At 45.4% G+C, this 103546-nt stretch overlaps 1 protein-coding gene across 1 annotated transcript; it reads right to left on the reverse strand.

Annotated features, from left to right (window-relative positions):
- Positions 1 to 4545: 4545 nt before the first annotated feature.
- Positions 4546 to 83955, reverse strand: tnfaip6 (tumor necrosis factor, alpha-induced protein 6). Its single transcript, XM_070874388.1, has 6 exons — positions 83777 to 83955; positions 74488 to 74625; positions 31459 to 31620; positions 24969 to 25197; positions 17118 to 17158; positions 4546 to 6031 (listed from the first exon to the last, which is right to left on the reverse strand). The coding sequence occupies exons 1-6, from the start codon at positions 83868 to 83870 to the stop codon at positions 5919 to 5921; spliced, it is 777 nt and encodes a 258-aa protein (XP_070730489.1). The 5' UTR covers positions 83871 to 83955; the 3' UTR covers positions 4546 to 5918.
- Between the last annotated feature and the right edge of the window lie 19591 nt (positions 83956 to 103546).

A 103546-nucleotide genomic window follows, 5' to 3' on the forward strand; every position in this document is an offset into this window, starting at 1 on the left:
GAAACTTGTGTTAACGTGCGATGCGTCGTCCTATGGTGTCGGGTGTGTGTTGCAGCATGTCAATGCCAAGGGTCAGTTACAGCCGGTAGCTTATGCCTCCAGGAGTCTGTCCCAGGCAGAAAGGGGCTACGGGATGGTAGAAAAGGAGGCGCTCGCATGTGTATATGTGGAAACGAAAATGCACCAGTAGCTGTTTGGCAGGAAATTTGAGCTGGAGACAGATCACAAACCTCTAACGTCCCTTTTGGCCGACAACAAGGCCATAAATGCAAACGCATCGGCCCGCATACAGAGATGGGCACTCACGTTATCTGCCTATGACTACACAATTCGGCACAGACCGGGCACCGAAAACTGCGCCGATGCACTCAGCAGGCTCCCACTAGCCACCACTGAGGGGGCTACCAAGCATGGTGCTGAGATGGTCATGGCTGTTGAAGCTTTCAGAAGCGAAGGCTCACCCGTGACAGCCCGTCAGATTAAAGTCTGGACAAATAGAGACCCGCTATTGTCTCTAGTCAAGAAATGTATCCTGAATGGGAACTGGGCAGCCACGTACAGGGCATGCCCTGAGAAATTTAAACCATTTCACAGGCGCAAGGATGAACTCTCGATTCAGGCCGATTGCCTACTGTGGGGAAACCGCGTAGTCATGCCCCAGATGGGCAGAGAGGTGTTCATCAGAGAACTCCACAATGGGCACACGGGCATTATCACGATGAAGGCAATTGCCAGGTCACACGTTTGGTGGCCAGGGATAGACGCAGATCTGGAACTTTGTGTTCGCAGGTGCAACACGTGTGCCCAGCTGGGCCATGCATCCAGGGAAGCCCCCCTTAGCCCCTGGCCATGGCCTGCCAAGCCTTGGTCACGCATCCATGTGGACTACGCAGGTCCTTTCAAGGGGAAAATGTTTTTGGTTGTAGTAGACGCCGACTCCAAATGGATCGAGTGTGACATTTTAAATTCAAGCACATCCTCTGCCACAGTAGAAAGTCTATGGGCAATGTTCGCCAGACATCTTGGTCAGCGACAATGGCCCGTGCTTCACAAGCACTGAATTCCAGGACTTCATGGCAGGCAATGGAATTAACCATGTTAGAACGGCACCGTTCAAGCCGGCCTCAAACGGCCAGGCAGAACGAGCAGTGCAGATAATCAAACAGGGGATGCTCAGATTCCAAGGGGGTTCCCTACAAACCCGCTTATCACGCCTCCTGTTGGCCTACAGATCCCGACCACACTCGCTCACAGGGGTTTCACCCGCAGAGCTACTAATGAAAAGGACGCTCAAAACCCGGTTATCCCTTATAAACCCCACCATGAAAGAAATTGTCGAGAGCAGGCGCCAGTCACAATATCACTACCATGACAGGAATGCGAGGGCGCGATGTATTGATGTAAATGATCCTGTTTTTGTCCTCAACTACGCTGCAGGGCCCAAATGGCTCGCAGGCACTGTGGTTGCCAAAGAGGGAAATAGGATTCTGGTAATTAAACTTACCAATGGACAAATCTGCCGCAAACATGTGGATCAAACAAAAAGGAGGTTCAGCAACCCCATAGAAGAAGCAGAGGAAGAACACAATATAGAGTTCACTCACCACAGGTGACCGAACACCGGAACCAAAGGGAGGAGAGCCCAGTCACTGTGGGCAGTCCGGACAGGCCTGAGGCACTGCAAACAGCAGACACTCAGGCCAGCGCCCAACAATCGGAGCCCCAACTCAGGCGCTCTACAAGGGAGCGTAAACCACCAGAGAGACTCAACCTGTGATCCCAATAAGACTTTGGGGGGGGAGGTGATGTCATGTATTCAACCAGCATTGTAACCCATGTATAAACTGACCGAAGTTGTACACCGTGAGAACACTGACCACTAGGTGGGAGACACTCCTAACCTGGACCTTCAGGTATAAAAGGGGAAGCTCCACCTACCTTCATCACTTGAGTGCTAAGGAATAAAGGACAGGTCACAGACTGACCTTCTCTCAAGCATGGGCCTCGTGTGCATTTATATTGTGTAGTAAGGACATATCAAGTATGATGAAGACCATGGTAATAAATTGGAGAAAAGCTGATTTTGAGGGGCTGAGAATAGAACTTGGGAAAATAAAATGGACAACAATATTGGCAAGAAATGGGAAGCATTTAAAACGGTGTTTAACTGAGTCCAGGAAAAATATAGTCCACTAAAAATCACGAACAAGCTAAACACTAATGAGACACCATGGATGAATAAAACCATGAGGGAAAAATTGAGTGTAAGGAAAGAGGCATACATTAAGTTCATAGACAGCAGGGGGGAGCATGATAAGTGAGAATACGAAGAGATTAGAAGAGAAGTCAGAAATCCAATTAGGAAGGCAAAGAGGAACTATGAAATTAAATTATCAAGGAACATAAAACAAAATAGTAAAATATTTTACAGGCTCATAAATAAAAAAGGTAGGTCGGGCTGGGAATAGGGCCGCTAAGGGATGGACAAGATAACACCACAGGTAGCGATAGAGAGATATCAGAAATATTTAATAATGACTTTGCTTCAGTATTTACCAGGAAGATAGAACAGGTGAACATGACATCGGATGATGAGATTAGTAATGAGATAACTGTATTTTAAATAAAAAGAGGAAATATATTCAATAAACTAATCAAACTCAAAGAAGATAAAACTCCTGATCTGGAAGGATTACATCTGCTCATTTTAAAAGAATCTGGGGAAGAGATAGCAGAAGTATTACTACACATATTTAATCATTTATTAGAAACAGGTGTAGTGCCAGAGGACTGGCGGATAGCTAACGTAATACCTATATTTAGGGAGGAAGATATAACATGTCCGGGGGAACTGTAGACCAGTCAGCTTAATATCCATGGTACGAAAAAAATAGAAGGACATCTAGAACCAGTAATATAATAATGAATAGCATGGATTTCAAAAGGGAGCGTCTTGCTTGGCCAACCTCATTGAATTCTTTGAAGAGGTAACAGAGAAGTAGACAAGGGTAATGTAGATGGAATTTATCTAGATTTTCAAAAGGCCTTTGATAAGGTACCACATAATAGTCTAATGAATAAATCAGAGAATGCGGAGTCAGTGGACAAGTAGCAAAATGGATAGCTAGTTGGCTTCAAGTCAGAAAGCAAAGAGTAGAGGTAAAAGGTGGCAGAAGGTGGGTAGTGGTGTTCCACAAGTATCAGTGCTGGGACCACTGTTCACAATTTATATTAATAATTTAAACTTTAAAATCAAAACCACAATTTCTAAATTTGAGGATGACACCAAATTTTGAAATTGTACCCTGTACTCCCAAGTCCAAGTCATTAATATATAGCAAGAAAATCTGTGTTGGCTTTCATTAACCATATTTTTCTAGATGCCAATTAATAATTTTACCTAGATTATTGTTTCTAAAAGTTTCCCCACCACCATGTCAGGCTGACTGGCCTTTAATTGTTGGGTTTATCCCTCACCCTCTTTTTGAACAGCATTTGCAGTCCTCTAGTCCTCTGGTACCACTCCCATATCTGAGGGGGGTTGGAAGATTGCAGCAGAGCCTCCACAACTTGCACCCTTACTTCCCTCAACAACCTAGGATGCACCCCATCTGGACCGGGTGACTTTTCTACTGCCAACCGTTTAAGTACCTCCTCTTTATCTATTTTTATTCTATCCAATTTCTCTACTACCTCCTCCTTTACTGTGACATTGGCAGCATTCTCTTCTTTAGGGAGGACAGATGGAAAGTACTCATTTAGTCCCTCAGCCATGTCCTCTGCCTCCACAAGAAGATCTCCTTTTTGGTCTCTAATTGACCTCATACTTCCTTTGATTCTATGTTTATAAAAGACTTTTGGGGTCCCTTTTATGTTACCTGCTAATCTATTCTCGTACACTCTCTTTGCCCCTTTTATTTCCTTTTTCAGTCCTTCTACACCTCTTGTATTCAGCTTGCTTCTCCATTCAATTATGAACTTGACATTTATCATAAGTCTCCTTTTTCTGTTTCATTTTAATCTCTATATGTTAAGTCATCCCAGGAACTCTAGCTTTGGATGCCCTTCCTTTCCCCCTCGTGTGAATATGTCTGGTCTATACCCAAGCTATCTCTTCTTTGCAGGCCTCCCATTGCTCATTTACCGTTTTGCTTACCAATCTGTGATTCAAATCCACCTGGGCCTGATCCCTTTTCAACTCACTGAAATTAGCTCTCCTCCCATTGAATATTTTCACATTTGCTTTTTCCTTGTCCTTTTCCATAACTACTCTAAACCTAATGGGATCCAATGCTGATTTTTTTTTGTCAACAAACACTGATGTATTGACTGACCCTCAAAATATTGGGCAGTTTGCATGTAGGCATACTGTTAATAATGTTGTGGAATGTTACAATTGAAATTTTCCTGTTAGACTCAATTTTGACAGACACAATTTTACTACTTACTCAATAATGCTTCAGCATGAGTAGACCAGAATAGTTATTTGAACATTTTATTGGAATCTTAACTGTAAATTCACAATTGAATTAGGTTTCTACATGAATAACTTTATTGTTGGTACACTTCTCAAAAGCAAAACATGCAAAAAATATATATAAAGGCATGTTTCTGTACTAAACACAACTTTTAGACACATTTACAGCAAGAAATAATAGCAAGTTCATTGGATGAATGAAGTACTCAACAGCATTTCATAACATTTAGTAAAAGCAGGAGGAATACATTAAAAGAAAGCTTAATACTTGTGATTTTCTTGCATTCGAGCATTAAATGGTACTTTGGGAATGGTGGTGCTTGTTTATTGATAGGTAGGCTTTTTTAAATAAGGTAAAGAAATATCAGGTGCATTGAACTATTCTCGATTATGTTTCCTCAAACCAGGTAACAATTTGGGCACACACGAGCGGCTATGTTAACAGCTAGTTTTGTGGATTATGTTGCAACTGCATATAGGAACCATGTAGGAGTTAAAAGGAATGTTATTATTTAGAAAAGCCAAATCCAAATCAAGTTTGTGTTTGATGCATGTATTCCAAAATCCTAAGTAACGAGTATAATTGTTGGATATAAGAGATCCCAAATCTTTGATCATTTACGAGACAATTAACTGACCACCTTGAACAGCAGGTTTGATTTGGATGCCCAGGGATCAGTGTGATTTCATCAACCAGTAGTGTCTTTTGTTCTTTTTGTGTTTTGGTGTTCAGAAAGATTTGGGTGTCCTTGTGCAAGAAACACAGAAAGCTAGCATACAGGTACATCAAGCAATAAAGAAGGCAAATGGCATATTCTCCTTTATTGCAAGGGGGCTGGAGCATAAGAGTAAGGAAGTCTTGCTACAATTGTACATTGCCTTTGATGAGACCACACTTGAAGTACTGTGCATAGTTTTGGTCTCTTTATCTAAGGAAGAATGTACTTGCCTTGGAGGCAGTTTAACGAAGGTTTACTAGATTGATTCCTGGGATGAGAGGGCTGTTTTATGATGAGAGATTGTGTAGAATGAGCCCATACTCTCTTGAGCTTAGAAGAATGAGAGGTGATTTCATTGAAACATACAAGATTCTGAGGGGGATTGACAGGGTAGATGCTGAGAGGTTGTTTACCCTGGTTGGAGTGTCTGAAACTAGGGGGCACAGTCTCAGGATAAGGGGTAGGTAATTTAAGATAGAGATGAGGAATTTCTTCACTCAGAGAGTTGTGAATCTTTGGAATTCTCTGCCGCAAAGGAGTCTCTGAGTATATTTAAGCTTGAGATAGATAGATCTTTGGAGTCTAGGGGAATCAAGGAATATGGAGATCGGGCAGGAAAGTGGAGTTGAAGTCGATGATCAGCCATGATCTTATTGCATGGCAGAGCAGGCTCGAGGAGCCGTATGGCCTACTCCGCTCCTATTCCTTGTGTTCTTATGTTCCTATGTCGCAACGGTTGAGAATGGATCAGATGGATTGATGGCAGTGTAAAGAATTTGGAAACCTTTTGCTGTAATTGAAGAATCTGACAAGAACTTCAAAGTCATAACATTGCCTATAACAAAGGAAAAACACAATTGGTGAGTTTTATTTACCTTGTGGTATCATGCCATCCTCAATGCCAATTAATTATAACCTGTCATTAAGTTAATCACCAACAACTTTCCATTCATTTATATTTGTAGCAGAATCAATAATAGAGCAACTACTCATGGAAGTGAGTAGGAAATGTTGAACATCCAAAGAAAAATGTATTTTCTTGTGGATAGTATTTTATACAGCAGGAGAAATTTAAGACTTCAATCAAGATATCTGACAAAGGAGTGAAAAGCGTGTGATATGAACAGGTCATGATCAGTTGGATTTGTATACCGATAAAGACTATGGGCCCAAGTTTCCCCAGGAGTTGCTCCTATTTTTTTGGAGCAACTAGTTTTATTGGATTATCTTAAAAATCGGAATTCTCCACATTTAGTTTGCTCCAGTTTAAGTGAGTTAGTTCAGTTTCTTTTTAGTTCAGTTTTTTTTTCAAAAGGGGGCATTACCAGCCATTTACGCCTGCTTTGGCCATTTAAACAAGTTTAGCCAGCTAAAAGTTACTCCAAACTAATTTAGGCCAGCGTATATGTCCACTTTTGTATGCTCAGAAAAACCTTGCGGAAACTTAAGAAATCAGCGCAGGTAGCTAAAGATTGGGGCGGGGGGGAGGGAGGGGGGGTGGTGGCGGAAGGGAAGTAAGAGATTTTCCAAAGCACTAAACACCTTCACAACAACATTAAAGAAGAATAAATACATTAAAAGCACTAAGCACTAAACAAAGCAGTACATTTAAAGCAAGCACTAAACAAAGCACAAAATAAGCATTCAATAACAAATAAAAACTACAAGGAAGCTGAGAGGACCCGCACCAACACTTACAAAACACTAAACAAAGCACAAAAAGTAATAAACAATTAATTAACAAATAGAAAATAGAAGCAACCCTGCACCTAAAGCACCAAGACCAAAGTAATAAGCAATCAATCAATCAATAAAAAATAAAAAATAGAAATCCTGCCTTTATGTGAAGGGAAGGTGGGGGGCGGGGAGGGGGGGGAGTGGGGAGTGTCATGTTTGTAACCTCACATAACTGTAACCTGTATGTAACAATACTGTACACTGTATACACCTGAGAAATGCACACCTTGACCACAGGGGGTGAACTGTCAGCAGCATGCACAGTCCCTGCGGTCAGCCCGGACGAGCCGGAATCACCACAGGTGACAAAGACGCATGCCAAGGCTCAACAACCAGAGCCCCAACTGCGGCGCTCCTCGAGAGAGCGTCGACCGCCTGAAAGACTCAGTCTTTGACCCAAAGACAGGGGGAGGTGATGTCATGTTTGTAACCTCACATAACTGTAACCTTTATGTAACAACACTGTACACTGTATACACCTGAGAAATGCACACCTTGACCACAGGGGGTGAACTTGTGGGAGACACTCCTCACCCAGTCATCCAGGTATATAAAGGGAGGTCCCATGCAGGGTCATCACTTCTTGGTCCTGTGAATAAAGGTACAGGTCACAGAGTGACCATGTCTCCAGTATGTGCCTCATGTTGATTTGCTATAGTGTGTAAGGACACAACATTTGGCGACGAGAAACGGGAATCAACGACTGAAGAGAATGGCCACCGGTAGCACGGAGGAACGGTACTGTGTTGGTGAGGACTGGGACGATTTCGTTGAGAGGCTCCAGCAGAGCTTTGTCACGAAGGACTGGCTGGGAGCGGCAGCGGCTGACAAGCGAAGGGCGCATCTACTGACCAGCTGTGGACCTAAGACGTACGCGCTGATGAAAGACCTGCTCGCACCCGAGAAGCCGGCAGACAAGACCTTCGAGGAGCTCAGCAAACTGATCGGTGAGCACCTCAAACCGGCGACTAGTATACACATGGCCCGACACCGATTCTATAAGCAGCGACGTCGGGAAGGGCAGAGCATACCGGACTTCGTTGCGGACCTTCGGCGCTTGGCCAGCCTCTGTAAGTTCACAGACACCTGCAGGGGGGGAGATGTTACGGGATTTCTTCATTGAGGGCATTAGTCATGCCGGGATTTTTAGAAAGCTAATTGAGACCAAGGACTTGACCTTGGAAGCAGCGGCATTGATGGCTCAAACCTTCATGGCGGGGGAGGAGGAAACCAAGATCATATAAACGCGCAACTCTGCTCCCAACGTGCCGATGGAGCAGGGAGTTAACATGGTAAACGCGACTCAGAACCCCGCAGGCAGGCAAGGGCAATTCAACACCAACCAGGCAGTAACAGACTTTAGGGTGGGTCCGCAGCAGAGACAATGGCACGTTGAACAGACATTTACACCATCACAAGGGACAATACGTCCCGGGATGGGACCATTGACACCCACAAACAGAGTGCTCAAGAGTAATCAAAGAGACAATCAGAGAGGAATGCCTGGTAACAGCTCATGCTGGAGGTGCGGGGGCATACATGTTGCGAAGACCTGCCAGTTTCAACAATTCATCTGCAGAAATTGTATCTTGAGTGGACATTTAGCCTGGATGTGCAGGAAGCCCGCAGCGAGACTGGTTTACGAAGTGGATGAACCTCAAGAGGGGTCTACAAGGCAGGGGTATGCCTGGGACACAGCAATAGATGCTGAAGTTCAGCAGGTCCAGGTGGCAAACATCCACAGCTCATACACAAAAACGGCACCTATGATGATGAGAGTACTGTTAAACAGCATCCCCGGTACGCATGGAGCTGGACACAGGAGCCAGCCAGTCACATATGAGTGTCCAACAATTTGAGAAACTGTGGCCACTTAGAGCTAGCAGACCAAAACTAGAACTCATTGACAAGCAATTACGGACGTACACCAAAGAGATCATCCCAGTGCTAGGCAGTGCAATGTTGGTGGTCACACATAATGGATCTCAGAATTGGCTGGAATGTCCCGGGAAGTGGTCCCGTGCTTTTGGGGAGGAGCTGGCTAGCCGAGATGAACTGGAAATGGGGGGATGTGCATGCCATTTCATCTGTGGAGCGAAGTTCATGCTCACAGGTCCTACAAAAGCTCGAGTCATTATTTCAACCTGGGGTCGGGACTTTCACAGGCACCAAAGTAAGGATACGCATCACCCCGGATGCCACACCAGTGCACCACAAAGCCAGAGCTGTGCCGTATGTGATGCGGGAGAAAATTGAGAGTGAGTTGGACAGGTTGCTAAGAGAGGGCATAATTTCGCCCGTTGAATTCAGCAACTGGGCAAGCCCCATCGTCCCTGTTCTAAAAACGGATGGCTCGGTCAGGATCTGTGGCGACTACAAGGCCACCATCAACATGGTGTCCCTTCAGGACCAATACCCGCTTCCGAGAGCGGAGGATCTTTTTGCCACGCTGGCAGGCGGCAAGCTGTTCACCAAGTTGGACCTCACTTCGGCCTACATGACCCAGGAACTGGCCGAAGAATCCAAGCTACTGACCACCATCACCACGCACAAGGGGTTGTTTGTCTACAACAGGTGTCCATTTGGCATTCGTTCAGCAGCCGCTATCTTTCAGAGGAACATGGAAAGCCTGCTCAAATCCATCCCCGGAAAAATTCTATTTCAGGCCGACATCCTTATCACGGGTTGAGACACCGAGGAACACCTCCACAACCTGGAGGAGGTGCTATGCCGACTGGACCGGGTAGGCCTGCGACTAAAGAAGTCCAATTGTGTGTTTTTGGCCCCAGAGGTCGAGTTTTTGGGCAGGAGGGTTGCCGCAGACGGGATCCAGCCCACCGAATCCAAAACGGAGGCGATCCGTCGCGCGGCTAGGCCCGGCAACACATCAGAGTTGCATTCATTTCTGGGACTATTGAACTATTTCGGGAACTTTCCATTGAACTTAAGTACATTGCTGGAGACGCTACACGTGCTCCTGCATAAGGGTTGCGATTGGTTTTGGGGGGACTGTCAGGAACGGGCTTTCAATCGGGCGCGGAACCTGCTTTGTTCCAATAAGTTATTGACACTTACGACCCCTGTAAGAAATTGGTTTTGACATGCAATGCATCATCCTATGGGGTTGGGTGCGTGTTGCAGCAGAGTAATGATGAGGGCCAACTCCAACACATGGTTTATGCCTCCAGGTCGCTCTCCCAAACAAAAAACGGGTATGGGATGGTTGAAAAGGAAGCACTCGCATGTGTCTACGGGATGAAAAAGATGCACCAGTACCTTTTTGGCAGAAAGTTCGAGTTAGAAACGGACCACAAGCCGTTAACATCCCTGTTGTCAGACAGCAAAGCTGTCAATGCCAATGCGTCAGCTCGCCTACAGCGATGGGCTCTCACGCTGGCTGCATATGACTACACCATACGGCACCGGCTATGCAACGAAAATTGCGCTGACGCGTTCAGCAGGCTTCCACTGGCCACCACTGAGGGGGCAGCGGGGCAAAGCGCGGAGATGGTCATGGCTGTCAATGCCTTTGACAGTGCAGGCTCCCCCATCACAGCCCACCAGATCAAAACCTGGACAAACAGAGATCCCCTCCTATCACTGATTAAGAAATGTGTCCTGACTGGGGATTGGGCGCCCGCACACGGAGCATGCCCTGAAGAGGTCAGACCGTTTCACAGATGGATGGATGAACTCTCCATCCAAGCCAACTGCCTACTATGGGGCAGCCGGGTAGTTTAGCCCAGGTGGGGTAGGGAAGCATTCATCAGGGAACTCCACAGCGAGCACCCAGGCATCGTGCTCATGAAGGCCATTGCCCGGTCACATGTATGGTGGCCGGGAATTGATGCAGATCTGGAACACTGTGTTCGCAGGTGTACGACGTGTGCCCAGCTGGGCAATGCCCCCAGGGAGGCCCCACTCATCCCGTGGCCCTGGCCACCAAGCCATGGTCACGTATTCATGTCGACTACGCGGGCCTGTTTATGGGAAAAATGTTCCTCATTGTTGTTGATGCATACTCGAAATGGATCGAGTGCATCATATTGAATTCGTGCATGACATCCACCACAGTGGAGAGTCTGCGTGCGGTCTTTGCGACCCACGGCTTGCTGGACATCCTAGTTAGCGACAACGGCCCGTGTGTCAACTAGCTATGAATTCCGGGAGTTCATGTCGGGTAATGGTATCAAACATGTCAGGACAGCGCCGTTCAAGCCGGCTTCCAATGGCCAGGCGGAACGTGCGGTCCAAATCATAAAGCAAGGCATGCTCCGGATTCAAGGACCCTCCCTTCAATACCGTCTATCGCGCCTCCTGCTGGCCTACAGGTCCCGACTGCACTCGCTCACGGGAGTCCCGCCAGCGGAACTACTCATGAAACGTACACTAAAAACTCGGCTGTCCCTCATTCATCCAGTCTTGTCAGACATTGTTGAGGGCAAGCGCAAGTCCCAAAATGAGTGTCACGACTGTAAATCAAAGGGGAGATGGATAGAAATCGATGACCCTGTATTTGTTCTTAATTACGCTGTGGGGCCCAAGTGGCTCGAGGGTACTGTAATTGGTAAAGAGGGTAATAGGGTCATAGTGGTCAGACTCAACAATGCGCAGATATGCCACAAGCTTCTGGACCAAGTAAAAAAAAAAGTTTCAGCATGGACACTGAGGAACCTGAGGAAAATCATGAGATGCTGCCCACACCACTGCCAGTGAATGAGCAACAAGAACCGTCAGCAGCATGCACAGTCCCTGCGGTCAGCCGGGACGAGCCGGAATCACCACAGGTGACAAAGACGCATGCCAAGGCTCAACAACCAGAGCCCCAACTGCGGCGCTCCCTGAGAGAGCGTCGACCGCCTGAAAGACTCAGTCTTTGACCCAAAGACAGGGGGAGGTGTTGTCATGTTTGTAACCTCACTGTAAGCTGTATGTAACAACACTGTACACTGTATACACCTGAGAAATGCACACCTTGACCACAGGGTTGAACTTGTGGGAGACACTCCTCACCCGGTCATCCAGGTATATAAAGGGAGGTCCCACGCAGGGTCATCACTTCTTGGTCCTGTGACTAAAGGTACCGATCACAGAGTGACCTTGTCTCCAGTATGTGCCTCGTGTTGATTTGCTGTAGTGTGTAAGGACACAACAGGAAGGAAGGTGAAAGTACCCTCTTGATCAAATGATACAAACCCTCTCGCAGGTCTGGAGCCAGTCCCTTGGACTTAAGTATCCTGAGGATCTTGTTCCCAGTAACAAAATGCACCTGGACAACATCATGGGAATCCCTTTTTTTTTGATTCAGTGAGCTTGAATTTTATTGTTTCAAATTCTGAGTCCTTTCAATCTTTTCTGTTTGGAAGGCTGCGCCCATCTTCAGGATTCATCACCGGGGCACAACGAGAAACTCTTGCACAAGCAAAGCATTAGTTTCATGGAGACTGCCCCAATCCTGCCCCCAAACATCGGGCAACGTTAAACAGACGAGTCTGCCCAGGTACCATCCTACTCACGTCTTGCCCCCAATCTCTTTGCTTTCCTGCTACCCCCGCCCTCCCGAACATCTCCGAGCCAGTCCCAAGGAACACTCGATGGCCTCAGTCAGTGAGAGCAATCAAGGCTTCGACGACATTTCCCAGATGCTCCCGAAGACCACGCTCTGCTGCACTTCGAGAAATAGCCATCTCGTTTATAATGAGTTCGACATCTTCCTTCTTGATGGTCACTTTTGCCAGTTCCTTCTCCCTTTCTTGTTTGGCTTTCTGTTCCCAAGATCTCCTGTCTCCGATGACGGACATTGCCGTCTCCAGGTCTGAGCTCAGGATCTCCTTCTCCTCTGCATAGTCAGTCACCCGGTCCAGGAGCCCATTCGGCCAGGGCTAGGGGCAACGTGCTTCGGGCCCCTCCCACACAGAGATTCGAGGGCGAGGAGCTACTGCACATGCGCGCACACTCTAGCGCGCATGTGCAGAGGTTCCGCCCCCCCCCCCCCCCCACTGGATATGTTGCACTATGCCAAGCCCGAAGACGTCCTGAGGAGCGGGGAGAATTCCTCGGTAAGTTTTAGGTGCGCTTTTTGTTCCAGAAAGTCGGCCGTGCTAAGTGTTGCGGCAAACTTGGGCCCTATAACAGTTCTTAAAATGCTATCAAATAAACATGAAAAAAGGGAGAAAACAAAAAGATACAGGAAAAGTGTTAGGGAAGTAAGATTAGAGTAGCTGGCCCAAATTTCCTTAGGGCTCTCGTCTTACTGGGGATATTATTAGGGCAGATGGGGCTTGTGGGCATGACCCTGTTACACCGTAACCCCGAGTTGTTTGTGCGCTGGGGTTTTGGATTGGGAAGCAGGGAGTCAAGGGCAGGGCTCCTTTGAAACTGATGTGACAGAAGGACTGGTGGGATAACATCATCGATATCTGGTAGCCACAGCATTCTGCCTGCCTGCTATATGTTACATGACACAAGTGGGGCCCAACAAAGTGGTAAAGATATGGGGCTGGATTTTCGGTTTGTTGCCGCCTCTGTTTTCGCCCCGGAGAGGCGGTAATGGTGGCCGGTCAGTTTCCAGTGCCCCGCCGGGACATTCAGTGCCCGGTTTGCGGGGGCGCGGAGCAGTATCACTGGGAGAGGTGAGCCGGTGTGCAACGCCCCTAGTTGTGACACCGGCTCGATATTGGTTCTTGCCCGATCCGTAGCGTCCTGTAAGGCATCCGAGTGGGACCACCTGTGAAAGCTGGCGGTCCGAGCTGTACCGGCCGCATTGAGTGAAATAATGTCGACCTGAGGTAAGTGTGATTGTTTTTTCATTTTTTTATTTTTGCTATTAATGTTGATGTGGCGCCAGCAATGTGTTGGGAATGTTTTTGGTGTTTTTGTTCCAGATTTATTTTTCCACGGAAGTTTCTCTTCGGGTGCTCCGAGGCCGGCTGTTTAGCTCGGGATTTTCAGTTGCTCGGCCGGCCTAATGTTCGAAAAGAGGTGTGGAAAGCCTCCCTTAGCACTCCGTTCTGCACGAGGTCCAGCTGGTGAACTTTGTAGCTGGAAAAGCAAACCTTTTCCCAGCGCAAAATTTATTGCTCCGCCTGGATTAACACCGCAACTTAGGCGTGACCGAATTTCCATTCCTTGGTTTCTTAAGGACAGTGGTCTTTATTGGAAAAGAGCCACTTGTTTTCTTTTTTCTGCCATTCTCATAAGACCATAAAAACATAATAGGAGGAGTCGGCCATTTGACCCTCCGTCATTCAACTGATTTTCTACCTTAACTCCACCTTCCCACACTATACCCATATCCCTTAATTCTTTTTGTTCCCAAAAATTTATCGACCTCTGTCTTGAATATACCTGTACTCAACGACTGAGCATCCACAGCTCTCTGGGGTAGAGAATTCCAAAGATTCACAACCCTTTGAGAGAAGCAATTTCTCCTCATCTCAGTCCTAAATGGCCAACCCTTTATTTTGAGATTGTGACCCCGTGTTCTAGATTCTCCAGCCAGGGAAAAATATCTTCTCAGCATTAACCATGTCAAGCCCCTTAAGAATTTTATATATTTCAATTTGATCACCTCTCATTCTTCTAAACTCTAGGGAATATAGGCTTAGTCTACTCAATCTTTCCTCAAAGGGCAATCTCCTCATCCCAGGAACCAGCCTAGTGAACCTTTGTTGCACTCGCTCTAAAGCAAGTATGTCTTTCCTTAGGTAAGGAGAACAGAACTGTATGCAGTACTCCAGGTGAGGCCTCACCAATGTTCTGCATAATTACAGCTTCTTTACTCTTATAGCCTAATTCCTTTGTAACAAAAGCTAACATACTATTTGCTTGCCTAATTGCTTGCTGTACTTGCATGTTAACCTTCTGTGATTCATGTACAAGGTCACCCAGATCCCTTTGAATGCAAACATTTCTCAGTCTCTCGCCATTCAACAAATATTCTGCTTTTTTGTTTTTCCTACCAAAGTGGATAACTTCACACTTCCCCACATTGTGTTCCACTTGCCATGTTCTTGCTCACTCAGTCAATTTGTCTATATCTCTCTGCAGCCTCTTTGCATCCTCCTCACAGCTTACTTTCCCACCTAACTTTGTATCATCAGCAAACTTGGATACGTTGCACTCAGTCCCTTCATCTAACTCATTAATATAGATTGTAAATAGTTGAGGCCCAATCTCTGATCCTTGCGGTATCCCAGTAGTTTCAGCCTGTCAACCTGAAAAGTCCAGTTTATTCCGACTCTTTGTTTTCTGTCCATTAATGAATCCTCAATCCATGCCAATATATTATCCTCAATCCCATAAGTCCTAATTTTGTGTAATAACCTCATTATTGCACCTTATCGAATGCTTTTTGAAAATTCAAATACACTACATCCACTGGTTTCCCCTTGTCCATCCTACTAGCTATATCTTCAAAAAACTCTTACCAGCTTTGTCAAACACGGTTTCTCCTTCATAAAACCATGTTGACTCTGCCTAAACATATTACGATTTTCAAAGTGCCCTGTTACCACGTCCTTAATAATAGATTCTAGCATTTTCCCAGTACTGAACTCAGGCTAACTGGCCTATAGTTCCCGGTTTTTTCGCTTCCTCCTTTCTTAAATAGCAGGTTTATATTTGCTACCTTGCAATCCTTGGGCACTGTTCTAGAATCTAGGGAATTCTGGAAGATTAATACCATTGCATCCACTATCTCTGCAGCTAACTCTTTTAAAACCCTAAGATGCTGGTCATCATGTCCAGGGGATTTGTCGCCACTTCTCCAATGCTGGACATCGCAGTCCCACTCCGCCATTGCTACTAGCAGTGAAGTGGGATTGTAGGTTTTCTAGCCTGCTAGCTCCAGTTGAAGAATTATCACCAGCACAGATAAGAACATAAGAAATAGGAGCAGGAGTAGGCTATTTGGCCCCTCAAGCCTGCCCCGCCATTTAATAAGATCATGGCTGACCTGATCATGGACTCAGCTCCACTTCCCTGCCCACTCCCCATAACCCTTTACTCCCTTATTGCTCAAAAATCTGTCTATCTCTGCCTTAAATATATTCAATGAGCCAGCCTCCACAGCTCTCTGGGGCAGAGAATTCCATAGATTTACAACCCTCTGAGAGAAGAAATTTCTCCTCATCTCAGTTTTAAATGGGCAGCCCCTTATTCTAAGACTATGTCCCCTAGTTTTAGTTTCTTCTATGAGCGGAAATATCTTCTTTGTCGAGCTCCCTCATTATCTTATGTTTCAATAAGATCACCTCTCATTCTTCTGAACTCCAATGAGTATAGGCCCAACCTACCCAACCAACTCTTCATAAATCAACCCCCGGAATCAACCGAGCGAACCTTCTCTGAACTGCCTCCAATGCAGTATATCCTTCCATAAATACGGAGACCAAAATTGTACGCAGTACTCCAGGTGTGGCCTCACCAATTCCGTGTGCAGGTGTAGCAGGACTTCTCTGCTTTTATACTCCATCCCCCTTGCAATAAAGGCCAATATTCCATTTGCCTTCCTGATCACTTGCTGTACCCGCATGCTAACTTTTTGTGTTTCATGCACAAGGACCCCCAGGTCTCTGTACTGCAGCACTTTACAATTGTTCTCCATTGAAATTATAATTTGCTTTTCTATTATTTCTGCCAAAATGGATAACTTCACATTTTCCCTCATTATACTCCATCTGCCAAATTTTTTGCCCACTCACTTAGCCTGTCTATATCCCTTTGCGGATTTTTTGTGTCCTCCTCACAATTTGCTTTCCCACCCATGAGGTCGGTCACTTTCTTACATGCATCTGAATTATTGGTTTGAGGTTGTTTTGACATGAAAGGTAGTCCATGGACCACAGCAGCAATCTGTATGAGTTAGTTATGTTTAAAGTGAACAGTTTGCTGCTGTTGTATTCGATGAGAATAGCTATTAGTAACTAATGCTCGTGCCTCCATAGGTTGTAACAAAAATGAAGCCATATGGACTTGTATGGAAGGTTTGCTCAGATACTGCTATCACAAATAGTTTAAGCATTGACTTCATATTCAATGCAGGGTGTGTTATAAAAAATATTTGCAAATTATTTTCAACATATTGCTTAAAGTGGATTGATCTCAGAAAATACAAAACATTCAAAAGTATTTCTAGTTCAGCATATAATTCTATAGGAATTTTTATTAAATTGCATGGTTACCTGTGCTAATGATGTCGCTTGGTAATTTATTTCCACAAAATCTGAAAACACAAAATATGAAGTTTGATGTTGAACATTAGACATGAAAGGTTCACGAGTAAAGATTTAGGTTTGAAACTGAACATTGATTATTTTGCAGACCTCAAATCCAGAGACTCATTATTAGCTCAACCATATATACTAGTGTGGAACACAACCGTTGCATTACAGTTACGGAAATGCAGCTAAGAGTTTTAGTTTTGGGAGACAGAAAGAAATCTTGTTTATGAACCGAGGAGTTGAACACTTTTTGCATTCTCAGGTTAGACTTGGCATAAGTAGATGTATGGGACAGCTCTCTCTCTCTTCACATTGCCCCAAAAGTGTACTAAAAACCAAATTATAGAAGAGCAGATCTCCTATTACAACAGCTCTGTTTGGCATTCCTTGAATAGAATGTTTTGACGGTGTTACACACTGGGGATACAGATAAGGGATATAGGCCCCTATTTTCGCCATGATTGTACGCCATTTTTTGGCATCCAAACGTTTTCTGGCGTGAAATATTCACTTTCCAACTTCCGCCAACTTTTGGACGCGATGCTGACCATATTTAAAATTTTTTGGCACAGACACAAGTCAAAACGGGATCGGGCGCCGTTTTGTGGACTTAATCGATTTTGGCCGTCCACGATTTATTTCGGCGCGACACACACTGCCCAACAGCCCCACAAAATAAAACATACATTAACTTAAGGAATCAGCACGGCGCACAAGAGGACAGGAGCGAGGCAATAAGAATACACAATAAAATACCTTTTTTTTCACAGAGAACTCTTTTTGGAGCAAGGGAAGAAGATTTCTGGGCCGAAAGGACTGCTCCCCCCGCAGCTGGGCCCGCTGCAATCCCGGGCCGAATGGCCCTCCCTTTCCCGAACTTCAACTCGCAGGGGTAACGGGCCTGAGCAGGGGCCATTCGGCCTGGGATTGCAGTGGGTCCAGCTGGAGGGAGCAGTCCTTTTGGCCTGGGATTGCAGCGAGTCCAGGAAGGGTGGTGGCAGCAGATGCAGCAGGGGGAAAGGTCCTTTGCGGCCCTTTCGGCAGCGGTGGGGTAGCTGTCCTTTCGGGGGAGCGGGCTTCAGCGTCTCTGGTTGCCCTGGCAACTTCAGCTTTTTGCGCATGGCCAGGGAGTTTTTAGCGCAGACTTGAAGCTCCGCCTCGCAGATTAACTTCGGAGAGCGCTGCGCCAAATACAAATGCAAAATACTGCGGGTGCAAATATTTTGCGCCAAATACAAATATTTCTTTGGTGAAAGTACAATTTTTTTTTCTCTGGTGCAAATGTATACAAAAAAATCGTACATTAATATGTGCGGGCTCCAAAAATCCTGAAAGTGGAAAATAGGGGCCATAGATAGGCTAACTGAGTAGGCAAAAATTTGGCAGATGGAGTATAATATGGGAAAATGTGAGACTATCCATTTTGGTAGGAAAATTAAAAAAGCAAATGATTAATTAAATGGGAAGAGATTACAAAATGCTGCAGTACAGCGGGATCTGGGTGTCCTTGTACATGAAACACAAAAAGTTAGCATGCAGGTCCAGCAAGTAATTAGGAAGGCAAATGGAATGTTGGCCTTTATTGCAAGGGGGATGGAGTATAAAAGTAGTGAAGCCCTGCTACAACTGTACAGGGTATTGGTAAGACCACACTCATAGGTGGTGAGTGGACTAGTTCCAAAGTTGCCAGTTCTTATAGTTGTGGGATCTGATTGGTTTCTGCGAATCATGTGATGAATAGATGGACCAATCAGAAAGCCAGGAATAAATCCGACAGTTCGACGCAAAACTTTTGGTTAGTAAGATTTGTTTTTTTCAGCATCACAGTGTATGAGATGAAGGGGCCGAAATTCAGCTCCCAAAAAGGCTGCTTACCACCAGAAAGCGGCGGCCAAGCGGCGGAGTTGAGTGGCCATTGCCAGCAAAATTCAGCTCAGGGATTTTTCTGCCGATCCCCACTTCCGCCCAGTCACTGCCGACCAATCCTAAGTGCATGATCAAAGCGCGCATCACCGATCTCTGGCACCTCCATTCAAATTCAGCTGTAAAATCCTCGATGCGCTGAGTGGTGTCCCCGACAGCTTTTTCTGTGTGTGCACCTTGTCTTCTGTGTGTGGAACTTGGCTGCGCGGCGGCTATTAAAGGTTAGGGCCCACTGCCGCGGCCGGCATTTTATTTATTTTGCGATCGGCCGGACAATTGTGCCCCCCCGGGTTCGGTCGGGCCACCAACAGGCAGCCTGGAACCCCCTCTTGGCTGCCAGACCGCTGGCCCGGCCGAAACCCTTCCTGGTGGCCCAGTGGACTGAACCTAAAGAATCGCCGCTTCTCTCCTCTTTAAGTGAAGGGGAGAGACATGGCGACGCACATGCGTAATGACGTCATCACCGCTTTGCTGCTGACTGACAATGGCGGTGACTCCGTCCCACCCCCACTTCCGCCCCTCTGCAGTACTTATCGACCCATTTCCGCCCCCATTATGACCGACTTCCGGTCTGCTTCAAAAAAACTACAAAGAGCTGAATTTCGTGAAAGAGGCAACCTCATCCGACGCGGCGGAGAAATCACCAAAAGCAGAAGGTGAAATCCGCTTTGGGCAGGGGTGAATTTCAGCCCCGAAAACTTTAATGCTAAGTACAAAAAACTGCAATTGAAAATTAGGAAGACCGAAGCCATTGTTTGTGGTCCCTGCCACAAACTCTGTTCCATCCTCTCCAACTTGTGTGGCTGAACCAGACTGTTTGCAACCTTAATAGAAAACCAAAATCAATAATGCACTTTAATAACTTTAAGGTTGATAAAATATTGCATTACACCACAGCCTCATTCACCTGAAAACAAGACCAGTAGGAGTTGGATGTTTGACCTGAGTCAGATCAGGTAATGGGAGCAAAATTGCTCCGCGCTCAGTTTGGGGGGCTTAATTCGAATTAAGTGATTTGTTTTCGCCCAGCGGTAGGCGGATGCAAGAGCCCCGGAATTGGGTACTTTAACTTTAAAAATCATCGGGGCCCTCTCGGGGCGGGAGGGAGGCGAGAGCAGGGCTCTGTGAGTCAGCGCGACACAGACATGCCACATCGCGCTGAAGCGTTGCAACGTCCCACCCCTTCTCTTAAAGGAGAGGGCCGCTGTGAATTCTGCAGCAACTTCCGTGGCGCCCACTGGGCCACCAGGGAGGGCTTTGGCCAGGCCAATGGCCCGGAACCCAAACGGGGATGCCGGGCTTCCTATTAGCGGCCCGGTCGAACCAGCGTCCGCCATTTTGCTGACTGCAAAGTCATCCGACAAAAAAAAGCACCCGCAGCGCAAGGCCCCCCACCCCCCCCTTTAAGGGTGGACGGGGCACCACAGCCATCACAGCTTTGGGATCCACAAACCTGTCGGTGGCATTAACCCACTCCAACCTCAATCCCATGGGGCAATTTTCCCCGCGGGGCATAAAGGGGCCAGTGCGCACAGCGATGATGTCATCCCTGTATGCGCTGCCACCTGGGATGAAAAGTAAGGGGCGCAGCGCCAACCTGTTTTCGTCATCGCCATCCCGGGGGCAATTCCAGCTGGGATGCCTGCCCCCTGGCAAAAAGTCCTTATCGCCCCATCAGCGCCTCCTGGAGGTGCTAACAGGCCTTTCGGAAAGGGACAATTTCGACCCCAATATCTTTTATGTGCAAGTCCAACTTCTATTTGCACAGGGTTGCAATTTTTCGTCAGGTAGGGTCAGGATAGATTGAGCAGGATATAAGATCATCTGGGATTGGAGACTGTCAGAAATCTTGATTAATTTCCAAATTCAGTTAATCACCAGGAGTCACCTCCAATATGGTGGATATTTGAAGTATCATATCTGTGCATTGGATTGTGACACTTCAAAAGATGTGGGTTAGAAGCAATATTTATTTCTCCGTAATTCATTTTTAATCCAGATATTTAATTGATGGTGACCCAGATCAATGGATGCAGAGTGCCAAAAATCAGTTTTTCAATTAGAAATCAATTAAAATATTATCATATATTTAACTATAAAACTCATTTGTTCTACACATTTCTCATTTATACCAAAAATAAGCCCATGGCCATGGTATTTTGTGGGGAAAGGAGTCACCCATGTCTTAAAATGTTAAATATTTAGGGAGCTAAGAGTTAAATTAAAAAGTAGGACCTCAAAGGTAGTAATCTCAGGATTGCCACCAGTGCCACGTGCTAGTCAGAGTAAAAATAGCAGGATAACTAAGATGAATACGTGGCTTGAGGAGTGGTGCAAAAGGGAGGGATTCAAATTCCTGGGACATTGGAACCGGTTCTGGAGTAGGTGGGACCAGTACAAACCGCACGGTCTGCACCTGGGACAGGACCGGAACCAATGTCCTAGGGGGAGTGTTTGCTTGTGCTGTTGGGGAGGGGTTAAACTAAAATGGCAGGAGGATGGAAACCTATGCAGGGAGACAGAGGGAAATAAAATGTGGGTAGAAGCAAAAGATAGAAAGGAGAATAGTAAAAGTGGAGGGCAGAGTAATCCAAGGCAAAAATCAAAAAGGGTCACATTACAGCAAAATTCTAAAGGGACAAAGAGTATTAAAAAGACAAGCCTGAAGGCTCTGTGCCTCAATGCGAGGAGTATTCGTAATAAGGTGGATGAATTAACTGCGCAGGCAGCTATTAACGATTATGATATAATTGGGATTACGGAGAAATGGATCCAGGGTGACCAAGGCTGGGAACTCAACATCCAGGGGTATTCAACATTCAGGAAGGACAGACAGAAAGGAAAAGGAGATCAGGTAGCTTTGCTGGTTAAAGAGGAAATTAATGCAATAGTAAGAAAGGACATTAGCTTGGATGATGTGGAATCTGTATTGGTAGAGCTGCAGAATATCAAAGGGCAAAAAACACGAGTGGGAGTTGTGTACAGACCACCAAACAGTAGTAGTGAGGTTGAGGACAGCATCAAACAGGAAATTAGGGATGCGTGCAATAAAGGTACAGCAGTTATCATGGGCGACTTTAATCTACATATAGATTGGGCTAACCAAACTGGTACCAATGCGGTGGAGGAGGATTTCCTGGAGTGTGTTAGGGATGGCTTTCGAGACCAATATGTCAAGGAACCAACTAGAGGGCTGGCCATCCTAGACTGGGTGTTGTGTAATGAGAGGACTAATTAGCAATCTTGTTGTGCGAGGCCCCCTGGGGAAGAGTGACCATAATATGGTAGAATTCTTTATTAAGGTGGAGAATGACACAGTTAATTCAGAGACTAGGGTCCTGAACTTAAGGAAAGGTAACTTCGATGGTATGAGATGTGAATTGGCTAGGATAGACTGGCAAATGATACTTAAAGGGTTGACAGTGGCTAGGCAATGGCAGACATTTATAGATTACATGGATGAACTTCAACAATAAGGGAATTAAGGGTTACGGGGAGAGGGCGGGTAAGTGGAGCTGAGTCCACGGCCAGATCAGCCATGATCTTATTGAATGGCGGAGCAGGCTTGAGGGGCTAGATGGCCTATTCCTGTTCCTAATTCTTATGTTCTTATGTTATGTTATGTACATCCCTGTCTGGAGTAAAAATAAAATGGGGAAGATAGCTCAACCGTGGCTAACAAGGGAAATTAGGGATAGCGTTAAATCCAAGGAAGAAGCATATAAATTGGCCGGAAAAATCAGCAACCTGAGGACTGGAAGAAATTTAGATTTCAGCAGAAGAGGACAAAGGGTTTAATTAGGAGGGGGAAAATAGAGTATGAGAGGAAGCTTGCAGGGAACATAAAAACTGACTGCAAAAGCTTCTATAGATATGTGAAGAGAAAAAGATTAGTGAAGATCAACGTAGGTCCTTTGTAGTCAGAATCAGGTGAATTTATAATGGGGAACAAAGAAATGGCAGACCAATTGAACAAATACTTTGGTTCTGTCTTCACGAAGGAAGACACAAATAAACTTCCGGAAATACTAGGAGTTCGAGGGTCTAGCGAAAAGGAGGAACTGAAAGAAATCCTTATTAGTCAGGAAATTGTGTTAGGGAAATTGATGGGATTGAAGGCCGATAAATCCCCAGGGCCTGATAGTCTGCATCCCAGAGTACTTAAGGAAGTGGCCCTAGAAATAGTGGATGCATTGGTGATCATTTTCCAACATTCTATTGACTCTGGATCAATTCCTATGAACTGGAGGGTAGCTAATGTAACACCACTTTTTAAAAAAGGAGGGAGATAGAAAACGGAATTATAGACCGGTTAGCCTGACATCGGTGGTGGGGAAAATGTTCGAATCAATTATTAAGGATGAAATAGCAGCGCATTTGGAAAGCTGTGACAGGATCGGTCCAAGTCAGCATGGATTTATGAAAGGGAAATCATGCTTGACAAATCTTCTGGAATTTTTTGAGGATGTAACTAGTAGAGTGGACAAGGGAGAACCAGTGGATATGGTGTATTTGGACTTTCAAAAGGCTTTTGACAAGGTCCCGCACAAGAGATTAGTGTGCAAAAGTAAAGCACATGGTATTGGGAGCAATGTATTGACATGGATAGAGAACTGGTTGGCAGACAGGAAGCAGAGCGTCGGAATAAACGAGTCCTTTTCAGAATGGCAAGCAGTGACCAGTGGGGTGCCGCAGGGTTCAGTGCTGGGACCCCAGCTATTTACAATATACATCAATGATTTAGATGAAGGAATTGAGTGTAATAGCTCCAAGTTTGCAGATGATACTAAGCTGGGTGGCAGTGTGAGCTTTGAGGAGGATGCTAAGAGGCTGCAGGGTAACTTGGACAGGTTAGGTGAGTGGGCAAATGTATGGCAGATGCAGTATAATGTGGATAAATGTGAGGTTATCCACTTTGGTGGCAAAAACAGGAAGACAGAATATTATCTGAATGGTGACAGATTAGGAAAAGGGGAGGTGTAACGGGACCTGGGTGTCATGGTACATCAGTCATTGAAGTTTGACATGCAGGTACAGCAGGCGGTGAAGAAGGCAAATGGCATGTTGGCCTTCATAGCGAGAGGATTTGAGTATAGGAGCAGGGAGGTCTTACTGCAGTTGTACAGAGCCTTGGTGAGGCCACACCTGAAATATTGTGTTCAGTTTTGGTCTTCTAATCTGAGGAAGGACATTCTTTCTATTGAGGGTGTACAGCGAAGGTTCACCAGATTGATTCCCGGAATGGCAGGACTGACATATGAGGAGAGACTGGATCAACTGGGCGTGTATCCACTGGAGTTTAGAAGAATGAGAGGGGATCTCGTAGAAACATAAAATTCTGACTCGATTGGACAGGTTAGAGGCAAGAAAAATGTTCCCATTGCTGGGGAGTTCCAGAACCAGGGGTCACAGTCTAAGAATAAGGGGTAAGCCATTTAGGACCGAGATGAGGAGAAACTTCTCCACTCAGAGAGTGGTTAACCTGTGGAATTCTCTACTGCAGAAAGTTGTTGAGGCCAGTTCGTTAGATATATTCAAAAGGGAGTTAGATATGGCCCTTACGGCAAAAGGGATGGAGAGAAAGCAGAAAAGGGGTACTGAGGTTGAATGATCAGCCATGATCTTATTGAATGGCGGTGCAGGCTCGAGGGGCCGAATGGCCTGCTCCTGCACCTTATTTCTATGTTTCTAATGCATCTCTTGCAGTACCAAATGGATTTTGAAACCCATTCTGAATTTTGGTTAATTTCAACATTTTGTGCACAAACCTGATAAAGCAAATCTGAAATCTATGTGAAGCTGGGAAGGTTTGACATTTACCCAAACTCACTGCATTACAGTAATGCAATTCTATCACATTATTATTCCATTGTAGCAATAAACATTTACCTGCCAACCAAGCCAAGCAAGTCATCGTAACTGTCATAAACCTCAAGGTAGTCAGACAAGCAGGATGGGTCATCTTCTACATCAAATTCCAGAAAATGTAAATGGATGCGCTGCTTGTACTTTAGTCGGATGTGCCAGTAACAGATCTGTTGATGCTCGTACTCATCTGGGTAGTCTGGGGACTGGATAATGCGCTCTGGATCTGTTAGAACACCACCACATTGTTTTGCTGAGGAGCGGAAAACAGAAGTAAAGTATTTATACTTTGTAATAAACTTGGAAAAAAATCTTCAGTGTGGAAGTTATACACAAGAAAAAAGACTAGGGGCAAAATTCTGTTTTTATTTCTTACCCTGAGATATTTATCCGAATCTCTACCTTCCACTATAGAGCAGTATTCCAACATTCAACCACAACCTCAAAGGCAGTAATCTCAAGATTGCTACCACTGCCACATGCTAGTCAGAGTAGAAATAGCAGGATAGCTAAGATGAATATGTGGCTTGAAGAGTGGTGCAGGAGAGAGGAATTCAAATTCCTGGGACATTGGAATCGGTTCTGGGGGAGGTGGGACCAGTACAAACCGGACGGTTTGCACCTGGGCAGGACCGGAACCAATGTCCTAGGCAGAGGGTTTGCTCGTGCTGTTGGGGAGGGGTTAAACTAATATGGCAGGGGGATGGGAACCTATGCAGGGAGACAGAGGGAAGTAGAATGGGGGCAGAAGCAAAAGATAGAAAGAAGAAAAGTAAAAGTGGAGGGCAGAGAAACCCAAGGCAAAAATCAAAAAGGGCCACAATATAGCAAAATTCTAAAGGTTCACAGTGTGTTAAAAAGACAAGCCTGAAGGCTCTGTGCCTCAATGCAAGGAATATTCGTAATAAGGTGGACAAATTAACTGCGCAGGCAGCTATTAACAAATATGATATAATTGGGATTACGGAGACATGGCTCCAGGGTGACCAAAGCTGGGAACTCAACATCCAGGGGTATTCAAATTCAGGAAGGAGAGACAGAAAGGAAAAGGAGGTAGGGTAGCGTTGCTGGTTAAAGAAGAAATTAACGCAATAGTAAGGAAGGACATGAGCTTGGATGATGTGGAATTTGTATGGGTAGAGCTGCGGAATACCAAAGGGCAGTAAACACTAGTGGGAGTTGTGTACAGACCACCAAACAGTAGGAGTGAGGTTGGGGACAGCATCAAACAAGAAATTATGGATGCGTGCAATAAAGGTACAGCAGTTATCATGTGAGACTTTAATCTACATATAGATTGTGCTAACCAAACTGGTAGCAGTACGGTGGAAGAGGATTTCCTGGAGTGTATTAGGGATGGTTTTCGAGACCAATATGTCGAGGAACCAACGAGAGGGCTGGCCATCCTAGACTGGGTGATGTGTAATGAGAAATGACGAATTAGCAATCTTGTTGTGCGAGGCCCCTTGGGGAAGAGTGACCATAATATGGTAGAATTCTTTATTAAGATGGAAAGTGACACAGTTGATTCAGAGACTAGGGTCCTGAATTTAAGGAAAGGTAACTTCGATGGTATGAGACGTGAATTGGCTAGAATAGACTGGCGAATGATACTTAAAGGGTTGACGGTGGATAGGCAATGGCAAACGTTTAAAGACACATGGATGAACTTCAACAATTGTACATCCCTGTCTGGCGTAAAAATAAAATGGGAAGGTGGCTCAACCGTGACTAACAAGGGAAATTAAGGATAGTGTTAAATCCAAGGAAGAGGCATATAAATTGGCCAGAAAAAGCAGCAAACCTGAGGACTGGGAAAAATTTAGAATTCAGCAGAGGAGGACAAAGGGTTTAATAAGGAGAGGGAAAATAGAGTATGAGAGGTAGCTTGCTGGGAACATAAAAACTGACTGCAAAAGCTTCTATAGATATGTGAAGAGAAAAAGATTAGTGAAGACAAACGTAGGTCCTTTGCATCAGAATCAGGTGAATTTATAATGGGGAACAAAGAAATGGTCAACCAATTGAACAAATACTTTGGTTCTCTCTTCGAAGGAAGACACAAATAACCTTCCGGAAATACTAGGGGACCCAGGATCTAGCGAGAAGGAGGGACTAAAGGAAATCCTTATTAGTCAGGAAATTGTGTTAGGGAAATTGATGGGATTGAAGGCCAATAAATCCCCAGGGCCTGATGGGCTGCATCCCAGAGTACTTACGGAAGTGGCCCTAGAAATAGTGGATGCATTGGTGATCATTTTCCAACAGTCTATCGTCTCTGGATCAGTTCCTATGGACTGGAGGGTAGCTAATGTAACACCACTTTTTAAAAAAGGAGAGAGAGAGAAAACGGGTAATTATAGACCGGTTAGCCTGACATCAGTAGTGGGGAAAATTTCGGGATCAATTATTGAGGATGAAATAGCAGCGCATTTGGAAAGCAGTGACAGTATCGGTCCAAGTCAGCATGGATTTATGAAAGGGAAATCATGCTTGACAAATCTTCTAGAATTTTTTGAGGATGTAACTAGTAGAGTGGACAAGGGAGAACCAGTGGATGTGGTGTATTTGGACTTTCAAAAGGCTTTTGACAAGGTCCCACACCAAGAAATTGGTGTGCAAAATTAAAGCACATGGTATTGGGGGTAATGTATTCATGTGGATAGAGAACTGGTTGGCAGACAGGAAGCAGAGTGTCAGGATAAACGTGTCCTTTTCAGAATGGCAGGCAGTAATTAGTCGGGTGCCTCAAGGCTCAGTGCCGGGACCCCAGCTATTTACAATATACATCAAAGATTTAGATGAAGGAATTGAATGTAATATCTTGAAGTTTGCAGATGTCACTAAGCTGGGTGGCGGTGTGAGCTGTGATGAGGATGCTAAGAGGCTGCAGGGTGACTTGGACAGGTTAGGTGAATGGGCAAATGCATGGCAGATGCAGTATAATGTGGATAACTGTGAGGTTATCCACTTTGGTGGCAAAAATATGAAGGCAGAATATTATCTGAATAGGAGATAGCAGATTAGGAAAAGGGGAGGTGCAATGAGACCTGGTACAGCAGTCATTAAAAGTTGGCATGCAGGTACAGCAGGCAGTGAAGAAGGGAAATGGCATGTTGGCCTTCATAGCTAGGGGATTTGAGTATTGGAGCAGGGAGGTCTTACTGCAGTTGTATAGGGCCTTGGTGAGGCCTCACCTGGAATATTATGTTCAGTTTTGGTTTCCTAATCTGAGGAAGGACATTCTTGCTATTGAGGGTGTGCAGCGAAGGTTCACCAGACTGATTCCAGGGAAGGCAGGACTACATATGAGGAGAGACTGGATCGACTGGGCCTGTATTCACTGGAGTTTAGAAGGATGAGAGGGGATCTCATAGAAACATATAAAATTCCGACGGGACTGGACAGGTTAGATGCAGGAAGAATGTTCCCAATGTTGGGGAAGTCCAGAACAAGGGGTCACAGTCTAAGGATAAGGGTTAAGCCATTTAGGACGGAGATGACGAGAAACTTCTTCACCCAGAGAGTGGTGAACCTGTGGAATTCTCTACCGCAGAGAGTTGTTGATGCCAGTTCGTTAGATATATTCAAGAGGGAGTTAGATATGGCCATTCCGGCTAAAGGGATCAAGGGGTATGGAGAGAAAGTAGGAAAGGGATACTGAGGGAATGATCAACCATGATCTTATTGAATGGTGGTGCAGGCTCGAAAGGCCGAATGGCCTACTGCTGCACCTATTTTGTATGTTTCTATGGGCGCAAGTTTCGGGCCGCGCCGAGAACGGCGCAGCCCAGACCTGGACGCCCGTTTTTCGCGCCACAAAGTGCACCTAAAAAAAACTCACCTATTCTCCGGCTCCCTACATTTCCTCTGGAGCTGGCGCGGCGCAGCATGAGCTGTGGGGGGCGGAGCCAGGTCCCTGCGCTGAAAACAGTGCCGGGACCTTTGCACATGCGCGCTACAATGGGCGCGCATGTGCAGTAGCTCCAGGCGCCCCAAACTGTGGGAGGGGCCCGAAGCACGCAGCCCCTAGCCCTGGCCGAATGGCCTCACTGGGGCTGCGTGGATAAGGCTCACCCCCCTCGTCCAGCTCCCTCCCGACCGGACCCGACTTGACTTGACCCTAGCTTTCCCCCCGCAACCCGACCTCCGCTCTCCCCGCACCCCCGACCCGAACTCCGCTTCCCCCCGGCGACCCGATCTCCGCTCCCCCACACCCCCCCCCCGGCGACCCGACCTCCACGACCCCCCCCCGCCTCCCGGCGACCCGATCTCCGCGACTTCCCCCCCCACCCCACCCCAGACCTCCGCGACTCCCCCCCCACACCCGCGACTCATTCCCCCCGACCTCCGCGACTCATCCCCCCCCGACCTCCGCGACTCCCCCCCCGACCTCCGCGACTCCCCCCCGACCGCCGCGACTACACTCCCCCGACTCCCCCCCCCCCGACTCTGCGACTCTCCCCCCCCGACCTCTGCAACTCCCCCCCCCGACCTCTGCGACTCCCTCCCCCCGACCTCTGCAACTCCCCACCCCGACCTCCGCAACTCTCCCCCCCCCACCCGATCTCCGCGACCCTTCCCCCCCCCACCCGATCTCCGCGACCTCCCTCCGACCTCCGCGACCGCCCCCCGGGACCCGGGACCCGACGCCATCTACCTGTAAATCCAGCCCGAAGTCTTGGGCCCAGCCTGTTCTCTTTCTCGCTCACTCTCCTCTCCTTCCCTCCCTCTCTCTCCTCTCCTCTCCTTCCCTCCCTCCCTCTCTCTCTCTTCTGCTCTCTCTCCCCGCCTCTCCTTCCCTCCCTCCCCTCCCCTCTCCTTCTCTTCCTCCCTCCCCTCTCCTTCCCTCCTTCCCCTCCCCTCTCCTTCCCTCCCTCCCCTCCCCTCTCCTTCCCTCACTCCCCTCTCCTTCCTTCCCTCCTTCCCTCCTTCCCTCCCTCCCCTCTCCTTCCCTCATTCCCTCCCTCCCCTCTCCTTCCCTCCTTCCCTCCCTCCCCTCTCCTTCCCTCCCCTCTCCTTCCCTCCCTCCCCTCTCCTCTCCTTCCGTCCCTCCCCTCTCCTTCCCTCCCTCCCCTCTCCTTCCCTCCTTCCCTCCCTCCCCTCTCCTTCCCTCCTTCCCTCCCTCGCCTCTCCTTCCCTCTCTCCTTCCCCTCTCCTTCTCCCCCCACCCCCCTCTACCTCCCCCCACCCTCCTCTACCTCCCCCCACCCCCCTCTACCTCCCTCCTCCCCCCCCACCCCTCTCCTTCCCTCCTTCCCCACCCCCCTCCCCTCGCTGTCAGAAACACAGACACTGACAGACAGAGAGTGAGAGACACACACACAGACAGACGGAGAGATAAAGACACTGACAGAGACACACTGGGGGGGGCCATCCCAGCATGCTGTTGGAGGACTCCCAGTGCCGCAGTCGGTAAGTAGAAAATGTTTTATTTATTGATTTTTAAATTTTTTTTATTTGTTATTAATTTTTTTTGATTGATTTATTGGTTGATTTATTGATGTATTTATCATTTATTATTGATGATGGCTCTTTATTTGTAAAACTGAAGTGTTTTATGTTTGTAAATTTCCCTTTAAATCCCCCATCCCCCACCCCCAATTCCCTACGCCTGATTTGTAACCTACGCCTGATTTTCAAAGTGTAGACAAGGTTTTTCTGAGCGTACAAAAATCTACACTTACTCCATTCTAAGTTAGTTTGGAGTATGTTTTCACTGCCTAAACTTTCAAAACGGGTGTAAGTGGCCGGACATGCCCCCTTTTGAAAAAAAAAATCTGTTCCAAACTGAAACTGTTCTAACTGACTAGAACTGGAGCAAACTAAATGTCGAGAATTGCAATTTCTAAGATACTCCATTCTAAACCAGTTGCTCCAAAAAACAGGAACAACTCAGGCCGAAACTTGGCCCCAAAGTTTCTCTGTTTTTATTGAGAGGTTAGAGTAATCTAAACCACAAACATTGCTGTGTTACTCAACTAGCCTTGAGCAGAAGCATTTTGTTTTTTTCGTGACTGCCCTGGTAGTAGCCACACCTTCAAATCTCCCTCCCATCTCACTCGAGACAACGAAGGAAGCAAAAGGAACTGCTTCCCTCACACCTCACAGCTCAGCTGAGATTGCACAAACTTAGCCTATAAGGGAGGCTCGATGTAACTGCAACTCTTGACTGACGTTTGAACTCCTAATGGGCACGTCACTTTCTAGCATTATAACTACTGTACCAACCATGATCTTCACTTTAAATGAAAGTCTAAAAAATACACAACTTTCCATTTTATTAGTGTTTTCAATATTAATACTGTTCATAAATTTAGTACAACAACAACAACAACTTGTATTTATATAGTAATCTAACACATAATGGTTCGTATGATTATAGTTTACTTGGTTGTGTGCTCACAGTTTAACTTATGTGTGGCATTTATGTTTGGCCGCATTTGTAATTATTATAACTGAATAACTTGCAAAATTGAGGAAGTAAAATATAACGCAGCTTCATCGAACAAACCATGCGGATTGTAGCAGTAAGCATCCCACAATTCCGTTTTATTAACTCGATATCCATAGTTAATGATGCCAGTTTGTCCATGTCCGCATTTGGTTCCGGGTTTTACGATTGGATACCCAACTTTTCCTCCAGCAAGCCACCCAGCTGCACACACGTGAAGCCCTGCACATATAATAAACAGCAGCGTTAACCTGATCTGTGTAGGGTACTTGAAAATCTGTTTAAAGCAGACCACCTGATTGGTCATTCAGGATTAGTTGTTTCCAGAAGTCCTTAGTAGTTTATCAGCAGCAGTATTCTAGTTGGTTGGTTGGTTGCTTCATTTTTGACTTGTATGTCTCTAACAAGGTGGTTGGTGGAAGGTTCAGAGGGGATGTGAGGGGAAGCTTCTTCACGCAGAGGGTTGTGGGGGTCTGGAACTCACTGCCTGGAAAGGTGACGGATGCAGAAACCCACACCACATTTAAAAGGTGCTTGGATGGGCACTTAAAGTGCCGTAACCTGCAGGGTTACAGACCTAGAGCTGGTAATTGGGATTAGACTGGATAATCTCTTGTTGGCTGGTGCAGATACGATGGTAAGTACTACAGGGAATCCAAAGCGGCCAGGGTGATCTCCTGGACTAGTTTCGATCGCCTGGATGGATCAGAGAGGAATTTTCCCAGATTTTTCCCCCCAATTGGCCTGGGTTTTTATCTGATTTTTGCCTCTCCCAGGAGCTCGGGTTGGGGTGGCGTGTAGAATGTTTCAGTATAAGAAGTGTTGCAGTTGTGTGGGGCGGACTGGTTGGGCTGGATGCTCTTTATCTTTCCGCCATTGTTCATAGGTTTATATGTAACCTTCAGGGCTGCTGACCGAGGGCAGTGCAGCTCTTTGCCGGCCGATGTGGTCACGATGGGCCGAAATAGCCTCCTTCTGCGCTGTAAATTTCTATGTTTCTATCTTCAGTTCTGATTTGCTGCTGTTTTACTTTGAGCCAATCAATAAAGTGGGATGGCTTCACCTTAGATGCAGAATAATACATTCTGCATTACATGCCATAGATGGTCCTTATAATTTTAATGGAATTTTAGGTCCATCATTGAAACACCTGTGAACTATTTGATGTGAAAGCAAGTCATCCTCGGTTCGAGGGATTGCCTATAATGATGATTATAAAGCAATATTTCATCCAAAGTAGCAAAGCAGCAAATGGGCGATCCGCTTCGGTATAACTCTGTTCATGCTTCAAGCGTTGCATTCAGGCTCATGGTAAGTCAGAGAACATACTATTTTGTAATAATAGGAGATAACTTAAATTGACTTCAATGGATATAAAAATCAGGAGAGTTGTGAAACCGTATGCCGATTTGCTATCATTCGTTTTACACTATCACACAAAGTTAAAATGACCCCCATAGTTTCTTTCCTTATTCAAATTTGATTTCTTTAAACAATAATTTATATATCCACCAGAGCTTCCCGATGGGTGCAATTCTGGAATAAGTGCTGGGATTGCAAGCATGTGCAGTTCTGTACTTTTTAATCAACTAAAACCATGTCTTGCTTTCCTGTGGGGATACAGTCCCATTTCTTTGTCAGCTCTTCTAATTTTAAAATTTGAAATTGTATTCTTTAAAATAAAAGATGACTGGGGGTGTTTCCTCAGAGTTATAGTGAACCTGAAAACTCTTGTATATAGTTTATTTCATTCATTAATGTTACCAAAAATAAGTCAGCATGAGTAGAAAGTAGGGAAGCTTGTTTACTCGTGTGACTTTTTTTGCTAACATTTTCAACAAGTGACAAATATGCTGCTCTGTTAGCAATATTTAACAAGATTATAAAACATCAGAACTTTTCGCTTGTGCTATATTGAAAGTATGGATATTCATGATTAGAAGGAGTAGTCTCAGCCGAGGAGTTTGGCTGTGATGCCAAAGCTTGACTACTTGCTAACCCTCATCGTACGCACTACCCTCATCGACCCTCTTGGTTACCTCTTCAAAAAATTCAATCAGGTTAGTCAAACACGATCTTCCCTTAACAAATCTGTGCTGACTGTCGCTAATTAATCATTGTCTATCCAAATGCAGATTTATCCTGTCTTTCAGGAATTTTCCCAATCATTTTCCCACTACTGACCATGGTCCAGAACTTAAAGAAGGGTAACTTTGAAGGTATGAGGCGTGAATTGGCTAGGATAGATTGGCGAATGATACTTAAGGGGTTGACTGTGGATGGGCAATGGCAGACATTTAGAGACCGCTTGGATGAATTACAACAATTGTACATTCCTGTCTGGCGTAAAAATAAAAAAGGGAAGGTGGCTCAACCGTGGCTATCTAGGGAAATCAGGGATAGTATTAAAGCCAAGGAAGTGGCATACAAATTGGCCAGAAATAGCAGCGAACCCGGGGACTGGGAGAAATTTAGAACTCAGCAGAGGAGGACAAAGGGTTTGATTAGGGCAGGGAAAATGGAGTACGAGAAGAAGCTTGCAGGGAACATTAAGGCGGATTGCAAAAGTTTCTATAGGTATGTAAAGAGAAAAAGGTTAGTAAAGACAAACGTAGGTCCCCTGCAGTCAAAATCAGGGGAAGTCATAACGGGGAACAAAGAAATGGCAGACCAATTGAACAAGTACTTTGGTTCGGTATTCACTAAGGAGGACACAAACAACCTTCTGGATATAAAAGGGGTCAGACGGTCTCGTAAGAAGGAGGAACTGAGGGAAATCTTTATTAGTCGGGAAATTGTGTTGGGGAAATTGATGGGATTGAAGGCCAATAAATCCCCAGGGCCTGATGGACTGCATCCCAGAGTACTTAAGGAGGTGGCCTTGGAAATAGCAGATGCATTGACAGTCATTTTCCAACATTCCATTGACTCTGGATCAGTTCCTATCGAGTGGAGGGTAGCCAATGTAACCCCACTTTTTAAAAAAGGAGGGAGAGAGAAAACAGGGAATTATAGACTGGTCAGCCTGACCTCAGTAGTGGGTAAAATGATGGAATCAATTATTAAGGATGTCACAACAGCGCATTTGGAAAATGGCGACATGATAGGTCCAAGTCAGCATGGATTTGTGAAAGGGAAATCATGCTTGACAAATTTTCTGGAATTTTTTGAGGATGTTTCCAGTAAAGTGGACAAAGGAGAACCAGTTGATGTGGTATATTTGGACTTTCAGAAGGCTTTCGACAAGGTCCCACACAAGAGATTAATGTGCAAAGTTAAAGCACATGGGATTGGGGGTAGTGTGCTGACGTGGATTGAGAACTGGTTGGCAGACAGGAAGCAAAGAGTAGGAGTAAATGGGTACTTTTCAGAATGGCAGGCAGTGACTAGTGGGGTACCGCAAGGTTCTGTGCTGGGGTCCCAGCTGTTTACATTGTACATTAATGATTTAGACGAGGGGATTAAATGTAGTATCTCCAAATTTGCAGATGACACTAAGTTGGGTGGCTGTGTGAGCTGCGAGGAGGATGCTATGAGGCTGCAGAGTGACTTGGATAGGTTAGGTGAGTGGGCAAATGCATGGCAGATGAAGTATAATGTGGATAAATGTGAGGTTATCCACTTCGGTGGTAAAAACAGAGAGACAGACTATTATCTGAATGGTGACAGATTAGGAAAAGGGAAGGTGCAACGAGACCTGGGTGTCATGGTACATCAGTCATTGAAGGTTGGCATGCAGGTACAGCAGGCGGTTAAGAAAGCAAATGGCATGTTGGCCTTCATAGCGAGGGGATTTGAGTACAGGGGCAGGGAGGTGTTGCTACAGTTGTAGGGCCTTGGTGAGGCCACACCTGGAGTATTGTGTACAGTTTTGGTCTCCTAACTTGAGGAAGGACATTCTTGCTATTGAGGGAGTGCAGCGAAGATTCACCAGACTGATTCCCGGGATGGTGGGACTGACCTATCAAGAAAGACTGGATCAACTGGGCTTGTATTCACTGGAGTTCAGAAGAATGAGAGGGGACCTCATAGAAACGTTTAAAATTCTGACGGGTTTAGACAGGTTAGATGCAGGAAGAATGTTCTCAATGTTGGGGAAGTCCAGAACCAGGGGTCACAGTCTGAGGATAAGGGGTAAGCCATTTAGGACCGAGATGAGGAGAAACTTCTTCACCCAGAGAGTGGTGAACCTGTGGAATTCTCTACCACAGAAAGTAGTTGAGGCCAATTCACTAAATATATTCAAAAGGGAGTTATATGAAGTCCTTACTACTCGGGGGATCAAGGGGTATGGCGAGAAAGCAGGAAGGGGGTACTGAAGTTTCATGTTCAGCCATGAATTCATTGAATGGCGGTGCAGGCTAGAAGGGCTGAATGGCCTGCTCCTGCACCTATTTTCTATGTTTCTATATGGACTTTACCAAGGCTTTTGATAAGGTCCCACATGGTAGATTGGTCATGAAGGTTAAAGCCCATGGGATCCAGGGCAAAGTGGCAAGTTGGATCCAAAATTGGCTTGGAGGTAGGAAGCAAAGGGTAATGATTGATGGATAGAAACATAGAAAATAGGTGCAGGAGTAGGCCATTCAGCCACCATTCAATAAGATCATGACTGATCATTCACCTCAGTACCCCTTTCGTGCTTTCTCTCCATACCCCTTGATCCCTTTAGCCGTAAGGGCCACATCTAACTCCCTCTTAAATATATCCAACGAACTGGCATCAACAACTCTCTGCGGTAGGGAATTCCACAGGTTAACAACTCTCTGAGTGAAGAAGTTTCTCCTCATCTCCGTCCTAAATGGCTTACCCCTTATCCTTAGACTGTGTCCCCTGGTTCTGGACTTTCCCAACATCAGGAACATTCTTCCTGTATCTAACCTGTCCAGTCCCGTCAGAATTTTATATGTTTCTATGAGATCCCCTCTCATCCTTCTAAACTCCAGTGAATAAAGGCCCAGTCGATCCAGTCTCTCCTCATGTTTTTGTGACTGGAAGGATGTTTCCAGTGGGGTTCCGCAGGGCTCAGTACTGGGTCCCTTGCTTTTTGTGGTATATATCAACGATTTAGACTTGAATATAGGAAGTATGATTACTAAAATTGGCTGTGTGGTTGATAATGAAGAGGAAAGTCATGGGCTGCAGGAGGATATCAATCTACTGGTCAGGTGGACAGAGCAGTGGCAAATGGAATTTAATTCTGAGAAGTGTCAGGTGATGCTCTTTGGGAGGGCTATACACATTAAGCTGTAGGCACTTAATAATGTAGATGAACAAAGGGACCTTGGAGTGCTTGTCCACAGATCCCTGAAAGTAGCAGGCCAGGTGGATAAGGTGGTTTAAGAAGGCATATGGAATGCTTGCCTTTATTGGCAAAGGCATAGAATATAAGAGCAGGGAGGTTATGCTTAAATTGTATAATACTTTGGTTGGGCCACAGCTGGAGTACTGCGTGCAGTTCTGGTCGCCATATTATAGGAAGGACGTGATTTCACTAAAGAGGGTGCAGAGGAGATTTACTAGGATACTGCCTGGAATGGAGAATCTTAGTTATGAGGACAGATTGGATAGGCTGGATTTGTTCTCATTGGAACAGAGGAGGTTGAGAGGAGACCTCATCGAGGTGTACAAAATATTGAGGGTCCTGGGCATAGTGGATAGTAAGGGTCTATTTCCATTGGTGGAAGGGGCTATTACAAGGGGGCATAGTTTTAAGGTGGTTGGTGGAAGGTTTAGAGGGGATTTGAGGGGGGTTTCTTTACACAGAGGGTTGTGGGGATCTGGAATTCGCTGCCTGGAAGAGTGGTGGATGCAGAAACCCTCACCACTTTTAAGAGATGGTTGGATGGGCACTTAAAGTGCCGTAACCTGCAGGGTTACGGACCTAGAGTTGGTAATTGGGATTAGACGAGATGACCTTTTGTTGGTCTGCGCAGATATAATGGTAAGTACTGCAGGGAATAGAATACGGCCAGGGTGATCTCCTGGACTAGTTTCGATCGCCTGGATGGGTCGGAGAGGAATTTTCCCAGATTTCTTCTCCCTAAATTGGCCTGGGTTTTTATCTGGTATTTGCCTCTCCCAGGAGATCACATGGCTCCGGTTGGGATGGAGTGTAGATGTTTTTAGTATAAGGGTTGTTGCAATGGTGTGGGGCGAACTGGTTGGGCTGGGTGCTCTTTGCCTTTCCATTATTGTTCATGGGTTTTTATGTAACTTTTAAGGCTGCTGAAGAAGGGCCATGTGGCTCTTTGTCGGCCGGCGCAGACACGATGGTCCGAAATGGCCTCCTTCTGCGCTGTAAATTTATATGTTTCTATGTAAAAATTGAAACCTTTATTTTCAACACTCTGCCTTCTTGGACAGACCTTTGTGCACCTTCAGAGTTGGCTTAGTGAGTTGCAGTGAATGGTGAGACATAACAGTATCCCCCCCCCCCAATTGTGATGAGTCTGAAAGGAATGGCTTCGGCATTGTAGGAATGCCTTATGGTGTTGGAATAGGGTAGTGCCAACCTAGCGCATCATTAGACAGCCAGGGTGTACAGCATCAAGTGAAATAAATCTGGCCATGGTGAGGCCATCTCTGGTGTCCCGGGCAGCAATGTGGTCAGGTGCTGATGCCCTTTTTGCTGTGCAGCATTAATTGATTGCAGAGAAGGCTGATGTTGTTGTTGGTGCTGATGCTGGGGCTGATCGTGGTGGAATTCTGAGGATCAAGGTGAGATAGTTTCAAGGGCACCAATGCTGATTTAATAGATGGCAGGTGAACTTGAGATGCAGAAATGATCTGTCAATGGTGAGAGAGGTTGTTCCAATGAGCTGACACTGGATAGAGTATTTTCTCCAAACACTTGTAACCTGCATAAAGCTCAATCTGTCTTTCAAATGCAGTAAGCAACAGTTTCTGAGCTTGGAAAGTGAACAGATGTGAGATGGGAGCTTTTATAGCACATTTGCAGCTGTCAAGTAATGAGATGATTCCATGGCCATTCAACTGTTGCCCTGCTTACCTGACGTGATCCCCTGGCAGCATGGGCTTCGTGGGAAACTTTGTGATAAACTCTGAAGGTAAGCTAAAAATCCGCTGTAAGAAAACAACATTTTCCCACCCGACCCGTCACCAATCGCGCCTGCGGCCCCGCCCCCGGAAAATTTCCCCTAACATTTACAGTCGATAATCTTTCATCAGAACTGGAAAAGGTTAGCGAGGTAACAATTTTTAAGCAAGTACAGAGGCAGGGAAAGTCGGGGGCGGGGGGGCTGCGGTGGAGTGGGGAGAACAAATGGGAAGGTTTGTGATGGGATGGAAGGCAGGAGTGATTAAATAATGAAAGGGATAATGGTGCAAGGTTACAAGGGCGGGCAGTAATGAGACAAGACAAGAAACAAAAGATGGATCTGGAGGAGCTGTAAATAACAACAGCAGGATCATTACCAGGAGCTGTTGTTCAGAAAAATGGGAGCAATGGCTATGATCTGAAATTGTTGAACTTATTGTTGAGTCCGGAAGACTGTAATGTGCGTAATTGAAAGATGAGGTTCTGGTCTTCGAGCTTCCATTGAGCTTCATTAGAACAGTGTATGAGACTGAGGCGGCCTCAGAGTAGGAGTGGGGCAGAGATTTAAAATGGCAAGCAACCGGAAGCTCAGGGTCATGCTTGAGGACTGAACGGAGGTGTTCCACAAAGCAATCACCCGATCTGCATTTGACCTCCCCAATGTAGAGGAGGCCGCATCATGGGCAGCGAATACAGTATAATAAATTGAAAGAAGTATAAATACTAGGACCATTGCTCTTTTTGATATACATTAATGACTTGGACTTGGGGGTACAGGGCACAATTTCAAAATTTGTAGATGACACATATTATGTCTGTAATGCACTTATGAATGACTCCATGAGGCAATGTGTTATACTCAAACTGTAGTGACCTTGGTCCTTTATTTGTAACTCAAGATTGAGGCACAAGCATGGCATGCAGCCTTTTATACTGGGCCCTGCACACCTATGCAGGTGACCCTCAGGTCGCCCACCGCAGTGCCCTCTGGTGGACAGCCTCTGCCACAGGAGCAGGAAACCCCAGTCCCCACCAGTGATGCCAGCATAGTACCCCCTAGTGATGCCAGCATAGTATATACACAGTGTAAACCTTAATGATAGTACATCAGGTAACAAGTCTCCATCTTATGCAACTATAAAGTGACTACACAGAGAGTATATCTATAGTCTGCATATATAACAACACACAACGTGGAAGTGTAGTAAGCAGTGAGGAGGACAGTGATAGACTTCAAGAGGACATAGACAGGCTGGTGGAATGGGTGGACACGTGGCAGATGAAATTCAACACAGAAAAGTGTGAGGTGATACATTTTGGTAAGAAGAATGAGCAAAGACAACACAAGATAAATGGTACAATTTTAAAGTGGGTGCAAGAACAGAGAGACCTGGGGTTGTTTATGCACAAATCTTTGAAGGTGGCAGCACAGGTTAACAAAGCAGTTCATAAAGCATATGAGATACTGGGTTTTAGAGACATAAGGTACAAAAGCAAGGAAGTTATGCTAAACTTATATAAAACACTAATTCGGTCCCAGCTGGAGTATTGTGTCCAATTCTGGACACCACACTTTAGGAAGTATGTGAGGGCTTTGGTGTTGTGTATGCAATACTCAATAGACTGAATGCTGTTATCTCCAAACAGGTACAAATCTGGCTGTACTTTATTAGGGCCCAAAGTGATTACCTTATAAGATGGCTGGCCTTTTATACCTGGGCCGCACACACGTGCGCACAGCCCAATGACCTCCGACAGTGGTGCCACCTGGTAGCTAGTAAACCCAAGCATACACACATGACATTTGGAAAGGGTACAGATTTATTAGAATGGTTCCAGGGATGAGGGATTACAGTTACATGGATAGATTGGAGAAGCTGGGGTTGTTCTAGTTGTTTAAAATCATGAGGGACTTAAATAGAATAAATAAAGAGAAACTGTTTTAATGGCTGAAGGGTCGATAACCAGAGGGCACAGATTTAAGGCGATTGGCAAAAGAACCAGAGGCAACATGAGGAAAACTTTTTTTACGCAATGCCTAAAAGGGTGGTGAATACAGATTCAATAGTAACCCTCAAAAGGGAATTACATCCAATACTTGAAGGAGAAAAAATTGCAGGGATATGGGGAAAGAGCGTGGTAGTGAGAATAACTGGATTGCTCTTGGAAAGAGCTGGCACAGACTCGATGGGACGAATAGCTTCCTTCTGTGCTGTACTACTCTATGATTCAATGATCTTGGCTGTCACTGTCAGTGTGGATATCGTTTGTAAACTCTGTAGAGCATCGGCCATCAATGTCAAGAACATGCATAAAGTTGATGTATGACATCCATACTGAAGGATTGGCAATCGTAATCTTTGGCAGTTAATTGAGTGATAATTTGCAGTTCGTTATTTGGAAATAATTCAGTGGCAGCCTTTTGACACATGGTCACCCTGTTCCTGTTTTGGGGTTTATATTTTACCTCCGTTTTCCATTCCTTGTTTTGGTTTCCTGTGTTTTAAAACAACGACTAATAACCCAATCTCTGGTAGCAGAGTGCCTGTCTCCATCAGAAACCCAATGGGAAATTGGAATTTGGAATCTTTCCCATTGTAATAAAAAATGGATAAAAATACCAACTTTAATCCATTCTTTATAAAGCACTGTTGCTTAAATTGACATATTATGGCCAAAACGGAACATACTAGTTTTGCTCACAGCAGTAGATTACAGGTTTTAATAAAATTAGATTAAGTCTTTGAGGAGGGTTCTATTAAACTTGGAAAAAAACGTCATATTATAGTAATTGAAGGCAGCAAAGTGAACAGAATTAATTCCCCTTTCCCAAAATGTAATTTCCATCTAACAAGAATTGCTTGTTCTCCCAGAGCAGAAACTCAATAAGTATAATTTGATTTTGTATTTTTGTCCCTATACTGCCGATGACATTTATAGTCTACATAAACTCTTCCTTCCCCTGCTCACTCTCTCCCCTTTCTCCTGCTCACAGCAACATTTGAAGTGGGTAGCAGATTTTGACAATTAATAGGGTATTTTGTGATTAAGATTTGAGTATATGTTTGTTACCAGTTACCGAAAGGACGATGAGAGAGGAGGGGAAATGAGTAAGAGGGAGAGAAGGAGGAAGTAGAGAAGGGGAAGGAAAATTGAGAAGTGGGAGAGAGAGAGAGAAAAGGAAAGGGGAGAGGAGGAAGCAGATAAGTAGGAAAGAGAGAGATGGGAATGGAGAGAGAGAAGAAAGATCTTTTAACTTCTTGTTATGTTGCCCCTATCTCTCTCACTGTTGATAAAACTGTTGTGAACACATGTTTTTGACGGAGGAGCGGCGAGGGATCGTGGTGGAGGTGCAGCAAATGAGTATTCGGGGCCCAGAAGAGCCATGGGCCCAGGAGCAGCACGGACCAGCCCACACTGCGATATGTGTGCGCACTAGGTCTGTGCAGCAGAGCAGGTCTCCAGTCGTCCTGGTTTACCCTTGCCACTGGATAAAGGCCTAGCTCTGTCAAGCCCGTGTGGTGGCTGATGTGCAACGGTCACCACACGTTAAAAAAAATCCACACACAGGCATCTTCCACCCTTGGAGTTTAGGACTGGAATATCAGGTCCTCCATTAAAACATCTATGAACTCATCCCTTTTGGTGTGGAAGCAACTCATCCTCGTTCGAGGGATCGCCTATGATTATGACATAAACTGCAGTAGTGACAAGTTAAAAATGTATACAAAATGTAAATGTTTAAATGTAATACTCAAAAAAAAAATTAAGACAATGCAAAGGTTAGAGTTCTATACAAAACAATGCTTTATCTCCTTGTTTTGTTGATGTATAAGATGTGATCAGACCCCATTTGGAGTAGTGTGCAATTCTGGTCATTTGACCCTAGAAAGGATATATATACACCTTCAAGAAGGTACCAAGTCCAGCAACAAAGATGATCTTTCAAAGAGCCTGCACAAGTACGAAGGGCCAAATGGCCTCCTCCTGTGCTGTATGATTCTCGAAGGTACTTAAGTTGGCAAAGCTGATTTAGACGAACTGTTCACTATGGTGAAGGGCCAAAAACTAAGGGGTGTGAGTTATCTGGTTAGCTGTAGAATTGAGGGTTGTAAGCAGAAGCACAGAGCTAAATAATCAAATGTTATGTGCGACATAATGGTCCTTAAGCTGCTCGGACTGTGCAGATGCCACGGCAATCAAGGATGAATAAATGCAGAAAATAAGGTTAGATGAATATTCTGGCATTTTGCTGGATTCATCTTTTCAGAAGGTGGGCAAGGAAAAACATGAAGAGCCTTTCATTAATAAATCAAATGGGTTGAGTAGAGTTCTTTCTGGATAAAATTGTACATAATCCATGAGGCAAGTAGGCTGAATGACCTCTATTATTCTGTACTCTCTTATATTATTACTGAGAAGACTCTTTCAGATATTGTTGAACACACATCCAAAAAATGCACAAAATTAAATTTATCTGACATACTCTCTGGGGAACTTTACATCGCCTTTCTAATTGACAGCACATGGGGTTAGCAATGCAATCCTTTCTGTACAAAGTTCCAGGGGCTACACTTTCCACTTGGATCGCTAGGGCCTAAAAAATGGGCGATGTTTCAGCCTTAGCGATGTTTCAGCTTTCAGGATCGCTGAAACATCGCCCATTTTTCGGATCGCTACTTTCGGCTTTTTTTTGGAGAGGAAAGGAGAGTCAGAGAGGAGAGAGAAAGAAAGAAAGAGAGAGAGAGCAAGAAAGAGAAATATACTATTGCAGAAAATGTCTGAAATCGAGTCAGATCAAAGTGTGCACGATGTGGAGGGGGGAGGAGGAGGGCAAAGCCTTTTTCAGATGAGGCAATCAGCGAGGTGCACTCAAGATGGGGCCAATTAACCCGGGTGGGCGGGGAAACCTCCACCCCAGGCATACAGAAAGATTTGGGGCAAGATGTGGTCTCGTCGGCGTCCCACGAGGCGAGGGGGTCCGACCAGTGCCACAAGCTTCGGCAAGAGTAAGTATGAAATAAATTTTAAATTGTAATGATCCAAATAATACGTAAATCTCCTGGATTGAAATTAAGATGGTTATTCTTGCATATATTCCCTGCTAAGATCTGGACAGGGAATATATGCAAGAATAACCTGCGCCTTTTTTAAGTCTAATTTTGGCACCATCTCCTTTTGGGTTACTTTGGTGGACTGAGCACTGAGGTGTCCGGTCACCTTTACCCACACTGTGTCAATCTGTCCAGCTGCTGTCACTTACACAGTGACCCAGCCTGGACTGGGGGAGAGCTGCCCTGGCTCAGTGTCTGCCCTGGGACACTTTGGGACATTAGCTCCTGTCATTGCCGAGCTCACCAGCTGTCCTAATTCCCACCACCCCCGGGGGCCATTCAATGGAGATTGTAGTCGAGATGTTCGTGTCAAGCATTAGATCCTAAACACGATCTTTGTTATAACCATGCATCAATTGTGGATACAAAGCCTATTAGCATATAACGTTGGAAACTGTTGTCTTTCCATGATAGTACCTAGTCAGTTAGCTTATGCCATGCTCTTGTCACATTTGCAGAGGAAGATATCTAAGAATCGTTTGGAGGAGGGCCCGCACAGCTGATAACGCTGACCGGGTTGGAGGACCGCGCTGTGGCACTAGTCGGCAGCCACAGTCACTCGGCCACCACCCGTGGTGAGGCAGAGCCCTCCCTTGCATCACGTGAGTAATGTGTAAAGCAGTGTTAATTCAAAGTAATGTAACGGCAATTCATATACGAATGATGTCACGTTATGCATGCAACTTCTGTGCTACTCTCAGGTTAACGTCATAAGAACATAAAAATAGGAGCAGGGGCAGGCCACTGGCCCCTCGATCCTGCTCCATCATTTGAGAAGACCATTGCTGACCTGATGTAGGCTCAGCTCCACTTCCCTGCCCGCTCCCCATAAACCTTCACTCACTTATCATTCTGTCTATCTCCGGTTGTTCCAGCCTCCACAGCTCTCTTTGGGGTAGTGAATTCCACATAGATGTACTACCATACGATGTAGTAATTTCGGTCACATTTATTGTAGTAGTGCTGCTCCTCCTACGTATGCCAGCGCAGCGCAAGAATCCCTTCTGTTCTAATAAGCTCAATTGTGTTCTGCAGGTCCAACAACTCCGCTGGCGCAGAGGGAGGCCGTACCTGCCTCCCTACAGGTAATAATCACCACGAGTGCCGAGGAGGCCGACACATCATCATCATCGGAACCAGAAACAGAGGAGGAGGAGAATGTTATGGAAATTGGGGAGGATGCCCCTTCCATCCAACTGGAAATAGTACCTGCGGCCACTTCTTCATCGTCATCTTCGACAGAAGAAGTAGCGGGACCAAGCGGCTTGCAGCCGATGACGCCAAGGCGTTTAGTGCTCACGCCGACCCCATGGAGGTCAAGTCAGCGAAGTCAGCACACACCTCCACTGGCAGATCAGATTGAGGGCTTGACCAGACTGTGCATGGAGTGTCGCGATAAGTCGCGACTTCCTCCAGGCATTTGGTGTCTACACGGGGAACATGTCCCGGATGTCCGCTCGCACATCGGAGGATATGCAGCAGATGATCCGGGAGATGCGTGAGCAGACCGCCGCCATCCATACCTTGCTGCATGCGAGACTGGTGGGAGACGGCACTGCACCCCAAGGTGCCGTCCCACCAACCGCCAGCACAGATGCGAGTCAAGAGGAAGACTTTCCTTCTGGCTCGGAAGTCGTTTCCTCAGGAACATCTTCCCCTCCACCACCTCCTGAGCCGATCCTGCCACCATCACAACCTCCCCGATCCTGCCAACATCATGACCTCCCCCTCCCCCGGCCCCCTCCCCCCACAGGAAGTCTTGATGTCGCCCGCAGTACGTCCGCCTCGTCCCGTTAACCAGTGATTCAAACGGGGGCTAAGACATGGGGATTAGAGGACCTGGAGGGAAACGTGGCCGCAGGTAGGGAGGGGGGTGTTTTATTGTTGTTATTGTTATTGTTGTGTTTTCTTATTGTTACTATTTTTTACATTTATTGTTGGGGGTGAGGGGGGAGGTTGTTTACAGTTGTAAAATATAGTTACATTGTTAAATTATTAAACATTTTTATTGAATTTTACAATTGTTGTGCAGTGTCTTGTAATAACGTAAGGTAAGGTAAAACATGAATACAATTGTTGGATAACAATGGCCAGACCAGGCAAGGATGTAACATTACGCAGCTGCAAGTGTTGTCTTTCTGCAACTGTAACTGTGGTCGGAGGCGGGAGTTCGGGAGGCGAGCGGCCTACAAGAGGCCTGTCAGTGAGCAGCGGGAGTTCGTGGTCGGAGGCGGGAGTTCGGGAGGTGAGCGGCCTACAAGAGGCCTGTCAGTGAGCAGCGGGAGTTCGTGGTCGGAGGCGGGAGTTCGGGAGGTGAGCGGCCTACAAGAGGCCTATCAGTGAGCAGCGGGAGTTTGTGGTCGGAGGCGGGAGTTCGGGAGGTGAGCGGCCTACAAGAGGCGTGTCAGTGAGCAGCGGGAGTTCGTGGTCGGAGGCGGGAGTTCGGGAGGTGAGCGGCCTACAAGAGGCCTGTCAGTGAGTAGCGGGAGTTTGTGGTCGGAGGCGGGAGTTCGGTAGGTGAGCGGCCTACAAGAGGCGTGTCAGTGAGCAGCGGGAGTTTGTGGTCGGAGGCGGGAGTTCGGGAGGTGAGCGGCCTACAAGAGGCGTGTCAGTGAGCAGCGGGAGTTTGCGGTCGGAGGCGGGAGTTCGGGAGGTGAGCGGCCTACAAGAGGTCTGTCAGTGAGCAGCGGGAGTTTGTGGTCGGAGGAGGCGGGAGTTCGGGAGGCGAGCGGCCTACAAGAGGCCTACCGGTGCAGCTGTAGCAGGGAGGCAAAACGAAGTAGAAAGAAATCGAAAGGTGACGTCACAGCCAAGGTAGTAAGTGATTGGCTGGTGATTGGTAAGTAGTTTTTCTTTTTCTTTTCTTTATCAGTAAGTAACATTTATCATTGTTGTTGCCAAATTAAGTTTATCTAGGGGTTAAGTCAAGGCAGGAGAGCTCGGACACGTGTTATGCTCCTCCTGTATTATGTGGGAAGCCAGGGACACTTCCGGTGTCCCTGACGACTCCATCTGCGGGAAGTGTATCCGCCTTCAGCTCCTGACGGACCGCATTGCAGCACTGGAGCTGTGGTTGGATGAACTCTGGAGCATGCACGATGCTGAGAATGACGTGAATAGCACGTTTAGTGAGTTGGTCTGACCGCAGGTAAAGGGTACACAGCCAGATAGTAAATGGGTGACCAACGGGAAGAGTAGTGCAAGGAAGGTACTGCAGGGGTCACCTGCGGTCATCCCCCTGCAAAACAGATACACCGCTTTGGGTACTGTTGAGGGGGATGACTCATCAAAGGAGAGCAGCAGCAGCCAAGTTCATGGCACCGTGGGTGGCTCTGTCACACAGGAGGGCAGGAAAAAGAGTGGGAGAGCTATAGTGATCGGGGATTCGATTGTAAGGGGAATAGATAGGCGTTTCTGCGACCGCAACCGAGACTCCAGGATAGTATGTTACCTCCCTGGTGCAAGGGTCAAGGATGTCTCGGAGCGGGTGCAGGACATTCCGAAAAGGGAGGGTGAGCAGCCAGTTGTCGTGGTGCATATAGATACCAACGATATAGGTAAAAAAACGGATGAGGTCCTACAAGACGAATTTAGGGAGCTAGGAGCTAAATTTAAAAAGTAGGAACTCAAAAGTAGTAATCTCAGCATTGCTACCAGTGCCACATGCTAGTCAGAGTAGGAATCGCAGAATAGCTCAGATGAATACGTGGCTTGAGGAGTGGTGCAAAAGGGAGGGATTCAAATTCCTGGGACATTGGAACCGGTTCTGGGAGAGGTGGGACCAGTACAAACCGCACGGTCTGCACCTGGGCAGGAGCAGAGCCAATGTCCTCGGGGGAGTGTTTGCTAGTGCTGTTGGGGAGGAGTTAAACTAACATGGCAAGGGGATGGGAATCTATGCAGGAAGACAGAGGGAAATAAAATGGAGGCAGAAGCAAAAGATAGAAAGGAGAATAGTAAAAGTGGAGGGCAGAGAAACCCGAGGCAAAAAACAAAAAGGGCCACATTACAGCCAAATTCTAAAGAGGCGAAGTGTGTTAAAAAGACAAGCCTGAAGGCTCTGTACCTCAATGCGAGGAGTACTTGGAATAAGGTGGACGAATTAACTGCGCAGACAGCAGTTAACGGATATGATGTAATTGGCATCACGGAAACATGGCTCCAGGGTGACCAAGGCTGGGAACTCAACATCCAGGGGTATTCAACATTTAGGAAGGATAGGCAGAGAGGAAAAAGAGGCGGGGTGGCATTGCTGGTTAAAGAGGTAAGAGGGCACTGAGCTCTGCGGCACTCCACTAGTCACTGCCTGCCATTCTGAAAAGGACCCGTTTATCCCGACTCTCTGCTTCCTGTCTGCCAACCAGTTCCCTATCCACGTCAGTATATTACCCCCAATACCATGTGCTTTGACTTTGCACAACAATCTCTTGTGCGGGACCTTGTCAAAAGCCTTCTGAAAGTCCAAATGCACCACATCCACTGGTTCTCCCTTGTCCACTCTGCTAGTTACATCCTCAAAAAATACCAGAAGATTCGTCAAGCATGATTTCTCCTTCATAAATCCATGCTGACTTGATCTGATCCTGTCACCGCTTTCCAAATGCGCTGCTATTTTGTCCTTCATGATCGATTCCAACATTTTCCCCACTACTGATGTCAGGCTAACCGGTCTACAATTACCCATTTTCTCTCTCCCTCCTTTTTTAAAAAGTGGTGTTACATTAGCTACCCTCCAGTCCATGGGAACTGATCCAGAGTCGATAGACTGTTGGAAAATGATCACCAATGCATCCACTATTTCTAGGGCCACTTCCTTGAGCACTTCCTTCAGCCATGATCTTGTTGAATGGCAGTGCAGGCTCGAAGGACCGAATGGCCTACTCCTGCGCCTATTTTCTATGTTTCTATGTAACTGTCAGCAATGTAAGTTCATGCAAAGCGTTCATTTATGAGCTGCTGACGCAAGAGTTTTGCAGCTGCGTAATTCCCACGGGGTTTTTCCAGTCTTGCGGGGGCGGGGGGGCGTGCGGGCATGGGTGCATCGCCAGACTGATTGTCCTCCCCAAGGTCCTGATCATCCTCCTCCTCCTCCTCCTCCTCTTCTGCCTCTTCCGTCTCTGCTCTTTCCTGGGCTGGACCGGCAGCCCCATCTGGCAATTGTTGTCTCCTTATAGCTAGGTTATACAACATGTAGCACAGCACAATAAACTCAACGACCTGGTCAGGGTGATATTGCAGGCTGCCTCCAGAGTGGTCCAGGCATCTGAAGCGCTGCTTCAGCACTCCCAATTGTCTTTTCGACGTTATTGCGTGTAGCTATATGGCTTTCGTTGTAACGCTTCTCGGCTTCCGTCTGGGAATTACACAGTGGGTTCATGAGCCAGCTGGCAAGGTCATATCCTTCATACCCCAGCATCCAACCGTGACCTTATGGCTGACTGTTAAACAGATCAGAGACAGTGCTCTCAAGCAAGATGTGTGCATCATGGATGCTGCCTGGAAAATTAGCATTTACTGCCATGATTATTTGGTTGTAGTCACAACGAGCTTTACATTCAGGAAGTGTAATCCCTTTCGGTTACGAAACACCTCTGCATCCTGTAAAGGTGCTCTCAGGGCGATGTGCATACAGTCTATTGCTCCCTGCACCTTCGGGAAGTTTGCTATTCTCGAGAAACCCAAAGCCCTCCCGGTCTGTGCCTCCCTGGTCACAGGGAAATTTATAAAGTCCATCCTGCGTGCATAAAGGGCTTTAGTCACCTGTCGAATGGAGCAATTTGTGGCGTGCTGAGAGATACCACAGATGTCGCCAGCAAAATCCTATAAGGAGCCCGATGCATAGAAGGAAAGTGCCGCCGTAACCTTTACCTCAACAGGCAGTGCGGTCCTGATGGTGCTGGTAGGCTGCAGATCTCCCTTAATTAGCTGGCATATCTCAGCGATGACCTCCTTTCAGAAGTGCAGTCTCCTAAGGCACGTGTTATCAGACAAGTTCTGGTGTGATTGCTTTTCCCTGTAAGCTCGTCGGGTGTAAGGTCTCGTCCTCCGCATCAGTCTGCCATCTCTTTGATTGGGTTCTTCACTAAACCCAACTTCAGTCTCCAGCATGTGAGCATTTATAAATAATGGTAGAGAAGTTACAGACCCCCATCACTAATGCTATAAATGCCCTTTATGATTCTCAATAAATATAAATGTGAGCAGATCAGTCAGTAAGGCCCTTAAATAACTCACAAATTAAAATTATCCTGATAAGCCTCTTCTTCAAGCAGCCTCTCACTTCCTCCGACATTCAGAATGGCGTCCGTAGTGCTGAGTCCTGTGAACAGTGTTAGGTAGGAGCAACTTTTCTCCAGAGATCTTCTCGGTGAGCGATCAGCCCGGCGATGTGTGGGCGATGTGTCGAAAGGTGCAGTGAGCAATCACCTCGGTGATGTGAAATTCTTGTGCGCCGAAAGTTGGGCTGGCAATGTTCCGGCCCAACTTTCCATTTTTTAAGTAAAATAGGCGATAGATGGGCGATAGCCCAGCAATCATCAGTGGAAAGTCTAGCCCCATGTTACATGGTGTTGGGAACTGTAGTTCAGTTCATCTTTTGAGTATTGTTTCTCGTCCCTCTCTGAAGGCACTGACTCAGGCAATATGTTTTACAGCTAACAGATATCCTTCTACAGGTGCCAGCCATGACTGTAAGTCTTGCTATAATTCGAGATCACATTAGTAAGGATTTTGAAATTCATTAGTTAATCAAGCATTATCAGTATGGATTTGTTAATGGCAAGTAATATTTGACAAATTTAATAGAGGTTTTTTGAAGAAGTGACTGACTGAATAGATAATGAAAATGCAGTGGATGTTGCATATATGGATTTTTAGGAGGCATTTGATAAAGTGTATGACGAGGCTTGATAGAAAAATTCAAGTGTACAGTATAAGAGGAAATGAAGCAGTATGAATACAGAGTTGGCTATTGGACAGGAAGCAAAGAGGTAAATGGATTTGCTCAGACAGGAGAAGCTTGGGAGTGGTGTATCCTAGTTGTGTGTGCTGGAAACTGCTGGATTCAGTATTATTTGCAGTTTCTATAGATTATTTGGACTTGGATATGAGAACATAAGAAATAGGAGCAGGAGTAGGCCACTTGGCCCCTCATGCCTGCTCCGCCATTTAATAAGATCATGAATGATCTGATCATGGACTCAGCTTCACTTCCCTGCCCGATCCCCATAACCCTTTATTCCCTTGTCGCTCAAACATCTGTCTATCTCCGCCTTAAATATATTCAATGACCCAACTTCCACAGCTGTCTGGGGCAGAGAATTCGATAGCTTTACAACCCTCTGAGAGAAAAAATTCCTCCTCATCTCAGTTTTAAATGGGCGGCCCCTTATTCTGAGACTAAGTCACCTAGTTTTAGTTTCCCCTATGAGTGAAAATATCCTCTCTGCATCCATCTTGTCGAGCTCCCTCATTATCTTATATGTTTTGATAAGTTCACCTTTCGTTCTTCTGAACTCCAATGAGTATAGGTCCAAACTACTCAACCTATCTTCATGTCAAACCCCTCATCTCCGGAATCAACCTGGTGAACCTTCTCTGAACTGCCTCCAATGCAAATATATCCTTCCTTAAATACGGAGACCAAAACTATACGCAGTACTCCAGGTGTGGCCTCACCAATATCCTGTGCAGTTGTAGCAGGACTTCTCTGCTTTTATACTCTATCCCCCTTGCAATATAGGCCAACATTCCATTTGCCTTCCTGATTACTTGCTGTACCTGCATACTAACTTTTTGTGTTTCATGCACAAGGACCCCCAGGTCCCTCTGTACTGCAGCACTTTGCAATTTTTCTCCATTTAAATTATAATTTGCTTTTCTATTATTTCTGCCAAAGTGGATAACCTCACATTTTCCCACATTATACTGCCATCTTCCAAATTTTTGCGCACTCACTTAGCCTGTCTATATCCTTTTGCAGATTTTTTGTGTCCACCTCACAATTTGCTTTCCCACCCATCTTTGTATCATCAGCAAACTTGGTTGCATTACACTCGGTCCCTTCATCCAAGTCATTAATAGAGATTGTAAATAGCTGAGGCCCCAGCACCGATCCCTGCAGCACCCCACTAGTGACTGTTTGCCAACTGGAAAATGACCCATTTATCCCGACTCTCTGTTTTCTGTTAGTTAGTCAATCCTCCATCCATGCTAATATATTACCCCCAACTCCGTGAACTTTTATCTTGTGCAGTAACCTTTTATGTGGCACCTTATCAAATGCTTTCTTGAAATCCAAATACACCACATCCACTGGTTTCCCCTTCACCACCCTGCTCGATACATCCTCAAAGAACTCCAGCAAATTTGTCAAAATGATTTCCCTTTCATAAAACCATGTTGACTCTGCTTGATTGAATTGTGCTTTTCCAAATGTCCTGCTACTGCTTCCTTAATAATGGACTCCAGCATTTTCCCAACGACAAATGTTAAGCTAATTGGTCTATAATTTCCTGCTTTTTGTCTGCTTCCTTTTTTAAATAGGGGCGTTACATTTGCAGTTTTCCAAACGGCTGGGACCTCCCCAGAATCCAAGGAATTTTGGTAGATTACAACTTTTATTTGACAATTCGGAAGGATAGACAGAAAGGAAAAGGAGGTGGGGTAGCACTGTTAATAAAGGATGAGATCAGTGCGTTAGTGGGAAGAAAACCTCAAAATGGATGACACAAAAAAGGGAGATTTGGCCAACAGTGAAGTTGACTGTAAAATACTTCAGGAATGCAGAAGTTAACAGAGTGGACAGACAAGTGGCAGATGCAATTTAATGTGGGTAAGTGTGAGGTAATACATTTTGGAAGAAATGTACACTTATAGAAAGACACTGAATGTTGTGGATGAACAGAGAGAACAAAATTCCATGAAAGTGTGAATGCAAACAGATAAAGGTCAATAGGATTTTATGTTTTATAAATAAGGACATAACGTTTAGGAGTAAAGAAGTAGTGATGAATTTGTAGCTCGGCCATCGTTAGTTTATAGTTTTGAGCATCCCATTATAGGAAAAACATTCAAGCCAAGTATCATGTAGATTGACCAGGATGATGACGGGGATGGAAAACTATACTTATGAGGAATGACTTGAGGTACCTTGACTATTTCCACTGGAACAGAAAAGTGGAAATTTAATAAGAGATTTTAAAGTTATGAAAAGATTTTATGGAGTGCAAAGGAAAGAATATTTCCTCTGGTTGGGGAGTCACTGACAAAGGGTCATCAATTTAAAATCTAAAAAATGAGGTGAGAGGATAGGAGAAATGTATTTACATAAATGGTTATTGAAGCATGGAATGTTTTGCCATAGTAAGTCGTTGACATAGAAGCTATTGTATCCTTAAACGAAAATTGGATAAATATTTGAAGTAAAGGAAGATACAAGACTATGCAGAGAGAACAACACAGTGTGATTAGTTTTGGATTGTTCTAGAAAATTGCTGGCAAATACATGATGGGCTGAATGGCTTCCTTCTGTGGTATTTTCATGGTCTCAGCAGCTTGGGAAACATCATGTTGCACACTCTATTTGATCTAGCATGTAGGCCATTCAACCAAAAGGAGAGGTAATCATCACAAATTATCACAATTCAGCCATTGCCTAATACCCACATGAATGCACTTTTCATCATTGTATTGTGATTATCGGTGAGAACCCGGGCTGATTTATTTTCCTCATCCTAGCCCAGATGTCCTGAGACGAATTGTAGTTACCTCCCGTCATGCCACATGAGATTAACTTATTCAGGACAGACCAGGGATGGAGCCTGGGGCCCTCGGGGTTACATGCTTCAATTCCAATTATTTTTATCAACTGACCCATTAGAATAGATTATCATTCTTTAATTCAAATGGTGCTTAGCCTGTTTTTCCAAATAAGTTATGCGGAGAGACTGAATAATCTGGGGTTGTTCTCCTTAGAGCAGAGAAGGTTAAGAGGAGATTTGATAGAGATGTTCAAAATCATGAATGGTTTTGATAGAGTAAATAAAGAGAAACTGTTTCCAGAAGGGTTGGTAACCAGAGGACACAGATTTAAGGTAACTGGCAAAAGAAACAGGCGGCATGACAAAAACATTTTTTTACACAGCGAGTTGTGATCTGGAATGCACTGCCTGAAAGGGTGATGGAAGAAAATACCATAGTCATATTCAAAAGGGAATTGAATAAATAGTTGAAGGGAAAAATCTTACAGGGAATGAGGAAAGAGCGGGGAATGGATTAATTAGACAGCTTGACCAAAGAGCCGGCATGGACCAAACGGCCTCCTTCTGTGCTGTATCATTCTATGATTCACTGATAAGTTGAATTAAGTACTTAGGCGCAGCCCAAAGCTCCCATGTTTGATTTTCAGTAGGACTTGTTTTCATTTTCATTTCTTTTATTTTCTAACCTAGACTTTTTAAAAACTCCATTTCAACTCTGAAATGACCACAATCCAGAATTAATGCTAAATTGGTTTCTTGAAAATGCACTGCAGCAAATTCCAATCGAAGGTTCAAAATCAGCTATCAAAACTGGATAGCTGTGCTTTTTTTTCCACAAAAGGAAATGAAATTCTATAAGCTAAATCACAATAAAAGATACTGGAAGAAAATCAAAAGAAAGATTTCTGTATTAAAAAATGTTTCCTTAAGAATAATGTAACAAATATTTGTCTTGGAGCCTGTGGCTCATAGAAACATAGAAACATAGAAAATAGGTGCAGGAGTAGGCCATTCAGCCCTTCTAGCCTGCACCGCCATTCAATGAGTTCATGGCTGAACATGCAACTTCAGTACTCCCTTCCTGTTTTCTCGCCATACCCCTTGATCCCCCTAGTAGTAAGGACTTCATCTAACTCCCTTTTGAATACATTTAGTGAATTGGCCTCAACTACTTTCTGTGGTAGAGAATTCCACAGGTTCACCACTCTCTGGGTGAAGAAGTTTCTCCTCATCTCGGTCCGAAATGGCTTACTCCTTATCCTTAGACTGTGACCCCTGGTTCTGGACTTCCCCAACATTGGGAACATTCTTCCTGCATCTAACCTGTCTAAACCCGTCAGAATTTTAAACGTTTCTATGAGGTCCCCTCTCATTCTTCTGAACTCCAGTGAATACAAGCCCAGTTGATCCAGTCTTTCGTGATAGGTCAGTCCCACCATCCCGAGAATCAGTCTGGTGAATCTTCGCTGCACTCCCTCAATAGCAAGAATGTCCTTCCTCAAGTTAGGAGACCAAAACTGTACACAATACTCCAGGTGTGACCTCACCAAGGCCCTGTACAACTGTAGCAACAACTCCCTGCCCCTGTACTCAAATCCCCTCGCTATGAAGGCCAACATGCCATTTGCTTTCTTAACCACCTGCTGTACCTGCATGCCAACCTTCAATGACTGATGTACCATGACACCCAGGTCTCGTTGCACCTCCCCTTTTCCTATTCTGTCACCATTCAGATAATAGTCTGTCTCTCTGTTTTTACCACCAAAGTGGATAACCTCACATTTATCCACATTATACTTCATCTGCCATGCATTTTCCCACTCACCTAACCTATCCAAGTCACTCTGCAGCCTCATAGCATCCTCCTCGCAGCTCACACTGCCACCCAACTTAGTGTCATCTGCAAATTTGGAGATACTACATTTAATCCCCTCGTCTAAATCATTAATGTACAATGTAAACAGCTGGGGCCCCAGCACAGAACCTTGCGGTACCCCACTAGTCACTGCCTGCCATTCTGAAAAGTACCCATTTACTCCTACTCTTTGCTTCCTGTCTGACAACCAGTTCTCAATCCACGTCAGCACACTACCCCCAATCCCATGTGCTTTAACTTTGCACATTAATCTCTTGTGTGGGACCTTGTCGAAAGCCTTTGAAAGTCCAAATATACCACATCAACTGGTTCTCCCTTGTCCACTTTACTGGAAACATCCTCAAAAAATTCCAGAAGATTTGTCAAGCATGATTTCCCTTTCACAAATCCATGCTGACTTGGACCTATCATGTCACCTCTTTCCAAATGCGCTGCTATGACATCCTTAATAATTGATTCCATCATTTTACCCACTACTGAGGTCAGGCTGACTGGTTTATAATTCCCTGTTTTCTCTCTCCCTCCTTTTTTAAAACGTGGGGTTACATTGGCTACCCTCCACTCGATAGGAACTGATCCAGAGTCAATGGAATGTTGGAAAATGACTGTCAATGCATCCGCTATTTCCAAGGCCACCTCCTTAAGTACTCTGGGATGCAGTCCATCAGGCCCTGGGGATTTATCGGCCTTCAATCCCATCAATTTCCCCAACACAATTTCCCGACTAATAAAGATTTCCCTCAGTTCCTCCTCCTTACTAGACCCTCTGACCCCTTTTATATCCGGAAGGTTGTTTGTGTCCTCCTTAGTGAATACCGAACCAAAGTACTTGTTCAATTGGTCCGCCATTTCTTTGTTCCCCGTTATGACTTCCCCTGATTCTGACTGCAGGGGACCTACGTTTGTCTTTACTAACCTTTTTCTCTTTACCTATCTATAGAAACTTTTGCAATCCGCCTTAATGTTCACTGCAAGCTTCTTCTCGGACTCCATTTTCCCTGCCTTAATCAAACCCTTTGTCCTCCTCTGCTGAGTTCTAAATTTCTCCCAGTCCCCGGGTTCGCTGCTATTTCTGGCCAATTTGTATGCCACTTCCTTGGCTTTAATACTATCCCTGATTTCCCTTGATAGCCACGGTTGAGCCACCTTCCCTTTTTTATTTTTACGCCAGAAAGGAATGTACAACTGTTGTAGTTCATCCATGCGGTCTCTAAATGTCTGCCATTGCCCATCCACAGTCAACCCCTGAAGTATCATTCGCCAATCTATCCGAGCCAATTCACGCCTCATACCTTCAAAGTTACCCTTCTTTAAGTTCTGGACCATGGTCTCTGAATTAACTGTTTCATTCTCCATCCTAATGCAGAATTCCACCATATTATGGTCACTCTACCCCAAGGGGCCTCGCACAATGAGATTGCTAATTAATCCTCTCTCATTACACAACACCCAGTCTAAGATGGCCTCCCCCCTAGTTGGTTCCTCGACATATTGGTCTAGAAAACCATCCCTTATGCACTCCAGGAAATCTTCCTCCACCGTATTGCTTCCAGTTTGGCTAGCCCAATCTATGTGCATATTAAAGTCACCCATTATAACTGCTGCACCTTTATTGCATGCACCCCTAATTTCCTGTTTGATGCCCTCCCCAACATCACTACTACTATTTGGAGGTCTGTACACAACTCCCACTAACGTTGTTTGCCCTTTGGTGTTCTGCAGCTCTACCCATATAGATTCCACATCATCCAAGCTAATGTCTTTCCTAACTATTGCATTAATCTCCTCTGCAACCAGCAATGCTACCCCACATCCTTTTCCTTTTATTCTATCCTTCCTGAATGTTGAATACCCCTGGATGTTGAGTTCCCAGCCCTGATCATCCTGGAGCCACGTCTCCATAATCCCAATCACATCATATTTGTTAACATCTATTTGCACAGTTAATTCATCCACCTTATTGCGGATACTCCTTGCATTAAGACACAAAGCCTTCAGGCTTGTTTTTTTAACACCCTTTGTCCTTTTAGAATTTTGCTGTACAGTGGCCCTTTTTGTTCTTTGCCTTGGGTTTCTCTGCCCTCCACTTTTCCTCATCTCCTTTCTGTCTTTTGCTTTTGCCTCCTTTTTGTTTCCCTCTGTCTCCCTGCATTGGTTCCCAGCCCCCTGCCATATTAGTTTAACTCCTCCCCAACAGCACTAGCAAACACTCCCCCTAGGACATTGGTTCCGGTCCTGCCCAGGTGCAGACCATCCGGTTTGTACTGGTCCCACCTCTCCCAGAACCGGTTCCAATGCCCCAGTAATTTGAATCCCTCCCTGCTGCACCACTGCTCAAGCAACGTATTCATCTGCGCTATCCTGCGATTCCTACTCTGTCTAGCACGTGGCACTGGTAGCAATCCTGAGATTACTACTTTTAGGTCCTACTTTTTAATTTAGCTCCTAGCTCCTTAAATTCGTTTCGTAGGACCTCATCCCTTTTTTTACCTATGTCGTTGGTACCAATGTGCACCACAACAACTGGCTGTTCTCCCTCCCTTTTTAGAATGTCCTGCACCCGCTCCGAGACATCCTTGACCCTTGCACCAGGGAGGCAACATACCATCCTGGAGTCTCGGTTGCGGCTGCAGAAACGCCTATCTATTCCCCTCACCATTGAATCCCCTATCACTATCGCTCTCCCACTCTTTTTCCTGCCCTCCTGTGCACAGAGCCAGCCACGGTGCCATGAACTTGACTGCTGCTGCCCTCCCCTGATGAGTCATCCCCCCCAACAGCACACAAAGCAGTGTATCTGTTTTGCAGGGGGATGACCACAGGGGACCCCTGCACTACCTTCCTTGCACTACTCTTCCTGCTGGTCTTCCATTCCCTATCTGGCTGTGGACCCTTCTCCTGTGGTAAGACCAACTCGCTACACGTGCTACTCACGTCATTCTCAGCATCGTCTGATCTTTTTCAGACATTTTGGGCCAGATCTTGCTGGTATCAAATTTTGTTTGGTAACGCTACTGTGAAGCGCCTTGGGATGCTTTACTATGTTAACGGTGCTGTATGTTGTTGTTGATGGAGGGGGGCGTCTCACTGCGGGCCCCATTAGTTGAAATTTTTCTTGCACCCTTTAGCTCAATTTTTTTTTTTCCGCCTTTATTTGCTGGAAATGCGAACTGTTAACAGCATGGTGAGGGCAACGGGGCATCTGGGATCTTAATGAACGATGGCACCAACAGTTCATTTCCCTAAGCAGTGTTAAGTGTTGAGAAAGAAACAGGAATAACCTAGAAGGAAATTGGATGAATTTGTCAAATCAGGTACAGAAAGAGATATTAATGACTTGGAAGAAGGGACTGAGTGTTATGTAGCCAAGTTTGCTGACGATACAAAGATGGGAGGAAAACTAATGTGTGAGGAGGATACAAAAAATCTGCAAAAGGACATAGACAGGCTCAGTGAGTGGACAAAAATTTGGCAGATGGAGTATAATGTTGAAAAGTGCGAGGTCATGCACTTTGGCAGAAAAAAATCAAAGAGCAAGTTATTATTTAAATGGAGAAAGATTGCAAAGTGCTGCAGTACAGTGGGACCAGGGGGTACTTGTGCATGAAACACAAAAGGATAGTATGCAGGGACAGGAAGTGATCAGGAAGGCCAATGGAATCTTAGCCTTTATTGCAAAGGGGATGGAGTATAAAAGCAGGGAAGTCTTGCTACAGCTATACAGAGTATTGGTGAGGCCACACCTGGAATACTGCGTGCAGTTTTGATTTCCATATTTACAAAAGGATATACTTGCTTTGGAGGCAGTTCAACTAGGTTGACTCCGGAGATGAGCGGGTTGACTTAGGAGGAAAGGTTGAGTAGATTGGGCCGCTACTCATTGGAATTCAGAAGAATGAGAGGCGATCTTATCGAAACGTATAAGATTATGAGGAGTCTTGACAAAATGGGTGCAGAGAGGATGTTTCCACTGATGGAGGAGACTAGAACTAGAGGGCATGATCTTAGAATAAGAGGCCGCCCATTTAAAACAGAGATGAGAAATTTCTTCTCTCAGCGGGTTGTAAATCTGTGGAATTCGCTGCCTCAGAAAGCTGTGGAAGCAGGGAGGTGGAGCTGAGTCCATGATCAGATCAGCCATGATCTTATTGAATGGCAGAGCAGGCTTGATGGGCCGTATTGCTTACTCTTATTCCTATTTCTTATGTAGAAATAAAGAGAGGCAAAGAAAGATTGGATTAAGAGTGCTATGTATGTAATAATTCGATAGACTGAATACTGTAAACTAATAAAGGTACAAACCAGGCTCTGCTTTATTAGGGCCCAAAGTGATTACATTACATGATGGCTTGTCTTTTATACCAGGGCCGCACACACGTGCGTACAGCCCAATGAACTCCGACAGTGGCGCCACCTGGCGGCTAGTAACTCCAAGCATACACACAGGACAATATCCCCCTTTAAGATATTAGTAACAGTCTTTTTACAAATTTAGAAGGTCTGGGGCTTTCCGCTCCCATGTTGATCGCCTCAGTTCAATTCTAGCCTTGGGCGAGCGAACTGAGTCTGTTATGACTGGGGGCTGGGTAGCCGGTCTGATGGGAGTGGCAATGACCACGTCAGGGATTGAAAGTCCAGATTCATTGATGACAGCGGAGTCCTCTGATAACTGAGGGTAGGTTGGTTGGTCACTGATTGTGTCTTAGTTCAGCAGGAGGGACCCTGGTAAGCGCGTGGGGTCGTGTCCTGTAACTAAGCAATATGCATGACAAGCGAGTCTGCAGTGAACCTTAAGTTACATGTTTCATACTCTGCTTGATAGTTTGGACAGCACGCTCTGCTTGACCATTAGATACGGGTTTGAATGGTGCTGACCTCACATGTTTGATACCATTGAGTTTCATGAACTCTTGAAACTCCAGACTAGTGAAGCAAGGTCCGTTGTCGCTTACAACGATGTTGGGCAGACCATGAGTGGCAAACATGGCACAAAGGCTCTCAATGGTAGCTGTGGATGTACTGGATGACATGATTATACAGTCTATCCACTTGGAATATGCATCCAACAAACTAAAAACATCTTTCCCAGGAAGGGACCTGCAAAGTTGATGTGGATCCTGGATCATGGTTTAGATGGCCACGACCACAGACTCAGTGGCGTTTCAGCTGGTGCTTTATTTAGCTGCATGCAAGTGTTGCACTGATGCACACATGATTCCAGATCAGAGTCAATTCCAGGCCACCATCCATGAGACCAGGCAATGGCTTTCATCATGACAATATCGTGATGAGTGCTATGTAGACCATGTACAAATTTCTCTCTACCTTTCTTAGGCATAACAACACGATTACCCTACAGTAAACAATCTGACTGAATGGATAGTTCATCTTTGCGACGGTTGTAAGGTTCGGTCTCATCACCCATTTGCTTGGGTATGGCAAACCAATCACCAATAAGGACACAACGTTTCACAACCGATAATATCGGGTCCTGGCTGGTCCAGGTCTTAACTTGTTCAGCTGTGACAGGGGTTCCTTCACTTTCAAAAGCATCCATAACTAACAGTAGGTCTGCAGGTTGTGGCGTCTCCACCTCCGGTGTGGGCAACGGCAGATGGCTCAGTGCATCGGCAGAATTCTCGTTGCCAGGTCTGTGGCGAATGACATAATCATAGGCAAATAATGTCAGCGCCCACTTCTGGATGCATTGGTATTTATCCAGTGGCTTGTGATCTGTTTCCAGTTCAAACCGAAGACCAAACAGGTACTGATGCATCTTTTAAACCCCATACACCCAGGCTAATGCTTCTTTTTCTACTATGCTGTAGGCTCTTTCTGCCTTTGACAAACTTTTAGAATCATACGCAACAGGTTGTAGTTTACCCGACTGATTAGCTTGTTGGAGCACGCAACCAACTCCATATGACGAAACATCACAGGCCAATATTACATGCTTTCATGGATTATTATGTACCAGCAGCTTGTTAGAGCAAAGCAGATTAGTAACTTTCTCAAAAGCTCTATCTTGAGATGCACCCCAACCCAGTTTTCGCCTTTTCTTAGCAGCATGTGCAGTGGCTCTGATGAAGTGCTCAACCTAGGAAATTACCGAAGTAGTTGAGTAGACCAAGGAACAAATGCAGCTCCATCACATTCTCAGGCTTGGGTGCATTTTTGATGGCATTGGTTTTCGAATCCGTAGGCCTAATGATGTCAGCAGCAATTTTCCTCCACAGAAATTCGATGCCATGAAGACGCACTTCGAACGTTTCAGTCTGAGTTCCACTTCGTCCAGATGATGTAGAACCTCTTCCAGGTTGTTCAGATGTTCAGCGGTGTCACGATCTGTGACCAGGATGTCATCTTGGAACACGATGGTTCTAGGGACGGACTTCAGTAGACTCTCCATGTTCCTCTGAAATATGGCAGCTGCCGAGCGAATTCCGAAAGGACACCTGTTGTAGATAAACAGTCCTTTATGAGCGTTGATGCACATAAGTATTTTCAACGTCTTGACCAGCTCCTGTGTCATGTAGGCCGACGTCAGATCCAGTTTAGTGAACGACTTCCCCGCGGCTAGCGTTGCAAACAGGTTATCGGCCTTCGGTATAGGATATTGATCCTGTTTCGAAACTCGGTTGATCGTAACCTTGTAGTCTCCACAAATCCTGACAGTGCCATCACTCTTCAACACAGGAACAATGGGGCTGGCCCATTCGTTAAATTCGACCGGTGATATGACCCCTTCACGCTGGAGTCTGCCCAGTTTGATTTCGACCTTCTCCCTCATCATGTACGGAACCGCCCGAGCTTTATGATGGACGGGTTTTGCATCCGAGTCCACGTGGATCTGCAACTTGGCTCCCGTGAAATTGCTGGTGCCTGTTTCAAACAGCGAGGGGAACTTGCTCAGCACTTGAGTACATGGAGTATCATCCTCTGACGACAACGCTTTGATCTCATTCCAATTCCATTTGATTTTTTCAAGCCAACTCCTGCTGAACTGCGTTGGACCATTGCCTGAAACAATCCATAACGGTAAATCGTGAACCGCACCATCATACGACATCTTGATTACTGCACTGCCGATCATCGTTATGAGTTCTTTAGTGTACGTACGCAACTTGGCATTGACTGGACTCAGCTTAAGCCTCACAGCCTTTATATCCCACAGCTTGTCGAATGTCCTCTGGCTCATTATTGATTGACTCACACCCATGTCCAATTCCATCGGTACCGGCACACCGTTAAGGTTCACATTAATCATTATCGGTTGGCTCTTTGTTAGGAACGAATACAGTCCATACACTTCGTCCTCTGGTATGTCGGATTGCATATCCGGATCCGCGCTATACTGGTAATCATCCTCCACGTGATGTGTCGCAGCATGCTTGCTCAGTTGCGGACACATGCGCTGGAGATGCCCCAGTCTTGAACAGCCTTTACAAATGTACTGTTTAAACCGACACTGATGAGGCCGATGATTGCCCCCACAATGCCAACATGGTGAAATTGGATTCATTCCCGTTGACGGACTTTCGGCAGCCACAGGTTTCGCATACGCAGTCGAGTAGGCCCTGCCATATGCAGCTCTGCCAAGCGATGATACAATCTTGTTTACAGTACTTGCCGAGTTCCGATTTTCCGATGATATCTGCTTTAAGTGTTTGTCCGTCGTTATGCATGCCTGGGCAATCGTGATGGCCTTGCTCAAGCCCAGCGTTTCCAGCTAGACCTCTTAGGTCGGCATCAAATTCCAACACATCCTGGCCCTCAGAACGAACGTGCTTGTAGAATCGATATTGTGAAATGATGATGCCTTCTTCTGGTTTGAGATGGTCACGTACCAGAGCACACAATTCCTCATAGTCCTTGTCCATTGGACTTGTAGGCGAGAGAAGATTCTTTATGAGTCCATAGATTTTCGGACGGCAAACCGTGAGGAAGACTGCCCTGCACCTAACTGCGTCAGTGGGTTCCTCCATTTTGTTGGCCATGAAGTACTGGTCCATGCGAGCTACAAAATCTGCCCAGTCCTCTCCCTCCACGAATCTCTCCAGAATTCCAATTGTGCTCATTTCTGCATGCGAAGGTTCTTAAGTTACCTCGTCGTCAAATGTTATATACGTAATAACTCGATAGACTGAATACTGTAAACTAACACAGGTACAAACCTGGCTCTGCTTTATTAGGGCCCAAAGTGATTACATTACATGATGGCTTGCCTTTTATACCTGGGCCGCACACACGTGCGTACAGCCCAATGAGCTCCGACAGTGGCGCCACCTGGTGGCTTGCAACACCAAGCATACATACATGACAAAGAGAGAGATAAAAAAAGAGACAGAAAGGCAAAGGAAGAAAACAATTTGAAAAAAAATTTAAATTGACATTTTTAAAATCTCTAACTATTTATTATATGCAGGAATAGATTTAAACATTTTAAATTGTTCCCTTTCTGGGCCAAAGAGGTTAATTGGCATTACATTAACAATTATCATGTCGTTAAAAAGGTACTTGCGCTGTTAAGTTCCAGCCATAACTTTCTGTGTCGAGTTCAGTGGGCTATTAATATGAAAGTCCAAGATTTTAAAAATATCGGGGAGGCTAAGGACGAGGTGCCATTTGTGCGAAGTAAACGTTAGAAGCATAAATTGACCAGCAAGTTCTGGAGAATCACAACTCATGGTGTATCTTTTAATCTCCTGAATTTGCTGACCGATTTGTGCATTAATAATGGCCTGCGACGTTAGCACGCCATTATTTTTATGCTAAATTTGGCTCATTATTTTCTCTTGGAAAATAGAGGAACAACTGTCTACAGTTGCAACACTGTAGATTGACTCTTAAGTTGGCAGCAGCTCTGAGGAATTCCAGTGTCATCAGTCAGATCTTTTTATATTAAAAAAAGTTTTGAGCTGAAACAGTGGGCAGAATTTTAAACTGGAGGCGGGTCGAGGGGGTGGGGGGGCGGTGGGTGGGGAGGGGCTAGAAAGCAGTTGGGAAACCTGGGAGAACGGTTTTCACGCAGGCCCCACCGAATTTAACGGCAGTGCCTGATTAGCATTTCAAAGCTCTTTCCCACCCGCAGTCAGCCAGATGGAGAGGATGGCTGGCTGCTGGGCGGGTAGGCCTGCAACACTAGGCTGCAGAGAGGATGGAGAGAGGAATCGGGGAAGTGGTTGGGGGCTGGAGGAGAATCGGGGGCTGGAGAAGGGACCACATATTAGGAAGGCGATCGGGGGCCAGAGAGAATAGATTGGGAAGACAATCGTGGACGGGAGGGTGGATCCGAGGCTGGAGGGAGAGGGGTTGGGGGCCGAGGATCAAAGGCTGGAGGAGAAATTAGGGGCCTGAGGGGTCGGAGGCCTCTGGGTGAGTTTGGGAGTGGGGGTGGGGGGAAAGGTTGGAGGCCTTGTGGTGGGAGTTTGTAGGCCTCAGGCGGGGGGAGGTTGGGGGGAGATCGGAAGGGTTGGGACTTGATGGGTGTTTATTCGTGGGGGTGGTGGGTGAGGCAGGAGTACTGGATCCAGTAGGTATGTGGAAAGGCACTTACCTCCTGGATCCAACAGTTTTCGCCTCCCTTTAGCTTGCGGGTTCCCCGGGGCCAAGGAAACCCACCCGCCACAGTTAAATTTAAAATGGTGGATCACCATTGAAGGACTTCAGTTATGCAGATAGACTGGAGAAGCTGGGGTTGTTCTCCTTGGAGCAGAGAACATTGAGAGGAGATTTGATAGAGGTGTTCAAAATCATGAGGGGTCAAGACAGCGTAGATCGAGAGAAACTGTTCCCATTGGCAGAAGGGTCGAGAACCAGAGGACACAGATTTAAGGTGATTGGCAAAAGAACCAAAGGCGACATGAGGAAAAACTTTTTTACGCAGCGAGTGATTAGGATCTGGAATGCACTGCCTGAGAGGGTGGCAGAGGCAGATTCAATCTTGACTTTCAAAAGGGAATTGGATAAGAACCTGAAGAAAAAAAAGTTGACGGGCTTTGGGGAAAGGGCGGGGGGAGTGGGACTAGCTGAAGTGCTCTTGAAGAGAGGCGGCAGGGGCTCGACGGGCCGAATGGCCTCCTTCTGAGCTGTAACCATTCTATGATTCTACCATGAGACACGTCAGCCTCATTATCGTATTTAAATGGGCAACCCGCCTCCTAGCAGTGGGTTAGCTGCCCGACCCTGTTCCTCCTCCGTTAAAACCGGAAGTAGGCGGGTTGGGGTTGGGATTCCGTTTTTTAACTCTTTCACCTCTCACCTGACCCCAACCCACCTGTTTTTCAAGTTATAATTCCTCCCTATATCTGATATAACAGTAAAGACTAGTCCATTATCAGAAGGAACCTTATTACGATAAATTAACTCAATAGAGCTAAATAAAACACCCAAAACAATCTATTAAACAAATTGTTTTAAAGAATTTACTTTTACTTGCCTTGTTTACTTTCCCTTCCTTTTTCCTCATTCTGTCTTATAACTATCATTGCTCCCAATATGTTGCATTCAAACTATTCATAGCTTTTTTCTAATTATTTTCCCTCTATTTTCCCTCTGCCTCCCTGATCTCTCAATTCAATTTGGAAGACAGATCCACATCATAACATTGGCATCCAATTGGATGAAATCTGCTCCAAAGGATACTTCGCTGCCAGTCTTGGCCCAGAACTCTGAAGATTGATGTGATTATGTCATAGAATCAACAAGATCAGCTTTTGACAAGAATGTTACACAAGTAACACAGGCGCACTACTGTTAGACACTGTCTATCATCCAATCAGCTAGCAGCATGATTATGTATAGAAGAAACGTTTCAAGGACACCCTCAAAGCCTCCTTGATAAAGTGCAACAACACCACCGGGATCTGGGAATCCCTGGCCCAAGACTGGCCAAGATGGAGGAAGAGCATCCGGGAGGGCGGGAGCCGGTGTGCAGAGGTCCGACCCGGCATTCGGCGCGGTCGACCCGACCTGCAAGGACCATCAGCAGGTCGGGGCATTCAAAGGAGCGGTGTGTGGAGGCATCCCACTTCAAGGTGCAGCCGGTTCAGGAGGGTGATGGTTGTGAAGAGAGTGACTGGATTGGACGTCACCAAGATCCAGGTCGCTGATTGGAGCGTGTGCAGGTAGAGCAGGAGCGGTAAGGTTGGTGAGCTGGAGCGGCGTAAGTTAGGGGCCCAGAAGAGGCGAGAGCCCAGGGGTAGCAAGGGCCAGCCCACACTGCAATATGTGTGCACACTAGGTCCGTGCAGCAGAGCTGGTCTCCAGTCGTCTTGGTCCTTGCCACTGGACCAAGACCTAGCTCTGTCAAGTCCGTGTAGTGGCTGGTGGGCAACCCTTCAACATGTAGTTCGGGACCTGGAATATTAGGTCCTTCGTTGAAACACCTGTGAACTCATCTCTTTTTGGCGTGGAAGCAAGTCATCCTCAATGCGTGGGACTGCCTATGATGATGATGTGTACAGATGAGTTAACTCATCAGTGCTACTCAAATGGTTAATTTGCAACTCCAACTGAACTCTTTAAACAACAAGAACATAAGAAATAGGAACAGGTGTAGGCCATACGGCCCCTCGAGTCTGCTTCGCCATTCAATAAGATCATGGCTGATCTGATCATGACTCAGCTCCACTTCCCCGCCCGCTCCCCATAACCCTTTATTCCCTCATCGTTTAAGAAACTGTCTATTACTGTCTTAAATTTATTCAATGTCCCAGCCTCCACAGCTCTCTGAGGCAGCGAGTTCCACAGATTTACAACCCTCTGAGAGAAGAAATTTCTCCTCATCTCTGTTTTAAATGGGCGGCCCCTTATTCTAAGATCATGCCCTCTAGTTCTAGTCTCCCCTATCAGTGGAAACATCCTCTCTGTATCCACCTTGTCAAGCCTCCTCATAATCTTATACGTTTCATAAGAACATAAAAACATAAGAATTAGGAACAGGAGTAGGCCATCTAGCCCCTTGAGTCTGCTTCGCCATTCAAAAAGATCATGGCTGATCTGGCCGTGGACTCAGCTCCACTTACCCACCTGCTCCCCATAACCCTTAATTCCCTTATTGGTTAAAAATCTATCTATCTGTGATTTGAATACATTCAATGAGCTAGCCTCAACTGCTTCCTTGGGCAGAGAATTCCACAGATTCACAACCCTCTGGGAGAAGAAATTCCTTCTCAACTCGGTTTTAAGTTGGCTCCCCCGTATTTTGAGGCTGTGCCCCCTAGTTCCAATCTCCCCGACCAGTGGAAACAACCTCTCTGCCTCTATCTTGTCTATCCCTTTCATTATTTTAAATGTTTCTATAAGATACCCCTCATCCTTCTGAACTCCAGTCTACTCAATCTATCATCATAAGGTAACCCCCTCATCTCCGGAATCAGCCTAGTGAATCGTCTCTGTACCCCCTCCAAAGCTAGTATATCCTTCCTTAAGTAAGGTGACCAAAACTGCACGCAGTACTCCAGGTGCGGCCTCACCAATACCTTGTACAGTTTCAGCAGGACCTCCCTGCTTTTGTACTCCATCCCTCTCACAATGAAGGCCAACATTCCATTCGCCTTCCTGATTACCTGGTGCACCTGCAAACTAACTTTTTGGGATTCATGCATAAGGACTCAAAAGAGTTTCATGCATAAGGACCCCCAGGTCCCTCTGCACCGCAGCATGTTGTAATTTCTCCCCATTCAAATAATATTCCCGTTTACTGTTTATTTTTCCAAGGTGGATGACCTCACATTTTCCGACATTGTATTCCATCTGCCAAACCTTAGCCCATTCGTTTAACCTATCTAAATCTCTTTGTAGCCTCTCTGTGTCCTCTACACAACCTGCTTTCCCACTAATCTTTGTGTCATCTGCAAATTTTGTTACACTACACTCTGTCCCCTCTTCCAGGTCATCCATGTATATTGTAAACAGTTGTGGTCCCAGCACCGATCCTCGTTCTTCTGAATTCCAATGAGTAGAGGCCCAATCTACTCAACCTTTCCTCGAAGTCAACCCCTCATCTCCGGAATCAACCTTCTCTGAACTGCCTCCAAAACAAGTATATCCTTTCGTAAATATGGAAACCAAAACTGCACGCAGTATTCCAGGTGTGGCCTCAGCAATACCCTGTATAGCTGTAGCAAGACTTCCCTGCTTTTATACGCCATCCCCTACGCAATAAAGGCCAAGATTCCATTGGCCTTCCGGAATCACTTGCTGTCCCTGCATACTATCCTTTTGTGTTTCATGCACAAGTAACCCCAAGTCCCGCTGTACTGCAGCACTTTGCAATCTTTCTCCATTTAAATAATAACTTGCTCTTTGATTTTTTTCTGCCAAAGTGCATGACCTCACACTTTCCAACATTATACTCCATTTGCCAAATTTTTGCCCACTCACTTAGCCTGCCTATGTCCTTTTGCAGATTTTTTGTGTCCTCACACATTGCTTTTCCTCCCATCTTTGTATCATCAGCAAAGTTGGCTACGTTACACTCAGTCCCTTCTTCCATGTCGTTAATATAGATTGTAAATAATTGGGGTCCCAGCACTTTGTGGTTTTGTAGTTGTGTGACACTCAATGCAGATAAGCCATTGAATGCAATGTCAAATTTTAAAGTAGGGGAAGCAGGTGATCTGTTGTCTCATCTGCTAGTCTGCTGTATATACACAAGGGCGAAGGGTCAATTATGTAGGAAAGCTCCAGTTATTTTCCACATCTTTTGAAGGGCCTGTCTATCGAACTTAATTGGCCAGTGTCAGGAACACATTGTTCTGCACAATACAGGATGTAATTGGCACAGTATTTCCTTGCCAGGCTATTTCCATTGCCCTTCACATAAGTTACAGAGGGCTTTGATGAGAAGTTGCAAGAAGCAGTGAGCATTTCTTTCCTGCACATGATGCATCCCGCGAGTTGAGACGCAGGCCACCATTTTCTTTGCTTTGAAGATTGGAGATCTGAGTGCTTGTGCCAGCAAATTCACTGACACTCCTGCATTCAAAATCCACCAGGTAGTCCACAGATCTGTGCAATGGACTGGTTCTGGCACAGGTTTTATGACAGTTTATTTTCACTGGCATTTGCAGAAAAATCAGTGGATGGAAAAAAAAAGTCACAACTCTTCTGTCACAACTCAGGGGCTGTTTCTTTGTAATCCAGTCACATGGATGTAGTGTTAGTTTTGGAATTATTTTTGTAACAAATAGGACTTGCGTCAAGAGTAGTGGGGATTAGGTAAACTGTTCACAATAACTATGATGGGTCTATTAGAAAGGAAAGAAAGATTTGCATTTATATAGCGCTTTTCACGACCACTGGATGTCTCAAAGTGCTTTACAGCCAATGAAGTACTTTTAGTGTAGTCGCTGTTGTAATGTAGGAAACGCGGCAGCTAACTTGCGCACAGCAAACTCCCACAAACAGCAATGGATAATGACCAGATAATCTGTTTTTGATGTGTTGATTGAGGGACAAATATTGGCCAGGATACCGGGGATAATTCCCTTGCTCTTCTTCGAAATAGTTCCATGAGATCTTTTATGTCCACCTGAGAGGGCAGATGGGGCCTCGGTTTAATGTCTCATCCAAAAGAACATAAAAGAAATATATTAGCAATTATGGAGGAAAATAATATAGGGGAATACCATAACTTATATTTGTACATTATAATACATCAGTATAAAAAGGATGCTATTTAACATGTGCTATTCAGTTGCTGTGAATAACCAATGTTATTCAATACTTAGAAATGTCTCACCTGCATTTTGAAGAAAGCCTATTACATCCCACATTCCCTCAACCTTCTGACTTACAACCTACAGCATGCTCCTCTTCATTTACCTCCCTCCCCTCATCACAACCTTACCCTTGTGCCTTGCTCCTTTCAGATACCCAAGAACTGCAACCTGCCCAGGAAGTGGTGGAAGAGCAAGAAGACACCGTCAATCGATTTCACACTCGCAGCCACACGCTCAGATACTGGCACTGCGTGCAATTTAGAGGATAGCATAGAGGTGGGATCTGCACATGGTGAGGCACTGAGTGGCCTGCAGCCAGAGCAGGGCTTAAGCATAGCGCAGGTATCAGCTTGCCGGAGGGCGAGGTCGCCCACAAGTTCTGCTGCAGTGGACCCAGATGACGACTTCCATGGGGCAGGCTACAGAAGAAGGTTGATGGGTTTGCACAATTAAATGGTTTGTGCATTGGGAGGCCTGCCAGAAGGCCTGTGTACAGTGTCAAGGAGCAGGAAGCACAGGGCTTTATGCAGAGCTTGGAACCCATTCTTTCCAGCATGGAGATATCGTGGCCAACTCTTTGATTGCACTGGAAAGGGTGCAGAGGAGATTTACAAGAATGTTGCCTCGACTGGAGAATTTTGGCTTTGAGGAAAGATTAGAGATGCTGGGTCTGTTTTCTTTGGAACAGAGGAGGCTAAGGGGATACCTGATTGAGGTGTATAAAATTATGAGGGCCTGGATAGAATGGATAGGAAGGACCTGTTTGGTAGAGCGGTCAACAACCAAGGGGCATAGATTTAAAGTAATTGGGGGGGGAGTGGGAGATTTAGAGGAGATATGAGGGGACATTTCTTCACCCAGGGGGTGGTGGGGGTCTGGAACGCACTGCCTGAAAGGGCGCTGGAGGCAGGAATCCTCCTCACCACATAAGATCCGCTTACCACCGGACCTTAATACTATCCTGAAAAATTAGGTCTTACTGGATCTTAAGTGGGCCGTATGGACTCAAATCTGACAGGTTTGCTTGATATTACACAGATCTTTATAGTTCTCCACAGTTTGATGTATTTTTAAATGGATTGTAGTATTTTCTAGTGTCAGACAATAATATAAATGGTCTAATAAAGGTTTATTTACTCCTTTGGTCTCTCTCACTCACTAGTCTCACTCACATTAGTCTCACTCACCCCCCAGTCTCTCCCCCCCCTCCAGTCTCTCTCACCCCCAGTCTCTCCCACCCCCAGTCTCTCTCACCCCCAGTCTCCCACACCCCCTAGTCTCTCTCACCCCTCAGTCACTCCTCCCCCGCCCAGTCTCTCCTGCTCCCACAGTCTCTCTCACCCCCCAGTCTCTTCCTCCCAGTCTCTTTCACCCCCAACAGTGATCTCTCCTCCTCCCCCCCAACCCCCGCCCCCAGCGATCTCACTCTCTTCCCCCTCACACACAACGATCTCACTCTTTCCACCCCCCACCACCCCCCCCCCACAGCGATCTCAGGCCAGCAGTCTCTGGCCTCTCGTCGGTGTCTCTCGGGGGGATGGAGCTTGACAGCCGTGCACGCGTGCGCATAACTTGGGAGCCGAAGATTCCCGAGTCGATAGGCCTCCTCTGCCGCATACCGCCTGCTCCACTACGCTCCCGCACCACTTCACCGCCGCCGACATGGAGCACCCGAAAACTGCAGGAGCGCGCAACACCGGCATTCCGGCGGTTGAAAAAGACGCTGGAACACCACTAAGGATCGGGCAGGGGTGATATAAAAGGAAAACCCAGCCATCAAACTGTACTTGGATGTGCACTTAAAGTGCTTTAACCTACAGGGCTATGGACCAAGAGCTAGAAAGTGGGATTAGGCTGGGTAGCTCTTGGTTGGCCGATGCGGACACGATGAGCTGAAATGGTCTACTTCCGTGTTGTAAATTTCTATTCTCTGATTAGCACACTTGTGGACCCAACCATGATGCAGTGTCTGATGGTCGATGTCTCAGCTTCCATTGCAGCACAAGAAGCAGCCACCCAAAGTCTGAGTGCTGCAGTGGAAGCTCAGACGTCTGTTGTGCAATCATGTTCTGCCATAATGGATTACAGTGTTCAAAGGGGCTTGCAGAGTCTCTCAGCAGTCTTGTAATCTGTCTTGCAACAGCTTACAAGGATTGCTGAGGCCCCAGGGGAGTGGCAGCGGCTCCATGGAAGACAAACCTGCTATCCTCTTTCAGGATGACATCATTTGTCCTCTCACCGCCAGTGCCCTTGCTGTTTTAAGAACATAAGAACTAAAAGCAGGAGTAGGCCATTTGGCCCCTCGAGCCTGCTCCGTCATTCAATAAGATCATGGATGATCTGATCATGGACTCAGCTCCACTTCCCTGCCCGCTCCCCATAACCCTTTACTCCATTATCGTTCAAAAATCTGTCTATCTCTACCCTAAATATATTCAATGATCCAGCCTCCACAGCTCTCTGGGGCAGAGAATTCCATAGATTTCTAAGAGAAGAAATTTCTCCTCATCTCAATCCTAAATGGCTGACCCCTTATTCTGAGACTGTGACCCTGGGTTCTAAACTCTCTGCATCGACCCTGTAAGAATTTTGTATGTTTCAATGAGATCACCTCTCATTCTTCTAAATTCTAAAGAATATAGACCTGTTCTACTCAATCTCTCCTCCTTGGACAATTCCCCCATCCCAGGAATAAGTCTGGTGAACCTTTTTTGCACTCCCTCTATGGCAAGTATATTCTTCCTTAGGTAAGGAAACCAGAAAAATACATAGAATTGTATAGAATCTACAGCACAGAAACAGGCCATTCAGCCCAACTGGTCTATGCCAGTGTTTATGCTTCACACGAGCCTCCTTCCACACTACTTCATCTAACTCTATCAGCATATCCTTTTATTCCTTTCTCCCTTGTGCATTAATGATTTAGACAAAGGAATTGAATGTAATATCTCCAAATTTGCAGATGACACTAAGCTGGGTGGCAGTGTGAGCTGTGAGGTGGATGCTAAGAGGCTGCAGGGTGACTTGGGTAGGTTAGGTGAGTGGGCAAATACATGGCAGATGCGGTATAATGTGGATAAATGTGAGGTTATCCACTTTGGTGGCAAAAACAGGAAGGCAGATTATTATCTGAATGGTGACAGATTAGTAAAAGGGGCGGTACAACGAGACCTGGGCGTCATGGTACATCAGTCATTGAAGTTTGGCATACAGGTACAGCAGGCGGTGAAGGAGGCAAATGGCATGTTGGCCTTCATAGCGAGAGGATTTGAGTATAGGAGCAGGGAGGTCTTATTACAGTTGTACAGGGCCTTGGTGAGGCCTCACCTTGAATATTGTGCACAGTTTTGGTCTCCTAATCTGAGGAAGGACATTCTTGCTATTGAGGGAGTGCAGCGAAGGTTCACCAGACTGATTCCCGGGATGACAGGACTGACATATGAAGAAAGACTGGATCGACTAGGCTTACATTCACTGGAATCTAGAAGAATGAGAGGGGATCTCATAGAAAACATATCAAATTCTGACGGGATTGGACAGGTTAGATGCAGGAAGAATGTTCCCGATGTTGGGGAAGTTCAAAACCAGGGGTCACAGTCTAAGGATAAGGGGTAAGCCATTTAGGACCGAAATGAGGAGAAACTTCTTCACTCAGAGAGTTGTGAGCATGTGGTATTCTCTACCACAGAAAGTTGTTGAGGCCAGTTCATTGGATATATTCAAGAGAGAGTTAGATATGGCCCTTACGGCTAAAGGGATCAAGGGCTATGGAGAGAAAGCAGGAATGGGGTACTGAAGTGCATGATCAGCCGTGATCATATTGAATGGCGGTGCAGGCTCGAATGGTGGAATGGCCTACTCCTGCACCTATTTTCTATGTTTCTATGTTTCTATCTAGCATCCCCTTAAATGAATCTAGACTATTCGCCTCAATTATTCCTTGTTGTAGCGAATTCCACATTCTATCCGCTCTCTGATACAATAGGAATCTGATATTTTCCCCACACTTGAGGATCTTTAGTTCTGCCCTGTCCCAAGAAAATAATAATAATGTAAGATCATCTTCAAAGGCGATCCCTCGAACGAGGATGACTTGCTTCCACGAGAGTTCACAGATGTTTCAATGAAGGACCCGATGTTCCAGGCCTGACCTCCAGTTGAGGGGGTGGAAGATGCCTGTGCATGGATTTTTTTAAACGTGTGGTGATCGTTGTACATCAGCCACCACACATGCTCGACAGAGCTTTGCCTTTATCCAGTGGCAAGGGTTGAACTGGACGCCGGGCCCTGAAACATCATGGGCCGCCCCGACCTGTGTGAGAACACCACCGCGGGTTGGGGCTATAAATAGAGCTGAAGTGCCAGGCCCTGGAACATCATGGGCCGCCCCGATCTGTGTGAGAATAATGTAGCAGTACTTCTATAAATACCACTGCTTACTGTCCGAGTGAAATCAATATTATAAAATACAAAGTGGATCATTTAACTTAGAACTGTACTTTAACTAAGTGATATTCCATCTTGTGTGTTAAATGCACAAACTCTTTCCTACCTATTCTCTGAGCTGCTGCTAACTGATTGATTGTTGCGAGGGTGCCTCCCTCATATTGACAGACCACGTTAGCTTCTTTCAAGGTGAGCTGGTATTTTCCTTTGCGTGACTCTCTGTGATAAACGCCAGCTGCTTGTTCTGTAATTACATGAAAAAGCAATAAGTTAGTTTCTAAATAATTCTATACAATCCACTTTCATTATTACTGCATCAAGAAGTCAAGTCTTCCAATTTAGGTTTTATTTCATATATAAATATAAACCACGATATTTTTTGTTTCTTTTGTCGTTTTTTCAGTGCTATGAAAGTGAAGCAGAGAAAATTTTCACTGTTGAAAATATACAGATTGAAATATAAAGAAACTGCAGAAATACAGGACAAATTTAAGCTAAAAACTAGAACTACTTATTTATTAGATTTAATATTACAGTGTGGACGGATATTATAATAGTACAGGTAGAATAGAAACGGGTAACAAAAGATGTGGGTCTATTACTGTAGAAGACACACAACTACATTTTTAGAACAAACCTTGGGAAGACTGGAAGTTCAGATTTTGGAGAACAAGCACCAGATAATCTTCCATTTTAGAGAAAATGGTTTGGAAAAGCTGGAGTCATTTTTTATACAAACATTTTTATCATGTTCCCTCACAATAAAGATGTTAGGAGTGTTTTACACTGCAATCATAGGCAGTCCTTCGTATTGAGGATGACTTGCTTCCACGCCAAAAAGGGATGAGTTCACAAATGTTTCAGGAAAGGATCTAATATTCCAGGTCCTGAACTACATTCTGAAGGGTGGAAGATGCCTGTGCGTGGATTTTTTTAATGTGTGGTGGCCGTTGCACACCAGCCACCACACGGGCTTGACAGAGCTAGGTCTTGGTCCAGTGGCAAGGATTAACCAAGATGACTGGAGACCAGCTCTGTTACATTGCAATCATAGGCAGTCCCTCGGAATCGAGGAAGACTTGCTTCCACTCTTAGCATGAGTTCTTAGGTGGCTATACAGTCCAATATGGGAACCACAGTCTCTGCAATACTACAAGAATGAATCTCAGCTTGAAGGAATAATGTTGGTCAAAACATTTTGTCAACCAAAACAAAGATGAAAATTTAAAGAGAGTTAAAAGACAGAAAATCACAAAGTTTGACTGTATAATATTGTTTGTTACAACATAAGCTCAATGTTATGGAAGTATTAATAATGCAAACCAATAGTTTTAAAAAATTGTTCCCCCCGTCCCCCATTCCAAGGAGAGGAATACAAGAAGGGGAGAGTGACACAATGGCATACATACTGATGTGAACAACCAGACGTGTGAATGCATCACAACAGTTTTGTATCTATTTGATTTCTGATGTGGTATAATAATAGTGACACTACGAGCAGTCTGTGAAAAGTCAGAGACGTTTATTTACTTGCAAGGAAGATACGGATATCTCTTATCAGCAATTCACTGAGCTCTAAAATCCGATATCAAAGATTCACTGAGGTGCGTAGCATTTTACAGAAAGCAAGTAATTGTGTACATTCATTGTCCATCTATATTACCTTTTTCGGTCAAAGATACAGATATACGACTTGTTTTGATAATTCATACAGTTTGGACCTTTGGGGACTTTCTATATTTCTAGCATCCTTTGTTGTAAGAAATGCAGACTGCTAGGCTTCCTGTCATTCAACACCTAGCCTGACCACAAGTCTTAACATAGACCTGGTGATGTGTGTTGCCATGGTCAATTTTAAAACTACTAATGCAGGCTGTAAGCTAAAGCAGGTCCAATTCCTACTTCAGTGCCCCCTTTTGGTCCTTGACTACCCAGCTCAAGGTAACCAACCCGTCTAAATTCTACACTGCCTTAGGGCCCCCCCCCGTCCCGGTTGCGGTGATCAGCCGCTGGGTTTGGGGGACCTAGTGCACATGGAGCTATATGGCTCCCTCGTCTAAACTCTGTCTCAATAGCTTACACTGCTCCTTTACTATAGCTTTAGCTTTCTTTTATTATTTCGTTTGGAGCAAGCAGTATAGAGCCAGAACCAGTTGTACTGCCACCACTATATGTGAGATAATGCGAATCCAAGGGTGGATGTGCACATTCAAGCCCCAATTCCAGGCCTGTTCATAGCAGGAAATTTTACGGAGTTCAGTTTCGATCTCCTTGTCTAGCTTGTTTAGTTTCTGTTTCAGGAAATTTTCAGTGATTGTTTTTCGTGCGTGAATGTACGTCATTCGTGCACGTCCGATGGTTACGGGCAAGCTGGGGTAAAGCAAAAATTGGGATTAGTGATATTGCGTAGCAGTGTGCCATAGTTATACATCCATTGGATGGTCACCACACAGTATTCACCTCTCCCCCGGTATGCTGAGTGGATTGGTTCCGACTCTACCGAGCTTATTTCCAGCATGCATCCGATCGTCTGATTAAATCCACGCCCATTGTGTTTCCTTGTCCCACCGGGTGAGGGCAAATTGTCAGGCGTCCTACCCTGCGGCACCCACTCAATGAGACCCCTCTCATCATTCCATTATCCATTGGATAGTACCACAGGTAGTCCCTTTCTCTGATCAACTCGAGATTCTCCACCTCATACTGTGGGTAATGGTTTTGTGTTTCCGGTCATCACTGGGATCATTATTACCATCCATACTAATGAGGTGTGGTTATTGGTGCACCCATCACTCACAGGGTAGACCCTTGTCATGCGCTTTAATATGCAGCCGTCCAGAAGTCCTGGGTGCTGTGCCAACTGGAGTAGGTGGGTGCTGTTGATCCAGTCCGGAACCCTCCCAGCCTGCATTTGGTCTAGGTTATGGTGCACTTGTCCTATCATCCACCCACCATAGGCGTGACAGATATCCCGTTTTACCCTGTTTGGCGCGTCCTGATACCTCGTGTGCTTCTGGAGTACTATCCGCATGGTCTCTCTAAGACTCTCGGAGCTTGCCTTTACTGATTGGATATCCAGGGCATTTACAAGGGATGTGTCAGTATTAGCTCCAGTCAATACATCATTGACTAGTCCTCGCTTGTGGCACTGGAACCCTGTGTGTCCCGATATTGGGAGGCCCCCGAGGCGTCCCTTGCTTTGCTGAGTACTATGTCTAGCATCCTGGTATATAGTGCTCGTATCTTGGGGTCGCATTTCTCTGGTAAGTTCAAGTCTGTTAGATTGACTATTACCTGGAGTATTTCGTGGTGTACATTATCATACAACTGGAACCCCTCCGCTCGCAAGACCACTCTACTCGAATTATTGGGGATAGACATGTCTCGTCGTTTTGCACACAAACGTATTGTGTAGGCTCAAACCTTCGCGTGGGCCTAACACACATAGTGAAATCATAAGGCTGGTATTGGACCAAATTCGGGATGACATCCCGGTCAAATATCCAACAATCTCTCACGATGTCTGATGTGACATCTTCTATATTGATACCCCTGTGGCTACCCTCCTTTGTAAGGCACCGCATATAGTTAGCACGTGGCCATATGTTTCTACAGGCATCCAATACTGTATCATCCCTGGTAGATACTCAAACTTAATCTGTGCACATCTCTGATAGGTCCGGAAATTGGTCCATATTCTATTGATGCCATATTCAATGCACAATGTCTTATTATACCCTATTGCGACATCCAATATTGTGGGTTGGGTTCCCTTACACCCGCAAAATATTCGGCCTAGTCCGAGGGGAGTCTCTGCGCCCTCTCGCCGGAATATGCCAGTCAGATAGATTCCAGTTCCCACGAGGACCTGTTGGTAATTCCAGTCACCCTGATCCTCTGGATGTCGATTTCTCAGAAAGTGTTCTGTTCCGTGGGTCCAAAGTATTATCAGAACCACGATCCTCCAGGTCATCCTGTAAATAGGAAAAGGGGTGGACGCCCTTGGGCTATCCACTACATGTCAGTGTATCTTTTCAACTGGGACCAATGTTTCCAGCAACTAATGCCCTTAATATCTATACACATGCATGTGTCACCGCTTATGAATACCTCATATGGGCCGGACCACCGCGGGGCAAATCCCGTTCGGCCCGGTAAACCTTTTACCATTACCTTTTCTCCTACCTGTGGTACGTCTGTCGGTACTTTTAAATCCTCATCCAGGTCTCTACCTGCCTTTTAACTGTTTGCTCAGTTCCATTGCATATCTACGAATGCAGTCCCTTAATGTACCCGAGTCCACTCCCCCTGTAATTACTCCCTCAGGTAGTCTCATGGCCCTACCTGTCATGAGTTCGTATGGGGTTAGACCCATTGTACAGTTCTGAGTTGCTCTCAGCCTCATTAACATGGCAGGTAACAGTTCAGGCCAGGCCTGTCCAGTCTCTTGGATGGCCTTGGCCAGGGCTGTCTTTATAGTGCGGTTCATCCGTTCCACCATCCCCGAACTCTGGGGGTGGCAAGGGATGTGAAATTTCTGTTTGATGCCTAAAGTGGTGCACAATAACTTTACTACCTGCCCTGTGAAGTGGGTTCCTTGATCAGAGTCGATTTGATTGGGTATTCCCCAGCGGGGAATTACCTCTTCTGCAAGTATTCTTGCTACAGTCATTGCTGTGCAGTTTCGGGTGGTAAATGCTTCCACCCACTGTGTAAATAGATCTATTATCACTAGACAGTATTTTCTTCCTCGAGAGTTTGGCAGTGGCCCTGTAAAATCAATTTGTATATTCTCCCACGGTCCCCGTGGGCATGGTTGATAAGCCATTCTTATTTTGATGGCCTTCCCCGACTTATGTTGGGTGCACATAATACATTTCTGCCAATACTTAGCATTGTTATGTCCCATTCCTAGCCACCACCAATCTCAGGAGGTAATTATTATCATGACGTTACGCCCGGCGCGGTTGATGCCGTGGTGCAATTCCATGAGCATTTTCCTTATGCAGGAGGGGGCTTATACCTTTCCATCCTTCCTCCACACGGAGTCCGAACCAGGCACTCCTCTCTTCCTTTTCCATTCTGCTCTTTCTTTCTTACTAACGTCTGCATGTACTTTTTATATCCTCTTCCATGGTCAGGTTGCATACTGGTTCTGCCTTGACTTCGGCAGATGTCGCCACCTTGCGAGTAGCCTTGTCTGCAGCCGCGTTTCCTTTCTGAATGTCGTCCACCACCCGCTGGTGGGCTTTTACCTTTAATACCGCCGCCTTGGCGGGTTCACTAGCAGCCTCTAGTAACAGCCTAAACCGGCCTTCATGTTTGATGGCCTCACCAGCTGAGGTGACAAACCCTCATCTTCCCTAGGCAACCATGTAGTCATGTACTACTCCGAAAACATACCTGCTGTCGGTATGAATACTTACCGATTTTCCCCTCTGCTAATATCAGGGCTTCGGTCAGGGCGGTCAGCTCTGCCACTGTGCCGATAGTCCTCTGTCTCGTGCCCCTTGCACTTCAGACCCGAGCCTTTAACCTCTTTTTACACTTCTCTCAAATGTTTCGAAGCGCCTTGGGATGCTTTACTACGTTAAAGGCGCTATATAAATAAAAGTTGTTTTTATTATTATAATAACACTTGCAGGAGTTGATCCACCACCGCCCATTCCATTCTGGGATGGCCATTCACATACATTCGAGACCTGTCCATGAGGTCTGGATTCTCGAGTGCGATCTCACCCAAATTTCCCGGGGAGTCCTCCCACTCGAGTGTATTGCACTCATGGGGTTCCCCCAGGCTAAGATTCCCTCTGCTGGGTTTTCTCCGATGTCTTGGATTATTTTTACTTGTGTGACCACAGCCCCATAAAACAGCATCGTTTCTACCCGATGGTCACCTACTTAAAACAAAAGAAACAGAGAATCTCTGATGATTCTGCTTAAGAGCCCGAGGGGTTAATTTGTAATATGATTCTAAAATTCCTTCTACCCCAGGAGCAAATATTCTCTTCAAATTAAGAAAATCTCCAATATTCAAAAGATATCGCCCACTGAATTAAAACAGAATTCACAGCTGCCTGTGAAAGAGTTAACTTCCTTTGTTTCGAAAGCCAACAAACACAGACACCATCAATCAATGTCAACTTTCGCCCACAGCTTTTCAGTTTATAAACATAATCTTACCTTTCAGGCAGTGTGTTCCTGACCCCCACCACCCACTGGATGAAGAGATCTTCTCTAAGCCTCCCCCTCTTCTATATTGTCGTCCTGACGGGTGCTGTCACCATCACACCTACTGTCGGTTTATTTTGTCGCTTTCTCAGTCAATAGTCTAGTCCATCTACTTAATTCACAATATGCGTGAGTCACTAAAATGAGGGCTTTCTCCTCTTTTTGTTTCTTTTCTGACTCCCACCACTTCCTTTGTGCCGCGGGTGGGTTGTCTGGTTTCCAATTATTTCAATTAGTTTTTGACCTTTTTTTTAATCTGCTAGGTACCGTGTCAGAGACACCTCTGGTCCCAACTCGAGTTTCTCACTTCCCATGGCTATATGTTGTCAGCGGTACGTCCCTTAATTACTTGCCCTGAGTGAGACCGATACTTGCAACATATACCAATTTTCCATCACAATGTTACACAGACACACTTCTATATAACCGACCGCAATTGTTTCACCTGGGATCTTCTGCTGACTATCTGAAGTCTCGGCCAGACCTGCAGATTCGGATCTCTCAGGCAGCTGACACCAGACAGATTTCTGCCCTCGTCCTAACTGTGCGTGGTAATTAAAATGTACTCACGCCTTTGACATGGCTTTCATCTGCTGGTGTCCGCTGCCCGTTTGAGATCCTGTCGACTACAAAGGGGAAATTCTTTTTAGCTTAAGCCTGTCTGCGGTTTATGTGTACATGCCATCTCAGCCATTGCAGCTAATTTCAGGTTGCATTGTTAACCCCTTAATTCCTGAAGGACCCGATGTCCCACTTCAATTCTTTTAGTTTCTCTATTTTTGGCTTGTTCAATTCAACGTATTTCAGAAATTGTCGTGTAATAATTATGCCAGCTTTAGTTGCCCTTTTTCTCTTCTCTTTCTCCCACCACTCTCTGAATGGGTCCCAACCGTCTTTTATCATTTTATCTATAAGTCCCTGGCGGTCATCGACGTAAAACCTTGTGAGCGACTCTTCTGGTTCTCAGTTTATTTTACCTCTGTCGGCCATCCCTTGGTCCGAACCGATACTTGATAGTTTAATCTCTTCTGAGTTGGGTAACTCTTTAGACAACTACCATGCACTCAGGTACTTCCTAGACCCAGATCAACTAGTCCTCGACTGTTATCCGGAAAGTTATATTGTACACTCTAGAATTATACAATTATAACTAACTTAATTTACTTCCAACTTGCCGACATATATCGCAACCACAGTTTTCTGTCAATGGCTTTAATCTACGTAATTACTTTAACTCTCATATTTAAATTGTTCGAACATATAATACGAGTCTTACTGTTCCGCAGACTTCTTCCAAAGTTCGGATTCCCTGGTCGACCAACACTTCCCGTGACAAATTACATCGGATTTTAGAGTGGTAATTTAAAATACTCACTCTATGATGTTTTGTCCACGGTCGTCTGTTTGTCTTCCAAGAAATCCTGTTCGTGACGCCATTTGATGTGGTATAATAATAATTACACCACGAGAAGTCTGTGAAAAGTCCGAGTCGTTTATTTACTTGCAAGGAAGATATCTCTCATCAGCAATTCACTGAGCTCTAAAATCCGATCTCAAAGATTCACTGAGGTGTGTAGCATTTATACAGAAAGCAAGTGGGCGAGTACATTCTACATTACCATTTTCGGTCAAAGATACAGACTTACGACTTGTTTTGATAAATTTATACAGTTTGAACCTTTGGGAACTTTCTACATTTCTAGCATCCTTTATTCTAAGAAATGCAGACTGCTAGGTTTCCTGTTATTCAACATCTAGCCTGACCACAAGTCTTAACATAGACTTGGTGACATGTGATGCCATGGCCAATTTTAAAACTACTAATGCAGGCTGTTGGTTAAAGCAGGCCCAATTCCTACTTCAATTTCTCTTCACAAACACACTGCTCATTTTAGATCTTTGTTTATACAATACTGAAACACAATCTTCCCCATTTGCCCTGAAGACAGGGTACTATCATTGCAGGAAGTCTCCTCAGCTAAGAAACTATTCTTTATGTGAATCTAAACAATGAGTGGTGACAGCTATTTGACAGTGGAGAGCACCACAGCTATGCTGGATACTGTCCTTATCCAATGTCCACTAATCCACACTATCTAGCTGGGCTTTTGGAGATCACAGAATTTTACAGGAAATTTATAGGAGGTAACTCACGTATTGGATCAACCAATTCCCAAAACCCTTTAAGTATTTTTTATTCAAACATTTATCTACTTACTCAGAGGGAAGTGTGCTGCACACACACCTCTGAGTCAGAAGCTTGTGGGTTCAAGTCCTATTCCAGGAACTTGAGCATATAAATCTAGGCTGACACTGCAGTGCAGTGCTGAGGGATTGCTGCACTGCCGGAAGTGCCATCTTTCGGATGAGACATTAAACCGAGCACTCCGTCTGCCCTCTCAGGTGGACGTAAAAATCCCATGGCACTATTTTGGAGAAGAGCAGGGGAGTTATCTCCGGTGACCTGGCCAATATATATCCCTCAATCAACATAACAAAAACAGATGATCACATTGGTTTGTGGAAGTTTGCTGTGCGCAAGTTGGCTGCCACGTTTCTCACATTACAACAGTGACTACACTCCAGAAATACTTCATTGGCTGTAAAGCACTTTGAGACTAACGGTGGTCATGAAAGGTACCATATAAATCCAAGTTGTTCTATTTTAAATCAGGAATGTTTTTTTTTAAACCCTTCCCTATGCCCAGGGTCATTGTGGTCAATTCCTTTGCTCCTGCTAACACACTAAGTAAGACACAGTAAGACAATGTGTATTACAGTATAGTATAATTATTGGTCTAATTATTGATATATAATGCATGTTAATTTCTTACATTAATTTAAAAAATGAAATATATATTGCATACAATCAATAAGACATTCAGAAAGGGATTGATTATCTGAAAGCTGATAACAGTTTGCACACCAATAAGAGACATATATATTTTATAGAACATTAGGACTTTGAACCATTGAAACATTTGCCAGAAGGCAGCAGAATTTCAACAGCATGGACAACAAACTAGCCAAAGGATTGGTGTTAACTAATTAAAGGATAGTTTCAGCAGACAGACCAAGACAAGAATTTCTCCATGGAGAAATCAGTTTGTCGTTTTCTAAAACAAAGGAGGGAAAAATAACACAAAGAAGAACTGCGGTCTTACCTAACCATATTGAGTTGTGCAGTATTCCATTTTTCAGCCCCCAGGTATCTGATTCGTGCCACAGTAAAATGAAGAATAAGAAGGACAGAGGCATAGCTGCAGTTGTACTTCAAGGCTCAAGGGTGCTCCTGTAAGTGGCGTTGCTGTAACAGCTACAAGTAGATATAGATACCAGTAAACCACGTTGTGCTCCAACATCTGGTCACCAGACGTTCTTTTACTTCCAAACTGTTTAATAGCTGTGATGTCACTGTGGTTGCTGAGATTACAGTTGCTGCTGTACAACAATTGTAAGACAGATAATTTTTACTTCAAATGGTTTCAAAGTAATACCTAATATATTATTATTAATAAACGTATTAATTAAAAGTGACAGTGCAGATTATGTATTTTGCTTTTGTTTTAATGCAGATTATGTGATGGTTTTCTAAGTGTCATTTCAGTATCCTATTTCTCCCTCATTTTAGTTAAGTCTCTTGAGGGGGCATGTAGGCAGGGTTGGCAGTTGAATTTCCACTGCTCAACTGAAACTATGCAATCACTGTGCAGGGAAGGGATGGGCACTTATTTGGGCTGGAGGGCCACTTAACAAATTTTGGTGAGTTGTTCAGGGCCGCACATCAATGTTCTTCCTAAGGTGCGTGGTCGCATGGTCGCACATCAATCGCGAGTTTCCACACAGGCCACTCACCAGTTGCTGCCAATGGAAGGGATACTGCCATCGTACTCTGGGTATGGGGAGAGGAAAGACACCGGTCTCTTTAGTAAAAGAGTAATGGAGATAAGCAGCCATAACTCGACTCTAAAATGGATAGGGCATATTCAACAGCACAGTGCATTCTGTGTACGGATATCTGCCATTAGGGCCCAGAATCGCGGAATGGAACCTTTTCAGATTGGGCTGGGGAAAATCGCTTTTGCGAATTGATAAACTGAATTACTGTGTGTTCCCTGGCTGCAGTTTGAGTCCATCTCTGGTCCACGAGAAGTGAAAGTGGGCAGACTAATGTGCAGCTCGAGATCCGGCTCGCGTTCTAGTTCTGTCCCTTCCAGTTCGCCGGGTAGAATGACTTGGAGGGCTGGATATGGCCTGTGGGCCGAGTTTTGCCCACCATTGGTGTAGGGTATTTGAAGTACGAGCACATTGACTGCAACTTTGTGTTTTGGTACTGCCCCCTCCCTCTAAAGTGATTTTGTTCACGGATTGTGTCATCATCATCATCATAGGAGGGCCCTTGGAATCGAGGAAGACTTACTTCCACTCTTAAAATGAGTCCTTAGGTGGCTGAACAGTCCAATACGAGAACCACAGTCCCTGTCACAGGTGGGACAGATGGTCATTGAGGGAAAGGGTGGGTGGGACAGGTTTGCCGTACGTTCTTTCCGCTGCCTGTGCTTGAGTTCTGCATGCTCTTGGCGATGAGACTCGAGGTGCTCAGCACCCTTCCAGATGAACTTCCTCCATTTAGGGTGGTCTTTGGCCAGGGGCTCCCAGGTGTCAGTGGGGATGTTGCACTTTTTCAGGGAGGCTTTCAGGGTGTCCCTGTAACGTTTCCTCTGCCCACCTTTGGCTCGTTTGCCATGAAGGAGTTCAGAGTAGAGCGCTTGCTTTGGAAGTTTCCTGTCAGGCATGTGAAGATGTGGCCTGCCCAGCGGAGCTGATCAAATGTGGTAATTGTTTCAATGCTGGGGATGTTGGCCTGGGATGTTGTAAGGGAATGCCAATTGGTATCTATAGAGGGGTCACAGTTATGTCTGGGGATTTGGCAGCATCCAGTGTTGTTTTTGGACATCATCTGAAACGATTTTGATCTGAAAAACTTTTTTTTTATACAAAATTGAAATCACTTGGAAGAAGGGCCATTTCCAAGGACGAATGTTCCTCACAGCGATTTCTCCCAACCTCAGTACACAAAGCTGGGCAAACCATACTCACTTAAGTAAAAGCAGAGAACGCTGTAATTGCGCAGCAGGTTTGTCAGTTGCTAAAAAGATAGGCTAACATTTCAGGGAGAGACCCTTTACCAGACCACAGACGTGTTCTATATTTCCAACGTCTTTTATTTTTATTTCAGATTTTCAGTATTTGCATTCTATTAAATCATTTTTATTTCCAAACTCACTCAAGTCTGCTTTAAAATCACATACCATGTTACACTTGAGTGTAAAAATTACACACATGTAATAGTTTCCAAAATGCACATATAACATCATGCTTACAGAGAACCCAGTACTAGGAAAATCTTTAAATATTTATCTCAGGAACTTAGCTATTACTTTTTCCTGAGGAGGCCTCGATTACTTTTTGGCTCAAATAGCATAGTCATGCTTTAACATTCTCAAAAATTGTAAACCGCATGAATACGTTTTATTGAGTCATTTAAAAACAAAAGAAATATTGTCTTGACAAAAGCATATTACTGTTTATGTTAGAAATCTGAAATAAAAACAGAAAATGCAGGAAACACTCAGTAGGTCAGGAAGCATATGTGGACAGAGAAACTCTGGATCAGTTCCTATGGATTGGAGGATAGCTAATGTAACCCCACTTTTTAACAAAAGAGGGAAAGAGAAAACAGGGAATTATAGACCGGTTAGCCTGACATCGGTAGTGAGGAAAATGTTGGAATCAATTATTAAAGATGTAATAGCAGCAGATTTGGAAAGCAGTGACAAGATCGGTCCAAGTCAGCATGGATTTATGAAAGGGAAATCATGCTTGACAAATCTTTTAACATTTTTTGAGGATGAAACTAGTAAAGTGGACAAGGGAGAACCAGTGGATGTGGTGTATTTGGACATTCAAAAGGCTTTTAACAAGGTCCCACACAAGAGATTAATGTGCAAAATTAAAGCACATGGTATTGGGGGTAATGTATTGACGTGGATAGAGAACTGGTTGGCAGACAGGAAGCAAAGAGTAGGAATAAACGGATCCTTTTCAGAATGGCAGGCAGTGACTAGTGGGGTACTGCAAGGTTCAGTGCTGGGACCCCAGCTATTTACAATATACATTAATGATTTAGACAAAGGAATTGAATGTAATATCTCCAAGTTTGCAGATGACACTAAGCTGGGTGGCAGTGAGAGCTGTGAGGAGGATGCTAAGAGGCTGGTAGGTGACTTGGACAGGTTAGGTGAGTGGGCAAATGCATGGCAGATGCAGTATAATGTAGATAAATGTGAGGTTATCCACTTTGGCGGCAAAAACATGAAGGCAGAATATTATCTGGAATGGTGACAGATTAGGAAAAGGGGAGGTGCAACGAGACCTGGGTGTCATGGTACATCAGTCATTGAAAGTTGGCATGCAGGTACAGCAGGCGGTGAAAAAGGCAAATGGCATCTGGCCTTCATAGCGAGAGGATTTGAGTATAGGAGCAGAGAGGTCTTATTGCAGTTGTTCAGGGCCTTGGTGAGGCTTCACCTGGAATATTGTGTACAGTTTTGGTCTCCTAATCTGAGGAAGGACATTCTTGCTATTGAGGGAGTGCAGCAAAGGTTCACCAGACTGATTCCCGGGATGGCAGGACTGACATATGAAAAAAGACTGGATTGAGTAGGCTTATAGTCACTGGAGTTTAGAAGAATGAGAGAGGATCTCAAAGAAACATATAAAATTCTGACAGGATTGGACAGGTTAGATGCAGGAAGAATGTTCCCGATGTTGGAGAAGTCCAGAACCAGGGGTCACAGTCTAAGGATAAGGGGTAAGCCATTTAGGACCGAGATGAGGAGAAACTTCTTCACTCAGAGAATTGTGAACCTGTGGAATTCTTTACCGCAGAGAGTTGTTGATGCCAGTTCATTAGATATATTCAAGAGGGAGTTAGATGTGATTCTTACGGCTAAAGTGATCAAGGGGTATGGAGAGAAAGCAGGAATGGGGTACTGAAGTTGCATGATCAGATATGATCATATTGAATGGTGGTGCAGCATGAAGGGCCAAATGGCCTACTCCTGCACCTATTTTCTATGTTTCTATGTTAGTGTTTCAAGTCAATGACCTTTCATCAGAACTGAAAGATGTTAGAGCTGAACGGCTTTTAAGCAAATGCAGAGCCACGGGAAAGGGCTAGGGAAAGAATAAAAGGGTGTGGCATGTGATTAAAAGATAAAAGGATCGATGGTGCAAGGCAAATGGGGGTGGTAATGGGACACGTATAAAAATGAAAGATGGGTCCAGAGGAGGTGTAAATGGTTCCAACAGAATAGCAGAATGTGATAAAAACACAGAAAACCCGACAAAGTGGAGAGGATTGCTTTGGCCCGGGAATATGACAGAAGAAAAGCATGTAGACTCCAGGGATGCGGACCACCCTTCTGATCGTGTGCTGATAGGGGATTCCCACCCTAATCACCAGCCCACAACCACTTCCATTCCCAGTGGCTTTGGTGCAGCTATGCTCCATTACCTGCATCTGCTGTCTGAGACAAAATGGGAGCGGTGCTTACGATCTAAAGTTGCTGAACTCAACGTTCATGCCAGAAAGCCGTAAAGTGCCTTGTAGAAAGATGAGGTGGTGTTCCTTGAGCACTTGTTGAGCTTCATTGCAACAGTGTAGGAGGTCAAGAAGAGAGAGGGCAGAGTAGGAGTGGGATAGAGAAGTAAAGTGGCAAGTGATTGGAAGCTCAGTGTCAAGCTTGCAAACTGAATGGAGGTATTCAGCAAAGTGATCACCCAATCTGCAATTGGTCCCAATTTGATCTCCCCAATGTTGAGGAGACCTCACCGTGAGCAGTGAATACAGTATATTAAGTTGTAAGAAGTACAGTTAAATTGCTGTTTCACCCTGAAGGATTGTTCGGGGCTCTGGATGATGGGAATGGAGGAGGTGAAAGGGCAGCTGTTGCATCTCCTACCCTTGCATGGGAAGGTGCTAGGAGAAGGGGAGCAGGTGTTGGAGATGATGGAAGAGTAGACCAGGGTGTCACATAGTGAGCGGTTCCATTTGAATGCTGAAAAGAGAAGGTGGAGCTAGATATGATTGATGGTTTTATCTTGAATTTTCTTCCAATTACAAATTCCTGAGGGATATAATGTCTGTCTGAAAACATAGGAACACTTCAACAGTTAAAACTTTCCAAACACAGCCACTCTTTCATTGTTTCCATTCCAACGTAGCCAAGTTTGCGGATGATACAAAGGTGGGAGGAAAAGCAATGTCTGAGGAGGACACAAAAAATCTGCAAAAGGACATAGGCAGGCTACGTGAGTGGGCAAAAAATTGGCAGATGGAGTGTAATGTTGGAAAGTGTGAGTACACATTCAGCTAAGCATCAGAGCTGTGTCTATATGTAACCTTGCTATATATATGCCACAGAGAAAATGGCTAAAAGCACCTATAATACTGTCCTCTGCACTTCCTCCATTAAGATCAATGCCCATCCTTTGGTACCATCCACATAATGAGAATGCAACTCCCTGGACAAAGTTCAAATACAGAGCAATAAATTACTTCACTGATTTGTGTTTTTTGTGACTGAAGTTAATGGGCTTGAAATCGCTCTCCCCACGGGTGCGTATGAAGTCCGCACACACCCGTGGGGTCCCTGTAAGTTCTGGGTTTAGGTATGTGAAGTGCATGCACCTAAACCCAGCACTTGCGATCTGCCAAAAATTATTTTGACAGATCGCATGCATGCAAAGGTAAAGGGCCTCCACGGGCGGAAATTGCTCAACTCCTGCCCAGTGGATGTCCTTCAAATTCTTACGCTGGTAAAAGCAGGCATAAGGCCTGCTTTTACCAATGTAAGAAGTTTAAAGAAAAAAAAAATGTTGTCACTCATTTATATATTTAAAAACCCTGTCCATTAAGCTGTTTATTTTTATACCTGCTAAAGCATATTAAAAAAAAATTAAACAAATAATTTTTTTGTATAAAATATTTAATTAAAATGCATTTTAATTAATTTTAAATATGTAATAGGCCCGACTTTGGTTTTTACTGATGGTCCGCCGAGTTCCCGGTGGTATCACAGCAGTCTGCCGTTTTTCAGCACGGCAGACGGCTGAGACGTAAGGCCTCAACTTTGGTCGTCTTCTTTTCGGTGGTCTGCCAACATTGTGCGAGCGTTGTGCAGCGGGCGGTCTTGCAGAATGGAGTTGAGCCGGAGAAAGGCTTTCCTCGATCGATGATATAGCGGTGCACTGCGCATGCGCAAATTTTTCAAACAGCTAAATGCACTCCAAAAAGCCTTCTTTGTTTTAAATTGACTATTTAAAGCCACTTACTCCAACTTCAGTGTTCTCCTCCAAATGGTGCTGCTTCTCTCTGGTGTTCCCGATTTTTCCCGATTTCTTCCCACTTTTAAATAAATAAAATAACCTCCAGAAATCCTTCTTTCCCTCCAAAAAGTGCTCTGCTCCAATGCTCCTGCTTATCTCCAAAAACTGCAGCTTCTCCCAATGTCCAAATGAACGCACCGCGCACTACCGCCCATTTTACTCAGCATAAAAGCCCGTTTTCCAGAACGGTATGCTTCAGGGTGGTACGTCAGCGATGAGTGACCAACGTTGGAGTTTATGGCGGTATATCAGGTCTTCAATGTCGACGGACGGTGCGCATATCGTTCGGCGGTATGTCAATCACCAAAGTTGCACCGGGCGGTATGTCGGTGGTATGCAGCTGTACTTCCAATTCTCGGCAGTATCCGGGCTTTCTGCGAGCGGCAGTGGGCGGTATGTCCACCAAAGTCAGACCCCATTTGTTTAAAACATTTATTATCAGTGTTTTTGGGGGTATTCCCATTCAAACTTATGGCAGCTCTGTACATACGGAACTCACGTAAGTATGAATGGGGATCTCCCTACTCTGATAGATTGGGCTGGCCCACATGATCCGTACGAAACCCGTACGATCCTGGGATCATGTAGAACCCCAGGACCGCAAGTCGGCGAACCTCCGGGACCACCAGGTACTTTCGTAGAAATTATTACGGTCGGAGACATCCGCCAACAGGAAGCCTCCAACCAATTTCTGGGCCAATGTGTTTACCTGGGTGTCTTAATGCTAATGTTTTCTATGTAAATTCTATGGCTGTGAAATTCAGCAACTTAGCACTAGCTGATAAGGCTGATTTTGGAGAAAAAATGGCAGCTACCTTGCTTTTGCCCACTTCCGGGGAGGAACGCGGCGGCTGCCATTTTGTGCAGGTCGGCAGTGCTGCCATTGCCTGAGCTCGCTGCAAAAATGATCATTAGTCAGATTGTGATGTCAATCAACGTGCAAAGCTGAATTGATGCATGAGCATCAATTAGATTGGATGTTGTCGCTCCTTTCAACGCCCTCTCCAAAGCACGCACAGCTGAACGTGTGTTCAGTTGCACAATGGACCCCCCCCCCCACCACCACCACCAGTGCTTCTTAATTGGACACATGCAACTTTGAGGTAGGTTTAGATTTTTGCTTTTGTACTGATTTTGTTACATTTTATTTGAGTAGTGACTTGGAGTAAGCCATTTTTTTAAAAGTTGTGAAAGTGTGCAGGGAGTGCTGCTGGACGTTTTAAAGACTTTGAAATAACCACTTGCTCCCAGTCCTGGGGGCTCTAGTTACAATCCCGGTTGGGTTGCAGCATGGCATGGAGATGGAGCAGAGGCAAGAAAGGGGACAAGCTGCTCGCACAGGGAGGAGGAGCAACAGGAGAAAGGAGAAGAGGAGGAAGCGGAAAGAAGGAGGCAACCCAGACAGCCCCTTTCTGGCCCGAATATCCGGGATCAGAATCATCTGCCTGTGGTACCAATGAACACAACCCCAATTCCTCTTCCAACATTTGTCCCAGACCTTACCTTCCCTCAGTTACTGACCATCACAGTGTCCTCTTGGCTACAATGCTGAAATAAAGGCCACCACAAAGCAAACTTTCCAATCCAACTTTATCAATTAAATATTACATCAAAAAGTTAACTAATCACCCTTGTGCACTAATTCCCTTAGTGAGTATCTTGTGCGTGCCCTTGCTTATCCTTGTGCTCCTACACAGTGCTACCCCAATGGCTGCAGCACAGTTGGTGGAAGGCTCCAGACTTTCAGTGGGAGAGACTGCAGATGGCCGTGCAGGATGATCTCGAGGAGCAGGTTGCAGGGAGTATGAAATCAAGTGACACTATTACTTCTTTTTCACTCTCTCCCTCTGTTCAACCACTGGCTGGAGAGGCTGGAATTCTTGGGTTCCTGAAATCGCCTCCATGCACGCACTTCCACTGAAGGTCTGGAGAGCGCTGGCTGATAGTGAGACTGCAGTAGGACAACGGCACTTCTCAGGGCTGCTAGGGAACGGAGTTTGTAGCGGGGACCGCTCAGCAGCTCACGTGTGGCTTGTGTTTGCAGAGTGACCAGTGATACTACAGGCAGAGCAGAATAAAATGAGCATGTAGTTACTTGACATAATCTAGTCTGGTAGAAAAACACCGTAGACCTAAATAGTTTGTACCTAGATTAGCAAAGTTCTGTTTTTGCCCCGGTTTCTAAATGTGATAGGTGCTCTAACTCAATCTATGAATCCGATTGTATTTTTTTTGTCCACGGGCTACGGGTAACACTGGCAGGCCTTCATTTATTACCTGTATCTAGTTGTTCTGACAAGGTCGTGGTGACCCTTCTGATTGACCCACTCCAACCAATGTTGTGACGATGCTCCCACGCTGGTGGGAGGTAGAAAATTCCAGGAATTTGATCTCGCGACACTGGAGGAACAGTGGTATGCCGAAGTCAGGATGGTGTGTGGCTCAAAGGTTATGGTGTTCCCACGGTCTTGTTACTCTTCCCATGGTCTTGCTGCTCTTGTCTGCTTCGCTACACCGCGCAGGACTGTGTGGTACTCTTAAAGTGAGCTTGGTGAGTTGTTCCGATGGATGCTGTAGATGGTATATACTGTAGCCACAGTGTGGTGGAGGGGTTAGATAATATGTCCAGTAGACGGGGTGCCAAGCAAGCAAATTGCTCTGTCCTGGATGGTGTAAGTTTCTCGAGTGTTTTTGCAGCTACACCCATCTAGAGAGCAACAACTTGCATTTATATAGCACCTTTAATATAGCAAAACATTCCAAGATGCTTCACAGCTGCTTTATCAAACAAAATTTGATGCCGAACCACATAAGGAGATAGTAGGACAGGTGACCAAAAGCTTGGTCCAAGAGGTAGATTTTAAGGAGCATCTTAAAGGAGGAGAGAGAGGTGGAGAGATATAGGGAGGGAATTTCTGAGCTTCGGGTCTAGGCAGCTGAAGGCACGGCTGCCAATGGAAAAGCGATTAAAATCTGGGATAAAAAAGAAAGTCCTGCATTTATATAGCACCTTTCATGACCAACAGATGTCCCAAAGCACATTACAGCCAATGAAGTACTTTTTGAAGCGTAGTCACTGTTGTAATGTCAGAATACAATACAATAATCAGGTTGGAATCCAATCCAATCCAATAGTCATGTTTGAACGCAATCCAAAGATAGGGAAGGACAAAGCAAAAGAGCAATTTGATTACAAGGATGAGAATTTTGAAATCGAGGCTTTGGCAGACCAGGAGCCAATGTAGGGGAACAAGCACAGGGGTGATGGGTAAATGGAATTTGGTGCGAGTTAATATATGGGCAGCAGAGTTTTGGATCCGCTCAAGCTTACAGAGGATGCAAGGTGGGAATCCAGTCAGGAAAGCATTGGAATAGTCGAGTCTGGAGTTAACAAAGGCATAAAGGTTTCAGCTGTTGAGCTGAGGCCGGGCAGAGATGGGCGATATTACGGAGGTGGAAGTAGGCAGGCTTGATGATATAGCAGATATAGGGTTGGAAGTACATCTCTGGGTTAAGTAGGATGCCAAGTTTTTGAAATGTCTGAATTGGCCTCAGACGTTGGCCAGGGAAAGAATGGAGTTGATGGCTAGGAAATGGAGTTGATGGTGGGTCCAAAAACAATGGGCAGGATTTTACCGGAGGCAGGTAGGGTGTGGTGGGTGGGCTGGATTGCGGTCGGGAAACCTGGGAGAACGGTTTTAACGGAAGGGCCTGATTAAAATGTTGTTCCCCGTGTTCCCCCCCGCCCCTCACCCCCCCACAGCCAGCCAGATTGTGAGCCTGGCTGTCTGTTGGGCGGATAGGCCTGCAGCACCAGGCTGCAGCCGGGGAACAGAGAGGAGGGAGGGATTGGAGGCCAGGATCAGTTGGGGGGAGAACGGGGGACAACTTGCGGAGTTGGTTTGCCGGGATCTGGTGAGGGCGGCGGGGGGGGGGTGCGAGGTGGCGGTTGGAATGTCGGAGGTGCGGCTCGGATGGCCGAGGAGTGGTGGGGGCAGACTGAAGCTCAGGATCGGTGTGCTGGAAGGCCGGAGTTGGAGGAGTGCTAGAGATCGAAGGACGGAGGGGGATTGTCGGGGGCCGGGGATCAAATGATGGAGTGGGGATCGGAGGCGTCATGGGGGATGTTGTCTGAGACTTCAAGGGGGAGATTGGAAGCCTTGGGTGGGGATGGGGCTGGAGATCGGAAGTGTCAGGGGGAGGTCCGATTGCAATGGGTTGGTGATGCAGGAATACTGGATCTAGCAGGTAAGTGGAAAGACTTACCTCCTGGATCCATTAGTCATAGCCTTCCTTTGCTGCTGAGTTCCCTAAGGCCTAGGAAACCCGAGTTAAAATGGAAATTCAAAATGAGCCACTCAGCCTCGTTATAATATTTAAAGCCTCCTGGGAGCGTGTTGGCTGCCCGCCTCCCGTCCAGAAATAGGTGGTTGGGGTCGGGATTTAGATTTGTGCCACTTTAACCTCCCATCCGACCCAAACCTGCCTGTTTTTTGGGGTAAAATTTCCCCCCAACTGGCTTTGTTCTTCCCAATATTTAATTGGAGGAAATTTCTGCTCATCCAGTACTGGTCAGACGAGCAGTGTGACAAATCAGGGGAAGTGGAGGGGTCGAGATAGGTGGTGGTGAGGTAGAGCTGTGTGTCATCAATTAACATGTGGAACCTGACACTGTGTTTTTAGATGATGTCATTGAGGGGCAGCAGGTAGATGAGAAATAGGAGGAGGCCAAGGATAAACCCTTGAGGGGCTCTAGAAGTAACGAACGGGAGTGGGAAGAGAAGCCATTGCAGATATTCTCTGACTACAACTGAACAGATAGGAATGGAATGAGGCGAGAGGAAACCCACCCAGCTGGATGACGGAGGAGAGGCATTGGAGGAGGATGGTGCAGTCAACCATGTCAAAGGCCGAGAAGGATGAGGAGGGTAAGTTTAGCAATGTTACAGTCACATAGAATGCTGTTTGTGACTTTGATAAGGGCTGAATATGTAATACTCAGTAGATTAAATCACTGTTTTGTAAAGCAGGTCATTTCTGTGTCTTATATAAACTTTTAATAAAATCATTTTGAACCAAAGAAATGTTTAATTTCCTCCAATAATACCAATAGGAAGGCCTTAGATTTAGTAGAACTGTGCCTTTGGGGATATTCCATATTAAAGTTATTAAGGTTGCTGGTCTCCTATGCAGTCATCCCACTGAGTGGGAAGGAGAAAAAAATATGGAACAATGCTGCCATAGGGATCATGAGTCACTTAAGCAAATCAGTACAATTCAAGGAATACAATAAACTGGATTTTAAAAATGTTGTCAAACATTTTTCTTTATATGCTTCTGAAACATTTGTGAATTAAGTTTCATTAGGTTTCAAAGTGAGAAGAATACCATTGAACTCCACTGCCATTTCCAGTCTGAAAAACACACAGGTTTCACATACTGCTTTGCTAATCTCTCGCTGAGCTCAGATTTTCTGCCAGATATTCAATATGCAAATGAACTAGAACCATTGTTGCAACTTGCTGTTACACACATACCCAGTCCAGCTGTTACTGATTCCTCTTGGCTTATAGCCTTGTAGAAAAAACAAACTTCCTAGTCCTATATTGGAATAAAGAATAGATGTTGGCAATTTTTTGACTGCTGCTCTCCATGGGTGTCACTAGAGAAATACCTTTTATGTATTGGTTGCCCATCCATTTGTGGACTGTGGAGTTCTTCCTTCTACAGGAAATGTGCACATTAATATTGCATGTACACTATTTAATATCTAACACCCTGATATAACTTCATTATGACTTTAACTCTATTAAAAAACATTTACCTGAGGTTAGCAGATTATTTGAGGTTAGCACATCTGCGCTGTGTTGGTTGGTACTTATGGCTGAATTCCCACCAGTTCAGGGCACAATTAACTGCACTTGTGAGGCTGTACATGTCTTTCATTAGTACCTTTCATTAATAGCCTCCACCCCTTAAAAAAGAAAGCCCAGTCCACAATATATGGTATGCTCCTCCCAAGTATTAGCCCAGTAAGGGCTGTGTGAAGGAAGTGAGGTTGATGGTTGCTGGGCATCAATGCTTGCCTTTAGGATGGCTGCAGCCCTGTCCCTCCATCTACTGGGTCTGAAGATGACCCTGCAAGTGAAGGCACTATGGCCAGTGATGAAGTGGTTACTTGGTACTGTACAATTAGTCATTTCACTGAGATGTTATTTGAGTGGGATGCCAGGGAGGTTGGGATATGACATTGCCCTGAAACACATCTCCATCACCACTTGGACACCTGGAGGGGCACGAGAACGTACTTGCAGTAAGAAACATTTGAAACAGCAACACTGCTGCACATGAAAAGGGGCCTGAAGTGTGCTACATTGAAAATCTACACATTGTCAGCAATGAGTGCATGAAAGAAATAAAGAATAAAAAGCAAAAAAGACTAGGCATGTGCTTGGGGGAAACCTCCTACTTCACCCTCCACTACTTTGTTTTTTGCCTCCATTCCCATAATCTCAATGGCCTTCTCTCCTTAAGCAAAATTATAGCTTTACCCTATAGTCTGCAAGCCCTTCCTTCTATCACTTGCAGACTTCTCTTGCAAGAGGACAGAAAAAGGGACATATGCAACAAAGAAGATTGAGACCGATGATAATTTCCAAAGGATCCAGGACAACAGCTAATTTGTGAGCTCACTCCCTAACCTCTCTGCCTTTCTTTCCTCCTTCAAGATGCTCCTTAAAACCTACCTCGTTGACCAAGCTTTTGGTCATCTGTCGTAATTTCTTCATATGTGGCTCGGTGCCAAATTTATTTGTTTGTCTTATGACACTGCTGTGAAGCGCCTTGGGACATTTTACAGGTGCAGGGCCTAAAATCCGGAACCCTCAGGACCGAGGCAGTTCCAGAAATTTTTTCATAAACAATTATTTTGAGATGAAGTCAGTTCCCTGCAGTGCTGTTCCTTCCGTGTACGTGCTGTACCTCGCTTCGGTATCACGCTTCCACACCGAACATTGATGGACGACTGGTAGTGGGTGTACGTGCACCTGTACATGTACCCTTCTTCTACGTCCGTCTGCTTCTGTTCTTCTGTGCGTATACATGTCCTTCTACTTCTTTTGAGCTGCTTCTAGCTCGCATATTTATATCCATGTTTTGACTGATCTGCCACTGCTGTCTCTGATAATGTGTTTGCATTGATACGTTGTATTGTGGTGATCCTGGTTGATTGACTGCAATAATGGACTCTACTGTTCCCAATTTGCACAGGGAGTCTGCGAGACTCAAGATGACTCCCCATCTTAACACCTCATTCCCCAAAAATGTGCACCTGTGGTGATTCCTTTGTTGTCTGGTCTTCTTGCAGACTTGACGTCTCCAGTGAGCTTGTTTCCCTTGGCCAATCAAGTTCAGGGCCTCATGTAACAACTCCATTGTTGTTATGCATAAAGTCAGTTTTGGTTCCTGCCAAAGTGTCCTTAATTGGGGTGAGTCACCATCTACCCTAAGGCTGGCACCTTTTTGCTCCCATTGTCCAATTTAATTCCAAAAGCTTGTATTAATCAATTATTAGTTCTGTGCTTTTTCTGAAGATTTGTAACTGCTTGTGGAAACTTGCATTTATTCCGGTTACCAACAGAATTACTGGAAGATGCTGTATCCTGACCAGCTGGCTGCCTTCCTAACTTCCCCAAGCTTTATCCAAATTTCATCGGCTTTTCAACTTTTGCAGCCTGGATTGCAGCACTCATAATGTGATATTGGCTCCAGTTAGTATATATTTTATTCATTAATTAGTTTTGTTAGTAATGCAGCTTTTGAAATGGTTCTCCTCATATGAGCTGTCTTTTCTAAGAATTTAAAAATGGGACCAAATGAGTCATTATTATTATCCCTCGTTGCTTGTGTGTAAATCAGAGTTCATGTGAAATCAGATTAGATGTGTTTGAAATTAGACTCTTTTTGGAGTAACTGTATTGTGTAAATGCTACGAAGTAGTTAGTTATGAAGTATGTATCCTGGTACATATGGATTTCTACCGTGTGTTCAAATGGATTTGCTGTAGAGTAAAGATTATGCTTTAGTTTTAAAATATCCCTGTAAGAGAGTATACATAGTGAGAAACATTTTGAGAGTACATGAGGATTGTAAGAATATGGGGTTGAAATTAGTGAAAATCGATGGTCCGTCCATTTTTCGGCGGTATGCCGGTGGTATGTCATTTCATACTGCCAGGTACCGCTGGGCGGAGTGCGCGCGATTTTCGTCACTTTTTCTCGGCGGTATGCCAAGCAGAGTGCAGCGGGCGGAGCGGAGTGCAGCTGGCAGTGTGCGGGCGGTGAATCATTTTCACCCGAAAATCTTCGGGTCCCGAGTTCTGCGCATGCACATGCTGCTGCGAAGCTCCACCCCACGAGAGGCACCGACCAGTATCAACAGAGCGCTGTGCAGGTATATGGGGGCGGGGGCGATGACTACTTGGAGGGAGGTCGCTACTTGGAGGGAGATTGCTACTTGGAGGGAGATGACTACTTGGAGGGAGATCTCTACTTGGAGGGAGATGACTACTTGGAGGGAGGTGACTACTTGGAGGGAGATCGCTACTTGGAGGGCGATGACTACTTGGAGGGAGATCTCTACTTGGAGGGAGATGACTACTTGGAGGGAGGTGACTACTTGGAGGGAGATCGCTACTTGGAGGGAGATGACTACTTAGAGGGAGATGACTACTTGGAGGGAGATCACTACTTGGAGGGAGATGACTACTTGGAGGGAGGTGACTACTTGGAGGGAGGTGACTACTTGGAGGGAGATGAATACTTTGAGGGAGATCGCTACTTGGAGGGAGATGACTATTGGAGGGAGATCTCTACTTGGAGGGAGATGACTATTTGGAGGGAGATCGCTATTTGGAGGGAGATGACTACTTGGAGGGAGATCTCTACTTGGAGGGAGATGACTACTTGGAGGGAGGTGACTACTTGGAAGGAGATCGCTACTTGGAGGGAGATGACTACTTGGAGGGAGATCTCTACTTGGAGGGAGATGACTACTTGGAGGGAGGTGACTACTTGGAGGGAGATCGCTACTTGGAGGGAGATGACTACTTGGAGGGAGATGACTACTTGGAGGGAGATCGCTACGTGGAGGGAGATGACTACTTGGAGGGAGGTGACTACTTGGAGGGAGATGAATACTTTGAGGGAGATCGCTACTTGGAGGGAGATGACTATTGGAGGGAGATCTCTACTTGGAGGGAGATGACTATTTGGAGGGAGATCGCTATTTGGAGGGAGATGACTACTTGGAGGGAGATGACTACTTGGAGGGAGATCGCTACTTGGAGGGAGATGACTATTGGAGGGAGATCGCTACTTGGAGGGAGGGAGATCGCTACTTGGAGGGAGATCTCTACTTGGAGGGAGGTGACTACTTGGAGGGTGATCTCTATTTGGAGGGAGATGACTACTTGGAGGAAGATGACTACTTGGAGGGAGATCGCTACTTGGAGGGAGATCGCTACTTGGAGGGAGATGACTATTTGGAGGGAGATCGCTACTTGGAGGGAGATCGCTACTTGGTGGGAGATGACTACTTGGAGGGAGGTGACTACTTGGAGGGAGATCTCTATTTGGAGGGAGATGACTACTTGGAGGAAGATGACTACTTGGAGGGAGATCGCTACTTGGAGGGAGATGACTATTTGGAGGGAGATCGCTACTTGGAGGGAGATGACTATTTGGAGGGAGATCGCTACTTGGAGGGAGATGACTACTTGGAGGAAGATGGCTACTTGGAGGGAGATCGCTACTTGGAGGGAGATGACTACTTGGAGGGTGATGACTACTTGGAGGGAGATGACTATTTGCAAAGAGATGATTACTTGGGGAGATCGCTGTGGGGGCCGGGGGGGAAGAGATTGGGGGATGGGAGCGACTGGGGGGTTGAGAGATTAAAAAAAATTTCACAGGTAAAGTTGCATACCGTCGACTGAAGATCGACTTAAAACTATCTATTCCAGGGTGGTCTGCAGGGTCGGCAGTATGTCTGTGGTAAGTGATCAGTTTGGCAATTTTGGGTGGTATGTCAGCGTTGTGCATGGGTGGATGGTATGCATACCGCCTGGTGGTTTGTCGCTGATGAATTTCCCGCCGGGCGGTATATGGGTGTAATGTAGGTATTTTTTGATCAATTTCATAATTTTGGACGGTATGCGACCAGGATTGTGACCATGCATGTAAGAGTATCAAGATTACTGTGAATGTGTTTGTGAGTATGGCCTATACAAGAAAATTGAGACTGCAACAGGGTGCTTTTTCATTATTCCTTCAAGGCACATGGGCAGCACTAGCAAGGCCAGCATTTTATTGCCCTAATTGCCCTTGATGAGGTGGTGTTGAGCCGCCTTCTTGAACCACTGCAGTCTGTGTAGTGCTGTTAGGGAGGAAGTTCCAGGATTTTGAAACAGCGACGATGAAGAATGACGATATATTGTCCTTCTAGAGGTCGTGTGTTTGTGATGGGATGCTGAAGAAGCCTTTGCGAGTGTAATGTCTGTAAGCTTGTAATGTTGTAGCTCTACACTGTGGATGTGGATGTGTTATGTTACTGCAACTAAAGGGAATAAACAGTCAGCTTACAATAACCAGGAAGTTCCGGAGACTTCTGAAGCTGCATTCATTTAGGAAGCTGTGTGTGCTTGTGCTCTGTGAATATATCACATTTAGTGACGAGATGGGATTTTGTTGGATGATTTAAAGCTGAAATTTTGTTGATGAAGGATTCAGACAGTCAACAGAGAGACTTTGGAAGCTTCTCTGCCTTTGGAAAAAGCTACAAAATCCGAGGTAAAAAATGAGCACGCTAATTACTGCAGAGTTTAAAATGGCGGCATCTGTATCAGTAATTGGATACTTAGGTGAATATAATCGTGACCAGGAAAGATTTAAAGCATATGTGGATCGGCTAGAAATGTATTTCACTGCAAATAATATAATTGAAGTTCCAGAGAATGAAGATCAGAACCGGGCTGTGTTGGAACGGAAGCGATCTGTCTTCTTATCTGAAGTGGGTCCGGAATTGTATGAAACCCTGATAAATCTGCTTGTGCCTAACGAGCCAAAGGACACAACGCTTTAAAGAGATTTTAACGAAACTGGAGCAGCACTATAACCCTAAACTGTTAGAAATTGTTGAAAGCTATCGTTTCGGTATATGAAATCAAAAGACTGATGAAGTATCAGTGATTACACTGTAGCATTAAAAATGCTATCTATTTACTGTAATTTCGGAAACTTTCAAAACTGAGCATTGCGGGACCGTTTTGTTTGTGGGGTGAAAAATGATGCGATCAGAAGAAAGTTATTGACGACGGATGAATTAACTTTTGAGATTGCTTGTCAGACAGCGAGGTCGATGGGTATGGCCAATCCATATTCCCGAGAATTTCATAATAATTACAGTCATCAGTAAACCGAGATTAATTGCCTGCAGATTCAAAATAAAAGGTGGTGGGGGCCCAAAGTCTCAGAAACTGGAAATTGTAACAGAGCATCGAAGTCGTGCTATTGGTGCCAGGGACAACACATTGCTCAAAGTTGTCCATGTGTGAAGGCAGAGTGTTTCTTCTGCAGAAAGATTGGGCATCTTGCGAAGGCATGCTGACTGAAGAGTAAATCAGCTTTCAAAGCTATGAGTAGAAATCCCCAGAGACTACATAGCATGGACGAACAACAACAGGACGAGGAGATGTTAAGAGTTACACGTCATCAGGAGCATGAGGTTAACGGACAGCGATCCGAAAAGTATCAAAATCCACATAGATGTTGCGGGATTCAAGATACCATGGGTGCATCCATGAGTGTAGTACTGGAGTTGCTATACCTCGACAAATTGCATGATTTTCCATTGGAGAAATCCAAGATGGAGCTGCGAGGCTACTCGGGAAAGAAAATTCCTGTGGTAGGTCGTATCACCATACCGGTGAAATACAAGGATCAATTTCAGAACTTGCCTCGAATAGTAGTGAAAGGAGACAAGCCTGCCTTACTAGGAAGAAATTGGTTGTGATCACTGAAGCTGGATTGGAATGAGATTTTCTGTGTTGAAACGAGATTTGCATCAACGGATGAGGTTATCAAGAGTTATCCGAAGGTGTTCTGCGAAACGGACAGTCCGATCCAAGGCTTCAAGGCGAGTGTCAGGGTACAGAAGGACGCTAGATTGGCTTACTGCAAGCCATGTTCTGTACCATATGCACTCAAGGAGAAAGTTGAGCAAGAACTCAAAAGACTAGAGACTGAGAACATTATTTCTAAGATAAATCGACGTAATTGGGCTACACCCATTGTTGTACCTATGTCCGATGGTAAGGTAAGATTGTCTGGTGATTATAAATTAACCCTAAACCAGGTTCTAGAGGGTTCTAAATGTCCCCAATACATTGCCGAATATAGAAGATTTGTTTACAACACTGACAGGTAGTCAGATCTTCTCAAAACTGGATCTTACGAATGCCTACTTACAGCTTGAATTAGATGAGGAGTCCAAGTCATGCTTGACTATAAATACTCATCTAGGCCTATATCAATTTAATAGGCTACCATTTGGAGTGTTTTCCACCCCTGCCATATACCAAGGGGTGATGAACCAGATTTTGCAAGGGATTGAAGGGGTAGTATGTTATTTGGATGAAATACTAATTTCAGCATCAAATAGGCAAATTCATAATAACATATTGAATGAACTCCTCAAACGGCTAGAGAAGCACAGTGTACGTGGCTGCTCGCAAGTGTGAGCTATTTAAAAACTCAGTGGAATACTTAGGGTACAGAGTAGACAAAGATGGTTTACATCCAACCATAGGAAAACTGGATGCAATTAGAAATGCACCCACTCCCAGGAATGTCATTGAACTTCATTCATTCTTGGGTTTTTTGAAATATAATGGGAAGTTCCTACCAAATTTGGCTACAGTATTAGATCCACTGAATGAACTATTGAAAAAACAGGTCCATTGGAAGTGGTCAAAAGAATGCGATACAGCATTCAAGGAGTGTAAAAGCAAATTGGTAGAGAGCGCCATGTTAGTTCACTATGACATAGTTAAGGAGATTAAGCTAGCATTATGGCTAAAGGGATCAGGGGGTATAGAGAGAAGGCAGGGGTGGGGTATTGAGGTTGCATGATCAGCCATGATCATATTGAATGGCAGTGCAGGCTTGAAGGGCCGAATGGCCTGCTCCTGCACCTATTTTCTATGTTTCTATGTGATGCCTCTCCGTATGGAGTTGGGGCACTGATCTCTCATGTATCACATAGTGGGGAGGAGAGACCAATTGCTTTTGCTTCTCAGTGAGAGTAATTATGCGCAAATTGAAAGGGAAGCTTTGGCATTAATTTTTGGAGTAAAGATGGTCCACAAATACTTGTGTGGTCGTAAGTTTACCATTGTTACGGACCATAAGCCCCGAACAGCAATC

Source organism: Pristiophorus japonicus, chromosome 3 (genome assembly GCF_044704955.1).
Source record: "Pristiophorus japonicus isolate sPriJap1 chromosome 3, sPriJap1.hap1, whole genome shotgun sequence".
NCBI classification, from domain to species: Eukaryota; Metazoa; Chordata; class Chondrichthyes; family Pristiophoridae; genus Pristiophorus; species Pristiophorus japonicus.

Excerpts from the sequence above, each read along its gene's own strand:
- tnfaip6 (XM_070874388.1), bottom strand. The coding sequence starts at position 83,870 with ATGCCTCTGTCCTTCTTATTCTTCATTTTACTGTGGCACGAATCAGAT. Across the intron at positions 74,626-83,776 it reads GCACAACTCAATATGGTTAG|AACAAGCAGCTGGCGTTTAT; the intron begins GTAAGACCGCAG and ends ATGTAATTACAG. Across the intron at positions 25,198-31,458 it reads TTACTGCTACAATCCGCATG|CAAAACAATGTGGTGGTGTT; the intron begins GTTTGTTCGATG and ends TCCGCTCCTCAG.